Source organism: Pseudorasbora parva, chromosome 18, assembly GCF_024679245.1.
Source record: "Pseudorasbora parva isolate DD20220531a chromosome 18, ASM2467924v1, whole genome shotgun sequence".
NCBI lineage: Eukaryota > Metazoa > Chordata > Actinopteri > Cypriniformes > Gobionidae > Pseudorasbora > Pseudorasbora parva.
Genome location: NC_090189.1, coordinates 33,038,987 through 33,153,161, shown reverse-complemented (window position 1 = coordinate 33,153,161; position 114,175 = coordinate 33,038,987). Strand labels below are relative to the sequence as shown.

Below are 114,175 nucleotides of genomic sequence, written 5' to 3'. Positions count from 1 at the left end.
TTTTGATTTCTTGTTTGACGTCCCACGTCTTTAAAATGCATGAGAAAACTTGACTTAATAGGTTAATAAAATGTTAAAAACGCTAAAGTAATAATAAAAAACAGCAAAACGGAGTACACATATTCTTGGTTTTGACCATGCCATCTGAGGTAAAACAATATAATTATAAAGAATTAGAGTATACTCTGTAATGGCTGTGTATTTTATTTAAACTAAGTGTAGTTTAGATTACAACTCTTTATTGTCCACGCAGGTGGAAATTCATCTTTAGCCTCACAAAAATTATTAATTTGAATTCCCAATTCAATACAGCAAACACACGAAGAAACTTGCAAGAATTACATGCCCCATGCATTACAAACGTATAAACTAATTACGCTAAGACCATAAATAAAATAAGTAATATCACTAAATAAATAAATAACCACCCTTAGTAACATAATGTACATAGATCATTAATTGTATAAAATAATGGCAGATGGTATAAATGTGTTATTTTCACATTATGTTGTAGCCTACATTGTTCTTCTTTATTTTTGTGTATTATATTTTTTGGACAGTTTCTGTTGCTTTGACAATACGGCATGTAAAACATTTATGCCAATAAAGTAGTTTTATGTTAAACTGATTACATACAGTACATTTTCAGTGTCTATATCCCATATTATAACTCGCAAGAGTGACAACTTTCTTTTATTTCAAAGCAAAGCAGACATGGCTTTTATCATTATAATTACAGAATTATGTACACATACAGATTATCATACACACATATACAAACATTCAACCCGAGCAATAGCCCTCATCCTCGTCATCTGGATGAAATCACCACAGGTCTCCCCATCCGCCATCAGGAGCAGACCCAGGTGGGTAGTCCTATGATAGTGCAGAGTCTCACAGTGTCAATGAGCAGGGCACCCGAAACTCTTGTCTGTGTTCTGTGGAAAATGCACACCAGTTCTAGACACCTAATTTAGATAAAATATAGAACAAACAATGTTGAATAATTTTGAAGAAAGGCATTAACATGGTACAGGGTCATACCAGGACAATATTTTAAAATGTATTATTGGAAGAAGTTAGACAAAGATATGCTTGAGTGTTATTAGCTTTGTCTGTAAAGTACCTAAGAGACTTATTTTATTAAGAATAAAAACAAGATAAAAAAATTCTCAAGACAAACTTCAGATTGAAAAAGCCTAGCCTGAAAGTTTGAAATAGTTTCAATAGCTATGAAGTTTGAAGATTCATTAGTTCAAAGTAGTTTACAAACTGAGAGTTTACTGTCTATCAGAAACAAAAACATGATAAATAGATAGACACAGACAGACATAACAGACAAACAATATATATATATATATATATATATATATATATATATATATATATATATATATATATATATATATATATATATATATATATATATATATAGAGAGAGATTTTTTTTTTGGCAAGACAAACATTACAGACAGACACATTACAGACTGGCATGACATGCAGGCAGACAGACACATTACAGACTGGCATGACATGCAGGCAGGCAGACAGACACATTACAGACTGGCATGACATGCAGGCAGGCAGACAGACACATTACAGACTGGCATGACATGCAGGCAGGCAGACAGACACATTACAGACTGGCATGACATGCAGGCAGGCAGACAGACACATTACAGACTGGCATGACATGCAGGCAGGCAGGCAGACAGACACATTACAGACTGGCATGACATGCAGGCAGACAGACACATTACAGACTGGCATGACATGCAGGCAGGCAGACAGACACATTACAGACTGGCATGACATGCAGGCAGGCAGACAGACACATTACAGACTGGCATGACATGCAGACAGACACACACATTACAGACTGGCATGACATACAGACAGACACATTACAGACTGGCATGACATGCAGGCAGACAGACAGATATTTGATTTGTTTTCAACATAAATTCCCATAATTTTATTAATTCTTTTGAGACTTCAATTTACATTTGCATTCCATGTAAATGCATCTCTGTTTAAAGATGTTTAAATATCTATTTGGAAAAACAAGACAAAAATTAGGATTTTTATTTTATTTTATTTTTGCAATGCATGCAACAATCAATGACATGACTTCCTTAATTTAAGTCTTTCTGCTCTATTTTAAGACATCTTCAAAGCATTAATTTGTTTAGAGGCACACATGTTAAACATTAATAAATTAAACATTTATGACGCTCTATATGGCATCCCTAACAATTAAAAGCTGTTAACACAAACACACAATTGTTAAAAACAACATAAATACACTGCTTATTGACTTACTGCCATGGAATCCATACCTTTCGAGCGAACGCTAACATCATCCTCAGGTGATTGAAAATGAATGTACGCGCATGCGCGAATACACAAAAGTGACATCATCGGCGCGCATGCGTATTAAATACCGACGAAACGTCACTTTGCGCATGCGCGCTAACACATTCGTGACGCAATATTCGTGACGTCACCGCGCTACAGTCTGCAGCGAGGAGTATTTGAAGTAAACAGCAAACAGTTGCATCATGGCACTTCAACACGACCAAAGGATGTTTCACCGTTTTTATGCAATCAGAAGATGGCGCATTTAAAGGCCAAAACTAAACCATTCTAAACCGAATTAATTTTTTTAAAGTCTTAATAAAAAGTTATTTCTGGGCTACTAAATTGAAGAAAGCATACAGGTAACATTTTAATAGATATAATAAGTCTTTATAAAAAGTTATTACTGGGCTACTAAATTAAAGAAGGCATACAGGGAACATTTTAATAGCTCTAATAAAACCCCATCCTTTCTGGTTAAATATACAACAAAAATTTAAGTTATGATTTGCGATGCACAGATGGAATATGTATATTTTAACAAATTACCTTAAAATTTTCTCATTCTAGAAAAGAAAAAACACTGAAATACGTGTGCAATCCATTTACATACACGAATATTCTTTGGTTTAACTTTAATTTAAAGTGTCATTGTTATTTAAGTGTGGAGTAATATTTAACATAGGGTTAGGGTAGGAATAGGGTTTGGTTGTGGGTCAGTTGCATTTAATTAAGCATAATTTACTGTTATTACTATGGTAAGTACATGATGTAACATAGATAAGGACACTGTAAAATAGAGTTAACTATGATTTTACTGCTGGCACCATGCTTTATCAGATACAGATACACCTTTGTACACTTGGCCAGTTGACAATTTTTAATTAACAAACTGCACATCTCATTTGCTGCCTCTAAATTATATCAGGATTAGCATCCTGGAGTTAAAACATTTGTCTAACCAGCTCCCTCTGCTGGCATTTCATTAGAAATAACTTTGTGTGTGTGTGTGTGTGTGTGTCTATATATATATATATATATATATATATTTGCATTTTATTTACACCTAATATGATTTTATGAGTTCTCAAAAATTACATTACCCTTGGTGATTAAATGGCTCAGGGTGATCAAGATTTTAGTATGCATGTAGTTTAGTATTTAGGATAGTTAAACAACCACTAAAATGAAGTCTGAAACAAAAACAAAACAGTTCATCATTTTTTACATTTTTGTTTACTTACAAAAATTAACAATACATGGTAAATATGTAATGGCAATAATCTAAACAAGACAAGACTACTAAAAGGCAGACTCATAGTTATCAAATGCTTATTTACAGAATCACTTTTGCTTCCATGCTAGTCAGAAATCACAGCAGGTCATAAAGCATCATAGTCATCCTCATCTTCATGCTTCCTCTTAAGAGACGTTGATTCACTAGATGAATTCTGCGACACCATATTGGTAGTAATGAGGATGTTCTTGGAGCCGATGAGAGAGGGGTTGATGAGGACATTCTGAACCGTGGGAGTGGTAGGAGTAGCTGTGAATTAAAAATGAAATAATTAATTTTTAATTAGTTATTATAGTTACCTCTACAATATAATAGCAATAATATAATTTAGTCTTAGTCTTTAGCTAAATGTCCTTTTTAGTCGTCATATTCAGTCATTCACATATCTTTTTTTAGTTAGTCAAGGTTTAGTCGACTAAAAGTCTTGTGATTTTAGTCAGTTTTAGTCAAAAGACAACTCATTTTATCTTAGTCAAATTTTAGTTAAAACATTTTAGTCTTTTTTAAAATAAATTATTTCTGAGATTATTTACAATATTTCTAACCATTTCAGTCAAATAGTTTCACACATCTCAAATATTGGTTAAATGTGCATAAATACCAGACAAAATTTGATGAATGACTTTTGTTGAATGCAACTTTGTTAAATGTATCGATTTCAATCAGTATCAATTCATTTTTTTTGCTGACTGTACATATAAGGGAAAAAAGTTTGGCTTTTTAAGCACTATTTTAAACTTTTCTTGCGTTAAATTATATTTGCACGCATTCATTAATTTTCACTTGTGCGTGCTTATATAAGTATCATTAAAAATATTAGGATGCAAGTTATTGTTTTAAAATTTCACATTTAAATAAATATATTGTTTAATAATGTCTAAATATTTATTCAAATACGAAACCTAAAAATAAGTAAACAGTTATTATGATCTGCAATACTTTGAGGAACTAGATACAGCGATACAGGCCTAGTGTGTGAACCATTGGGTTACAAATGAAAATTACCTATTTCCAGCCACAAAATAACACTAAATTTGCCTCTTTGCATTGGAATAGTCTATTTTACCTTAATTAGTACACTAATAGTAATTGTAATAGTAAATTGAAAAATAGTTAAGGTGTATGGTCACATTTGACCACCAATGAGCATGTGTGAGTGTGCCATTAATGTTAAAGGGTCATGAAACCCCAAAACACTTTTTTTGAGATGTGAAGAGATATGTATAGGCTGCACATCATTGAAAACACTAAGGGTACTCATTAATGGTATTCATATGTGAAAATAGTTATTTTTGCATTTTTCAGAGCGATTTCTGACTTCCGGTTTGAAAAGCTTAGTCGGAGCAACGTCACAAATGCTGACGTCGGCGCGGCCTTTTCGGCCCAAGTATGGGCTGCTGGGCACATGCTGACGTCGACCGCTCCGAGCAATTCTCGATATATATTCATGACATGAAGCTCATTCAGTCCAATCCCTGCACTGTAGTATGCGTACAAGATAATTTAGTTATTAATATGCATGAGACAGTCACTTCTGTCAGACTCGTCTTCCATCATTATTGTAGAGATATGGCGGGGAAGTTTTGGAAGCAGCGTAGGCGTTGTGCTGATACGAAATAACGTAAAGCGCGCTGAGCAAGCTGTAACCGGCGCCGTCTGTGGAAGCCTTTGCTACAAAGGCTCGGTAAAGTAAAATTAACTTGAGCAATCGCACGCCGAACCTGCAAGCATTACCTAATTTTTGTCAGGAGTGCAAAATAACCAATCTGTAGGATAATGAACAAAAGCCACGTCCTCTCCGTTTTATTTGTGGTCACAGCCATGCACTAAACCGCATGTGTTCGGGCTCTTAGTGAAACAGTGTGCTGCATATTTGGACAAATATAGATTTAGCTGCCGAGTGACCACGCGGATCGTCACGGCAACCCAGCGCGCGCTGCTCAGTGCTTCACGCACCGCCGGGAGATAAATGCATGTCGCAACTCTGTTATTCAATGGCTCTGGCTTTATTAAGTGTGCCAAAACACTATTTATTGTTTAGATTTTGTATTATAACTTCACAAATTTGGCATGAGATTTACTTGGGCACAGTGAGAGTGTAAGACAGAGCCTGAAAGCGTATGCTTCACGTCAAATGTGTGACAGTTGGCAACTGTTTTCTAGCTCCATGAAGTTTAGTGTTGCAACCACAATAGCAGCAACAGGAGATTGAGACCTGTGCTTGAGCAACAGCGTGAACTCTTTCGGGAATATTTTGAAGGCAAAGCAGCTCTGATTTCGTGAAAAAGTATAGATGATTGTAGACGAAAATTAAGAGAGATTTTATCTTAGTTTTTATTTTATGCAAAACATTTTAGTCTCGTCTTTTTTCGTCAACAATAATGCATGTTAATTTAGTCTTATTCAGCATTTTTTGACATTGGTGCAGTCTCGTCATCGTCTCGTCTTAGTCATGGAAAAAAGGTTGTTGACGAACAGATTTCGTCTCGTCTCGTCTGATAAAATTAACGCTACTTTAAAAGCTGGTACCTGATTTGACAGAGGCAGCCTGTGAGTTGGGAATCTGAACGGTGAAGCGCTGGCCGGTCAGTGACACAGGTGTTCCCACTTTTGTCCCGACTGTCTGTACTGATGGAGTACCTGTAAAGCACAATGAGGATCCTGAAAATTTTCGTTTTAGACTTAGCTCATTTATCAATGAGAACAAAGGGATACTACCAAAAGCTCTTTTGGAAAAAGTTAGCTTAATGAATGCATACTGGAAATCATGAGCATACAAAGTGTCCTGAGAAATCTTTTGGTTTATACAAAAAGTATTAACTGACCAAGAGTTGGAGTGCTCGGCCTGCTGGACACTGCCCCCACACTCAACCGTGGCACTGTTATCCTGCCCGCGGACGAAGACACCTAAACATTCAAATCAGAACCATATTAGACTACATTTTTATTTACAGCCATTTGTTACATTTAAAGAACCAAGTTTTCCCACAGTCTGTGATGGCCTCATCAACATAAACAAGCCTGTCTCTTGCGTGATGACTCCAATCTTCAACCGGATGGAACTGGACAAATATTCTGACTAGGAATGTCACAAGTACCAGTACTCCGGTACCAAGTCGGTGCAAAAAAAATAAAAAAATAAAAAAATAAAAAAAAATAAAGTGATGATACCAGCATTTCTGTAGTACCGGTAGTACCAATTCCCACAGTACCCGCAGCTGCGTTCAGTCGCTGCCGTGTTTAGAAGTGTAGGGCTCTAGACTGTAGCCGAATATATACTAGAGTATGTGAATATTAAACTGCACAATACTATTTAAATAATACTCCTGCATGTTCTGTTTCTCTGTGATGTGCATTTCTATGAATGAAGTAGGGCGCAGATGTGCGCCCACACACACACACACACACACGCTGTCTTTGTTGTCTCTGCCGTGCGCATAAGGACAAAAACGCATAAACTGTCCCTTCATGAGAATTTACTGAAAAACGGTCATATGATGAACACAGACACTCAAAACTCACAGCAACCCCTCAAAATAAAAGTGTGATTTAAAAAAAAAATGTATTGACAGAATATATTAGGGCTACTGTTGTATCCTCTAGATTTAGCCACATCTATGTAATAATTTTATTCTTCTAGTAATAATGATACTTATGCCTAGATAGTTGATTATTTTTCATTTGATCTTTTTTTAACAAAAGTATTTTTATATTTACTTTAGAAAAAAATACAGCATTTAAATATTTGTATTATTTATTTATAATGTTTATCATCATAAATAATAAACTTAATACATTAAAAAAAAAACATTTAGCTGTGGTACCGAAATTGGTACAGAGTGGCATAAAATGTTATGGTACTGGTACCGACTACTGGAATTTTGGTACCGTGATATCCCTAATTCTGACTGTTCAAATCTAATATGACTTCTGATTTGTAATTTTGCCTGAATCATAATCAAACACTGTGTGTCGTTTGACCAGAGAAGAACTGGTACCCGACTGAGCCTGGTTTCTCCCAAGGTTTTTTTCCTCCATTATTTCGCCTGATGGAGTTCGGGTTCCTTGACACCATCGCCCCTTGTTGCCTTAGGCTTTTGTCTTAACTAATACATATTTACACACAAACACGCTGTCAATCAATTAAATTAATTAACCAATTAAATCACACAATTAATGTAGAAACAGCAAAGAGGGTATCCTATATTTTAGATATTTGCTTAATGGTATCTTTTTATGAAAGAAGTATCCCTGATAATGTCCGTCTTCAATAAAAAGATAATAATCATAGTCATTCAGCTTTACAGTATAATCAAAATCTTTTAAACATTCATTATGCTTTAATAAAATAACCTTTAATTAAAGTTAAATTTTAACAATGACAATTTGACATAAACCCATTATAATAAATGTCACATCCACATCTGCCCTTCAATATAATGAGGGCTTTTTTCCCCTATTGGTCCAGTCAGACCATTTCTTTTGCTTGCCCTGTCAGAATGCGCAAAAAGTTATTTTCCATGTTTTTGACTCATGCAACCTTGTAAACAGTGCTAGCAGTTAGGAAATATACAGAACTTGAATACAGTTATCAAAAACTTTAGTCTTTACTGAATAAATTAAAATATGGATTAATCCTTTTTTTCTTTCTTTTTTTTTATATGGTGTGGTCACAGCGATTTTGTCTGTGAATTTTCATTGGGAAAAACCATTAATTTCAATAGAACAGCATGTGACTGAGAATTTCGTGTTAGGGCAAAAAAATTCTCCACATATTTTGCAACAAGTTCATCTTGGTCACAGGAATTTGCTTTGTTGGCCAACAACTGAAAGTTGCTTGATTTGAAAAGTGACTTTGTGTGAACAGTGCTTTATACTAATGCCATGGACCTTCTTTGCCCACAAACTTCTCCTGAAAATTGTGACTACTTTTGTTAATTGCTTTGGTAAAAAGAGTGGGATCCCTAAAGAACATTCAGCTCCTAAAATATCAGGAAACCTTAAAATTACATTATTATTTTTTACATCAAAAACAGATTACCCCATAGATTAAAGTTAAATAAGTTTTAAAAGACAAAACTATGGCCTTCTAATATTATTAATATGATAAAAGTTGGGCTTTGGAGTCAAAAAAAGTTGAAAATCACTGCACAGTACATATAGTAGTACAGTAGTATGCGAGTACAACCCTCTATGATGGCGATCGGCTGAAACTTTATTTTAAGTTTTAAATATGGATATTTTTCTTTAAAGCATCAATTCACTTTCAAAGGCATTTATTAACCTCCCGGAGCCGTGTGAAGCACGTTATTTGACTTTTATGGACTTCAAAAACAGAACACTATCCCTGCCATTTTAAATGTATTAGCTAGGACTTTTTTAATATAACTCAACTTTTATCCGACTAAAAGAAGAATGTCATATACATCTAGGATGACTTGAGGGTGAGTAAATCATGGGCTAATTTTCATTTTTGGGTGAACTATCGCTTTAATTGCTTAATGTTAAGAGTACAGTCTGGTGAGTAAACAAAAAAATGTACTAGCCAAAATGGCTATTTGCCAAGGTGTGCATAGAGGGTTGAATAAATCTTAAACATCCCTAGATCACCAAATCCAAAATTTAGACCAAAACTGTATATTATCACATATTAAAATAATACCTTTTTCTGCAAGGACTTGAGTCTGTAGTTTGGTGCGGTGAGACAGTAGCGGTCGGGAGGAAGGCGTGGACCTGTGTATGGTTTGATCAGTGGCAAAGGGGTTTGGTTCTTCTGCCTTGCTATATCCAACAGGAACTGAAACCATGGACCAAACAGCACTGTTAATTACCTTAAGTCACATGCGAGTTATGAATTAGTCATCAAGAGATACTTACATCTCGTGGCGGAGGAGACGTGAACGACTGATCCACTCGACACTGGATCGCTAACCTTATGTCATCAGCATCCACACTGGACTTCTTGGCATGAGTGGAATATATTTTTGCATCCTCGATAATAGTGGTTACATATCCTGTGGAAAAACATCAGGAATGTTAAAATGTTAGTGGATGATTTAATAGTACAGAAAGGTTATTGCTGGAGTGTGTAAAAATGTTCTCTGAAAGCATTTAACAATACACTTAAAAGTCAGCATGAAGCGGAAGTTGCGATAGCGTTTTCTAAAAAATAAATCCAGAAATTGAGGTTAACGTGGGTATGATGCCATTGATAGGCAACGCATAGACATGTTCTGTGTCCTGGTTAAAACTGCTTATTTATCTGGATTTAAACATGGTTGGAAACATTTGGGATAATGTAAGTACAAGTGAATAAAACATAACACTGTTCTAGTGGTTTTCAAATATTTTAATCCAAATATTTTACACATTGTACCTTTTTAGTTCACCCAAAAATGAAATTTATGCCATTAATGACTCACCCGTAAGACCTCCGTTCATCATCGGAACACAGTTTAAGATATTTTATATTTTAGTCCCAGAGCATGCAGGCTATGCCCACTTTACTGTCCATGTCCAGAAAGCTAATGAAAACATCATCAAAGTAGTCCATATGTGACATCAGTTGGTTGATTAGAATCTCTTGAAGCATGGAAAATACATTTTGGTCCAAAAATATCAAAAACTATGACTTTATTCAGCATTGTCTTCTCTTCCGTGTTCCTCAAAAAAAGATTCAAACGGTTCATGAATCAGTGAATCGATCAATGATTCGGATCGGCAATGTCACCTGATTTCAGCAGTTCGGAAATCAGTTTTGAAATCATGTGACATTGGCGTCCGAATCATTGATCGATTCACTGATTCATGAACCGTTTGAATCTTTTTTGATGAACACAGAAGAGAAGACAATGCTGAATAAAGTCAGAGTTTTTGATATTTTTGGACCAAAATGTATTTTTGATGCTTCAAGAGATTCTAATCAACCAACTGATGTCACATACGGACTACTTTGATGATGTTTTTAGCTTTCTGGACATGGACAGTAAAGTGGGCATAGCCTGCATATGCTCTGGGACTAAAATATAAAATATGTTAATATCTTAAACTGTGTTCCGATGATGAACGGAGGTCTTACGAGTGAGAAATTACATAAATTTCATTGTTGGGTGAACTAACCCTTTAAGAGGTTAACTAGTTTAACTTGCAATGTGATGCAAAGATAATATAATAATAAAAAATGTCTGTGAAAATTTTAGTCATCAGTCTGTGAAAAAAGGATGGTTGTGGTTTGACACTGCTGTGATGTCATGTGAGTGACAGGCTGTCCCGCCAGTAAAGATGTCATCTGATAATTGATGTTGTGCCAAGAGGGAGGGCAGATTATTTTGAATAAAGATTATGACCAGAAGAATAAGAAAAAAAGACATGCATGGATAAATCGTTCATAAAAATGCTGCAAAATTCCATTAAAGAAACAGACCTGTCAATTTTATTTTTTTATTAAAGAAATCCTGACTTACTGTACGTAAACTCCAGCATTTGATTGACCACTCTAGGCTCGTACTCCGTGACCCCCATGTCTTTAAGAATCTGCATCATAACCTTTAAAAATAGTAATAAAATATGAAAGCAAAAACTGTGAAAGGGAAATATTATGCAAACTATATTAGCATCAATTCGACTCAGTTGCGGGTTATTTGCAGCGATGTAGCACACATTTTACTTCACTTTGGTAAATTATTCTTACATGCATTTAACTTAACGTTCACCAAAAAAAATGGCAAATTATAACACAACGTGTCAGAATCGCGCCAAATTGAAACTCAAACCACTGCATTACAGAAGAACAGTTAGCGTGCTAACGCATGGATGTTGCACAAAGAATAAGATGAATAAAATGCCAGTCACTCTTTAAACATACTGCTTTACTCGCTATTGTTTAAAAAATCAATAAATGGTACACACAACAATGATAAAACCGTTTCTGACTCATTATTTACCTGTGCATCTTTAGGCACTGTTTTCGGAGACGCCATTTTCACACGAACTCAGATTCTCCTCCCCTGAAGACTTGGGTTTGTTCAAAATTTTCCAAATGAGTTGACTACCTAGACACCATTTTGCCCATCCTGGGCGGTGCCGACACAGCGCAGCCAGTCTGGATGAAGACAAAAATGAGTGGCGGATACAAGCAACCAATCACTGAGAGATTACTGACTCGAGCAACCAATCAGCAGCGGTTCAGACATTTAACGCGCCCAAACTGCAAGCACGTGCTCATGGTGATTGCACGTCTGAACTATTTCCGCGAATCGGTTCTTTCGAACAGTTAAAGTTCAAGCAACTGAGTTAAAGATAACGCGGTGTTTGACATCACGGCGTGGCATAAAGTTACAAATACAATAATATTATGTTTTTAGATAACGTGTTGTTTACGAGTATTGACTGAAATTTCATGTGAAGTTCAATTCCTTACAGTCACGATTTAACTAATTACAAAGTTACTTTTAACCCAAATACAATAAGTATTTATATTAAACTATATCAATAACCAGCTTGTGTGATAACTGTGTGAAAAAAAGATGTGATTACATATTCATATTTCCCGAAATGTCAGGCTGGATTTGATTCACTGATCCCTCAATGAATAGGTCAAATGAATCAAAGATCCGACTCGATGGGTTCACGATTCATACATACTATTTGAGACACAACCACACTGTCTCTAGTGAAGTCACATCCTCCTCTATATAAACAAAAAACACACACACTAGTTTATTCCAGCTAGCTAAACACACTACGGTTCCTCTTCCACCGAGTACATATAACATCTGTCAGACCGTTTACTGTAGTTTTTCCCATGTAAACGGGGAAAACATGGCTCGGAAATTATCAAGCTCTGCTGTATTTAGTTATGTTGAACGCTAACGTTAAGCTGTTTTGTTTTCCTTTTCGTTTTACGGTGAACAAATCACTGATTATTTTATTTTTGACCATTGGCTCAGTTCTGTCTTGTGACTCGCTGCTTATGTATTTATTTATCAAGTAGTCTAACTGTATTATTAGGAGTTTTTACTGGCACGTCAGTGTGGATTGCTAACTGAACCATTAGCCACCCAGTTACAGTATTCATCTGTCAGTCAAGTCACTCCTAAAGTCCCGTCAACTGATACATTAAGAGCACAGGTAAGTGAAAAATATGGGGCAACAAACCTTTTAATGTTTCATATGGATAATATTTTGCTTGATATAGCCTACTGAAACTGCGCATTAGCCAAAGCTAGCTCTGAATTCTTCTACTACTACAACACTTAGGCAATAGCCATACTTAAAAAAATACTATTTATTTCGGGAAAAATAAATGCTTGCTGAACATAATGTTCTCGGACACTTGAAAATGTATAATTCTAATTTATATTAAATATATTTTCATTTAACTGGTTTTTGTTTTGTTTTTTGGCATACTTCTCTGATCTTTATAATTTAAATACTTGTCTGAAATATTGATGTATACTGCATTATGTACAAGTAAACTATTATGTATTTTGTTTAAATTAATTTGTAATTACACATTTGTAATAATTACGTATTGAAGTTGCAGTTAAGTATATTTGAATTAAACTTTAAATTGAATAACGCAGTACAGGTGTGTAAAATCAAGAACTTTACATGTCAAATGTGTACCATCTTAATCAACACATCAAAATAAGTGTGCTATTTAAACATAGCTAAATATTTGAAATGTACTTTATATATATATACACACACACACACACAATATGTAAGATTTTCGAATTAAAATATCCAAAAGCCACTAGAACAATGTTATATATTTTGTTGGTGTGTGTGTGTGTATGTATGTATGTATATATATATATATATATATATATATATATATATATATATATATATATATATATATATATATATATATATATATATATATATATATATATATATATATATAATGTGTATGTATATATATATATATATATATATATATATATATATATATATATATATATATATATATATACATAATATATTATATTATATAATATGTGTGTGTGTGTGTGTGTCTACACAATGGCCCCATGATTATTTTTTCTTTAGTGTCTTCTACAAGCCCAAATAATCATGACTGCCATGCGAGTGGATGCAAAGGTGGTCATGCTTGGCAAGGAGAGTGTAGGTAAAACCAGCCTTGTGGAGAGATACGTACATCGCCGCTTTCTTGTGGGACCTTATCAAAATGTAAGTATGCGTTTTTATAGACACCTGAATAAGTAATTGGTGGTCATTAGGCCGGGCCTTTCTCAATTATTGCAAGGTTGTTTGTTCTCATTAAAGACGTTTTTGTGTATGATTTACATTTGACTGGGTAACCGCTATCTCTAATCATGTGTCAAATAAACCAGCTCCACAGTTACAGCTACCTTCCAATGTCAGTGATTTATATTAAAAAAAAAACAAAAAAACAAATTAAACGATGACCTTATTTGATGTTGCTAGTCTTGATGCGTTTGTGTTTGTTTTTATCTCATTAAGACTATAGGGGCTGCGTTTGTTGCAAAAGCCCTCAATGTCAATGACAAAGTGATTACGCTGGGAATATGGGTAAGTGTTGTTACTAGAGTCTTCATATATGCTTGTCAACCGCTTGTTAGTGACTTCTTGTGTTTCTTGTCATCTCAGGACACTGCTGGGTCTGAACGTTATGAGGCCATGAGCAGAATCTATTACAGAGGAGCCCGTGCTGCCGTTGTCTGCTATGGTAAATCCTTCTCTCACAGTTGTACATGGCAAATGTTTTTTTTTTTTTGGAAAGAAGTCCAGGATGCACCAGTTAGTCTAGCAGTCAGGTGACCGTGAGCAAGTAAATGGCTCATACTTGCTCACTCCGTGTACATCTTACAGTAGTTACAAGTTCTGCTGGGCAGTTTATGTTTGAAAAAAAGAAAAAGATTTGTGTGTTGTTTTTAGGGCTGTGTTAAACTGTTAATATAATGAAATATGTTCCCATGATGGTACAAATTTTGTTCTACTTTTTTTGACTGTCCCAAAATATTTTTGATTATGGTTGATTATATATTTGATATTTTATAATAAATAAATTTACACACACACACACATACATACATGCATACATACATACATGCATAGATCATACATACATACATGCAAACATGCATAAATTTAATGTTTTTTTTTGTTGCATAAACTATAAATGGGTTTTAATTTCAGAGGTTTTATGTTTTTGCAAAGAAATCTCAACATGGCTGCATTATTTAATGAAAAACATAATAAAAAATGATGATGTGATATTTACAATAATAATTTGTATATTTAAAACAACAAATTTCTGTTTTAAAATATATTTTAAAATATAATTTATTAAAGGTCCCGTTTTTCGTGTGTTTTTGAAGCCTTGATCGTGTTTACAGTGTGCAATATAACATGAGTTCATGATTCGCGTGTAAAAAAACAGTATTTTTCACACAATTTACTTATCTGTACAGCGCTTTTTCCTCTGTCCTAAAAACGGCCTGATGATTTCCTTGTTCTATGAAGTCCCTCCTTCAGAAATACGTAACGAGTTCTGATACGTCCGTTCGCTGTAGGCTTTGAAAGGGAACTTCTGTTAAATAAAATATCTCGCTTTGCATTGAACTTTGAGCTTTATCATTTTACAGGTATAATTTATGCTCTAACAGCAACATTACACAGTAACTAAAGATGGTTGAAAGATGGGAAGAATCTTTGAAAGATGGAATCGCGAAGAACAGGACCTTAAAGTTACAAATGACAATTTGATGCATTCTTGCTGATTTAAAAAAAATTAATCGTAATTTTTTAAAACGTTGTTGTTGTCTTTGACATTTGCACATAGATTTGACTGACAGCAGCAGTTTTAAAAGGGCCAGGTTCTGGGTGAAGGAGTTACAGAACTGTGAAGAGGTAAAATATACCCACATCTCACAACAACATCTCAAGATTATTCTGCACAACTTCATTGATGCATTATTTTATTTCCAGCACTGCAAGATATATTTGTGTGGTACCAAGAGTGACCTCATCGAAGCCGATCGAAGTGTGCGGCAAGTAGACTACCATGATGTTCAAGACTTTGCAGATGGTATGCATGAATTTACCTGCTTTTGGTTTTTTTCATGCAACTATTGTAAAAACAATAATACAAAAAAAAAAAAAAAACTTTTCTTTGCAGAAATAGGTGCCCAACATTTCGAAACCTCCAGCAAAACAGGAAAAAATGTTGGTAAGTGATACTCCAGTGTATCTTCTCTATTGAGAACTACTTATGTGTAACATACCGAGAAGTTTCACTTCTCAATTGTGTTTTCGTACAGATGAGGTGTTTCAGAAGGTGGCTGAAGATTTCAGTAGCTGTGCTTTAGAGTTCATGCAAGGTGGGAATTTGTTGCAAAATAAAACTTTAAAAAACACATTTATTATTATTTTACACAATACACGTGGTCCTGTCAGGTACATAAGCTGTCATGCTAACTCATTTGCTAACAAATGTAGCATTCTGTTGATGCTTAGCATGAGAACTTTTTTCGTTACAATGACCTTGGTAGACTGCTTGTCTTTGTGAATAAACAAAGCTGCAGCACGCAATCATGATATATACAAAGATTTGCTGGCTTTAAAATACCTGTCTAACCTACCCCATTTATATTAAGATCGAGAACCATGTTAGCTTTTACGTCAACAAATGATAACGCTGTGTTTATTCTAAGTGTGTGTTGGTGGTTTGTTGTCTGTCACTTTAAATGCACATGCTCTTTAAAGCAGAATGGATGCTGTACATTTCTTTATAGTTCCTTAGCTGGGAAAAAAAAATATTTTAATTTGTTTATCATTTATAGTTGTGACGTGAACTCTGCTATTTGTTATATTTAAAGTAAACTACTGGTCAAATGTTTGGAAATCTTGTTCTAACCAAGGCTGCATTTATTTGATCAACAATACGTCAAAGCTACACTGTGTAACTTTTTTAGTTTATTCTTAGCTAAAAACACTTAGTTCTTTCAAAAATATATTTGCTCATTAATGTATATACTTCTTTCAAGTAATTAAGTATTCTTGTAAGTTTATAATATGCCATTGAAAATACATACGGGTGAGGGGTTCGAATGCCGGCCGCCATGTTGGCCCTCCATCTTGAAAGTACATTAGCCAAAGAGGGACATACCCGTAAATTCAAGCTTCGCCTTTCGCGTTTTAACACTCGATGGCACCGTGTCGAATGTGAAGAGGGGGATTGCCATTTTAATCTTGGACTAAGTCGGTCACTGTAGGCGTTAAAACGAAATCAGAATTGAGAGGAACAGAAACTATTATTCACTGGATGGTCATATACTTTTACACAGCTAGATGGGGGAAAATATCACACAGTGTAGCTTTAAAAATAGTAATATTGAGTAATATTATTGCAATTTAAAATAACTGGTTTCTGTTGTAATACATTTTAAAATATAAATTTTTTTTCTGTGATGCAAAGCTCAATTTTTAGCATCATTACTCAAGTCTTAAGTATCACATGATCCTTCAGAAAGCATTCTAATATGATGATTTGGTGCTACAATGCTAAAATATATTCTTATTATTATTATTATTATTAATGTTTAACAGTTGTACTGCTTAATATTTTTGTGGGAACTGGTTTTTTTCCTTTGAATAGACTGCTCTGCTTCAGAAGAACAGCATTTATTATAAATATAACTTTTTGGCTATTTATTAATTTCATAAATGTATATTAATTTACATAAACAATTAAGTGACTACTTTCAAAAACATTAATAAACCTTCTTATTTTCAAACCTTGACCAGTAGTGTATGCTGTATCTGTATCATAAATTATCATCCTTGGTGTTAATAGTTATTTATTTACATATACATATGTACAACACCATTTTCTACATTATCGACAAGCTTGACATTATTTGAAAAGCTTTTGCGTTTAATAATCATTTTATTTATGGCAAGTAAATGATAATAGAAATAAAATTGCTAAAATAATTGGATATTGTTTGTATTTTATTTTACTGTTTTGGTATTGTATCCTCACAGAAGAGAAGGGGGTGGATCTCGGACAAAAGAAGGACTCTTATTTTGACAACTGCTGCCATAACTGACCTATCACAGGAAAAACTGCTGTATCATATGATCTATTTTGGGAAGACTGGAGGCTCTCTGTCTTTTATACTCCTCGACGCATCATCTGGAGTGTTTTTCTTTTTCCTTTTTTCGCTGTGAAGTATGTTGAGATTGGGCTTTTGGAAATGAAGAAGGTGATGGATTCTTCCTTTTCTTGTGTTCAAGAAATGAACAATTTTTTCTTAGTCAGGAACACTTTTTGGACCTGAGAATGTTGACTGAAGCAAATATCAACAGTGCATGGCAATCCATTTTACCAAAAAGAAAAGACACAAAGCAAGCTTTAGGAACAGATGCCATTGCATGGAGATGATCGTTGCCAATTTTCACAAACAATGCCTTGAGTGATTAATCACCTTTTATCATTTAAAGCGTCTCTATTTTATAGATCTTTTGAGGATCATAATGTTTACACCCTTAATTTATCCTGCTGTACTGATGTATGGACAATTTTGTTGCATACGTCCACACTAAACTGAAGCCATTTAAGTTGCAGTTTTCACAGATCTGAAACCATTTCAAACATTTTCTCATGATAAAGTTCAGGAAAATCACAGAGAGTAAAAGGCAGTTTCCCATTATTATATTCTTGAATCATAATGATGCCCAGCAGAAAAAGCTATTAACTGTATAACTGTGGTCAAGTGAACATTATAATAATACCATGGTGAACTTGATATCTGGAAATATCACAACTGTTAGTTTGCCATGTTAATGATAATCAAGCCCAAAATTTCCTGTATATCATGTTTATTATATGCAGTTGACATAATAGAGCTGCAAAAGTGAGTTGATGTGCAGCATTTGATGAATGCGATGTTAATGTTTACAGTGTTGTTTCTATTATTATTTAAATTTTACTTCAGTGCAGTTTGGGTAAGATATTGTAAACTGGGACACTAACTGTTGTGAACATGTTTGTGCGAACATTACAGCCTTAGTTCGCTCTCAGTTCATATTGTGAATGTATTAAATACTGCTGAAAGAGGCCTGTAGCTAAAATACATGAACATGGTTCTTGTGAAAAATGTGCATATTTTACATGTCATTCTAGAGAGTTCCTGATATTGTGCCATTTTCTCTGGGCATTCTACTGAAAAGAAGGACCATGTAATAATTTACTTTGTGACATTTTACTGTTAGATTACATGAAGATTAGCACTTAAAAACTAAAGCATGTGATCTTAAGTAGTTTGTGTTACTGGGAATGAGTCTTACAACTGAGCGGTGATCACCTAAATTGAACATGGAAAAAATGTGCCTGGTCTGTAGTGGTCAGTATCTATCAAAAGTAGTCCAAAGAAGGAACAGTGGTGATGGTCATGGGTGGCCAAGGCTCATTGATGCAAGTAGGGAGTGAAGGCTGGCCAGTGGGATCCAGTCAAACAGACAAGCTATACTATAGCTCAAATTGCTAACATCAAAGTTAATGCTGGATCTGATAGAAAGTTGTCAGAAATTGAATTCACAATGCTCAATAGTTTGTTGTGTATGGGGCTGCATAGCCACAGACCAGTCAGGGTGCCCATGCTGAACCCTGTCCACCGCTATAAGCGCTAACAGTAGAACTGGACCACGGCGCAATGAAAGAAGGTGGTCTGGTCTGATGAATCACGTTTTTTTTACATCACGTGGATGGCCAGGTGTGTCTGAAAAAGGATTCAGGGATTATTTGAGGAGCACAATGAGTTTGAGGTGTTGACTTGGGCCTCCAAATTTCCCAGATCTCAATCCAATCGAGCATCTGTGGGATGAGCTGAAAAAACAAGTCCGATCCATGGAGGCCCCACCTTGCAACTTACAGGACTTAAAGGATCTGTTGTTAACATCTTGGGGCCAGATACCACAGCACACCTTCAGGTCTAGTGGTTTTGACATAAAAAGGGGGTCCAACACGATATTAGGTCTTCATGTTGTTCCTGATCGTTATATAATGTTGCAAGAAAAAGTATGTGATCCGCTTGCATGCAGAATCTGTGAAAATGTTCATACCATCATACAAAATGCATGTTATTTTTATGCAATACTGTCCTGAATAAGATATTTGACAGAAAAGTTGTTTACGTTTTAGCCGAAAAGACAAAAACAAAGAGCTGATTTGATAAAAATTACCTCATTCAAAAGTTTATGAACCCTTTATGAATTCTCAATACTGTCGTTCCCTGGATGATCCACGGCTGCGATGGTTGTTTTTGAGTCTATTGTCTGTCATGCGTTAAAGGTTCTTCAAAAAGACACACAGTATTTCAAGGGTTTTATAAACATTTGAACGAGGTAATTTTAATTAATTCAGCTTTTTTTTTTTGTCTTGTCTTGTGGACTACATGTAAAAAAATACATTTAAAAAAAAAGTTAAATATCTTACTCAGAACTGTACTAAATAAAACATAACATGCATTTTGTATGATCTATTATTTTGATAAAATTCTTCACATTTTCACAAATTCTGCACGCTGTTCACATACTTTTTCTTGCAACTGTATTTATACACTACCAGTCAAAAGTCTGGACACACTTTTCCAAAGAGAATGGGAAAGTGTGTCCAAACTTTTGATTAGTAGTGTATATTAGTGCTGTCAAATTGATTAATCACATCCAAAATAAAACTTTGTGTTTACATGTATGTGTACTTTGTGTAATTATGTATATTTGAATACACACATATATATTTAAGAAATATTTGCATGTACGTATGTGTGTATATGTATATAAATGAATAAATATAAAAAAAACAAATATATACACAGCACACACACATATTATTTTGAATGTGATTTATCAATTTGAGAGCACTTTATATATCTATATCAAAGTGTCTGGACTATTTGTTAAACTCAAATCAACGTGTCTGGACTATTTGTTATTGTTATTAAAATCAGTATATATTAAGTACAGTATAATAAATTATACCATAATGTATACACTGTAAAAAAAATATTTAGAAAAAAAGTTACCTGGTTGCCTTAAAATTTTGAGTTCATTGAAATTAAAATTTTGAGTTAATACAATGAACATTTTTTGAGATTCGACAACCTTTATTAAAACATTATTAAATTATTTAATAAGCATATTGTGTAAGTGTGTGTTTTATTTCTGATGACGCAGTGAAACATGCCAAATTGTGCTTTTTTCATGATTTATCAAATTTTTTGTATGTGGTTCAGATACAATTATATTTTGAGTTTCTATTTATTAAACAAATTTCCTTCATTATATCAACTCAAATTTTTAATTTCAATAAACTCAAAATTTTAAGGCAACCAGGTTACTTACTTTTTTAAGTTAAACCAACAAAAACCAACACAATTTTTTTTACAGTGTACATGTAGTTTAGAATGTAAATATAATAGTTTTGTGTGACAGTAATGAGAAGTAATTTTTTCAGCATTGTCATGAAATTAATGTTGCAATGTGAAACACTTCAATGATCCCCAAAACGGGTTTCATTTTCTTTATGTAAAACAGAATTTATTTTTATTTGGGGGGTGAAATACAACCCAAGCATTTCTTACCACTTTTGTGAGATTTAATAGTTTCCGGTCACGTTTGACTAATGACAATTAATGACTGGCTTATGCTATAAATAAATTAAATACAGTTTAGATCAAACTCTAAACAGGAAAACAGCAGTAAGGATGCAGCAAGTGTGTACTGTTGTTTATTCTGTACAAAGCACTACAGCACAATTAAAATCTCTGACAAGGCAACACATTTTTCCCCTTTTGCTTGATAATTTGTCTGAAATATACTGAAGTGGAATGACTCTAGGAGCAGCAAGAAAACTATCAAGTTAACAATTCTATGCATGAATACAGTACAAAAGAAAAGGGGGAAAAAAGGGGTTGAAATGATGTTCAACAAGAAGAACACTTGATCAGGAAAACCAGAAGAGGGAATTCAGGAGTTTTACATGCAACAGGCCAAAATCATAAGTCCTATATACATTAGCTTCACAAAATATGATAGAGGACTTGTATTGTTGCCATGAATAGTGCTTTACACTTATAATATGAGTAGTCTCAGTTCAAAGTGTATGCTGATTTAACATGAAGTCACCGAATACCAAAGACTAGACTGGGAGTGTTTAACTTACCAGGTTTGCAAAAGTCTGTTACTTTCTCCCATTTAGCTTAAATGTATAAAAACATATACAACAGGATAGAACAGCTTATCATTTTGCTCGTCTAACTAGAGTGCTCTGGTTGAGCAGCCAACATTTACACTTCTGGCTCAATCACTGATGTGAGTTGGGACAGGACTTCCTGTTTCTTTGAAAGTCTTGTAACTGTTGGATGCCGCAAGTGTTTCAACAATGACACAGTTCACCTTTAAATTCATAGCACACTTTACACTAGAGGATTTTGGGAATATCTGGGCAAAGGTCTTCAACTCTGCTCCTGGGGAGCCACTGTCCTGCAGAGTTTAGCTCCAACCCTAATTAAAGACAGGTGAAGCTAAACAAGCTCTTCAGGATCGCTTGTTAAAAATAAGCTGAAGCAGGTTGGAAATAGACTTCGCAGGACAGTGGGTCGCCAGGAGCAGGGTTGAAGACCTCTAGGGGGTCTGTCATCGATCAAAACGGAGAAACACTTCCTTTGTAGAATGCATCAAACTCTGTCGATTAATTTGAAAACATTTCTGGGAACTTTTTCTGGAAAAGTATTCTTGCCTTTGCCTCAACGTGTTAGTAGGCAAATTTTGGATTATTATAAAAAAGTGCTTCAACAAAACGATAGTCTTGAAGAAACTGAAACAGCTGTAATGCGATGTGAAAAATACAGGATCAAAACAGATATTTGAATTGTATTAAAGTGCCCCTATTATGCTATTTTAAAGATTCTTAATTTTGTTTTTGAAGTCTCCTACAACCGGTTAACCACCATCAAATGTCGACAAACACTTTTATTTTCTTATAAGAGACATTGCACATCACCACATTTTTCATGATTCTTAGACTCGTCGGGTGAACCAGTCTGTCTAAATTCCTCCTTTCCGCGAGCCTGCTCTGCTCTGATTGGCCAGATGGCCCAGTCTGTTGTGATTGGTCTACCACTTACAACGCCTGTCGGAAACAAAATGCCTATTACCATAACTGAACTTTAGCTCCGGAGGCTTCCTCAATTCTCAGTGAGTGTACACACTGTAAAGACAGTAATGATGACGTTACTTTTACCATACCAATCCAAGTGCGGGTCCAACGATGAGCCTTTAGAAGAACTTGTTAATCAACCTCCATCGTAAAGACGACTTGAGCAGGACGTTGATGTGCTACTCATTCTGACATGCATTATGAGAGGTTTCAAATGTAATTCCTCACCATCAGCATTAACAGGTGTCCATCAACAAACCCATGTGTATATTTTTTATTTACTGCGGCACACATGCAGGAACTGTATCATTAACTGTATCAATAACAGCGCATAAGCTAGCAACGAGAATGACTGATGTAACAAATGTTTGTAAAAAAACAAAAACAAATCTTTCTCCGTTCTTTATCATTACTCATCTTAAGAACAATAGACAATCTGCATTAAGGACAACATTTTAGATAGTAGTGTCCCACAACTGCTTATCAGAAGTAATAACTAATAGTTAAAACGTAATGTTTTGAAGTAATGATGTGAGTTAGCCAGTTAACCAGAGACCTACACAAAATAATGCATTGTGAACACCTGGTAGAAAATATATACATCAATAATTAATCATACTTATGGGTTGTGATTCTGAAAAGCAAGCTGGTCCAAATAAAATACTGTCCTGTCTTTAATAGACAAGTGTTTAGTAAATCCCATTTAGATCTCACAGATATTTGAGAAGCAATCCTCAAAAGGTTAAACTGGTATTGTCTCGTTGTGGTCATTTTAACCACTGACTCTTCACATCCTCATCCTTTGGAAGTGTTTCCAAAGAGAATTTGCTTTTGCAGAGTAGAGCAGAAAACAAGCGTTTTCTCGACGCGTACACAACACGAACCAGCGTTTGAGGGCGGGTCAAAGTAGACGTTATTCGCGGGCAGCCAATGAAGGCCATATGTATTATTTGTTACAATGCTACGTACGCAAGTTACAGAAGTAAAACTGGAGTTACTAATGACTTGTTTCTGCAGTTAAGAATCGATTCTTTTTCTATTTTTGAGAGACAATTACTTTTTTTTTTTTACTGTGCACTTTGATCTTTAAAATCTTTTACATTCACAAATAGCTTTATTACTCACTGCATGAAAGATAGTATCTGAAAAAGCATAATAGGGGCACTTTAATTACCATCACCGAAGTATATTTCAGTTTTGATACAAATGCTTAGCATATGCGTACAGCCAAACACAAACCTTTTGAAGTATAGTCAATTTGATAGCATATAACAACATAGGCGGGTTGACACGTTCACTAGAAATATTCATCTTTGTCTAATGTCAGTGCTATATTTCTCTAGAAACTATACTCTTTGTAATTTTTAAAACTAGCTGCAATATCTCTTAACCTCCTCTTTCTATTTTTAATGTGGTCTTCAGTAGTTATTTGTTCCATCTCTAACATTTTTACAGTTTGGCCCAGTGTTGCAACCTTGTGTATCAGATTATTAGCGTACATAAAGTACACGTGCTTAAAAAATTTGGGCTTCATGTTTACAGTAAGTGAGTACTACGGTGATGCCAATAATTAACATCACACGCGCTGTGTGCATATAGCATTCGCGTAAAAACCAAAGAATACTTTGGGCTTGAATACACCAACCAATCAATAGTAAAATTTTACCTAAGTTTAGGTTCTGTACCATTTGCTCACAGAGCAAATATACTGAACAAATGGGTTTTGGTAACAGTGCTTATTATTTATAGTCATTATTATTTGACTCGATGAAGAAGGCAATGGCATTTCCATGGAAAAATATATTCCCTTCCCTCAATACTGTATCTTTAGTCTCTTCATTGTTGTTTTTTTGTGATGCTCAACATCTTTCATAGTGCCAACTGCCAAATGTAGCAAGAAATATTATAAGATGGCCATAATCTCATGACGTCCCATGATGTTGTGATGTGGATACTGTTCAATCTTCATTTGAATCTTTTTTTTTAGTAAGCATTGTTATGTTCCCCAGTGCAGTTAAAATCAACCTCATAAAATCCACCAGATTACAGAAGGAGATGCGAACCGTTTTGAGTACCATCTTCAAGTTGTAGTGGTTGGAAATCAAAGTACACTAGAAACTCTCTAGTGGTGAGAAAACAAGAACATGTCTAAAAACAGATCTGTTGGGAAATTTAAACTCTGGGTCAGTTTTCTTCAATAGTCAATAGATTAAACCTTCATACTTCGGTTTTCTTCTTTATCCTCAGTCGTTCCGAATTATCTTGAGATACGCTCTTCTCACCATCCATTTCTAATTGCATCAAACTGTCTTCCTCTTCTACTTCTTTTTCTTCTTCTCCATAGGAAGAAATGGGTGAATATGCACAGTTTAAAGAGATGTTAAGTGGTGGAGGGCTACTGGGGGGGCTAAAGGAGACCTGAGGGGCTATATCAGGAGGAGAGGGAGCCTGCGGGACAGCCGTAGTGTTTAGGATTGCGGTTTTGGTTTTGGCACCTCTGATGAGGTTTATAGGGTACGTTGTCACGAGTTCTGTGGGGCATTCCCGGATCTCGCCAGGCTCCAGAGGCTCGGGGCCACAGGGGTCGTGCTCGCTGCATGACAATCGCCCATCCAGTTTGGATATGAAAAGCATGCCATCTCGATGTTCGACACAATAAGAACTAGGGCACATCTCACAGAAGGAAGCGGCTTCCTGTCCACACAAGTCGCACTGATGCCAGGGACATTCCCAACGTCCTGAAACGCAAAAGAAGATCCTCATTAAATCAAATTAGTTTTACGTAATTCATGAACTCTGCAACATTGACATTGTTATTGATCTGCATTAAATCAACATTGAACTGAGTAGAGATGAATAACAGCACTATTACCTTCTGTAGAGTTGCTTACAGCTGAATTAAGCTGGTTTTATAATTGAACTAAACTGAATCAACATTGAGCTGACTTGAGCTGAATAATGACTTTATGTTCAGTGAGCAGCGGATTTAAGGATACTTCAAGACTGACCTGCAGGTCTCTTGGTGAGATTGAGGCAGTCGGCATGGTAAACCTTTGGACAGCCTGGCCTCTTGCAGGACACAATCTGTCCTCCATCTCCACAGCTAAAGCACTCATCCTCTCGCACCTTGATTACTTCCTGCTTGGATTTGCGCTTCATCTGGGACTTCTTCTTCAGCTTACGGCCTTTATCATCTGATGGGGGGTTGTTCTAATAGACACAGAGTTGATGTCTAACTACAATTACTTATCAAAACAGAAAGGTTCACTGAATTTGCAAGAATGCTTTGCATACTAAAACTTTCTTGGGAAAAATCGGACAGGTTTACATTAGAAATGTATCGCACCTCTGAGTCCAGACCTGAAAGGGGTCATAAACTGACATATAACTATTAAATTTCAGAACTGAAAACTTTTATTGAAACCAAGCCCAGAGAACAATTCTATGTGTAATGTGCCTATTCTATAGGTGAACGACGGCCTCTGTAGAAGAAAATCCTACTTCATCATTGCAACTTTGGCCCCGCCCACTGGCATGTTAGTGAGATGACGAGGACAGAAGCGCAATACAGGATCACTGGAAATTGATAACATTACCTGGATCCTAATGCTAGGAATGTGGTTATTTATTTTCAACAATGTGAATGTCTCAGTTGAGCATTATTTGTTTGTTCTGTACATTTCACTGTGGTTTCGCAAACAGACATTTATGATATAAACTCGACAGTAATATGACAACATGCAAGTAACTATGTTAATTGTAATGCCTAATCTGTGAGCAGTGATTTCTGATATGTAATAATTCATGTAGAGTCAGATGTTCTTTGTCTCGAAATCGAGAGTGAATAAATAATCTGTTATTTAAACTATTTAAATTATATATATAAAATGGTCAAAAAACACTTTCTTTACAATCGCTAGAGCTGTCAATCAAACAGCGCAAATTTATCAGTGACTGAGACTCTCGCCAAAACTCCCGTTATAATCAATTCATCTCTTATTTACATTGTGTTTGCACTGTTAGTTAAAGCCCCACTTGGCTACTTTTGCTCTCGGGGTCCCCCTACAGTTTGGAAAAAATAATGTCCTCAACTACTGTCGTAAGCTCAGTCATCCTACAACAGGGGATGCCATAGCGCGTGCATTTGTTGACATGACAACCCTGATAGCCCTGAACTAGTGATGCGCGGTTCGTCTCATAACCTGCGGACCCCGTATGTCTATTTAATGGTCGCGGGTGCGCGGCGTGTTGTAAAAATATATACAGTGGTGCGGGGCGGGCCAAATAACTTCATAAAAGCGTCCCGCGGGTCGGTGCAGCACTAACAGTTCCCCTGAACAGTTCTTCTGGCGGCGCGTGTGAAATGTCTTTATCCCAGGTAAGGTTACAGTCAGTGGCATATGTTTCAGCATGTCATATGAATATAATTTCATGGGTTTTATTTTTTTCAAACGCCAAATAATCACGATGCTCACGTTTACAAGCCAGCGTCATTATAGTAGTCTATTGGTTAGCGTTTTACAGAATCTATATGATACTTCAGTTCAATGTTTGAGTGGTAGCTCACCGTAACAAGCATGACAGCATCGGTCGGGCACGCCTCCTTCAGCTCACGCCGACGAGCAAACCCTGGTCACATTTTGATCCTCGTCCTGCCTTTAATCCCATCATTTTTTCATTTCCTCTTATTGCTTTCCTCCAACAAAACCTTTTCTTTCTTATTTGTCTCTGCTGCTTCGGACATGACTATATTATCCGACGAACAAAGTTGGGCTCGCACGTCCGAATGTAAGGAAGTGTGTGTGTTGGTGGAAGTGACGTATATGCCGTAAAGCTGTCGAATTTTGTAGTTCTTTTCTTTTTCTCGGGTTACTACCCGAAACCCGAAGTTTAAAAGTAAGATTAAAAACGATACAGACCCCATCAGGCTATGGCAGACGTGTCATTCAACCTATTGTAAGTTGATTTATCATCACAAGAGTCTTAAAAAATATATTATGAAGGTTGAAAAGTTACCTAGTGCTGCTTTAAAATGAAAGCAAACGTGCAGAAATCGAGTTGTAATGATGAGATGACTGCATTCATGCGATCAACATGTGATCGTCTACAATGCTCATCACTGCAAACTTTCATTCCACGACCTAAATATAATGCCATAGAATCTAAATATGTCATAATCAGCACTTCACGATTAGTTAACCATGAGAGCTGTAATAGTAAAAACATGGTAAAAGTATTTGAGAGTTAAACATGTAATATTTAGCTATTATATAAGCAAATATGTTTCAATCACAGCAGTGGGCGTTTATGCAGACGAGTCTTATAGCAGACCTGCCCTTCAAACAGAATGTTCAAATCAGAGGGCTAAAATCAAAGTAGGAAAAATGGCTTTTATTTCTAAATCATGGCAATGTTTAATGTAAAAATCATATTAACGTTATAAGTCCACCCCAGTAAACATTATAAAACAATAACAAAATGCAGTTCATTACCCCTTTAAATTATTGAAAGTAGTTGGGATGTGCTGGAGAAGACTTTACAGAGTGCTGGACTCTAGTATTGTCAACAAAATCTTGACCAAAAATGTATGCACCTCTTGATGGATAAATGTTGTGAAGTTATTTGCATCTAGAGGTTGCATTTTAGTCAAGGTCTTGTATTGACAATGAAAGGGTCTAGCACTCTGTAACGTCTCCTCCAGCACATCTCAAAAACTTTCAATGAATTATAGGTCTGGACTGGAGATGCCAATTCATGTGTGAAAATTATTCTTCAGGTTCCCTCCCAACCATTCTTTCAAAGTTTGAGCCTGATGAACCTTGACATTGTCATCCTGTAATATGACTGTGATGTGTCTTACTACATGGCTGTTTAGGAAATGAAAATCTACACATTCCATCAATTAGGGTTAGAAGAACTGTTGCCAAACAAATACAATTCTAGAAACATAAAAAATCACTGCAATAATGATCCAATCATACAACCCCAAATCAGAAAAAGTTGGGACAGTTTGGAAAACGCATATAAAAAAAGAAAGTAGTGATTTCTAAATTTACTTTGACTTGTATTTCATTGCAGACAATATGAACACAAAATATTTCATGTTTTGTCTGGTCAACTTCATGTCATTTGTAAATATGCATCCTTTCCTGTCATTCAGACCTGCAACACATTTCAAAAAAAGTTGGGACAGGAGCAGTTTAGGGCTAGTAATGAGGTAAAAGGGTTAAATAATGATGTGATTTGAAACAGGTGATGTCAACAGGTGATTGAAATTATGATTTGGTACAAAAGCAGCATCCAAGAAAGATCTAATCCTTTAGGAGCAAAGATGGGCCGAGGATCGCCAGTTTGCCAACAAATACGTGAGAAAATTATTGAAATGTTTAAAAACAATGTTCCTCAAAGAAAGATAGGAAAGAGATTTGGATATTTCACATTCAACAGTGAATAACATAATTACAAGATTCAAGGAATCTGGAGGAATTTCAGTGCGTAAAGGACAAGGCCGCAAGCCTAAGCTGAACAACCGTGATCTTCGATCCCTCAGGCGGCACTGCATCAAGAATCGTCATTCATCTATAAGCGATATCACCACATGGGCTCAGGACTACTTTGGCAAACCTTTGTCAAGTACCACAATACGTAGTTACATCCACAAATGCCAGTTAAAACTGTACTGTGCCAAAAGGAAGCCTTATGTTAACAGTGTCCAGAAGCGCCGTCGACTTCTCTGGGCTCGGAGGCATCTGGGATGGACCATCACACAGTGGAAATGTGTACTGTGGTCAGATGAATCAGTATTTCAGGTATTTTTTGGGAAGAATGGACGCTGTGTGCTCCGGACCAAAGAAGAAAAGGATCATCCAGACTGTTACCAGCAACAAGTCCAAAAGCCAGGGTCTGTCATGGTATGGGGTTGTGTCAGTGCCCTTGGCAAAGGTAACTTGCACTTCTGTGAAGGCACCATTAATGCTGAAAAGTACATAGAGATTTTGGAGCATAATATGCTGCCTTCAAGAAGATATCTTTTCCAGGGACGTCCATGCATATTTCAACAAGACAATGCAAAACCACATTCTGCACACATTACAAAGTCCTGGCTGCGGAGGAAGAGGGTACGGGTACTTGACTGGCCTGCCTGCAGTCCCGACCTGTCTCCAATAGAGAATGTGTGGCGCATTTTGAAGCGCAAAAAAGACCCCGTACTGTTGCCCACCTTAAGACTTGTTTGTAGGTAGAATGGGACAAAATTACACCTGAAACACTTCATCACTTGGTGTCTTCAGTCCCTAAACGTCTTTTAAGTGTTGTGAAAAGGAATGGCAACATTACAAAGTGGTAAATGCTTTACTGTCCCAACTTTTTTTGAAATGTGTTGCAGGTCTGAATGACAGGAAAGGATGCATATTTACAAATGACATGAAGTTGACCAGACAAAACATGAAATATTTTGTGTTCATATTGTCTGCAATGAAATACAAGTCAAAGTAATTTTAGAAATCACTTCTTTTTTATTTTATTTGCACATTCCATACTGTCCCAACTTTTTCTGATTTGGGGTTGTAGACTCAGCATTTGCCCATTTAAATCCAAACAGCAGTTTCTTTGGCCAGGCAGTGTATAGCATTATATCTGCCAATTCTGTGATCAATCTTTAGTTATGACATGATGCTATACTATATAAAACGTAACCTCTGGAGAACATCTGCTTACTTTTGGTCTCACTCCCAGGAATCCACTGCAATTAGATGCACCACACTTGCACACTGTCTTCCCATTGCCCAGGCACTCAAGGTTATAGTTGAATGTTAACTCTGTGCCTTTAAAGAAAATGCACATCAAAGTTGCAAAAGCAGTGTAAAATGTCAGGCTGTACCAAAGTGTCTTCTATATGAAAAATTATTTTGACTTACCAGCAGGGATATCTGTAAGCGCAAAAAGCCCAACACGTGTGTCTCCGTTGACTGTCCATTTTTGGGTCTCGCAGTTTGGCTGGCAACTGTGGTTCATAAAACGGGCTTCATTTCCCTTGGGCCCGGCATCAATAATTCGATCCTTCCAGAAACCACAAAGCAATATATTCAGCTTCTATAACAGAAATCTTAGAAAAGTGATACTAGTGTTGTAGTTTTAGAATCTCACTTTGTCCAACGTAAGCATGTAGAAATTGCCGATATTGTTTTCCTGAGCATTTTTAATCCGGGCACGGCATTCTTCCTCGTCAATCACCTCTCCAACATATTCGTTAACAAATCCTCCCTTGGGTCGAGCATTAAAAACAAAGACTTGTTTAGAAAGCAGACTGGACAAACTAAAACTATATCCACATCCATATTAAGACATAGAGACATTAAAATCGGTGGGACTGAGATGGACTTATTGTTAAAGGTGCACTATGTAGTATTTTTGCAGTAAAATATCCAAGAACCACTAGGCCGGTGTTATATATTTTGTTCAGTTGAGTACCTACAATATCCCAAATGTTTACAACTATTTGTAAATTGTGAGAAAATTGCTATTTTAACTAAGGACCGGGACGTGTCAGCATTGCGTTTGAGGGAGTCGCCTGCCAATGGCGTCATATCTGCACTACCCTTGGTTTCACCTTTATAGCATTGTGAATAAGTGAACGCACGGAGTAACGTCATAACATCATTTTAAGGGGGGGGGGGGGGTGAAATGCTGTGTCATGCATACTGAGCTTTTTACACTGTTAAAGACGATTCCCATCCTAAACATAGACAAAGTTTCAAAAACTAATGTTGGACGTTTGATAGAGTATTTCTGTGTTAAAAATACGCCTTCCGGTTTCTCACAAGTTTCAAAGAGTTTTTTTCGAGTATGGCTCGGCTTGACGTTAATAGAACGGAAGGTCCTTGTATGGGCCGTACGGGCTCTTCTCCCGGTAGGGTGCGCGCGCGTGTGACTAGAGCGAGAGAGGAAATGCACGCCCATAAACACTCTCTCAGGTGCAGAGCCAGTCGTCCGTGAACACTGTTTCTGCACTATTTGAACGCAGAAATGACGGGAAGCTTCACAACATCGCTTTAGTCGCGTCGCAAAGTGGATCTCCACCGTTCACTGCTGTCAGGACTTCACCAAATCATACCAAAGAAGTGTGTTTTTGACAGAGCGGTCCCAGCGATAAAGGTTCGGTCCTGCTTTGAAAGCAGCCGGTGAGTAAAACTGCTTCAAATGTCTCTGCTGTTGGCTCGTCTCGTGAGTAAACATGAGTAAACGACACGATCGCGTGCTTCGTCATTCAAATGCACTAACGGACTCTATTTTTGTTTTATCTATAAAGTTACACTAGTCTGACGTGCAAAACCGTTTTGCTTGCTACTGCTAAGGTTTAGTCGCATACAATAGTCCATAAACCGAATCATGTCCTCATAAACTGTGAGTAAAGACACACAAATGTTGACAGGCCACTAAATACAGTACATACCACAGAGACGGACGTCCTGCTGTTGCTGTTTCTCCTGTTTAATTTATTTCAGCCTCCAGATCTGATTCTGGATCATGTATCTATTAGCTGAGATCATAGCGATGGGCTTCTCCATGCTTGAGGACGTCACCGCTATGCGCTCGTCATTCTTTAGCTCCGCCCACACGATACGCCTCCAGGCGCTCGGTTTTTTCCGGAAAGACTCGGTACAGCCCATATTTCTTTTATAAATATAATAAAACTAAAGACTTTTCAGAGATATGAAGGATGCAATACTACTCTATAGGTACTCAAGATTGACATGAGATTGACTGAAACTGAGTGTTTCACCCCCCCTTTAAACACACTTAAATGTATCTAATATGATAAACAGAGCTGCATTACCTCATAATCATAACCGGAAGAGCGGATCAGTGCAGGCTCCCGGTGACTGTGTCCCGTCCCGTCATAATAAAAGTCCCGGTGTTCGCGAGGTGGGTATTTCTTTAACAATCGCTCCAGCGGGCCGTGCTCAGCTCCACAACACTCGGTCCTGCTCTGTTTTACACTTCAGTAACGCTAATAACCGCATACATGAACGTGATTTCTGCCCGAGTCCTATTTTCCACCGGCTGTAAGGTGAAGACCACATGTCCCAAGATGCTGCACTCCCAAAACTTTGCGTCATCAAACTATGCATTTGTTTTGAATCGGCGCCCTCCAGTGGATGAAAAGTTGCATAGTGCACCTTTAAATATGCATGGGAAAAAATCTAATGCTTAAAACTGAACCCAGGTTTTGGTGTGATTAGAGAAAAAGTAGCAATATTATGATATTGTTGATTTGAAGCAATTCGTTTAGTAAAATGCTAAGCATTATACATCTTTGTTTTCCGCATTCAAGTTTATCTTGTGCACAGATGATCATGCATATCCCTTCAAAGTAAACTTTATTTATTGTAGGGGTGCAACTGATGATTATTTTGATAATCATTTAATATTTCGATTATTTTTCCGATTAATCGGATGGACTATTTATTAATATACCTTAAAAATGGTTTTACATTAAAACTGTATTTTAATACATTATTTTAAACAATGTTATTCAAAGCTCATTGAAGTCTGTGAAGTTTAACAAGACGCTTGTTGTCAGAATATGCAAAATGGAAATACTCATGAGTCTTTCTGACATGTCTTACAGTTAAGGATATAACCATGTTATATGTTATAATGCTAGTGATTTTCCTCTGATTTTCCATATGCGTTTGTCCATAGAAAAGGGTTATTCACTACTGTTAAGCAATGTGACTGACTGATGGTTTCCCAGGCACAGCGTGCAGACATGGCTAATCGATAATCAAATTATGCTTATTATTATTTTATCGATTAGTTGTTGCAGCCCTAATTTATTGTGAGTGTGAATGATACAGTACACAGTGGACCTTTGTTTTTGAGCAATTGCACAAAAATAAAAATCAGGCTGCACGTAGACAGTGTGCTCAGAAATTAACGCACTGTGCTGATGATGAAAATTATATCATGCGGACAGTTCTGGAATAGGAACCAAAGAAGTATACTGTCGGGCTTTTGTTTTTGTGGTCTGCATTAATGATGTTTGGGTCGCTGCCCACGAAGAACATTCGAAATCAGCTCACCTTTTTGATGTCGTGCGCACAGCACAGCCCCCAGCCTCGAGACAGCGTCCTGAAGATCTCCACCTGGCAGTACTGGCGTTTGGAGAAGCACTGGTTCTGGCAGTGCTCGCCTGCGGGACAAACCTGTGGGTGACATTCGTACAGCAGCATGCGGTTGATGCACTCTGAATCCATACCGCAGGGGTTCTCATCTGTTGCTTTGCAGTTGCAGCGGGGAATCTCCGAAAGGTCCGCCGAGATGATCAGCACTTTGCCAATTGGTTTGTTCACCTATTGGATTGACCAAGATAAGACTTGTACCATCATAATATAAAGCTAGCAAACAATCTCATTGTGTCTTTTATGGTCATGTAGCTACCTTAATATGCTTGTATGGTGGAGGTTTCTTGTCATTTCGTCGGTCCTCCTGGAGCTGCCGTAGTTCTTTCTCTGCCTGCAGTTCTTTGAACCTTAGTGCAGCTTCTTCCAAAGCTAAACCACATCAAACATTTTCATTTCAGATCATTTCATTTGATCACTGATTTCAGCCACACCAAAGGCCAGATTTACGTCGTCAGTAGATCATGCGCAGAACTTCCCACTCCCATCTGAGCTTCTTTGGAATTACGCTCTCATGCTAATTTGCCCTGTTTAGTAAATCTGGCCCCAAGAATCGTGTAATACAACTAGGTTTTTACACAAGTATATTAAATATTATTATTTTTATAATGTATGGGTATCAGTAAATATTGTATATGTATTTGTACATTTCCCTATTTTTGAATTTAAATGACCTTTGCTGTTATCTAACACTCACTTGTGCACTGTATAGTATTAGAAAACGTGTTTTTGACAAAAAAATTAAAGTCCGCTAGTGAGATCCGCTGCCTGTTCTGTCCGGTTCACAGCCTCTTCACCCATTCCTTGGCTTCTGCCTCCATCTCTGGTTCCATCTAACTCTCTGATTCCACCTTCTGCACTGGTTACGCCTAGCTCCTTCGGCTCCACTGGATTCCTCCATCCCTTCACCATCATCCTCACTCACACCGGCTCCATCTCTGTTTTCCAAGCCCCCATCTTCGTCTAGGCCCTCCAGACCACCTTTAGTCTTGGTCTCCAGACTCTCTCTCCAGCATTCTTCCATCTCCTTCCTGGACTGCATCGCCAAGGGCCTTCATCCCTCTGGCTCCATCAGGGCATCCCACTCTGCTGGCTCCTCCACTGTTTAATTCTTAAATTAGTCTGTGTATTCATAATACTGAGTTTCAGTTGTCTGCTCTCGTCTTTTATGTTGGTTGTGCATCCCAGCATTTCCAGTTGTTTAGAGTCTTTGTTTTGATAATTAAATTGCCACTTGTGCCTTGATCAGTGCCTCAACTTGCTTTACCAAACTATGACATCAATGTGGTCATGTCTAATTAACGTTTAGCTTTGATTGGGCATTAGAAATAGTTGATACCAAAAGCAAGCAGCAATAATTAGTTGCAGAAGATACCTTTCTTATAGGTCGAGTCAACTCCCTTTCCCATTTTCTCTTTACTGTTGGCATCACCCTCCATGTAAGGGAAAACACGGGCTTGGTAAGTCCACAGGTAGTCGTTAGAGCCGAAGAAAAGAACTGGGAACTCTCCGACATCATGTCTCATGCGTAGGATATTCTCAGGAATGTTTTTGGGGTTGCTTACTTCAGCCGGCCACCATCTAACAAATAGTAAAGAAGAAACTGTAGTGTACAATGACTGTACAAACCAGGAATGAGTTTGGAGCTGGTTGGTTTTGTGCATGCTGACCTGTAGCGGCCTACTTTCACCCACACTACCTCCTTGTAGTGCGGTTTCTTTCCAGCACGACAGTCGTTGCAGTACCAGCTGCCTTCTGGCATGTCGATGTTCAGACACTCACGGTGAAAAGCCGCAGGACATGACTCACAACACAACAGACTACCTCCTGTAGAGGGAAGTGATACAGATACAGAGAAGAAAAGTTTCTGATAAGGTCATATAAAATGAGCTTGTAAGGGAAGTTAAATGATTTAGTGCACACACTACAATCAGAGGTGCAAATTGTGATAGAAATGGGTATCTATGGCCCTGTTTACATCTGGTATTAAAGGGATAGTTCACCTAAAAATTTAAATTGTGTCACCATTTACTCATTACTTGTTCCAAACCTGTATGAATTTCTTTCTTGAACACAAAATAAGATATTTTGAAGAATGTCAGTAACCAAATGCCCACTGACTTCCATAGTATTTTTTTTTCTCAGTACAATGGAAATCAATGCCAATATTCTTCAAAATATCTTATTTTGTGTTTAAGAAAGAAATTCATATAGGTTTGGAACAACTTGAGGCTGGAAGTGGTTAAAAGTGGACAAGCTCAAAACATTTAGACCCCGTTTACATCTGTATTTAGCATAGTCCACTTGTGATCCGATCAACCAAAACGCATCTTAATAACAGATGTAAACAGGGCATAATACAGCTGAATTAACCTTCTGAGCAGACGAAGCACCAGCTGACGTTGACATGCTCGTGGTTGCGGCAGCCTTTTCTTGGTGTGAAGTGATTGGGACACACAATGTTGCTGTCGGTGAGAGTGACACTTCCAGCAGGTACGCAGTCATCGTTGGCGTGATATGCCACAGGGCATCTGATACAGCGGGTTAGCTGGCCTGAGACACAAAATACAGAGAATTTCATAATAAAAGCACCCACATTCAAAATATATCTTTTAGATGGTGAACACTAACATGGTGTACGTTTTTTTATCCATATCAGGAGAAACTGGACATTTTTCTCCATGCTCATTTCCTTTAGTTTTTAAATTTAGATTAATTTTGTCAATCAATTCATGTGAATCTTTAAAAACAATACAAATTACTGTTCAAAGTAATTCTTAACAAATTTAACATTCTGTACACTGTAATGTTGTAATGTACAAATTCACAGAATTCAAATGACTGATTTCTGTGAATCTGTGGTTTGTGAAGTGTTTAATTTTAAAATTATTTAGACAAAATAGCATAGCATTTTCATATCAGCCATGTATTTGTTATCGACCACAACCTTAAATAATCATGGGCTTATCTGTATTGACCAGAATTTTAATATATTGGTTTACACCTAGTTTGCAATATAACACCTTAATGCTAATTCATACTGCTTCAACAAAAACAGCACCCAAAGATTGTTGCCATGCTGATAAGGTCTCTCCTAATTAAAAATAACCACTTTATGGACCCACACTTTATGGACTGAATCTTACACATTTAAAGATGCTGTTCCCAAGTGGAAATGTTGGTGTTTTTAGGGCAGAGTGAACAAGCCTTCATTATGTAGCACCACCTAATTGAGCATCTAACTGCTCTAAGCACAACAAACCTTTAGATATTGATGGATTGTTAGGGTTTGTGATGAAACAGGCCAGGCAGACGTGGAGAGGGCACCGAAAGGCCCGGTTCAGAGGTACAGTGGGTGCATGGCTGGCAGCGCACTCCCCATGGTAGAACTTCCCACATCCAGGAAGCATACACCGCCTGACGTCCTCACCCAAGCTCTTACAAGCAAAGCATGAGTGTATACCTGTTCAAATATTCACATAACCAGCTGTCAAAAGCTGTAAAATTACTTCAAGACAAATTGTTGGTGTGTGAATTATGAAGCAGGCACTTACCAGACGTGCACTCCTGACATAAAATTTTTCCTGTGGGAGGCTCGTTCAGACCAGCGCATTGTGGGTGAAATGCCCCACAGCACTGCCCTTCGCAGAGAAGGAGATCTCCCTGCTTCTCACATGCCTTCAGAAACAGCAGAGGAGGAGATCATTGAGGTATTTATAATATACTATAGCTATTGACTACTGAATTTAGTGAATTCATATTGTAAATGATTAATTTGTTTGCTAAAACATCATAAGATCTATCACTTCTTAGAAACTGCTTGGTCTTAAATATAGATTTTTTTTCAGTTGATAATGTCATTTGACACTGCATTTGTTTATGATTAAAGTTAGCATGAAATAAAAATGTACCCAGTTATTAATTTTTTTAATGTTTGTTTGTTTGTTTGGTTGTCTTATCTTATGGGTTGCATCCAAAAACCTAGCTAGGTGACTTGTTGCCTCGCTGCCTTATCAGGCAATGGCTTTGTAGGCAGCGTTTGCACATGAATGTACCTCACAAAACGGATTTGAGACAGACTTCAATGATGGTTTAATGATCAACAGCAAATTAGAACTAATTACTACAATAGCCATTTCTTGCTAGAAATGACATCAGAAGTAGAAAACTTTGGTCAAAAACATAAATGTACACACAAACTGACCATCAACCACAACTTTCAGATGTCATCTTTATTTATTTTTTTAGCTTAACTGTCACAAAATGAAAAGCATAGGATTGAATATCAAAGGCAGAAAAGGATACTATCTATCTATACTGCCTCAAAAATCGATCAGATGAAGAGGAGAGAAGCTATCAGGAAAAGCTAACATTGGATTTGGACATGCCTTGATGCTTTCCTACCTTGGAATGCATCCTCCGAATGCAGCATTTTTAGTTTTTGGATGCAGTGATGGTGAAACAACAGACTTCTGTTTGGTAATATTTGGACTTCAAAAATCAATTAAAACTCTTTTAAATTAAAAGTCTTTAAACTCAGCATGAATTCAAAACTGCCTCTAGTTAATCAACAACCAGTGGATAAAACCAATTCCCCAACATACATTTTTTCTTTTTTGCTAATCCGTTTCACTCTGATATATATCACAATATGATATACACTATATTACAAAAGTTTTGAAAATGTACATGAACTTTAATGGCATCCCATTCTTAATCAGTCTTGGCTGGCAGTCTCCACTTTAATTCATCCCAAAGTTGTTATATAGGGTTGAGGTCAGGACACTGCGCAGGCCAGTCAAATTCCTCCACACCAAACTGGCTCATCCATGACTTAATGCACCTTGCTTTCTGCACTGGTGCACAGTCATGTTGGAACAGTAAGGGGCCATCCCTAAACTATTCCAACAAAGTTGGGAGCATGCAATTGTCCAAAATGTCTTGGCATGCTGAAGCATTAGGAGTTCCCTTCACTGGAATTAAGGGGCCCAACCCCTAAAAAACAACCCACACCATAATCCCCCCCCTCCACCAAACTTTACACATGGCAAAATACATTCAGGAAAGTGCGGTTCTCCTGGCAACCGCCAAACTCAGACTCGTCCATCAGATTGCCAGACAGATAAGTGTAATTCATCACTCCCAAGAAAACATCTCCACTGCTCTAGAGTCCAGTGGTGGCGTGCTTTACACCACTGTTTCTGACACTTTGCATTGCACTTGGTGATGTAAGGCTTAAATGCAGCAGCTCAGCCATGGAAACCCATTCCATCAAGCTCTCTACTCACTGTTCTTGACCTAATCTGCTGGCCACACAAAGTTTGAAGGTCTGTGGCTATTGACTCTGCATAAAGTTGCCGACTTCTGCGCACTGTGTGCCTCAGCATGCGCTGACCCTGCTCTGTGATTTTACGGGGCCTATGACTTCTTGGCTAGATGCTGTTGTTCCCAATTGCTTTCACTTTGTTATAATACCACAGTTGTCCGTACACTTGTGTCGATATATATATCACGATACTGAACTCACGATTCAATATGTATCCTGATATTTTAAGCCTTCATAAAGAAGAGTTTTTTTTTCTTTTCTTTTTTCTTATTATTAAAATAATAGTATTTTTATTTGTGTATTTTTAATTAGGACCTACAAATATTCCCCCAATGCATCATTATACATTATATTCAACATTATATATTATATATAGTCGTTTAATGTAAAAATATCATAAACTTTTTTTCCCCTAACACATTACTCGCACTTTCAATACAGGGTCAGGCAGCATCTCTCCCGGTGCTCATATAGTGTCCTGCCTCTCCCGCTATTAATGCACTATACATATAAGTATAAACTATTTAAAATACTTTGAATAATCATACTACTAAAACATAACGTGATCTGGTGATTTAAATGATGTTTGTGCTTTCACTAAGGAGTGCTGCTTTAAATGATGTTTGCGTTTGTTACTTTGAGGAGTGCCATTCCGGCAGCGCATGCACTTCAGTAAATGTTTTTAGCTCATCCAAGAATTTTAATTCTGCATTTACTCACTCTCATGTTGTTTTTGCGCATCACGCAATCATCTAAACGTCCGTGTTTACAACAATGTGTGCGTTGTTGTACATCTGTTTATTATAAGGCTTTGTTCGTGTCTCTTCAGAAGACTTGGATTTGAATTAGACACTCGACTAGTTATTTTTACGATGCCTTTATGACATTTTTTTGGATCTTTTAAGTTTGAGAGGAATAATGGACTTTAAATGGAAGGAAAGAAATCCCTTAGGTTTCATAAAGAATATCTTCATTTGCGTTTGGAAGTTAAACGAAAACCAACATAATGGTGATTACATAATGACAGAGTTTACATTTGTGGTACATTTGTAAATTTGTGTTTGGGTGAATTATACATTAACCATTAAACAGGCCTACTACAGCAAGTTGAGCCTTGGATAAAACAACTCTATATCGCGAATCATATCGTTCCATCAACGATACATATTGTCACATTTCTATATCGCGATATATCGTTACACCCCTAGTGGCAACCCATCACGGTACCACAGTATCATGAAATAATGAAGACTTTTCAATGTTTTCTACATTAATAACGTTTATGCATTATGTGGCTATTTAAATGCTGATTGTGAAAAACTGCAATAAATTGACTGCATTTGTGATGCAGTTCGCTCCCGTGACCAGTATTTTTTTAATGGCGTTTTGTTCAACAAACTTTTGCCATTGCAATGAATTAAATCTCTTTTTTAATTTTAACAATAATACCAGCATAATGTAGTGCAAATGTTTAATTGTAATGAAGGTATTGCACAGGCTTTCGGAACAGACGAACGGCTCCGTCTGTTTATTTGGCAGTATAAAACTTCAGATCAGGGTTTTTTTTAACTAACTAGAGGTGCAGAGCGCCACATGGCAACTTTTAATAAATCGTAATCGTAAATGTGGACACTACTATAGTTAACGTTCTTGGGTGTAAAATGGCCTCAACACACCTACCTGGCACACATTTTCCTTGAATGGGATGCTGCCACCTTTCTCCTCTGAGAGCCTTTTATTATCCGAAAGTCCTTCATCCGATTTTGAATTTTCTTCTTGTTCAGAACACAAGCCATAACTAGATTCAAACATCTGAATGAAATGCCAGATATTCACGTTATTTAATTAAGTAAGCAACAAAATATGTTTTCACATGTTTTCATTGTATTCTCTGCATATTGGTACTTACTAATACATTTAATTAATGGGCTGATTAGAAGCAGTTGTATAGGTGTACTAAAGTGGCCATTAAAAAACAAAATACTATTTTCAAGAGTTCTTTTAACTGACCTCTGAACTTGAGCATCTGAGAGCATCTGAGCCATCCTCCGCTGATTCTGGGTAAACTGTATGAGGCATTTCAGGGGCAACTTCTATCTCCATCTCTTTGCTTTTTAGTATTGGGTCAGTTGGTGTGTCAATGGACTCAGAAGACAGCTTGATCTTACTTTTTGATGATTGTAGTCCTATTCCTTCATTTTCAATACAATTAAAGATTTAAAAACAAAAGAAAACTAAAGCACCAAACAATCTTATAAAAAATTATACATTTCAGTGTCAGCACATGTCAGTTCTTCAAGTGACCCAACAAAAGACCAGTTTTAGAATTTCCAAAATATTATTATTGGAGATTCAGGCTTATTCGGGTATCCAATATTATTTGGGATAGTTCACCCGCAAATTAAAATTCTGTCATTAATTACACACCCTCATGTTGTTCCAAACCTGTAAGACCTTTGTTCATCTTGGAAACATAAATTAGATATTTTTGATGAAATCCGAGAGCTTTCTGAACCACACATAGACAGCAATGTAATTGCAACTTTTTAAGGTCAAGAAAGGTAGTAAAGACATTGTTAAAATAGTCAGTGGTTCAACTTTAATGTTATTAAGCGACGAGATTACTTTTGTGCTTTATTCAACAATCTCTTCTCTTCAACGTCATACTCCTATTCTATTCACAAAGTAAACACAGTGCAGTGCTTCCAGGTTCTAAGTTAGTGAAGTGTCGTTCATGAACGATTCGTTCATTTTAAACAAATCTATAATATGACTCGAGAACGACGGGTTTTCTCAGAGAGCAATTCGTTCATTTTGTGTTGGTCAGTCATGCACAACATCCCATATGTTCTGTACAGGAAACAGAATTGATTAGTTCATCCCTCAATCCAGGTTTGAGTCATTCGTTCATCAAGTCCCAGCCCCTAAGACAAGGCTATGCAGTCTTTACCGGAAACAGAAATTATTAGTTCTCTTGAGTCTTCTGTTCTTTTGTCACGTGACATGACCTGGACGTGACAGCTGTGTTGAATCCAGAAATTAGTTTATTCACAACCTTCCTCACAAACAAGTGCGTCGTTTTTTTAGTTCCATTTTTTTTTAGCTAGTATAATATTTGATTTTCCTATGAATCCTGCACACATTGGGTTGTTTAGAATGGATAGGCATAAAAGTTTATGGCCCATATCTTCTGATGATTTTATAATAATAAATATATTACAACATGCAGTCAATAATACGACTGTAATGTTGTATATGTTGCGAGACAGTGAACCGGCACAGTAATGTGACAAAAGAATGAGACTCAGAGCCGAAGACTCGAGAGAGGAACTGTTTCTGCATTCAGCCTAGGTGGACTTAAACGGACAACTTGAACGAGAAGACTTGAGAGATGAACTAGACTCTTTCCGGTTTCCGGTGACTGCATAGCCTTGCCTATATGGGGTTGGGACTTGATGAACAAATGACTCAAAGACTCAAGAGAACTATAATTGCTAAAGGCTTTCCTATACCTCAAACGGTAGAGCGTGGCGCTAGCAATGCCAAGGTCATGGGTTCGATTCTCAGGGAGAGCAAGAACTGACAATAATGTAAACTGTGTACCTTGAATGCAATGTTAGTTGCTTTGGATAAAAGCATCTGCCAAATGCATAAATGTAAATGTAATGTAACTAGTCATTTCTGTTTCCAGGCGCATGTATTACATGAGTCTGTCACGACCCAGATCAGACATAAATAATCCAACGCCGTGGTACAACGAGCACACTCGGGCCCTTAAAACAGCAGCCAGAAAAATGGAGCGCAGCTGGAAGAAAACAAAACTAGAGGTTTTTCGCAATTTGTGGAAAGAGAGCATGATTGCATACAGAAAGGCCATAAAAACTGCTAGATCTGCTTATTTCTCATCTCTTTTAGAAGAAAACAAACACAACCCTAAGTATTTATTCGATACAGTGGCTAAATTATCAAAAAATAAAGCTTCAGCTTCTGATGTTTGTAAACAACACAGCAGTAATGACTTTATGAACTTCTTTACTAGTAAGATTGATAATATTAGGAATAAAATTATAACCATGCAGCCGTCTATTACAGTATCACTTCAGACAGAGCACTGCAGGGTCACTGAGGAAAAATTACACTCATTCACTGCTATAGGAGGAGAAGAACTGGCTAAACTTGTAAAATCATCAAAATCAACAACATGTATGCTTGACCCTATACCGACTAGGCTATTAAAAGAGATACTTCCAGAGGTCATAGATCCTCTGCTTAATATCATTAATTCATCTTTGACATTAGGATATGTACCGAAAACTTTTAAGTTGGCTATAATTAAACCACTTATTAAAAAAACGCAACTTGATCCTAAAGAATTAGTCAATTACAGGCCAATCTCGAATCTACCGTTTCTATCAAAAATACTAGAAAAGGCCGTGTCTTCACAATTATGTTCTTTTTTAGAAAGAAATGGTATATGTGAGGATTTCCAGTCAGGATTTAGACCGTATCATAGTACTGAGACTGCTCTAATTAGAGTTACAAATGATTTACTCTTATCATCTGATCGTGGTTGTATCTCTCTATTAGTGTTACTCGATCTTAGCGCTGCATTTGATACTATCGATCACAATATTCTTCTGAATAGAATCGAAAATTATGTTGGCGTTAGTGGAACTGCTTTGGCATGGTTTAAATCGTACTTATCTGACCGTTATCAGTTTGTAGCAGTAAATGAAGAGATGTCACACCGATCACAAGTTCAGTATGGGGTACCGCAAGGCTCAGTGTTAGGACCGTTGCTTTTCACCCTGTATATGCTACCACTGGGAGATATCATTAAGAAGCATGGCGTTAGTTTTCATTGTTATGCTGACGATACTCAGCTCTATATTTCCTCACGCCCTGATGAAACCTACCAATTCACAAGATTAACAGAATGCATAGCTGATATAAAAAATTGGATGAATAGTAATTTTCTGCAACTTAATTCAGATAAAACTGAATTTTTAATTATTGGACAGAAAAGCTCCACAAGTAGTAACCGAGAATACTGTCTAACACTTGATGACTGCTCTGTCAAGCCCTCGCCGTCAGTGAGGAACCTGGGTGTGCTCTTTGATACCAATCTTTCATTTGAAAGCCACGTTTCTAGCATCTGTAAAACCGCATTCTATCATCTTAAAAATATATCTAAATTACGGCACATGCTTTCAATGCAAAATGCTGAACAGTTAGTACATGCGTTCATGAGCTCAAGGCTAGATTATTGTAATGCTCTACTGGGTGGTTGCCCTGCTCGCTTAATAAACAAACTCCAGCTAGTCCAAAATGCAGCAGCTAGAGTTCTTACTAGAACCAGGAAGTATGATCATATTAGTCCAGTTCTGTCAACACTGCACTGGCTCCCTATTAAACATCGCATACATTTTAAAATCTTGCTTATTACTTACAAAGCACTAAATAGTTTAGCTCCCCGGTACTTAAGCGAGCTCTTAACGCATTATACCCCATCACGTCGAATGCGGTCTCAAAACTCTGGCCAGTTGATAATACCTAGAATATCTAAATCAACTGCAGGCGGTCGATCATTTTCCTATTTAGCTCCTAAACTGTGGAATAGTCTTCCTAGCATTGTTCGGGAAGCAGACACACTCTGTCAGTTTAAATCTAGACTAAAAACACATCTCTTTACTATGGCATACACATAGAACATTTTTAACTTTCATTATTCAATTCAATTGACTGATTGTTAGGCTGCATTAACTAGGTCAGCCAGAACCGGGAACACTTCCCATAACACCTGATGTACTCGTTACATCATAAAAAGAGTGGCATCTACGCTAATGTTAGTCTCTCTGTTTATCCCGAGGTTTATCCCGGATCTGGGCCCTGTCCGGATCGGATGGTGGACCTGCCTGGACATGACCAACGCATCCTGGAGTGTCTGCTGAGCCGTGTCAAATGGTGTCTCCTCCGAATTTGCCTCACTGGCACGACATGCTCAAAACCCGTCTTCGGCGCAATAATTCCGATCTTTCATGTATTCATACTCTTGTGTAATTGACGCCCCATCCTAAATAAATCTGTCTCTTCCGTGATACCCTGAAAATTTTGAATAATCCGATCTAATATGATTTCCGACCTGTAAGGTTGCCAGAATAATAATCTTACACGGTGTGTTAATAGGCCAGAGGAGAACTGGCACCCCGACTGAGTCTGATTTCTCCCAAGGTTTATTTTTCTCCATCATGCCCCGATGGAGTTTTGGTTCCTTGCCACTGTCGCCTTTGGCTTGGCTTGCTCAGTTGGGGACACTAAAAATATGATTAAAGTTATTCAACTTATTATACAAATAAAATATATGAATTAGGTCTTATTTAATTCTATAAACTATAATACTGATCTGCCAACATTGTCGCTATATGATAAATTAAAATAAGCTGATAACATCACTGTTTTCTCCAGTACGACTGTACAGCCAAATCTAATTTTGTCGCAATATTATCCTGTTTGACACTGTGAAGCTGCTTTGACACAATCGTGATTGTAAAAGCGCTATATAAATAAAGTTGATTGATTGATTGATTGATTGACATGATGACGGAACTAACGGCTCAAACCAGAAGTCACGAGTGGTGTACTAATATTTCTAGGGAACAGATGTTAATAATGTAAAGTGACTAAAGAAAGAATGATTTGGATCGGGAAGTGAAGCAAGCTAAACAATTAATTAATCATTTATTTCTCAAAGTTTGGCCATGACAGCATTAGCTTATAGTTTGTTTTTTTATTCCAAAAGTACTAAATGTGTTGAAAAATATAACATAACATTTTAATTAGATTCTGCTTAAATTAACAAAATGACTTGAAAAAAGATTTGTTCATTTTGTTGAATGAGATTCAAAGATCCGAGTCAGTAAAATGATCTGAGCTCCCCACTACTATTCTATGTCAGAACGGAGGCTCATTATTGGCCGACACTGTTCACTGTTGCATACGTGTGATCCTGACATGGGAGCAACCCAATAATGAGCGGTGTTCTGACATGGACTATTTTAACGATGTACTACCTTTCTGGGCCATGATAGTTGCAATGACATTGCTGCCGATGCCTGGTTCAGAATACTCTCGGATTTCATCATAAATATCTTAATTTGTGTTCTGAAGATGGTATTATGTGTTTGAAACGACATGAGGATGAGTAATTGATGACAGAATTTTTATTTTTGGGAGAACTAACCCTTTAATGGAATGCAAACCCAGGATTTAATATAATTTATGATAATTTACTGATCATGGTCACTATGATGTTCACAGATGGCGCCTTTGATAATGCACACTGCGTGACCAATTTGCCTCCGATTTCGGGCATTTGTCGGCAAATTTCACAAATCAGTCAGCGAGTCAAAATTGGCACAAGTTTGATTAATGTCAAATAACATGCTTAAAAAATAATTTTCTAGATTAATATATTAATAAATGAAATATATGAAAATATAATTGATGAACATACATCTTTTAGTACATCATTAAATAGGAAAATGTGACTCTTGAATTGTCTCTGATTGTTGGCTATGTCTCTAAAACAATCAAGTTGTCCAATATATTAATGGTATATGATTTTAATAAAATAACAAACATAGTTTTGAAAGCAGTCAAACCTGATTTTGTAGATTGTCCAGATGAGCAAATCTTTTGTGACTTCCCCTGTGAATGATAATGCTATTAGCCCAATATTCAGTTCCCTTTCGGGGAACTCGAGCTGCGTCGAAACGCTGTGAGAATGCCTCTGCGTTAATGCGTCGTGAAGCGCCTGTAGAACCATTCCATCGGAAAAAAGATTGATCGTTGGCGTGATGACGTCATTGACCGGAAGCTATAAAACGTCCGTGCAAACAAACAGGAACTAGCTTCTGAGCCTTCAGCAAGCGATCTGTGTGAACCTGTCTGTCTATTTGGTGTTTTTGTCTGTCTATTGAAGAGTTTTTCCACCCTTTTTGTTAAATATTTCATATATATTAACAAAACAAAGAGAAAATAAAATAAAATAGATAGAGAATTATGGCGAGTGAAAGCAGCTTTAAGAGGTGTGTTCATCCCTGCCCACGTTACATCACGAGTGGGGATACACACTCTCTTTGTGTAGCCTGCTTGGGAGCGCAGCATGCCCAGGCAGCCCTCGAGGGGGCTGCTTGCGAGCATTGTGAAAAGTTACCGCTGAGAACGCTGCGCTCCCGCCGGGCACTCTTTGAGGAGGGTGCCTCGGCTCTTGTTCCCCGCGGCTCTGGTCCCGTTGCCGCCGAGGCGGAGCGGAGGCTGCAGTCGTGGGGATCACAATTGGATGTTGCAGAGGGGTTAGAGACGGGCGCTGCCTTATCTCTGCCCTCACCTGCACCATCCAGCGGCTCTTCTCGGGGCATGGAAGCACGCATGGCGGTTTCTTCCCCCCCGAGAGAGTCGCCGGTGCTTCATCTGTCCAGCTCTGAGGAGGTGGACGTTGAAAGCATCGAGACTGAAGACTCGCCACTTCAGTCCCCTGCATGCGAGGAGCTCGTTGAGGTTCTGACGCGAGCGGTGGCCAGGCTTAACATTGACTGGCCAACCGAGAGATACGAGGCAGGAAGAAAACGTGCAAGTAAATTAGACGAGAGATTCCTGCCTTCTCGCGCTTCAGAGCCTCAGCGGCGGGGCTTGCCGTTCTTTCACGACTTGCACACTGAGGTGGCAAGATCGTGGAAGAGACCGGCATCATACCGTGTTTTCAGCCCACAGACTTCGGTCTATAGTAACATCGCTGGGCTGAAACAGTATGGGTATGGGGCGATGCCAAAGGTTGAAGAGACGCTCGCGAGCCATCTCTCGCCTTCCTCAGCATCGTCCCTTAAAGCCCCGTCTTTGCCCACCAGACCTCTAAAAACAACGTCGGCGTTGGTGGGCAAAGCGTACTCGGCAGCGGGTCAGGCGGCTGCATGCCTGCACACTATGGCAATCGTGCAGGCATACCAGGCTGACCTGCTGAGGGATCTGGACAGTAGCGATGCAGTGGGGGGAGATATTATCACGGAACTTCGTTCTTCTGCCGATTTAGCTCTCCGGGCCACCAAAGAGACGGCCAGATGTGTGGGCCGCTCTATGGCAGCCCTGGTGGCCACGGAGAGGCACTTATGGTTGAACCCCACTGACATCAAAGAGAGGGAGAAAGCCTTTCTGCTGGATGCGCCGCTTTCTCCTGGAGGCCTCTTCGGTGACGCAGTCCATACTGTCACCGAGAGGTTCCAGGAGTCCAAAAAGCAAGCTGCGGCGCTCAAGCAGTTTCTCCCTCTCAGGGTCCAGGTCCCTGGGGCTGCTGCTGACATCAAGCAGCCCAAGCCGAGTACGAGCGCCTCGCACAGGGCAAAACAAAAACAGAGCGTCGCCACCCGAACTCCCCCTCAGCGCGGGGACGAGGGGCGGCGCTCTCAGACGAGGCCTTCGAGGGGCAGGGCTGATCTGAGGACAGTCCTGATCGCCAAGAAGGCCTCGTCGAAGCGTTCCTGATGCTAGAAGCGCCAGGACGCTGAGGGTGGTTCCCCCCGTAGGGAAACGGTGTTTACCCCTGCCTACGGTACCCGTTTTCCCTGCGGCACCCTTTAGGGGCCGCGCTGCCAACCCCGCCGCAATGCCGGGGCGCAGTCGGTCTCCGCGGGCCACCTGAGGGTGGTCCGCCCCCTCCTCGGAGGGCAGGAGAAACAAAAGGACGCTGAGGGTAGTCCCCTCCGAAGGGAAACGGTGTTTACCTCTGCCTACGGTACCCGTTGTCCTGCAGCGCCCTCTGGGGGCCGCGCTGCCAACCCCGCCGCAATGACGGGGCGCAGACGGTCCCCGCGGGCCACTCGAGGGTGGTCTGCTCCCCCTTCGGGGGGCTCCCGAGCAGTCAAGTCAGTCGTTCCCTGCCGGTCCGCCGCTTCAGGGCACTGTGCTTGTTGCTCAAAGTACACCAGAGGCCAGCCTCGAGAGGCTGGTTCCCTTAGTAGATTTTCTAGACGAGTGGAAACGTCAATCAAATATATCTCATTGGGTCCTGCAGATAATCGAAAGGGGGTACGGCATTCAATTCAAAAGTCGGCCACCTCCTTTCAGCAGTGTCCTACCTATAGAGGTGGGCCCGGAGCAGGCTCTGGTAATGGTCAGGAAGTACAGACACTCCTGCAAAAAGGGGCTATAGAGAGGGTTTCCCCTCCCGGCAGGGAGTCTGGGTTTTACAGCCGTTACTTCATTGTGCCGAAGAAGGATGGGGCTTAAGCCCGACATTAGCTTCCTTTCGGTCTAGCACTGTCACCCCGCACATTTACCAGGTGTGTGGATGCAGAACTGGCGCCGTTGCGTCTGCAGGGCATCCGCATACTGAGGTATATCGACGACTGGCTGATTCTAGCGAATACAGAGCAGATGGCGGTTCAGCATCGAGATGCTGTTCTCGTGCATATGTCGAAGTTGGGGTTGAGGCTGAACGCCAAGAAGAGTGTGCTTTCTCCGGCTTAGATAACCACTTTTCTAGGTGTGAACTGGGACTCGGTAATAATGCGGGCGCAATTATCGCCAACACGCATAGCATCGATCCTGGCAGCAGTCAAAGAACAGAAGCTAGGCCGGGCCGTCACTGTGAAACAGTTCCAGAAACTGTTAGGTCTCATGGCAGCAGCGTCCAATGTAATACCTCTTGGCCTACTGTACATGAGGCCACTGCAGTGGTGGCTCAAAACAAAGGGATTCTCCCCGAGGGGAAATCCGCTCCGCACGATCACAGTCGCAGCGATGCCTACGTGCTCTGGTCATGTGGAAAAACCCGGGGTTTCTATCTCAGGGTCCCGTGTTAGGGGCTCATGTTCGTCGCGTAACGCTAACGACAGATGCCTCTCTCACGGGCTGGGGGGGCGACCATGAGTGGTCGCTCATCCCAGGGTCTATGGCAGGAACATCAGCGGCACTGGCACGTAAATCGGCTAGAGATGCTCGCAGTGTTTCTTGCATTGAAACAGTTCCTGCCCGACCTCAGGGGCCACCATGTGCTAGTCAGGTCAGACAACACATCGGTGGTCGCCTATATAAATCACCAGGGGGGTCTGAGGTCCCGTCCGTTGGACAAATTGGCACATCGGATCCTCCTGTGGGCCCAAGGGAAATTGCTGTCAGTCAGAGCAGTATATATCCCGGGGGTCCTGAATCAGGAAGCAGACAGCCTGTCGAGGCAGGGGCCGAGGCCCGGGGAATGGAGACTCCACCCAGAAGTGGTGGAGCTCCTATGGAAGGTATATGGGAGCTATTTGCTTCGGCGGAGAGTTCTCACTGCCCGCAGTGGTTTTCTCTGACCCATCCAGCCCCGCTGGGGTTGGATGCCATGGTACAGGAGTGGCCGAGGCTACCTCTGTACGCCTTCCCCCTGATTGTCTTGCTTCCAGGAGTTCTGGAGAGGGTACGCCGGGACGGGGCCCAGGTACTTCTAGTGGCTCCGTACTGGCCGACCCGAGTATGGTTTTCGGACCTGATATCTCTCCTGGAAGGCTCTCCGATGGAGATTCCGACCAGGAGGGATCTACTCTCTCAGGCGGGCGGGAGATTCCTGCACCCACGCCCAGAGATGTGGAAACTGTGGGCCTGGCCTCTGAGGGGGCTAGGCTCATAGAGGAAGGTCTCTCGGCCGAGGTCGTAGAGACCATCCTTCACTCCAGAGCTCCGTCCACGAGGAAACTGTACGCTCTGAAATGGAAACTTTTCTCAGCATGGTGCAGAGAACGCCAGTGGGACCCAGTTAACTGCCCGGTTGGTACAGTGCTGGAGTTTCTGCAGGCAAGGTTCTCGGCAGGGTTGACCCCCTCCACAATAAAGGTGTACGTGGCGGCCTTGGGTGCCTTCCACGTCCCTTTGGGTGGAGTGTCTTTGGGAAGACACCCTCTGATTACACGTTTCCTCTGTGGCACTTTAAGGTTGAGGCCTGTTATGCACTCGAGGGTCCCAGCATGGGACTTAGCCATTGTTTGCGGGGCTTGTCCGAGCCTCCGTTTGAACCCTTGGAGGAGGTGTCGGATAAGTTCCTCACCCTCAAGACTATATTCCTTTTGGCTATTTCATCTCTCAAAAGAATAGGAGATATTCAGTCCCTGTCTGTAGGGCCCTCATGTCTAGAGTGTGCGCCGGGGATGGTGAAAGCATTTCTACATCCCAGGCCGGGTTATGTCCCCAAGGTTCCTACGAGCCCACGGGGCCCCATTACTCTTCAAGCATTCTGTCCTCCTCCTTTCACGACGTCAGACCAGGAAAGATTAAATCTGCTGTGCCCTGTTAGAGCACTAGATACTTATGTCCACAGAGCTGCCCTGTGGAGGAAAACTGATCAGCTGTTTGTCTGTTTCGGGCCCCCTAAGAAGGGGCCCCAGTATCTAAGCAGAGAATGAGCAAGTGGGTGGTCGAGGACATCTCACTTGCTTATGAGGCGGTCGGGCAGCCGTCTCCACTGGCTGCCCAGGCACATTCTACCAGGGGTATGGCTGCTTCTAAAGCACTGTTGTCGGGGGCTTCCCTCCTTCACATCTGTAACGCGGCCGGTTGGTCGTCTTCATTAACTTTTGTCAGGTTCTACGAACTAGACCTGGCATCTACTGTTGGGGCACAGGTACTCTCGTAACCGTGTGCGCTTCGGCTTCACACATACGAGACACTTGGTCCTATGGCGTTGTGGGTATAAGCGTTCTCACAGCGTTTCGACGCAGCTCGAGTTCCCCGAAAGGGAACGTCTCAGGTTACGTATGTAACCCTAGTTCCCTGAGGGAACGAGACGCTGCGTCGCTTTGCCATACTCCCGGCGTGTCCGTGATCACTTACTTCAGGCTTTATCAGCAGTTATTTCCTGTTTGTTTGCACGGACGTTTTATAGCTTCCGGTCGATGACGTCATCACGCCGACGATCGATCTTTTTTCCGATGGAATGGTTCTACAGGCGCTTCACGACGCATTAACGCAGAGGCGTTCTCACAGCGTTTCGACGCAGCGTCTCGTTCCCTCAGGGAACTAGGGTTACATACGTAACCTGAGACGTTTTTCCTTAAGTCCTTTAGAAAATTATTATTGTTTATAACAGTTATTGATAAAGTTAACTTGAAAAGAAAAAGTTGAAGTACCTTTCTTTTAGGCATGAGAATTGGTTCAGCTTCAATGGAGCTTTCTAAAATCTTTTTGGTGGGTTTCCGTTGTCTCTTTGTGCTGAGACACACACCATCACCTATTCAAAATTATAAACAATCTATATTGTTTAAAAAGTACTGAATATATTTAGCCCTAAAACAATAAATAAAATACAACGTAGAAAGAAGTGGTTCTGGCTTGCACTAGGTCTATGACCATTGCATAAGGCAAAACAATGAGATGGTAAATCTTTGAATAATATTAAAGAGTCAAACAATTTGTGATTATCTTCAAAATTATGTAAACATCAGAAAAAGCTACTCACCAATAGCAAAATGATTTTGTCTTTGAAGCTGCTCCATTTGGCAAATTTCAGCACATGGTGATGGGTTCGTTTCTGGAGGCGGAGTTAGCGTGTCAACAGACAACACTTGAGTCTCTTGACATGCTGTGGTATTTATTGAAGAAGTGCTCCGAGACGTGTCTTCTGGAGGAGGAGTCTGTAATTCTGGCAGGGACCTCGACACACCTTGCTCTGTTACCTGAGGATTCAGTAAACTTTCACCAGATGTTTTCTCCACTGGGTCACTGCAGTTGTGGTTTTGGACCTATTCAAAAGTTGTCAAAAAATTGTCAGACTGTTAAAGCGTATTAAACGTACACATCTAACTTGAACTTGATTAGCTAGCATAAACTGAGCTACCTTAGTAAATGACTCGGGTTTCTTTTTTGCTTTCTTCTTAGTAGAAAATAATTGATCGTATTCCTCTGTCCATTCTATGAGTCTTTTGCTAGGTTTTCTAATACGTTTACATTCTGTGAAAAGCACAAACATTTTTGAGGCCACTTTAAGACTTCACAATAATCCTTAGATGATATCAGCATTGATTACATTGTCTACCTTACCTGTAGGGGTGTCATTTTTTTGACAGTTGGCTTGAGTATTTTCTAATGCATCGATGGAAGTTGCCTTCTCGGGCACAAAAGAACAAGACTTATTTGTGCCACCAACCAAAACGTCACAATTTTCTGAGGGTAATCGTTCTGTCTCTTGAATACAACTACCTTCGTCTGCATGTAATGCTTTGACTTGGCCAAACTTCTGCCAAAGCTTTTTGGGCACATTAGCCGTGAACTTGGTCTCTGGTACCTCTAAGGGCAGGTCATGCTCAGATATCAGTTTGTCAAATGAATCTTTGGAGTGGATGTTTTCTGTGACCTCAGTGGTTTTCTTTTTTGAACATATTTTTGTACCATGTCTTTGAGCATTTTTGAAAACTGTAGAGTTTAGCTGATTGTCCGGGATAATATTTGTCCCAGACTTCAGCTTTATCTTCTTCTGTTTGGATGGGATTTTGCCTAGTTGACATTTCTGTGAAACCACTGTGGTCAAATCATCCTTCACGTCCGGAATCAGTGATGGCTCCTCTTTAATAAGTTCATTTTTGAGTAAAGGCTTTATTACCAATGGTGTTCCATCTTTTTCCCGGCTATCGTGCATATCCTTGATCATCATTAGGAATGTGCTAAACTTATAGTTTGCATCAGGATGAAACGACAGAGGCTTGCCACTGTCTTCATTTGCTAGCGATTTGAAGGTTATTTCTTTCATGTTCTCCATATCTTCCATATTTAAGTGCAAAGACGAAGTAGAACTAGAAGATACATCAGAAATGTGTTTATCTTGTTTGAATTTGGATGAATGAAAGGCAACAGGGGCTTGAGATATCAAAGAAGATTCATCTTCAGATTTGACTGAATGTTCGTTGTCTTTACAACTCAGAAGATTGGATGATAGCTGGGTGTGTGTGCTAATGTTTGAGTTCTTGCTCAGATCTCTGCTTGCTGTAGTTGACATCTTCTGTGAAGATTCATTGTTGTCTGTGTCTGTTGTTTCAGGTAATGTAAAGTCTGAAGAAGATACATAATTCTCTAAATCAACATTTGAGGTTGACTCTTGGTTTACCAGTTGTTTCTTCATCCACTCTTCCTCCTCCATCGCCTTCAGGGCTCTCGTCATCAGGCGACTACTTGCCGGAAGGCACTTCACTCTCCTACCGAGAGCTTTCCTGGCTTCGGTAGATAGATGTTCAAGTCCGGTGATGTGATTGTCCTTGGATTTCATGCCTGCTGAATCTGGCATCTTAATTTTACAAGATACCTTCCCAAAAGAACAATTCACAGATTTAATTCCAGCACGACCAAGTCCCCCATTGACTTGACCCTTTCCTGTCTTACTGAACCAAAGGCCACCCTGGTTCTCCACATTCTTTTTTATTTCTTTGTCATTTGTAATGGGAAGCTGACTTGGGGTTGAGTTTGATTGTTCGATATTTGATATTCGCTCAGAGCTTTTGGGACATCTGCGGATCTGTGGTACCGAATCAATGTCAGAGTAGGGACTATCCAACCCTTCCATAAGATCATCCCTCTCGTAATGAAATTTCTCAGATGTTTTCAAATGTGTTGATGATTTTCTTTGTTTCTTTTTTTTATTAGACCCCTGATTATGTGGTAAAATGTTCAGGTGGTCTTTTTGTGTAACTGTCCCATTGCTCAGAAGACTAATGTTGGGTAATTCCACTGGCACAGACACTTTGTTTTCTGTGTTATTTGGGGTTCCTTCAGAGATTGTTTTGGAGAAGTCTGAGCATGGAGTGGTGACCCTTGGCTTCTCCAGGAGAAGTGCTTCTGCTTCAACCACACTAGCTCTCCAAGAGTTCAGTAAACGCTTGGGTATCTGCAAAGTAACCCAAGAGTAACAATTTCACAAGGGTTTTAAAAACGTGTCACAATATCCATTTAACTGAAAGGATGTTTCAGAAATTACAGAGTGTCTGGCATTTTCATCTCGTTGGCGTCCACTTCCTCTCGCACAAGGGAGATTGTTAAACTGATATCCACCGACAAATATATGAGTAGATCGCTCAGGAACCCATGCTTGTTCTTCAGGTTCCCCAAATGTCTTTAGGAAATACTGACGATTGGTCCTATCTGGTGGCTCTGAAACACAATAAAAAAAAGCAACTCAAGGAAGGACGATGCACATTTATGTGGGTGGATTATGTGGAAAAATATGATTGAAAAGTTATTGTTCATGAAATTAGGAAAGTGGCATCTACAGTATGGCTTCTGTGGTTGTGTACTTACCTTTAATTCTGTGGTAAGCTCCCTCAACTGGGTCAACAGTCACCTGACATGGCCACCATGGTCTACGGTTGAATTTAGCCCATATAACTTCACCCTCCAAATATTTCACTGGTGGTAGAGCTTTTGTTTTCGATTTTTTTGTCTGCTGGTAGACATCACATATAAATTATGTTAATTATGATAAGAGAATAAAACACAGTACATAAAATTATATACCAGAAAAAAGTATCAATTTAAATCCATTCACTGATGTTTATTTTTTTAGTCTTTTTTATTTAATATTTGTACATTATTATTCTATTATTGTCATTTTTGTCATTATTGGTTATATTATTATATTCTTTGTTGGCCTTTGCCTTTGTATTTGCTTTATTTCCCCCTTGATTTTAATTATTTTATAATTAAAATCTATATGTTTTTTAAATACCATAAAAGCCTGAAAATCATGCCAATAACGTTTTGACTATATTTCTGTATGCTTGGGGCTATGCCAGTGTGTGGCGATAAATGAGGATCTGTTTTCAATTACAAATGTAACACTAGACAGTTAATGACATGTTTATTATTAGACCTATTTGCTAATGTAGTCTATTAATTACTAGCCTACATTAATAAATAGTATAGCCTAATATGTTAAATTCCCATAAAGTGAACTTGCCATATAAATCCCATAAGTGCGCATACAGAAATTGAGTCATATAGCCTATCCCTATACATTGCGCAGAAATGGATATAGGAAATGAGTAAAAATAGTAATAATTTCTATTTCTAATAAAGCATATAACAGGCTACAATATATTAGGCTACACTATACAATATAAGAGGCAAGAATATAACAGGCTATAATATAGTATATAATTTATCCATGTCTTAATGCCACATTGTCTGTAATTTTAATTTAAAATATTTATTAATGTCTATTTCTGATAATCTTAGATTGCTATGGTCACGCAGGTTCAAGGTCAAACTCAAGGCCACAAGACAAAGTACTTCAACAAAAGAAGTCGTGCTCTCAAGACAACATGTTGTTCCTTCAACATAGGATCTCGAGGCCACGAACGGTCATCGCACAGAAATATTTCCCTTTTTTAAATATATTGAATATGATTCATTGAATGTTTTAGCATAAAGAGCATATTATATAAATTATTATATTGTCAGATATTAAATTATTTAAATTATTACTAAAATTAGACATGTATTAGTAACTAAAATGATGTACAATGACATGTTACTCATTTTAAAAGCTTGCGGAACAGTTGATTGGCGTATTAAGAGATATCTAATAGTGTTGGTGGTGGTTTGAAGGTGAACTTGCCATCATAATCCCAGCAGGCCTGCTCACAAGAGATGAAAGCCCACAATCACTTTTAGACTTGTCTTCAAAGACGACTTCTTGCCCCAAGGAGCGAGCCTTTGAAATTTTGCTTCGAGGCTTGGCATCCAATTTTGTCTTCAAATTTGTAGTTGTTGTATGCTCTGTCGTTGAGCCACATGACGCTCTTTCCAGCCGAGAGACCGTATCTGTATCCATAACTTCGTCCTCGTCCTCATCTTCAAACAGAATTGACTCAAAGTGCAGTCCATTTGCAAATGGACTGGATGAGTCCAGACTAAAATCAGGGCTGGGTGGGGACTTGCAGCTGTCAGTCACACCTGCATCCATTTTGAGACAGATGTGTCAATAATTCAGCCTGGCTATCACGCACCAATCTTGAGTTCATCGTCCACACATAGTTCCATAAGCTTGTCAGACAGAAACAGGTCCTGATCCCCAAGGGTCAGATCTCCAAGGCTTTTCTAGCGACAAAAAGTGAGTAAACTATAGATCTTAAGTTTTTAACCCACGGACAGATGAGACAGGATGGGCCAGGGTCAAAGCCAAGTGTCTGACGGATGATGTTTTCCATATACTGTCAAGCAGATCCAGGCCCTGTGAACAAGTAAGGCAATGTGTTGAATTACTGTTGAATTAAGCACATGTGACCGAATCATACTGGCACTGCGCCCTTATCTGAAAAACTAATTTGTACATATAAACAATCACTTCATCATCACTTCCGTATGTGTAAAAAATCTTGAAATGAAATAAGTAGAGAATTATAAATTGTGCTTGTGTATGAATTCTAAAACTGTTTTCTTAAAAAGTAAAAGAATAGTAGTAATAATGGCAACAAGTGCCCAACACTATTGCTAGCAAGTGTATGAAATTTTGCACAACTTTGGTCTAAATTTGCATCACATATCCATCTAAAACTTTTAACTACATAACATATTTTATATATGTATCTAATTACATATTTTCACTTATTTATTAAGCCAAATCCACTGGACCACAAATACACAAATACAAATACCAACAATACATTGTATGGGTTAAAATTACAGATTTTTCTTTAATGCCAAAAATCATTAGAATATTACGTAAAGATCATGTTCCATGAAGTTAATATATCAAAAATGTATTATTAGTAGTAATATGCATTGCTAAGGACTTAATTTTGACAACGTTAAAGGCACCCTCAGAATTCAGATTTTCAAATAGTTGTATCTTGGCCAAATATTGTCCTATCCTAACAAACCTTATCAATGGCAAGCTTATGTATTTATATTATAAATCTCAGTTTATATATATATATATATATATATATATATATATATATATATATATATATATATATATATATATATATATATATATGTGTGTGTGTGTGTGTGTGTGTGTGTGTGTGTGTGTGTGTGTGTGTGTGTGTGTGTGTGTGGTCCAGGGTCACATATGTCCTGATTTTGGAGGGATTTTTTTTAGATGATATTTTTTTCTTGTAAGAGTAAGACAGTCCATTTGTATTCTCTAGAGAAATAGTTTTGCAACCTTTTCCAGCCTAGTAAGACTCAATGACTCAGAAATCTCTTTTGACCAGAGACCCGTGTTTAAGTCCATTCAATAATACAGTCCTGTCAAGCTCCCCCACTTTTTATCCATTTATTTAAAACACCTGCTCCAATTAATTATTATTGAAATATTTAATTATTAAGATATCACAGATTTTACTTTCTCCAAAAAAATTACATTTACACCATAATTTTCCTCAATAAATAAGTAAATTATACAAAATAAGGGAATACATATATTGAATCATTTAATTAAGCAGATTCTCTGTCTGTGTTGGGATTTGTTTACAATGAAGTGGAATTTTACGAATAAATGATGAAAATTCTACAAAGTTCTAGCGCGACTGCACGTTCGGAACGGATTAATTACGTACTGCTTGGTGCTTACTAGTCCCAGTAGGGAAGTATGCATGCCATTTCGAACATTCTCCATAACACAGGAAGGAACGCAGGAACGATAGCGGGCGCACATATATAACAGAGCGAAGAGTGAACTCTGACTGACACATGAATTCACATAAAGAAGTATTATATGTATAAGATACAGTAATAACATACATGTAGAACTAACAGCGCTGGGCTCATTGTCACGCGTGCTAATCTCATTAATATTTATAAGCTATTATTTTAATAATATCTCTCTCCCGAACAAACACCAGAACGAGTTCACAGAGTTACGCCGGTCTATTTCGTTATTTTAAAACATATATAATGTGATGCCTAAGGAAACACCGATAGAATCTTACCATTTAAATGTTGGCCAATGTTAATCATTTTGAAAACTCTTCGTTTGTGCGCGTGAAATGACCTTTTTTCCAAAATTGTGAAAGTGGATGAAGAAAATCCCAGCCGCAGCTGCAGTAGTAGGCCAGAGAACCTGAGAACACATTCATGCTATCATCACTCTATCCCTTCAATGCAAAAACACACCAAACACATGCATTATAACACTCGCACAGAGATGAACCTTTCCAGTGCGCGATGCCTGAGTCACAACGTACCTCTGGGTTACGATGCGGACGTTGTACTTTTCATTTTCAATGATTATGGTTTCCTTGCTGTCGACCTGCCCCTGGTTCTGTTTCAAGCCCGTGACTGTATGTGTCTATGAACAGCAGCCAATCGGCACGGCAACCCAACCCCTTGCGAGAGGAGCTCTTCTCAACTCCTGTGCTTCACTTTATCCCAAAACACAATTATACATTTTAAAACGCTTAAACGCACCTTTAACCGAACATTTGGCATCCTTTTAATATTTTTTTTCCACTCACTTTGCAAGATACTGTGCTTTTATAACGGACGTTCATAAGTGATAGTCGTTCCTTTAGGTGGTATAAAATCCTATTCTGAAATAAACAAAAATGTAACAAACACTCGGAAGCGTATGAAAATACGCGATTATACTCAAGTTCAGCGCTCTTGCTCATTCAAGATGGAGTCTGTTGTGTGCTGGCACAGGCCACAAAGTGTTAAATTTCGATTTGAAGTAAGCCTTTTATACATTCAAGAAGTTGTGACTCGTCTTTCATCGACGCTTGTAAACATCAGTGTTGATGAAATGACAGTGCGCGTGGAGACGCGCGTGCGTTCTGCGCTGATACAATGGCATATGTAAAGATATAGCAGGCTACTAAGAAGATTTTGTGAAATAAACAAGACATAAATTTCGCAGCACAACGCACGTTTCCGTTTCATTAAGTCACATCTCTGACATATATGGAAATGACATCGAATTTGTGTTAAGAGTTGGGCGTGTAAATATATAAACAGCGCGTTTGTTTTTCTGTGCCGTGTTTTATTTATTTATTTTTGTCTGATGAGAGAGAGAGAGAAAATGGAGGAGTCCGACACCATATCAACGATTGTGGCCGAGTCTAATGTCCTGTGAATGTAACACTGACGCGCTTTAATGCGACGAGCATACATCTTTAGATCCCGTTTCAATAAACCTACATATCTGCTGCTTAGCAACACGTCTATTCCAAATCCTGCATAACTCAAAACCTATAGGCTACTGGAATAGTCCCGTGAGGTTTATTTTAAGGGGGTGGCGTGTTTGGGGCTTGGGAACCGTATTCATCTCGACTGACGACGTCGTTAAAGATGTTTTTCGATGGCACATCAAAAGGAAATTTGCGAAAGCTGTCAAAATTGGCGTTGAGCTGAGAGAGAAAGTGTTTCAGCGCTGTCTGTGGGCCTGCTGGCTGATCTCCGCTTCGCCTGAACAGCGCCGCGCCTGGCAGAAAATACACCAGAGTTACAGTAGTGGAGAGTTTAGCCGATTAATTGTCTATCTCTATTCTATTTCTCTGTCAAATATGTCATATGTCTATTTAGCCTACATTTGTACTTGCTAATTCAACACACAATGACATCTGTTACACATTGACATCTGTTACATACCCTAATTAATGATTACTAATTGGTAGGGGTGAATTCAGGTTGATTGGGACACTTTTTGCCATTGAGATGACTGGGGAAATGTGTCCCAATCAACCTGAATTTACCCCTATTAATTTGGCTATATTTTCCTTTAAATTTGATTCACAATGAAAGTCATTAAAATGTTACAATTCTTAATTAGCCTACCAGGGGCGTAGCACCAAATTTTGGGCCCTGGGTACAAACCATCTTGCTGGGTCCCTGTACCATGTATGTGTATGTATAGAAAACGGACTTCCCTGCCTTGGGCCCTGGTTACTCAGTACCCTTTATCCCCCCAGTCCCACGCCCCTGCCTACGACTGTTAAGACTGTGAAATTAAATATTTATTAACAAAACGAAAGAAATGAAGAACTTTGAGACAAAGCTTCTGAAAAGGCTATCTCTTTTCATCTATCCTTGTCAGTCAGTTTTGGAATTTTATAATATCTTGTATAACATTCTGCTATAAAATTAGTAGGCCTGTACAAAAAACAAAAACAATGAATCTGACTGGTCTGGAGCAGTCATTTAATGTCCACACTTTGCACATGAGAAAACCAACTAGTGTTTGTTAAGTCTAGTTAAGTTTTTTTTTGTCAAGTAAGAAGAAATTGGTTACACTTTTGTTTTGTTTTTTGGTTTTTGATGGTGCTTTTAAAACATTCTGTTGAATATACGTTACACTTGCATGTCAACTAACTCTCGTTAGAGTGATAGTAGACTTTTCTTCTAACTCTTTATTGTGATGCTCCTGCAACAGACATCCTACTAACTTTGCAACTCTCAACTTATTCTAACCCTAACCATACCAGTCTACTAATACTCTAATGAGAGTTAAGGTGAAGATGCAATGTTGCTTGGGCACTTTCCCATTGAGAATGTTCAACAAATGAACTGGATACTTTAGATCAGTCATTGGCCTTGTGTCTCACCTTGTTGCCCGTTGACGGCAACATTGCCCAGCAACATTGCTCAAAAGTTGTGTATCATCACCTTTAGTTGACATGTTGCAAAGTTACTTATAATCAACAGAATGTTCAAAAGGGACCATCAAAATAAAGTGTTCCCAAGAAATGACATCCAAAGGGCATTTGTGTGATCTACTTTTTGCCCCATTGTTCCCCATAATAGAACACTATGTGTAAGGGGATACATATTTAAGAAAAATGCAAATGTTTTTTATCCAATTTGATTTACAATTGTTATTTTGAAACTTTTAATTTTATAAAGTTTTATTCTAAAGAATAAATCAAATAAAACATTACATATATATATATATATATATATATATATATATATATATATATATATATATATATATATATATATATATATATATAATGATAGTATACTAAAATATGTATATGACTATGTTTGCTTATTATATATTATAATCGTCTTATTTTTTATTTGATATTTTTTTATTTTGTTTTATGAATATTCCCGTGATTAATAATTTAACTATCCTAAAGCGCATTCCGTTCGTTATTACGCCCCCTGGTGGTCAGTCATTTCTGTCTTGACCTATTACCCTTCAACAATCGTTCAGCAGAGCATTTGTCTTTTGGTGATTACATTGCGGGACTTTTGATCATCTTAGTCTCGGTGAACAAAGTTAAACCTTTACTTGACTATTTCTCTGTGATGCGTGTCAATGAAGTAAATAATGTATGAAATAATAATTTTTCTCTGACATTCTGACAAGTTCTCCTGAACTGATTTTTTATATGAATTCAGTTCATTGGATTCATTTTAAGAAAGCAGAATTATAAAAATATAAAAATATATATTTTGTTATACGCAAGTGTTATACTTTAATTGAAGGCCCATACTAGTACACAACATTTTAACAAAACATCAAATGTTGTAACAAATATTACTGGCAGAGGGCAGCACAACTCAACAAAAGATTTTAAGAAGCCTACTGCCCTGCCCTGTCCCAAATGGTACACTTAATGAGGATTTGCATTTGCTCATGCATATTCCTGAGATACAGCAACATTGTGATACATTTATCATTTGATGGATATTTTTTTTGTCGTTTTGCAAAGTCTGGACTGTAGCTGACTGCTTAGCAACAGTCTATGTGTCTTTTTCACCACAAATATGGAGTGGCGTTTAGGACAGAGCCGTGGAGTTGACGAGTAGAGGTTATAGTATAGAGCAGCTGATCTGCTGGAGGTGTCTGGTTGTACCCATCCAGTTCCGGAGGCCCACGTGTCTCAGTCTGTGTGTTGAAGTCTTTTCCTGTTGTTTGAGATTCCACTGTCCACCCCCGTTGTTTTCCTCCTTAACCTCTGAGCCCCGCCATGCATCCCAGCTGACAGCTGTCTTCATTTGTGACAGCTCTCTCTATCTGTTTTCTTCTTTTCCACATCCTCTCTTACTCAACTTTTTAAACAGTCCAGTGTCTTGAATGATAGCATGGATCGGCAATTAAAACCTTGAATGGTTGAGAAACATTTACAGAAATATAGGAGTCACTCGATGTTTTTTGTACATCTTGTATAAACAAAGACTAGATTTACAGTGCAAAGACTTACAGAAACTAATTGCACTCACTTCTTGTCCGAGGAACGCACATGATACAAAGTAAAAATTTCAAGTTTAGACTTGTAATTTGACTTCATGTGGATGAGGAAATTGTATTTTGTATGCTACACTTGATCCAACTGTACTGTGACAAATGACGTCTTAAGCTCTCGAGTAGGGTTACGTCCTGTCTTGTGTTGGGTTGTGATTTAGAGTGAGTTTCAAACTGTTGCCATGTGTGGACTCACATTCAGGAAGAGAGTCATTCTCTCCACTAGATGGAGTCAATCACTCTTTCATAGACGAAATAGAAAAAGATTCTGGAGTGAATACTGTCACTCGTAAGAATTGAAACGGTCAGCATATGGGTGATTCTATAGTTTCAGGTACATTTGGTGTCCAAAGTCAAAACGTTTTTTACAAATGGTATTTTTTTTTAAAATATAATTTTTTTTTACAAGATGTTACAGGCCATAACATTATCATATTTTATGTAAAAAGTGTCTTATATTGTTAAAAATCATGATTTAATTTTGTCTGAATTAGTCATGTACTTTTCCATCATGTATCGTGTAATCAAAATATTTTATTTTACTTTTGTTTTGATAATATTTTATTTATTTTATTTAGAAAGCCATACATACTGGTAGTCATTTTCATAATTCAACAACATTAAATAGTTAATCTTATAAAAATGTGTGTCCATAAATGTGTGCTTCAATTCTGTTACTGTAACTTAATTTGCCTTTAAAGCTGCACTCTGTAATTTTTGTGCCCGCTAGAGGGCGCCTATTCAATTCAAAGGCGTAGTTTGATGACGTCAAGTTTGAGCTCAGAGTCTTGGGGCAATGTGGCCTTTGCCTCACAGACGGTGGGAAAGAATCTGGATAGGAGTCAGAAATCATGTTTATGGATGCGATTATTAACTTTACTGTAGTATGAAGCAAAGCAGTGTTGAGGGAGCTGAGCAAGGCCGCTGGAGCGATTTTTGCGCAACACACGTTTCTGCAGAATAAAACCGGAAATCGAGGGTAACATTTTTTAAAACATCAAAGTTGTTATCACAATATCAAAAGAAAAAAGATTGTATCATTGATCTCACAGTGGGTTGTTTAAAAGTCCTTTAGTCATGATTTGATTAGTGCCATGTGCTCTTAGCATTTATGCTGGCAAGTGGAGTTTTTGGCTAAAAAGTTTTAAATTGACAACTCTGTTACCAAGGCAGAGTAACAATGCTGACTGTATGTAACAGAATTAACAGTAACAGTTGACAAACAATAAGATTAATACAGGTCGTTCTCAAAAAATTAGCATATTGTGATAAAGTTCATTATTTTCCATAATGTAATGATAAAAAAATAACTTTCATATATTTTAGATTCATTGCACACCAACTGAAATATTTCAGGTCTTTTATTGTTTTAATACTGATGATTTTGGCATACAGCTCATGATAACCCAAAATTCCTATCTAAAAAAAAAAAAAAACGGTGCACAACGAGAAGAGGTGACTTCTGAGGAAGATTGTGGAGAAGGACCGATTCCAGACCTTGGGGGACCTGCGGGAGCAGTGGACTGAGTCTGGAGTAGAAACATCCAGAGCCACCGTACACAGGCGTGTGCAGGAAATAGGCTACAGGTGCCGCATTCCCCAGGTCAAGCCACTTTGGGCTACAGAGAAGCAGCACTGGACTGTTGCTCAGTGGTCCAAAGTACTTTTTTTGGATGAAAGCAAATTTTGCATGTCATTCAGAAATCAAGGTGCCAGAGTCTGGAGGAAGACTGGGGAGAAGGAAATGCCAAAATGCCTGAAGTCCAGTGTCAAGTACCCACAGTCAGTGATGGTCTGGGGTGCCATCTCAGCTGCTGGTATTGGTCCACTGTGTTTTATCAAGGGCAGGGTCAATGCAGCTAGCTATCAGGAGATTTTGGAGCACTTCATGCTTCCATCTGCTGAAAAGCTTTATGGAGATGAAGATTTGGTTTTTCAGCACGACCTGGCACCTGCTCACAGTGCCAAAACCACTGGTAAATGGTTTACTGACCATGCTATTACTGTGCTCAATTGGCCTGCCAACTCTCCTGACCTGAACCCCATAGAGAATCTGTGGGATATTGTGAAGAGAAAGTTGAGAGACGTAAGACCCAACACTCTGGATGAGCTTAAGGCCGCTATCGAAGCATCCTGGGCCTCCATAACACCTCAGCAGTGCCACAGGCTGATCGCCTCCATGCCACGCCGCATTGAAGCAGTCATTTCTGCAAAAGGATTCCCGACCAAGTATTGAGGGCATAACTGAACATCATTATTTGAAGGTTGTCTTTTTTATGATTATTAAAACATATGAGTATTAAAAACACTTTTCTTTTATTGGTCAGATGAAATATGCTAATTTTTTGAAATAGGAATTTTGGGTTATCATGAGCTGTATGCCAAAATCATCAGTATTAAAACAATAAAAGACCTGAAATATTTCAGTTGGTGTGCAATGAATCTAAAATATATGAAAGTTAATTTTTTATCATTACATTATGGAAAATAATGAACTTTATCCCAATATGCTATTTTTTGAGAAGGACCTGTATATCCTTTTTCCGTTAAAAGTAAAAGTAAAAAAAAGAGGTAACTTGTGTTTGACAAGCACTGATTTTTTACATTTCATCGGACAAATTAATCACGCAGCCACGTGTCAATAAAGGTTCAGATTTTATCGGATCGGATCACAAAAAAACTGCAAGTCTGTCTGTCTGTCTGTCTGTCTGTCTGTCTGTCTGTCTGTCTGTCTATCTATCTATCTATCTATCTATCTATCTATCTATCTATATTTTCTCAGGGTTTAGGGTTAGGAGTTAGGATTTGTTTCAGCGTTGTGTAGAAAATCTGCATTGTGATCGACATGGCCTGGCCTATATGAAATCTTCTCAAGCCGCTGCAGAATATTTATTTAGTTTTTTAATTTTAATTTTAATTATGCCATAGTGTATCCTCTGACACAGACAAGGCTTAAAGGGTTAGTTCACCCAAAAATGAAATTTATGTCATTAATGACTCTAAGCATCGAAAATACATTTTGGTCCAAAAAGAACAAAAACGACGACTTTATTCAGCATTGTCTTCTCTTCCGCGTTTGTTTTCAAACCTCAAATAAAGATTCAAACGGTTATGAATCAGCGGATTGATTCATGATTTGCGTGTTAAACTGCCAAACTGCTGAAATCATGTGACACTGGCGATCCGAATCATGAATCAATAGGCTGATTCATAACCGTATGAATCTTTATTTGAGGTTTGAAAACAAACGCGGAAGAGAAGACAATGCTGAATAAAGTTGTAGTTTTTGTTATTTTTGGACCAAAATGATGAAGAGATTCTAATTAACTAACTGATGTCACATATAGACTACTTTGATTATGTTTTTATTCCCTTTCTGGACATGGACAGTATAGTGTGCATACACTTAAATACACTGTCGGACTAAATATAAAATGTCTTAAACTGTGTTCCGGAGGTCTTACGGGTGTGGAACGACATTAGGGTGAGTCATTAATGACATCAATTTTTGGGAGAACTAACCCTTTAAGCTAGTCCCCGACTAAAATGCATGTTTAAGCTGTTTTAACTGAAAGCTACTTATATATTAAAATATGTATGCCATTTTTTTGTCACAAGATGCACGCCAGTTAATGTTTTTTTTTTCTAAGGCATGTTTATAAAAGCTACTTAAATGTTCTAATTAAAATAAAGCCTAAGCCCTGTCTGTAAAGGGGGACCTAGTCTTATTTTATATATAATAATGTATGATTTATTTAGCAAGGAAAAATAGCACTGTACTCTCTGTCACTATAATAAGTGCCACATCAACAATGTTTTACCATATTTTTTCCCTATCAAATTGTGTTTAAATTGCAGGGATTCTCCATATATAGACTTAGAAATAAGCTCAAATTTTCTTGGCAGGTGGCAACAAGTGTCGAGTATTAATCAGAAATGTTTTCAAGGTGAGAGGCTTAGTTAAGTTATTTTTATTAGCAAAATTTGTACTTTTATCTGATCAGTTTAAGTTAAACCATATTGTTCACACTGTTTAAACACACTGCTCACTCATTCAACACTTATAGAGCTGATATGATTGTAAGTCACAGAGAAATAAAAACATAACTGTTCTTGACTGCGCCCCGCTCGCACTATACTCTTCTGTTTTCAACACCCAAGCACTTGTCTGTCAATAAAACAGCCTGTAGCTGAATGCCAGGCAAGGCACAAAACCTCAGAACTGTCCTGATGAACCAACTCCTGCTTCCTGTCATGGGAGACCATTAAAAAATGTCATTTCAATTACCCCTATTCTGTGCTATCCAGAGCCCGGGTCTTTCATTATGGACACTGACTTGCGTACATGCACACACATAAAAAATGTGGTGAAAAGAAGAGGAAGTCTTGAGGACTTTCAAAGCACCATTGGCGGGGAAAGCCTCTTGTGCCTGGAGAATGGGAGCAAGATGAATAACACACACAGGGAAACAGCCGCCCGACACAAAGTGGACTGGAGTAGTCCATTCTAGTCGGCCAAGAGGGTCGACTTTTTGAGGGAGCAGGGGGTGCGGGGGGAACCCGGGGGTCCTCAGGAGCCCAGGACCTGCTCTTAATGAGAAATTCCTGGGGATTTGGAGGGGTGCAGAGGTCTTCATTTTCTCACTGCGCCCACAGGCTCCTGGAAATGGGAGGTGTGGGCTCCTTTTGAGTATCTGTGGGGTGAAGGAGGGGAGCGCTATTGAAATGAAGATGGGTGGAGGGGGTGGGGGGTGGAGGTATGTGGTGAGATTATGTATATGAGCTTGGGGCTCACATGCGGACCGCCACCTCTCTGAGCATTCGGGGCTTTTTGAGAAGGTGGAGGTGTCCCTCTGAGAGCTAATTCTCAGATTGTCTAATTAAAAGAATGAGCACGAAAGATGAGGAACCTCATGAGCAGCTGGGCCACAGGAGCTCCGCTAAGAGGCCCCGGGGCTCCTTACTTACCATACGACGCTGAGGGCATCTTGGCCCGAGCCCCGAATCGGCGGGGCCGGACATTGTGTAAGGAGAAATGCGGAGCTCCTGCTCGGCCCGAGTACAAACAAACCCCACTGGGCAGATGACGGCTGTTGGAGGCTAGGGACGGAGTCCCCCTCTGGGACGCTGGCCCTGAAGGACCTCTGCATGTGGGATGGAGCCAAGCAGTTCGAGCCAGGACACAAAGCCCAACATGGGGCACGCCACAAAAATTAGCTGGTGACTAGCTGCTCTGGTGATTCAAATCTTTACAGAAATCTCTTCATAGAGCGTAATTGCAGATTTTAGTAGAGTTTAGCGCTGTAGGTGGTGAAAAATGCAGGGCTAATGACTATTTGTTGGACTTTAAGATGCAAAGCCAAAAGTGTGTTCTAGTCTGGACTGTTATTTTGACATTCACATCTTAGTCCCTGTAGTTTAGCAAAACCGCTAACTCTGAGAAAAGGTCCAGGAAAACCAGAGATTAGATGTTCTCAGTCTTAGTCCTCTTTTAGCTTTGTATGCAGATGAAGGGTATCCAAAGCATTCCCTTTGCATGTATAACTGTCCGTCTTTGAGACTTTGTGTACCTCAGCTTTTGTCCATATCATTAAAGGACAACTCCGGTGAAAAATGAACCTGGGGTAATTAACACATTACACACTACACAGTACCGGGTAGATCGTGGGATGCGTTTTCATGAAAATCGAATGTAAGGAGTTTTATCTCTAAGAACAGATTAGCTTTAAACACTTGTCAAGTACAATTAAATCGCAATTAAAGTAAGTACAATTAAATCACTAGTTAACAACTAACAAGGCTCAAAATATCCTCACACTAACACGGTATAGCGTAATGAGGGTCCCAACATGCGAACCGAAGCATTGAGAACTTTGTAAGTGTACAAACAGTTTAATAAGAAGATACTTTATAAAGACAGTACATTACTCGTATACAGACAGCAGCCATCTTGGAAAACAATGAGTCTAGCCATGAATGCTGTGCTAACTGTCACTTGGAATCTCATATGGTCCGTTCTTTCCGGAAGAAAAGCACTGAACGCAGCAGAGAAAATAAATAAATACATAAAAATATCCATGTAATTAGATTTCACAAACTTAATTCCTATCAACCAGCTCACTTAGCAGAGCGCTCGTGGATCGATTCGTCGAGACTGTTTTCCAAGATGGCTGCTGTCTGTGAACGCGTAATGCACTGTGTTTATAAAGCATCTTCTTATTAAACTGTTTGTACACTTACAAAGTTCTCAATGCTTCGGTTCGCATGTAGGGACCCTCCTTATGCTACCGTGTTAGTGTGAGGCTATTTTGAGCCTTGTTAGTGGTATTAACCAGCGATTTAATTTCACTACCCTGTGCCCCATAGACAAGCGTTAAAAGCTAATCTGTTTTTAGAGATAAAACTCTCTACATTCAATTTTGATGAAAACGCATCCCAGAGAGAGAACAATCTACTTGGTAACCATCTGTTAATTACTCCTAGGTTCATTTTTCACAGGAGTTGTCCTTTAAAGTCAATGGGATCCAAAACATTCAAGTTTCCAAAAGGACAGGTTATGTGAACTACATGTATTGTCACATTTCATTGGTTTTATTTGGAATTTGACGCACACATGCACAGACCCATTTGATGTTCATCACTGTTCAGGTTTGATTAAAGCTTGAAATGTTTAGACCTCATTGATTTCACTGTTGTGAAAAAATAAATACAAATTAGTCATATGAGTTTGGAAAGACGAGACTAAATGATGATAATGTTTCGTATGCCTTAAAGCAGATTGGATTCAGGTTGTGGAACTTTACAAATCTGCATCAATCATAATCTATTTTCTGAGATTCTGTTTAGATGAAGTAAAGTGACAATACTCAACACGGCCGGACAAGGCTGACAAGAAAGCTGACCAGAGCAAGTCAATGGTGTGAGTCAATGGAAATGCCTATTGATATCTCTAATCACTCTTTTTTGGACGTGCACTTTGCTCTCTCTCAGATCTCAGCTGACCTGGTTTGCCTGAGCTCGGCCCATCTCCAATGTCTGCTCTCTAGGCCAGAGCAAAGGGCAGACCTGCGGGGCAAGGCACGGCGAAGGTGTCTCGGCAACGGTCTGCCTGGCGGGATGGGTCTGTTCAACCCCTCTTTTGTAGACAAAAGCCAGAGGTCTCAGTTTGGCCTCTGTACAAAGACACTGAGCTACTCTTGGCAGAACTATAAACATCCTCTCCTTTATGTGGGACACTTGCCGTTGGTTAAGGAAGCACTGGAATAAACAGCGCCAAGATGTTCTTCCTCTCCTAAATCTCATATGTCCAATTAATTAGTTTATTAAGGTGGGGGGAAAAGTGTGCGCCTCCTCTCGATTGTTTCCAGACAGGTTTAATGTGCATTTAGGGCTGGACAATGGGCCGCTCATTCATATGCAAAAATTAGGTATATGGAGCAAGCCAGTTTTTGTGGGCAATGACTCAGACACCGATTGAGAGGCAGTGGGGCATGACGAGAGGCCCTCCCTGTATCTGCCCGTCGCAGCTCTCTCTGCTCCGAAATAAGAAAGGGCTGGTCTCTACCCGGTGGGGTGGAGTGGGGGGGAGAGGACAAAGAGCACAGCCGTGAAATGGCGCTTGTAAAAGACTGGCACCGGCCCCCTCATTGAGATGTCAATCTGAATCGTGGTTCTGTGGGATGAGGCCTGTCATATAACTGTTGATGAGAGGGTTTAGGGCTCCTCGCTGGTGTGTGTGGACCGGGGCAGGTCACATTGCTGCTGTTGAGAGCCTCTTCCTTCCCACCGATAAATCCAAATGTGTTACCCATAAACTATATACTGTTATTTTATATTTCATTTTGTTTGAATGTTGTCTTCTTGTGGTAATAAAAGCAGTGCTCAAGCTGCATGAACTCGAGTTGATAGTCATGTAATCTAGCAAGATTACATAAAATATATATCGATCCTTAATCCTTCAGAAATCATGTCACATGATCCTTCAGAAATCAATATGATGATTCATTTTCAAAGTTGGAAACGGTTCTGCTGCTTAATAATTTTTCATAACATGTGATACTTTTTTATAATAATTTGATGAATAAAAAGAAGGAAAAAATAAGCAAATGTTTTAAAAAATAGAAATCTTTTTTAACAACAATATACACTACTGGTCATTAATTTGGGGTCTTTTTTTTCTTTTCTTTTTTTAAATAAATCAATAATTTTATTCAGCAAGGATGTGTTAAATTGATAAAAAATTGATAGTATAGAATAATTTAAAATATTTGAAAATATGTTTTTATTTTTAATAAATGCTGTTCTTTTGAACCTTTTATTCATCAAATATATTATTCAGCAGAACTGTTTCCAACACTCATAATGAATCAGAATATGAGAATGATTTCTGAAGGATCATGTGATAGACTGGATGTCACGTGACACTGAAGACTGGAGTAACGATCCTGAAAATTCAGCTTTGCATCACAGAAATAAATGATAATTTAAAGTATAATAAATTGAAAACCAAATATTTTAAATTGTAATAATATATCACAATATTAATTTTTTTTAATGTATTTTTGATCAAATAAATTCAGGCTTGATGAGCAGAAGAAACTTCTTTCAAAAACATTACAAATAGTAATGTGTCCAAACTTTTGGCCTGTACTATATATATATATATATATATATATATATATATATATATATATATATATATATATATATATATATATATATATATATATATATATATATATATATATATATATAATACTGTATTGCATTCCAAAAGTCTGAGACTATAAGAGTTTAGGATTCCTAATCAAATCATGTAAATGTACGGATATAATTAATTAGTTATAGGTTATACAAAAATAGGTTACACTGTATTTGGTAACACTTTATTTTACAGTGTCATTGTAACACATTTTGAATGTAGTTACTATAGTAATAACTTTAATTTATGCATAATTACATGCAACTAACCCTAAATCAAACCCTAATCCTAACCCTACAGTAAGTACATGTAGTTATTTAGTATTACTCACAACTTAAAAGTATAATAACAGTGTAACAAAAAAACCTTAAAATGAAATAAAAAAATAATATATTATGAAATATAACATATATCCTTTAAAATAACTAAATAGGTTTAGGATTAGGGTTTGGTTTGGTTTAGGGTTAGTTGCATGTAATTGTGCATAAATTAAAGTTATTACTAGTAACTACATGTAAAATATGTAAAAATGACACTGTAAAATTAAGTGTAATCAAATACAGTATAACCTATTTTTGTACCTATTGTTCTCTGATAAAGTGATACAAATTTGAAAAAAGAGGACAATGTTATAAAGCTAGGAAACTGTTAGGCAACATTTAGGAAAAAAATAAGAGAGAGTTTTCTTTTTACAGTTTTTCTTTTTATTTTCCTATTATATGATTCTTAATTTGTTTATTTTACAGAATCTCCATTACACTGATTTAGTCATATAGACAAAATAAGACAAGTGATTAATATGAGCTCTAGGAGCAAATCACTAGAGTGTGACAGGACGTGTGTGTGTGTGTGTGTGTGTGTGTGTGTGTGTGTGTGCGAGCGCGCGTGAGAGAGAGAGACATAGATGTCAGTACCACTTGCTTCAGAATTGAACCTGATGGACAGAGAGACAAAGAGACTGTGTGTGTGTGATTGAGACAGAGAGACAATATAGATGTTCCTCAAGGCTATAGGAGCGGAAGCTGGCCGACAGGAGGTGGTAAGAATGTTAGACGGAAACAAAAGGAAAAGAGGCCTCAGAAAACCTCAATAAACAAAGAAAGATTTCATTACCCTATCTTTATGTAAATGTCTTTATTTGTTTATCTTAAAATGCTGTCTTTTGCATGCAAATATGCGCTTGTGCAGATCGAGGAAGACAGAGTTAAAATTATATGCATAACTCATAAGTCAAAAAAGATGAAAATGAAAAAGTTCATCATAATTATGTCAAGATATGCAAAATATAAACACATAAAAATTTAGGCGTGACAGTTTTGCTTATTATTATTTAGTTTCATTTCTTTTAATAAAGCAAAATATGTAATTTCTGCATCAGAAAAAACAAAAATATTATTCTAAATGTTTTTAAAAAGTTCTAGCAAACACCCTGTCAGTTATTGGTCAGTTAAACAAATAATCCCAATCAAAATCACACCGTTAGTTGTTGTGTCAGGCCGCTCAAGACGCTTAAACAAACTGTTTCAGTGCTGCAATGTTTGTGTTTTCAGAAAAAAAAAAACTGATTTGGTATCAAAAAATCACATTTTGTGACTGGCTTTTAATATTTCCCCAGGTTATAAATGCATGACCAGCAGTGTTTACTGACAGCACAGTGTAGAAAAGTTAAAAAGTAATGCATTGCAATACTGCATTACCCCCTAAAGAAGTAACTAATTGCTTTACGTAGTTACTTTTTCTGTAATGCATTATGTTTACCTTTGCATGACTTTTTCTCATTAAATGTAAAGGCCCTTTCACATTAAGAGTGAATAATCCTTAGGCTGGAGGAAGTGCAAATTCACTCCTGTCCAGTAGAGGGCGCAGATCTTTCAGTTGTGCTGTTATTCTGGATCGCAGAAGAATAGTTCGTAGGAGAAGAAAATACAACAGTCTTGCTTCAGCAATAAAAAATAAGTGATTTACTATAGTACTATAGTAATAACAGTAAATTAACGATAATTACTAGGGCTGTCCTTGACTAAGGATTTAGACAATCGTGGTCGACTCTCTCTATGGTCGACTGATAGTCAAATCATCTGTGTGTGTGTGTGAATGGGTTGGGAGGGGCACGACATGGTCAGCAGAAGGGTAAAACTATTTTTATTTTCCTTTACACACTGCACACAGCAACAACTTTTAATAAAGCGACCAAAACTGCCTGCCAACTGACAGACAAACTGACAATGGCTCTCTTATTTAGGTTTAAATAGCCTAAAAGGTAATGTGGTGGATAAACATTAATAAACCGTTTTCTCATAACATGTTAAAGCCACGATCGAAATACAGAACATCACACAAATATATAAAATAACATTTTGATAAATAAACCTAAAAAAATACCTGCCTAGAGAGGAAAAGAACACTTTGAGTGCGTTTACATGCACGTCCTGAAGCCGATTGTGCCTAAAGCGGGTGAAGACGTACGCCAAGCTCAGCCCCGCGCGCCTCAGGATCTCACTCACACCGACACCTGACGCGCACATTATATACACGCGAGCTCAATTTTGAATTGACTGACAGATTAGCTGCACGAAAGCACTCCTGGTGCGGCAGGATTTTAAACAACTTCCTGAGCGGCCGCGGAGTCGCGGACAGGCGCTGAATGCTGCCGCCGGTGTGTGTACACTCATTGAACGTGCTCTAATTTTAAAGGTGCGGTGTGAAGCTCAGCGCCCTTAAAGGGGTCGCACACCGACACTCAGCTCAGCGATGCGACACGTCTTTAAAATATTGAGCACCCCCATATTGCCAAAATGGTATGATCCTCGTTTCATAACACCCGCGAAGATTCGACAATGAGATCGGTGGTCGAATCCGGCTCCACATATCGATGCATCGAATCTTCGACTATTCGGGGTCACCCCTAATAATTACAAATAACCTAACTAAGCCTAAACCAAACTTTGTAACACTTTATTTTACAGTATCCTTCTTACACGTTATATGTATTTACTATATTAATAACTATAAATTATGCAAATTTACATGCAACTAACCCTAAACCAAAACCAAATCCTAGCCTAACTCTATAGTAAGTACATGCAATTAATTAATATTACTCAGGACTTAAATGGATAATTACACTGTAACATGGACACCTTAAAATAAAGTGTCTCCAAACTCTAACCCTATTTGTACTTATTTGAGTAAGTAATGTAACTACATCACCTTAAAGGTTTACACTTTATTTTAAGGTGTTATTGTTACAGTGTAATTACATAAGTACTGCATATTAGGCTTTGGTTGAAGGTTAGATGCAGGTAATTTAGCATAATTTACTGTTATTACTATGGTAAGTACACGTAACATATGTAACAAGGACACTGTAAAAAAGTGTTACCCTGAGTAATTTTAAAGGGGTTATGAATTGAGAAATCAACTTTCCCTTGAGCTTTTGATATATAAAAGGTCCTGTAAATTTCTGAGTTGAAAATGTACTTGTGAAAATGTAAAAAAAAGCTTTTATAGACACCTGGCCCCAAAAAAGATTGTGTGCGCATCTTGACATATCTTGTCTAATTCATTATTACTATTACATCTTGTCTAATTCATTATTACTAATTTACTAATACCTTTAAACCGCTGGACTCATGTATGGGCCAGGCCTCGCAAAGCCCATGTCCCGGAGCTGTGTGTTTTCCAGACAGGCTACCAAAATGTAAGCCCCTTGGCAGGCCGATGAATCTCATAATATTTCTTTCTTGTTCTGCACTTTTCTCTCTCTTGACTTGACATTTGAAGGGTGCGCACATATGTGTGTGTGTGTGCGTGCGGTTCACGCTTATATGAACCGATCGTGTGGGCTATAACAACATAACAAGTTCAGTTTTTAACAAAATGTTCGATTTTGGTTGCATCTGACCATATGACATTCTCCCAATCCTCTTCTGGATCATTCAAATGCTCTCTAGCAAACTTCAGACGGGCCCAGATATGTACTGGCTTAAGCAGGGGGACACGTCTGGACACTGCAGGATTTGAGTCCTTGGTGGTGTAATGTGTTACGCCGGCTTCACACTGCACACGTAAGCAGGGCGTAAGCAGCGCGTATTTTTTCCGGCACTCATGTTAACAGATGAGTGCATTAACACCAGCAGCAGAGGCAGCGCAGCAGCACGTGGCAGGAGCAAAGCAGAAGCGTCAGTGCCGCGATAATTTTGGCGCCGAAAAATAAATAAATTCTTACACAAAAACGTCTCGGTTACGTATGTAACCCTCGTTCCCTGAAGGAGGGAACGGAGACGTACGTCAGAACTGAACCGTCGAATGGGATCTTACTTTAGAGACCAATCCTACTTCGAGCATCTAACAACGAGCCAATGAAATTTGGCATGCGATCACGCATTCCACGCTCCGCCCCGCAGCGCGGGTATAAATAGGAAGTGGAATGGTAGATCAGCGCTTTTCCTACTGAGGAGCCGAAGGAGACCGGACTCCCAGCGGAAGCACAGCATCTGGCGACGGGACGTACGTCTCCGTTCCCTCCTTCAGGGAACGAGGGTTACATACGTAACCGAGACGTTCCCTTTCAGTCGGTCACGTTGGACGTACGTCAGAACTGAACCGACGAATGGGATCCCTATGGAAAACGCCAGGATGCTGGCCCTTCCAGCGTCCTGCTTGAGCGCACTGCACCGTCTAGTATGGTACGGAAGTCAGGGCTCCAAGCAGGGAGTACAGTCACTGCTGTTTCTGCAAGACCCACTCAGAATGACTATTGGATAACGCTGGGAAAGCGTGCCTACCTCGTTCTTGAGAGAGAGGGTACGCTGCGGGGCCACGTCCTTCAGGGAAGGAGAGGTGGCAGAGTACACATAAGGACTAACCTGGCAGGGTAGTGCAACATATGGCAGTCTCTGGGGTGGTTCCAGCCTGATTGAAGGGGGGAAAGAACTCGCCCAGAGACGACAGAGCGGGCTCTGTCGAGGGAAAGACACGGGGCTAGCCCGAAGGGTAGCTGATACCGTGGAAGAATACACATATGGGGTTGCCGTGAGGGAACCGCTACATATGGAACCCAGCCTACAGCCACGTTTCACAAGCATACGGGTGCAGGCCTGGCGTCGGACGGTCCGCAACGTCTGACACCGGAGGGGTGACGGAGGAGCTCGACAGGGTTAGCCGGTTTCCCGGGGAACACAACTGGAGACAATAGACGCACGTATCCGGCCCAGAGGGCGGGAGTGTTGTTTCGCAAGCCGACACTTAGAACGGGCACTTAGCGCTCCTGGCCCCTGGGGGCGAGGATGCGGGAAGATACCGGCTCTACACGTAAGCTATAGAATCTAGCAAACGTGTTAGGTGTCGCCCAGCCCGCAGCTCTACATATGTCTGTCAGCGAGGCGCCTTGAGCCAGCGCCCAGGAAGAAGCAACACTCCGAGTGGAGTGAGCTCTTACACCGAACGGGCAAGGCACGTCTTGGGACTGGTAGGCCAAGACTATCGCATCCACTATCCAGTGGGCTAACCTCTGCTTGGAGACAGCCTTTCCCTTCTGCTGGCCTCCGTAACAGACGAAGAGTTGCTCTGAGGTCCGAAGGCTTTGGGTCCGGTCAACGTAAGCGCGAAGAGCGCGGACCGGACACAGCAAAGCCAGGGCTGGGTCTGCCTCCTCCGAAGGCAGCGATTGCAGGTTCACCACCTGATCCCGGAAGGGAGTGGTAGGAACCTTGGGCACATATCCGGGCCGGGGTCTCAGGACGACGTGAGAGTTACCTGGCCCGAACTCTAGGCACGATTCGTTGACCGAAAGTGCATGCAGGTCCCCTACCCTCTTGATCGAGGCCAATGCCGTCAGGAGCACTGTCTTCATTGACAAGATTTTCAACTCACAAGACGCCAAAGGCTCGAAGGGAGGGCTCTGAAGTGCTCTGAGCACTAGAGCTAAGTCCCAAGAGGGTATCGAGGATGGACGAGGAGGATTTAGTCTCCTTGCACCTCTGAGGAACCTGACGATTAGGTCGTGCTTCCCCACGGACTTACCTTCTACTACATCATGGTACGCTGCTATTGCTGCAGCATATACCTTGAGGGTGGAGGGAGACAGCCTTCTCTCCAACCCATCTTGCAGGAAGGAAAGCACGACACTGATCGAACACCTTCGGGGGTCTTCCCGGCGGGAAGCGCACCACTCAACGAACAGGTTCCACTTCAGAGCATAGAGGCGCCTCGTAGAGGGGGCTCTAGCTGAAGCGATGGTATCTACGACAGCTTGTGGTAGTCCATCTAGAACCTCCGCGTCCCGTCCAGGGACCAGACATGAAGATTCCAGAGGTCTGGACGCGGGTGCCATAGCGTGCCCCGTCCCTGAGAAAGAAGGTCCTTCCTCAGGGGAATCGGCCAAGGAGGGGCTGTCACGAGGAGTGTGAGTTCTGGGAACCAGGTCCGGTTGGGCCAATACGGCGCAACTAACAAGACCTGCTCCTCGTCCTCCCTGACCTTGCACAGAGTCTGTGCAAGAAGGCTCACTGGGGGAAACGCATACTTGCGTAGGTCCCGGGGCCAGCTGTGCGCCAGTGCATCTGTGCCGAGGGTACCCCCGGTCAGGGAATAGTACCACTGGCAATGGGTCGAGTCCGGAGAGGCAAACAGGTCGACCTGTGCGGCTCCGAACTGGTCCCATATCAGCTGGACCGCCTGGGGGTGGAGTCGCCACTCTCCCGGAGGTGTCGGCTGACGAGAGAGCTCGTCGGCTGTCTGGTTCAGCACACCAGGGACATGAATGGCCCGAAGCGACCTCAGCTGCTTCTGACTCCACAGGAGGAGGTGGCGGGCGAGTTGGAGCAGACGACGGGAGCGTAGACCACCCTGACGGTTGATGTACGCAACGGCCGTGGTGCTGTCCGTACGGACCAGTACATGCTTGCCACGCAGCGGCCCCTTGAGGCGGCGGAGTGCCAGATGTACTGCCAGTAACTCGAGGCAATTGATATGCCAATGCAATTGCGGCCCCGTCCACAGACCAGCAACTGCATGCCCGTTGTACGTGGCCCCCCAGCCTGTGGTGGAGGCATCCGTGAATAGCACAGCATGCCTGGACACTTGTTCTAGGGGCACCCCGGCCCGGAGAAACGAAGTGCTGGACCACGGGCTGAAGGTTTGGCGGCAGTAAGGAGTCACTGGGACCCGGTACTGACCGCTCTGCCACGCCCACCTCGGGACTCGGCCATTGAGCCAGCGTTGAAGCGGTCTCATATGAAGCAATCCGAGCGGCGTGACCGCGGCTGCAGATGCCATATGCCCCAGGAGCCTCTGAAAGAATTTCAGTGGGACCGCTGTCCTGCTCTTGAACATATTCAAGCAGTTCAACACCGACTGGACTCGCTCCTCGGTGAGGCGCGCCGTCCGGTTGACCGAGTCCAGCTCCATACCGAGATAAGAGATCCTCTGTGTGGGACAGAGTTTGCTCTTCTCTCGGTTGACCCGAAGGCCCAACTGGCTGAGGTGACTGAGCACCAGGTCCCTGTGTTCGCACAACTGGTCCTTCGACTGGGCTAGGATCAGCCAATCGTCGAGGTAGTTGAGAATCCGAACGCCGCGTTCTCTGAGTGGAACAATGGCTGCCTCCGCGACCTTCGTAAAGACGCGGGGCGACAGGGACAGCCCGACGGGCAGGACCTTGTACTGATATGCTTTCCCCTCGAACGCAAAGCGTAGGAACGGTCTGTGTCGAGGGAGAATAGACACATGGAAGTACGCGTCCTTCAGGTCGATCGCTGCAAACCAATCCTGGGGACGGATGCATTGGAAAATGCGTTTCTGCGTCAACATCCTGAACGGGAGCTTGTGCAGGGCCCGATTCAGAACTCGCAGGTCCAGGATTGGCCGTAACCCACCCCCCTTCTTGGGCACAATGAAGTAGGGGCTGTAAAACCCCGTCTTCATATCGGCTGGAGGAACCGGCTCGATCGCGTCCTTCGCCAGTAGGACCTCGATCTCTGACCGCAAGACTTGAGCATCGCTGCTTCGCACGGAGGTGAAGAGGATGCCCTTGTACTTGGGTGGCCGGCGTGCGAACTGAATCGCGTAGCCGAGTCTGATGGTACGGATGAGCCAGCGAGACGGCCTGGGGAGACCTAGCCAGGCCCCCAGAGACCGTACAAGCGGGACCAACGGCACCACAGACGTGCCCGGGGTGGGGCAGCGAAGCGGAGTACTCTGGCCCGACTCGGGAGGCCCGGAGGCGGCCCGTAGTGTTGCCTGAGCACTCCTGGTTTGGACAGAGAGTGGGTGAGAAGGCCCGGGGGCGTCCTCGGAGCCCACTCTGCTGTCCACTGCCCGGAGGCAGGGAAGTGAAGCACTCAGCCCCGACCCGGAAGGCCCGTGGGCGGCCCGGAGTGTTGACTGAGTGCTCACGAGAGAGGCAGTATGTGGGTGAGAAGGCCCGGGGGCGTCCTCGAGGCCCACACAGCTGCCCCCTGGCGACGGGAGGGTAGGAAAGGAGTGACAAGGCCCGTGGGCGTCGCACACTGCCAACCTGACCCTCTTGGGGCCCAGAGAGAGAGGAAATTGCTCTTTTGGTGAAAATGTGGGTACCGCTGGACTCCGGAGAGCCAGCGGCAGAGATGTTGTAACCAGTGTTGCCCCCCCGGTCCTCCTCCGGGGGGGTGGGAGGGATGCGGACATCATCTCCCTCAGAGCAGCTCCTCTTCTCCCTGGGCTGCCCGTCTCAGGGCCGCTTCCCCTTACGCTTGCCGGCAGGTTTGGCGGGCCCTTGGACGGGTTGGGCGGCCCCCTTGCGTCCGGCGCCCTGCTTCGCGGGTGGAGGCTGCTGCTTGGGCTTGGCAGGGGCGGAGGCGGACGCTGGAGGACGCCCTCGGCGACGAGCAGACTGGGGGGCTGCCCCGGGCGGCTGGGTGGAGGCAGCAGCGGGCCGCCGGGGCAGGATGTTTTTGATGGCCTCCGTCTGCTTCTTGGCCACCGAGAACTGCTGGGCAAAGTCCTCGATGGCGTCGCCGAAGAGGCCGGCCTGACAGACAGGGGCGTTTAGAAACCGAACCTTGTCCGAATCCCGCATGTCTGTCAGGTTCAGCCACAGGTGGCGTTCCTGGACCACCAAGGTGGACATCGCCCGACCCAGGGAGCGGGCCGTGACTTTCGTCGCCCGGAGGGCGAGGTCCGTCGCGGCTCGCAGTTCCTGCATAACTGCCTGGTCGGAACCACCCTCGTGCAGTTCCATGAGCGCTTTGGCCTGGTGGACCTGCAGGAGCGCCATGGTGTGCAAAGCAGATGCAGCTTCTCCGCAGGCTGAGTAAGCCTTGCCCGTCAAGCCGGACGAGAACTTACACGCCCGGGAGGGGAGACGCGGGGCGTGCCTCCAGTCCGCAGCGGTCTTAGGACACAGGTGCATCGCAACCGACCGCTCGACTGGAGGGATCCCCTCGTAACCCTTAGCTGCACCACCATCGAGAGTGGTGAGGATGGAGGAGTCAGTCGATCGCTGGCGTACGCTGTACGGCGCTACCCAGGACTTCGTGAGCTCCTGATGCACTTCCGGGAAGAAAGGCACCGGGGCGGGACGCTGAGAACCAGCGCGACCCGTCCCGAGAAACCAATCATCCAGCCGCGAAGGTTCGGGACGTGGTGGAGGGTTCCACTCAAGCCCGACACTTGCGGCGGCCCGGGCAAGCATAGCCGTAAGTTCCGGGTCAGACTCGGGCAACGCTGTCACACCCGAAGGGGGCAACGCAGCCGAGTCTTCATCCTCGGAACCCATTAGCTCATCCCCCGATGCAGCAACCGACATCTGGTCCTCCGCCGGAGCCCCAAAAGAGACGACTGGTGCTCCACGTGGGAGGTCAGCGCGCCCTTCCGGAAGCTCCACCGGTACAGTGGAGGGGGGAGGGGCCCGAGGAGCCGTGAGACCCGTCGGGTTTACCCTGACCGACACCCTCAGGTCCCCACCAAGGTCATCAGCCAAAGTAGTAGCCCTCTGCTTTGCAGCTGGAGGACCACTAGATCGGGGGATGGACGATGGCGTTCCACCTCTTCTGAGGTATTGGAGACGGGACCGCAACACTGCAATGGACATATTCCCGCAATGGGAACATGTCTCATCCACGAACGCAGCCTCAGCGTGCTGTGCGCCCAGACACGAGAGACAACGAACGTGTCCGTCAAGCGGAGACAGAAATCGACCGCACCCAGAAACACACGGCTTGAATGACATCTTGAAAAAGACGCAGGGTCAAACCGTGTTGCTCTTTTGTGAATGGAAGTTGCTCTTTTAGTGCTGAAGCACTCAGGGAGATGACCGCGGCTCCACGCAGTTCGATAGTGCAAGCCTGCGTGAGCTCTCAGTGATATGTGTGTAGCGCCCAGCGAACCAACTGTAATGTAGTGTAATGCAAGGAAACGCTCAGCGAACCAACAGCTCTTTGTACACTCAGTCACTGATGTGGACGGTCTCTCGCTGACGCGCCGTATCACCCGCACTGGCAAACTCTCGTTCACAGAAATTTGACTCGTAGTCAGAAAGCTCTTCGTAGAAACAGCAAATGAAACTGTTCGGCTCCGAAGTAGAAAAGCGCTGATCTACCATTCCACTTCCTATTTATACCCGCGCTGCGGGGCGGAGCGTGGAATGCGTGATCGCATGCCAAATTTCATTGGCTCGTTGTTAGATGCTCGAAGTAGGATTGGTCTCTAAAGTAAGATCCCATTCGTCGGTTCAGTTCTGACGTACGTCGAACGTGACCGACTGAAAGGGAACCGAAGTCACTGCCATAAGTTTTTGCATGAACTACAAAACTAATTTTAAATAATGTATGCCAGTTTAGCTTAAATTAAATATGAATTAAATTATGTATATATTATAACTATATGCTGGCATAAAAACAGAAACAATAAACAAAAGTATGTGCTGTCACAGGCAGTGTTCTTCAGAGTGCACCTGGAAAGACAGCAATGGACGACACTCGTCTCATCGTGGAGGTTGATAAGCTCACAGTTCTCTATGATCCACACAATTTGCTTTATAAAGACTTGCAAGTGAATGAAAAAGCATGGGAGGAAGTTGGTGAGCGTCTCTTGGTGCTGATGGTGTCATTTTAAAGTGTTTAATTAAACTAAATATGGATAGGTAAATAGAATGTACACACATTAATATAGCACACATACAGTATAGACATGTAGATAGACTACGATGGCCTTTCTTCTATCCAAAACTCGCACTAAACGAAATAAAAAACATCAGAAACAAGTGAAACAATTTTTTTAAATAAAATTAGCTTCATGATAAATCTTTGCTTTTCATTTCAAATACATTAAAGAGAAATGCAAACGTATCCATTATAGAGTACTCTGTACACAACTGCGCGTGACAACTGCGTGCAACAAACGCTGCCTGTGTGAAAGCAAAAAGTGCGCGCGCTGCTACTGCTTTACACACCCTGTTTACGCGTGCAGTGTGAAGCCGGCGTTACTGTTGTTTATACTGATAATGAGTTCAAACAGGTGCCATTAATACAGGTAACGAGTGAAGGACAGAGGAGCCTCTTAAAGAAGAAGTTACAGGTCTGTGAGAGCCGGAAATTTTGCTTTTTTTTGTAGGTGACTATATACTTATTTTTCACTATAATTTGTAAATAAATTCTTTAAAATGTGATTTTCTGGATGTTTTTCTCATTCTGTCTCGTAGTCTTCTCATAGTTAAAGTGTACCTATGATGAATTAGCAGCCTCTCTCATCTTTTTAAGTGGAAGAACTTGCATAATTGGTGGATAACTAAATACTTTTTTGCCCCACTGTAATTATGCATGTTTTATAATAGTTATTACAACAGCAAAGTAACTTCATGTAAAATGTGTAGCAATGACACTAAAATAGTTTTACAAAATAAAGTGTAACCTTACAATGTCAGTAATACTCCACTTTTGTTGTTTTTCGTTAAATTAAATTTTAAATGATTATATGAAAACATTCTTTTAATGAAGTCTACTTAATTAAATGGTGAAGACCAGATTAGGTGAACAAGTTTTTTGTGATATTACTGGATATGTTAAATTAATTAATTTACTCGAAAGATGGGTTTCCCTATGCCGCTGATCTGTAAACAGATTTGCAGCTTGTGTCCTGATGGTCAAACTTTTTATGATGGGAAGACCCTGTTCTAGGCCTTCACAAAAGGGCAATGTCAATCTTACCATTCTCATAACCTTACCCTTGGAGACTGCCACTATTGGTCATGATGACACTATTCATCATGTCACTCATAAGGTTTGTTTCAGGTCATTGTCTCCACTAAAAACAGGGACGGTTCATTGGCTTCCCCCCTCTTGTCTCTCCTTTCAGGGTCTGCAGTCAGCAATCAGAGGGTATTTAACCACAGTTATTGCCCCTTTGTGCAAAACTGCCTCAGGGTTTGGTTTAATTATGTCACTAGGAAATATGGCCAATATTGTATTTTCCCAAATATATAATATAATATAATATAATATAATATAATATAATATAATATAATATAATATAATATATTATATAATATAATATAATATAATATAATATAATATAATATAATATAATATAATATAATATAATTAGCTTAATAAATTACATACCTTCACTTTAATTGATGAAAGTTGTTTTATCCTTAGTTCTTTTGAAGACTATTTTAAACATTATTGTAATATATCTTGCTTCTCTTGTGTTGCCACTTTTGTTTGCGTTTAACCAAAGTCATTGTGGTTGTCTGAAATGGTTCTGTTTTAGCACTCATGAGAAATTAGTTTGTTTTTCAAAGTTGTGAATACATTCATTTTTTCCAGATGGCCTATAAAACCATTTCAGTTTCTCCTTTTAAATGAAATTTGCCACGCCATCATGGCATAATAACCTAAGTGTCAGGAAATGTTGAGAATTTTTTGAGAGGGAAAAAAACATAGTAAACATCTTTTTAATGTGCATTGAATTTCGATGGCCTTGCCTTTTTTCATTCTCTTCAGTGCACCAGCGTCATCCGAGGAGAACATCTCCATACAAAACGCGGCAAGTGACAGGGACATGTGGAACAACTTTGCTTGTGGGCACGGAAACAAAGAATATGTGTTCCTGCTTTTAAAAATGGAAGGCCTATATTTTAGAGTAGGGTTTGGGCCTTCGAGAGCAGCTTGTTTGTTTAGACTGGAGGTCGTAATGTGGTAGAGGGAAACCAGGGAGACATGCGAGGAATGCAGCCAAAGCCTGACTTGGCCCCATCAAAGCTGAGGCCTGCTGCCCAGGATACTGCTGCCCTTCTCAGAGCTGTCCTCTACCAATGCACCCCTCCATCCACAGAGAAAGAGCCTCTCTGACGGCCCTCTATGGAGCCTAATGGCCTCTCAGAGCCTGAACAATGAGGGACAGTGTGGCTGGATTGAAACCGTTAGCCTCCCGCTATCTGTTCATGTTTCGCTTCAGGCTGAGGAGGGTCTCTGAAAATTATGAAGCTGTGTCTCTGTTTCAGTTTTTGTGGTATTTATTTATCTGACACAAAAACAACAAAGACCTCAGGGAGAGAGCATTACATTTATAACTTACAACATTTAAATATAAAGGTAGAATTGCACAAGATTTGCAAGACTTTATGGGCCAGATTTACTTACTAAACTGGGCAAATTAGCATGAGAGCGCAATGCCAAAAAAGTGCAGTTGAGAGTGGAAAGTTCTGCGCGTAATCTACTTATGACATGCAAATTAAAGAACGGATCATTTTCATAATGACCAAACACAATCTCCCAAGAGCAATTAGCATCTGGTTTAAGACATTTTAAAACATGTTAGGTGTTAAATCATGGCTCAAATACTAGTGAATTGACAAGTGCAAACCTTAGTAAATCACCGTGAAAAATGCATATGCAATAAGCAATAAGTAAATAATCGTGTCCACACCTTTTCAGTGATAATTTATCACTGCGTGTCTTTAATAGGTTCTGACAGTAGCTTTTTAACACCAAAAGTTAACTTTGATGCAATATGTTGACATTTTTAAACTTAAACTGTTTAATATAAAACACAGGGACACCCTGTATAATTCATGGTTTGGAACAACTTATGGATGAGTAAATATAAAATTCAGTCATGAAACTATTAATCGCTAATTGGTTCCACCAACCAATCAGAGGTACTTCCTCATTTACGTGGCTTTATTTGTATCCTAACGGAATGTATAGCTGATATGAAAAATTGGATGACCAGTAATTTTCTGCAACTTAATTCAGAAAAGCTCCACAAGTAGTAACCTAGAATACTGTCTAACAACGGATGACTGCTCTATCAAGCCCTAAACTATGGAACAGTCTTTCTAACTTTGTTTAGTAAGCAGACACACTCAGTCAGTTTAAATCTAGACTTAAAACGCATCTCTTTACTACGGCATACACATAGAACATTATAAATTTATATCATTCAAATCAGGTTAATGATTGTTAGACTGCATTAACTAGGTCAGCCGAACCGGAACACTTCCCATAACACCTGATGTACTCGTTACATCATAAAAAGAGTGGCATCTTCGCTAATGTTAGTCTCTCTGTTTATCCCGAGGTTTACTGCAGTCAGCCGGATCCAGGCCGTGTCCGGATCAGATGGTGGACCTGCGCCTGGACATGTATATAATTCTGAAATGCAGCAACATTTCCTTGTTGTTATATTGACTAAGCTGAACATTATGTATTTGCTCAGCAGCAGCAGCAGCATAGCAGGTCTCGCCACCAAAATTCAAGCCTATGTACATTCCATGCTCCATGCTAATAAAATGCTGGTTGAATCTATTCACACCGACAGTTTTCGTGATTGAAATGATGACATTTTCATTTTTGGGTGAACTATCCCTTTAAGACAACTTTTGCCAAGATTTTGCTCCAATTTGGAGTCTTGAGGATTCAATGCTAGATCCTTAAAGTAACATGCAAGATGTCTGCAGATTTTGGAGTCAGAGTTGACTGATTTCAAAGAAAATATTGTGGTGTGTGATGGACAAAGAACTTTTTTTTTTAGCTTGTGAAAGCGTTCTATCCCACTTATCACTGAAAAAGCTGACACAATCTGTTAGTCTCTCCAGTTAGCCTATAGACAAAACTGGCCCAGACAGCTGACAATGCCAGCCATCCTGTCACCCTGCCAGCCGTCCAGCTGAACCTAGGTGGTTCAGGTTGAGGGCATCTCAGAAAGATTTCAACCTTTCCCCTTTAACAAAAGCCATGGTTTTCTTGCAGAGTGTGAGAAAAAAAGATTAATGTTGAACCAAAAGCTGAGCAAACACAAATTAAGGTGAAGACACGGTTTCAGTCTGATCATTTAAGCAAACATACTGTGTGTTGTCTCATGTGAATCTGACAGTCTGCCATGTCCTCACGATCGCTAGCCCAACTGCCACCTCTCGTTGTAGTGCTGGCAACCAACAACACGTTCGGGAGCACCACAGTTGATGGCGTTTGTTTGGCTCAGGCTAAAAAAGCATTGGCAGTTTGTTTTAATTACCCCCATGCTGGGTCTCCTCACTGGGCTCCGTATGTGAAAGTTGGCCCTCACCCATCACCCTGCCAAACAGGGGTCCGCATCATATGATTGAACTTTCTGCACCTGAGGAAAATAAAACCAGCAGATGAACCATGAACCATACCTTTTCAGTTCATGCTAATGCCATTAGCACTTATAGGAAAACATTTTGTAATTCAATATTACATGCACTTCCTCTCATTTCCGCAGGTCACATGTTGTTTATTAGGGACAATATAACCTTTATATGGGTGCACTGTAGACCTATTCACATTCATATCCTGACCTTGGTTGTATCTAATAACTTCCATGACACAGAGATGTAGGAAAGCCCTGACCTGAGAATAATAGCAGTGTCTCGTGGCTGTAGATGAAAATGCATGTAGTCTTGCCTTCTGGTTCCAAATTGCAGGGGTGGGCAGTAGCTTTGATATTTGTGGTGATGTTTGAGGATCAAACAAAACCTTGTGTGCACCTCATTCGACAAGCTTATCTGACCTCTTTGAAACTCGAGGCTCCTCTCATATGCTACGCTAAACTGCTTTACAGCTCAGTTGCCTTTATGTACTGTAACAATAAAAGGCCCAGTCAGAAATCCAGAATGCACTTACTAAACTGAGCAGTGATGGCTTACTTGCCTCAAATTTCAGTGAAATAAATACTTTTGCAAGGTTTTCAAGAAGCTGACTTAATCCAGGTTAGTATTCATGTTATTAAACGTAGCCTGTTGCATACAATTCAACAAACGCAGCCAACATGCATGTTCTTAGCATTCATGTTAGAAAATGTATTTGCTCTTAACATTCGTTTAAACAAATGTGCATGTACTTAGCAAACAGTTTGCACATGTTCATTACAAACGTTAGCAAACATACATGTTCTTAGCATTCATGCTTTTAAACATGTATGTTCTTAGCAAACTGTTAGCAGATATATATATTTACGTATACGTTCTGTATTCATGTTAGCAAATGTACATATTCTATAGCTTATCACTGTGTGGAAACAGCATTCATTGATCCCAAAAATGTAAAAATATACTTTATAGCATGGCAGGGTGAAAAGGGGCTCCAATTCTCAGGATACCCACATGAGCAAATGACAGCTCTTAGCAATTAAGTAGAATTTATAAATTCATTTTTTTCTCTGTGTTCTCTCTCTCAGGGTGTCCCTTAAGACTCTGTCCTTTGACCACTTCTGTTCAATATTTATTTGTTACGTCTTGTGTTCTATGTCTCTACTCAAAGCACTCTAACCAATGATACATTGAAGCATGGTCATGGAAAACATATCACATATCTAGGAATTTAAAAATTGTGATTTACAGACTATGAAAAAATATTGCAATATACATTTTTTTTAATATGTAATTTTTTTTTGTTAAATATGGGAGAGTTTTGCACATCTTTGCTCAGCTATAAAATATATTACCAGCATACTGTACATTTTTATGTTGCCTTTTCAAATTAAATTTGGTGCAATTGAGTAGATGTATTACTGTCCATAACTTCAAATCTTCTCTTTGTTTGCTCTCAGGGTGTCCCTCAAGGCCTTGGATCACTTCTGTTCAATATTTATTTGTTACCTCTTGGTCAAATTTTCCATAGTCATGGTCTCAGCTATTATTGTTATGCTTGATGACTTGCAAATTTACATATCAGCCTGCTCCGTCTCTGCTCTTCCTCTGGAATCATTGAATACCTATATTGGTGACATTAAAATCTGGTTACGTAAAAACTTCCTTAAATTTAATAACGATAAAACCGAGGTTAGTGTTTTTGGTCCACCATCCTTTTTAAAAAAGTCAGAATTGAGTCTACTTATTGATGGGGCCACATTAATTCCATCTCACTCCGGGTGATACGTTTGATTCACAGTTAAAGGGTTACTTCAGCGATTAGCATATGGCTTTGTATCAGTAGAAACCCTGGAGTATAATCACATGATTGTGCTTTCCCCACTCATATCCCCCTGAGACAAGAGATTTATGCATTTTATTTCTGGAAAAATTCCTCCTATGATGCAAATTGACGATATTTCCATCATGGGAAGAATGTTTCGCCAACGGCGAAAGACTACAGCCAGCAGAGGGAGCCATTTCCGCATGTTTTGAACCCGCGCATGTGGGATGGGAGATTACACTCAGAGCTCAGCTGGAGGCTGCAGGCACGCATTTAAACGGAGCTATGCTGAGCAATGTAAGTCTTTTAACTTCTCAAATTAATTTCTATGAAAGTTAAGCTTGCAAAGGCATGAACTGAAACGGCCCAGACTGAACTCGCGTTGTGAATGAATGCCGCGAGTGTAACGTTAGTCGCGATTACCTCAGCTCTCATCACGAGAGCTCATTTATCTCACTCCTGCAGTTAGTGCTCAGTGCTGTGAGACTCGCGCGGTGACTCACTCATTATATTGAACAGACACTTTCAGTTTTTAACTGTAGTGTCTTCTCCAACTCAGTAAGAGTAATCAGGTTGGTGGCTTTGGGAATGGCCTCACAGGGCAGCGAAGCATTCTGGGAATTGTATTCTTTCATCCCCATGAGACAAAAATACATTTTCTCAGTCTAGAAGGCACCAAATTCAAAAATAATTTCACATTTCTACTACATTGATGACCCAGTTTAAATACAAATTCATCTTCCCAGCGCTGAAGTACCCCTTTAACATTTTTATACTAAAGGTGTTCTATTACTAAAGACAATGAAACTCTAATTAGTGCATTCTCATCTTGACTGCTGTAACTTGTCATCAATTAAGTCAAGAAATCTGATCACATCACCCTTTGCTCTATAATCTACATTGGGTACCTGCTTCTGTCCGCATTCAGTATAAAATTCTGGACTTGCTCCCCATTATTTATCTGAACATCTGAACTATTAATCTCCTCCTTGCTCTCTCTGACTTACTACTGCTGACTGTACCTCTTTTTCCTCTTTCAACAATGGGTGGTTGATTATTCAGTGCTGTGAAATTCTCTTCCTCTTACTCTGAATGAATGAATGAGGCATTTATAAAGTGCTTTCATATGTACTACTGCACACCCAAAGCTCTTTACACTCCTGTCAGGGGTCTCTCCTCAACCACCACCAGTGTGCAGCATCCACCTGGATGATACGACGGCAGCCACAGTACAACAGCGCCAATGCGCTCACCACACACCAGCGAAAGGTGGAGAGAAGAGAGGGTGATAGAGCCAATTCAGTGGATGGGGATTATCAGGAGGCCATGATTGGTAAGGGCCAATCGAGGGAATTTGTCCTGGACACCAGGGTTACACCCCTACTCTTTTACGAGAAGTGCCATGGGATTTTTAATAACCACAGAGAGTCAGGACCTCGGTTTAACCTCTCATCCGAAGGACTCTGCATGACACTGCTACTATATCCTCATGCAAAACTTTATCTTCTTACAGTATTTCTAACCCTCTTGTGTTTAGTGTTCTGCTAGTTTTGGGGGAGACCCAAAATTGACCCAAAATCCGTTTGAGCAAGTACATAACCAGCCAGTGTTCAAAACTATCTCCTTACCTTAGTCCGATTCACAATGGTAAGCTTGTATAATGTATTATAATGAGTGGAATGCAACTGCAGGTTTCTAACAGAGATGGCAGCAAAGAGGTAAAACTCCCAGACCTTTAACTCTTTCCCCGCTAGTGTCTTTAAATAAAGTTGCCAGCCACCGCCAGGGTTTTTGAACATTTTCGCAAAACTTTTGCATAGAATATTTAGTTTTATGATTAACTGAGCATGCAATATATCAAAACCAAAATAGCTAAACCTCTTCTTTTTATTATATATTCTTATTCTTTAATATTATCTCAACACTTGAATATGGGTGCATTTCATTAAAAAAAGCAACAATTTGAACAAAAAGCTGAGAAAATCACATTTTTGTGAAAGACTACATCCGGATCATATTCAGAATGATTATCAAACTCAGATGGAGTATAGATAGAGCAAACCCATCAAGACCCCTAGTGACCTGTAAGGTCGTCCTCCTAGGTCCACATTTCATTCAGTAACATTAGGCAGCTTTGATTTATATGCTGTTTAATGTTGATGATCATGTTATTTTACTTATGCATCTGCTTATGATGGCTCATTTTACTGTGTTTTCCTCGCATGTGTTTTGATCAGGAGATTCTGTACTCTTTCAGGACATGCGTAATAGTGCCCCCTAGCGTCTAACAATGAAACCCATGTAAAATTCTGTGTTTGGCAGGGAGAGATTTAATCTAATTCCATTTCCAACTACTGGAAACTACATTTCCAATCCAATTACATAATCCAGACTACATATACTCAGTTACTACCCAGCACTGCCAACAGTTGCACCCCCTAGTCACACAGTCCTGGAACGGGGCCTTCTGCATTGTTTACACCTGCAAAGTTGAAGTGTTTTCCACCAAGAAGTCATCTACATGCTTTTCATAATACCACACAGAAGCCATAGAGGGACCTGGAGCCATTTGAGAATCATTGATAGGTTTTAATTGAGACACAGATCAAAGCTCTGGCTTGGATTTTATTAAACCCTCACAAGCACTAAAGCCCTTATCATATCCTGTCATTTGACCTCCTTTAAATCCATTTTTACGCACACGACGCAGGCCGGGCACTGCGGTTACACCAGCAGGAGAAAAAAAAACCCTGGGTAAAAGCAGCTTCCTGTCCGGTAATTACACACTGGTCTCAGAGACCGCAGTTTGGAAATTCAAGTTGTCCGTCAACTTTTCCCGTGCAATTGGGAAAACAGGGAGGCTGACGAGCCCTCCGCTGTTTCCTGTTCTGGCCTGCCGGGCCAGACGCGTGCGAGTCCTAAGCACATGTCCGGTTTACTGTAACGGCACTCATTAAGACTGCAGGTACGCACAGGAAACAGGACATGGGCCCGTCTCTCGGCATTCTATTTGTTTAGCACAATCTGCTGCACCACAGCCAATCGGAGAGAGAGAGAGAGAGAGAGAGAGAGAGAGAGAGAGAGAGAGAGAGAGAGAGAGAGAGAGAGAGAGAGAGAGAGAGAGAGAGAGAGAGAGAGAGAGAGAGAGAGAGAGAGAGAGAGAGAGAGAAAGAATGTATGTGCGTTAAAGAAAGAAAGAAAAAATGTTTCCTGGTTTTAAGCGAATGTGACTATTACTGAGGTATTAATGCCTGCAGATTGCATGCTTGTTCCTGCCCCCGCATCCGCCCGCACTTCTCTATCCACAGCCGTGAAATTGGGACCATGTGTTCTGTGCGCCGCTCCAGTCCGGCAACAAGACACAGGGCTGTTTTTCTTTCTCGTTCCTTCTGCCGGAACTGCGGGCTCGGGAAAAAGCTGCGCTAAACACACACACACATTCCTCGCGCTTCCAATACATAACACACGTTCAGTGTCATTACGCTGTCCGCGGGGAGATCTCAGCGGTCGAATGTTGTTGTAATTCATGTCAAGGATTGCCCTTATTTATGTTTGGGTGTTATTACGTTAGTTATTATGGAGAACGTTCATCATTATCTTACCTCGTCCTCCCTAATTGTAAAACTGTGGTTGTATCCTGAACTCCACACTCATGCTAAATATATCAACTACTTGGAAAGGGTTGGAACAACACATGCATCAATAGATCTGCGATGGTTTGGCACTTAAATACCAAAACTTTGCGATGATATCACATTTAAGATCTTTTTCAGTTTTGATAGTATCAACTTCAAAGTGGTTTTACGGGACAGTTCAGAGAAATTCCAAGGGTCAGCCATGTTTTCTTATATTAAGAGCTTTCAACGGGGGGTGTAGGTGCATTTTTGTTTAGCGTGCAAGGTTGAAACTTGACCTAAAATAAAGAACAGATCAGAATATTCATACTGACATTTCAAAGGTATTTCTCCTTTAACCAGCTGTGAACGCATCGAGAACTCAGATTGATGAGTTAATATTCTGGAATGGGAGTGCCGGTGTATTTGTCCTCAGTCACAGTCTGTAGACTTTGATAGTGCTGACTTGTCTCGCCCAGCCTTGGTTTTCTTGGGGGAGTGTGGGAAGACCTCGGTTTCCCAGCATGCCAGGCAGTGATGCACACGGACTCATCTACGCTGGATTGATGAGTTTCGTAAGTGCACTGTCACCCCCAACCTGTCACCTCTCTCAGGTCACGTTTCTCTCTCTTCCTCCATTTTTCTCCTGCTCTCCATATCATCTTCTGGTTCAGGCATCTTTGTACGTCCCCACCTCAGTTTCCATTTTTTGCACATGAACTTTTAACCTTCCTTTAACCAAGTGCAGTGATTAAAATAGAAACAGATTTGAGCTGAAATCTATCTCCTCCCACTGTGATAATGCTTGAGGATGTGCGAGGATTTAGTGGTTAATAATGCTGTTGCATTTAGCTAAAACACCAGAAACCGCAATAATATTGGATTTACGTTGTTTAAAAAAGTGAAATCATTACTGAATGAGGCTGAAATCTTTTTTTCATTTGGAATATTTGATTACATGTCATGTTTGTTTTGTCAATTTACCTAAAACTTGATGATTAACTGAATCATTAACTGAACAACATTTTAGGTAACATAAAGAGTTATACTTTATTTTAAGGTGACATTGTTACACTATGATTATATACACTCACCTAAAGGATTATTAGGAACACCTGTTCAATTTCTCATTAATGCAATTAATCTAATCACCTGACCACATGCAGTTGGGGTGTTTAGGGCAGTTGGGGCATTAGGGGTGTGTTCTGGTCAAGACAATCTCCTGAACTCCAAACTGAATGTCAGAATGGGAAAGGAAGGTGATTTAAGCTATTTTGAGCGTGGCATGGTTGTTGGTGCCAGACGGGCCGGTCTGAGTAGTTCACAATCTGTTCAGTTACTGGGATTTTCACGCACAACCATTTCTAGGGTTTACAAGAAAAGGGAAAGGGAAAACATCCAGTATGCGGCAGTCCTGTGGGCGAAAATGCCTTATTGATGCTAGAGGTCAGAGGAGAATGGGCCGACTGATTCAAGCTGATAGAAGAGCAACTTTGACTGAAATAACCACTTGTTACAACTGAGGTACACACAGAAAAATAGGGTGTCAAAATTGTACCTTTTCTCCTAAAAGGTGCATATTAGTACCTTTGAGTACAAATGCGTACCTTAAGGTACTACTATGAACCTTTTTGTGGTAAAAATGGTACAACGTTGTTCTTTTAAGGGTACTGCCCCAGCGACAAGCTGTTGTACCCCTAAAGGTATAATTTTGACACCCTATTTTTCTGTGTGTATGCAGCAAAGCATTTGTGAAGCCACAACATGCACAACCAGTGCATGGTGAGTCTTGATTTCTGTTGAGACATTCATATGGTAGAATCAGAATTTGGCGTAAACAGAAAGAGAACATGGATCCTGCCTTGTTACCACTGTGCAGGCTGGTGGTGGTGGTGTAATGGTGTGGGGGATGTTTTCTTGGCACACTTTAGGCCCCTTAGTCCCAATTGGGCATCGTTTAAATGCCACGGCCTACCTGAGCATTGTTTCTAACTATGTCCATCCCTTTAGACCACCATGTACCCATCCTCTGATGGCTACTTCCAGCAAGATAATGCACCATGTCACAAAGCTCAAATAATTTCAAATTTGTTTCTTGAACATGACATTGAGTTCACTGTATTAAAATGGCCCCCACAGTCACCAGATCTCAACCCAAAAGAGCATCTTTGGGATGTGGTGGAACGGGAGCTTCGTGTGCTGGATGTGCATCCCACAAATCTCCATTAACTGCAAGATGCTATCCTATCAATATCGGCCAACATTTCTAAAGAATGCATTCAGCACCTTGTTGAATCAATGCCACGTAGAATTAAGGCAGTTCTGACGGCGAAAGGGGGTCAAACACAGTAATAATAATCCTTTAGGTGAGTGTATTTCAATCAATCAATCAATCAATCAATCAACTTTATTTATATAGCGCTTTTATAATCACGATTGTGTCAAAGCAGCTTCACAGTGTCAAACAGGACAGTATTGCAACAAAATTAGATTTGGCTGTAAAGTCGTTCTGGAGAAAACAGTGATGTTATCAGCTTATTTTAAAATATCATATAGCGACAATGTTGGCATATCAGTATTATAGTTTATAGAATTAATTAAAACTTAATTCATAAATTTTATTTGTATAATTAGTTGAATAACTTTGATCATAATTTTAGTGTCCCCAACTGAGCAAGCCAAAGGCGACAGTGGCAAGGAACCAAAACTCCATCGGGGCATGATGGAGAAAAATAAACCTTGGGAGAAACCAGACTCAGTCGGGGTGCCAGTTCTCCTCTGGCCTATTAACACACCGTGTAAGATTATTATTCTGGCAACCTTACAGGTCAGAAATAATATTAGATCGGAATATTCAAAATTTCCGGGTATCACGCAAGAGACAGGTTTATTTAGGAGTGTGCGTTGATTACACAAGGATCACAAAGATCGGAGTTATTGCACCGGAGACGGGTTTTTGAGCATGACCTGCCAGTGAGGCAAATTCAGAGGAGACACCAATTGAGTATTTAAGTACTGAGTATTATTGATCATCTTACTAGGATTTGGTCTGGTTGAGTGTTGGTTGCATATAATTATGCATCATTTACTGTTATTACTAGTAATTACAGGTACATAACTACTAACAAAACAAATATTTAAATAAAATGTGTTATGTCACACAGACTACTGCAAATGTACTATTATTGTTTTTTGTGTAAATTATATAGTTACTAACTTTTAACTGAAGCATATTTTAACACTTTTATGTAAAAAATAAAAATAAAGGTAATTTGTCTTTTTACATTATTTAAAGTAAAATTACATCTACTTGTTCAATTTAATATATTTTTGGCATGGTACGGTGGTATATTGTATAATAAAACTATTTTTACAGTACATTTTTGGCAATTTACCAAATAAACACCTGACTATTCACTGACAAAAATTACTGTAAAATGGGGTATAATGTTTCAGGCATTACAAACAATTAATTAAACAATATTTTGGTAACATAAATGTAACATAATATCCCTAGGTACAAAACTAATAACAAAACAACTTTTTAAATAGAATATTACCAAATGTAATGTGGCACACAGACTACTTGGAATGTGCTTTCTATGTGTAAATACACTGTAAAAAAATATTTGGAAAAAAAGTTACCTGGTTGCCTTAAAATTTTGAGTTCATTGAAATTAAAATTTTGAGTTAATACAATGAACATTTTTTGAGATTTGACAACCTTTATTAAAATATTATTAAAAGATTTTGTAAGCATATTGGGTAATTGTGTGTGTTTTATTTCTGATGATGCAGTGAAACATGCCAAATAGTGCTATTTTCATGATTTATCATTTTTTTAATGTGGTTCAGATACAACAATATTTTGAGTTTCTATTTATTAAACAAATTTGCTTCATTGTATCAACTTACATTTTTTATTTTAATAAACTTAAAATTTTAAGGCAACCAGGTTACTTACTTTTTTAAGTTAAAACCAACTTTTTTTTTACAGTGTAGTGATAGTTACTCACTTTTAACAGAAACATATTTTAGCTATTTTATTGTAACTGTAGTATAAATGGATTTTTTTGCCATGAAGAAAATATATCCTTTTTACATTATTTACACAAAAATTACATACTTCTCCAATCTAATCTATATATATATATATATATTAGATTGGAGAAGTATGTAATTGTACAAGTATGTAATGTTTTTCATGGTACAGTGGTACAAGGTAATTATATTCTTACATAAGCATTTTACATTGCATTTTTTCAAATCAAGTTACAAACACTAAAATGTCAGATCAAATATATAGCTCCTTAAGCTCATATTAATATTTGGTCACATTTTATTTTAAGGTGGACTGTAAAAAATATCAGTTGAAATAACTTTTAAAGTGAGGAGAACCACTGCCTTAAAATGATTAAGTAATAAACTTTTAAAACTAAAAAAAGTTGTGGAATTGTCAACTTAATTTTTTAAATTACACAATAATTTTAAGGCAACCCATCACTTTTTACAGTGTGACCTATATACAATGCACTCGCAAATAAGTACAGAGTAATATTAAATAACTATGTACGTATTTTAGTTAGGTTAGGGTTTTGTTTAGGTTAGTTACATATAATGATGCATAATTTATTGTTATTACACCTTAAAATAAAGTGTTACCAAATATTTATATATGTGTAAACTGTCTTGAGAACATTGACTAAAAATGCTCTTAAATTTAAATGATCAGCACAGATGAGGATGGAGACAAGCCGGAGCTTTGATATCTCCAAGCAAATGGCCTCTCTGATATGACCCTTTCACTAGATAAGAGTGAGGTCAAAAAAGATCATCTCTTGGGAATCATCAGCCTAGGAGGGAGATAGATAGACAGAAAGATAGATGAATGAGAAAGTGAGAGATTGACCGGGCATCCACTCCCTGAAGCCCAGCGGAGATCTGACCCCTCCACCTGGGTAAACATTCAGCACTGATCAGGGGGATAAAGAATGCAGCAACCAAGAGACGCGGACTCAAGCTTTGGGAGGGAGGTGAGACGGCGTATTCAGGGGGTCAGTTCTCCACAGGAACTTCTAGCTATCTGAAGGGTCAAGTTTATTTTTCCTGTTTGGTGTGGGTGAGGGGTGGCGGGATTTTAGGAGGGACGACAGGGGCAAAAGGTTGGTCAAGGGTTGGGAAAGAGGATTGGAATACGCAGACCGGTGAGGACAGGAGATCAGACTTAAAAGTGGAACAGCATAGGATCATCTGGTCCGAGACAGGATATAGCCAAACAGGAAATACAACAAGTGCTTCGTACTTAACACATGTCTTGGCTCTTGAACTTATCTCTGTCTGACGCAAAGCTCATCTTCTGCCAGTCCTCGCAGGCTGGGAAACATCTCATGTTGAACAGTGATGAAAGAAAGCCGAATCACTGCAGAAGCAGATTTTTGGACGTGTTTATAATGCTCTGAAAAAGTAAAATGGGTTGTGTTTTTTTTCTTCTTTTTTTTTCTATGAACCCTATTGATCATGCAAGAACAGGAATTGATGTTAAAATCCACTATTTTGTAACACTGGAACCATAAACTTTGAGATAACATGCCCCTGTTTGCCCCTCTTTAATTTAAAAAAAAAAAATCTTAAATGCTTCCTTTGCACTATGGACATCGTTAAAAGTTTACAGCACTTTCCTGACTGTACGAAAGCAATATTACTAAAACAATAAACACATTTAACCATAATCCATGTCCAACAACAGGAAGGATTCTAATGATGATGGGCAAACTAAATTCTTTGAATGATTTACTTATAGTGATATACTATCATCATTTACTCATCCTCATGTTTTTCCTAACAAGTATGGCTTTCTGTGGAACATAAAGAAGACATTCTGGAAGCACTTTATTTACAGCCCTGTTTGCCATGTACATAATATGTACTTATTAAAGTAATGACATGACTGGGTAGTAACTATGTACTAAACCTGAACCTACCCTGGAACCCAATCACACATAAATGCGTATAAATAGTACGAGTGTGCAATGTCGTGGAATGTATACGCCAAAACTCATTTTGGCGTGCATATGATACGCTGTTTTTCGCGTGCATATGATACGCACTTTATGGCGTATATATGAAAAGCTCTTGGGTAGGTTTAGGGTGGTGGGGTGGGGGGTTTGTATGTATAATACGCCATAAAATGCGTGTCATATGCACGCGAAAAACAGCGTGCCTTAGACACGCCAAAATGAGTTTTGGCGTATACATTCCACGACATTGCACACTCGTACAATTTATACGCATTTTTGTGAGAATAGCCTGCTTGAACCTAGCCTTAACCTTGTATTACCCAGTACTTTCTTAGGTAAGTACACTTTAAGTACATGTAAGTGCACTTACTTTAAAATAAAGTGCAACCGAAGTTCTTAAAAATGTTGGTAACAGTTTTGGTTACTAGAGGTTGACCATCATTTTTAAAAAAATCTCCCTTTATTCTCCACAGCAGATATAAAATCCTATAGGTTTGAAATTACATGACGATGACTAAATTATGACAGAATTGTCCTTTTTGGGTGAAGTAACCATTTAACAAATAAGTGTTTGTCCAGAGCAACTTCCAAACAACAACCTTCCACAAGTCAATTATGGATTTACTGTACTTTTGGTTGTTCAGTTTGTATTCATATTTTATTGTGCAATATTCACCAGAGGAAAATAGAAATAAAAAAGTGCAATTAAATAATTAAAGACTTTTGCTTAAAGGGATTGTTCACCAAAAACTAAAATTCTGTCATTAATTATTTTCCCTCATGTCGTTTCAAACCCGCAAGACCTTCAATCATCTTTGGAACACAAATGAAGATCTTTTGGATGAAATCTGAGAGCTTTCTCCAATGCAACTATCACTTTGACGGTTCAAAAAGTTCATAAAGTTATCATAAAATTAATATATAATAATTGAGCCAGAGGTCTTCAACCCTGCTCTTCGGGACCCACTGTCCTGCAAAGTGTTTTTTTTTCAACCTGCTTCAGCCCACCTGCCTGTGTATTTTCAACACATAATCCTGAAGAGCTTGATTAGCTTCACATGTCTTTAATTAATGTTTGAGCTAAGGTTTCTGCAGGACAGTGGGTCAAGAACAGGGCTGAAGACCGCGGAATTAAAGGGATACTTCAACGCTGGGAAGATGAATCTGTATTTAAACTGGGTCATTAATGTATGGGTCAACAAATGTTTTAGGTCGGGCAGTTCGGTCTGGCCTTGCTCCATAGAGGAGTAATTATCCCCGAACAGAAACTGTTCGGACCAATGAAATCATCAGGGCGGGCTTTAGACGATGACGGACAGATGATCAACAGTAACGTAATCATCCACGTCATCAAAGGGGCTTGGATTATATTTGTTCAAATCCTTGACGGAGCGCTAGTTTGTATATGCATTCACCTTCACAATTTCTCTCAGAAATGATGATCATGTTGGGTAAGTACTCTGTGTATCATTAAAATTCTTTTATTTTTTTACAACCGGCAAAGATTGTGTATTCCAGCCTGATTTCAGCACGCGTGCAGACAGGGTTGCCAAGTTTTTACAACTAAACCCGCCAACAACTAGCCCTAAACAATAGCTTCTCGGGGGGTTCTCCAGGGGAAAATGGCATTTGGGGGGTAAAATGTGTGTTATTTTGGCAAGGTTGCCTGCTAAAATTCGCACTCATGGGTCTATATATCACATAATAGTCGCTTCAACCCACGGACATAGAAAACATCCCACGGGGGGAAAAAACTGATCACTGATCACTTTCTCACCACCGCGTTCATCTTCATAAAATCAATTCAGTTAGAGAACAGACACTACAATTAAAACTGAAGGTGTGTGTTCAATATATTGTGATTTAGCCATTGAGTGAGTGTCACAAATGCAGCAGGAGTCAGACTACACTCATCATGAATGAGCTTGATGTAAGAGTAACAGTCTGGCGCGTTTTCAATTCATGCCTTTGGAAGCTTAACTTTTAATTGGAATTAATTTGAGAAGTTAAAACACTCACTTTGCTCTGCTGGCTGCACCGGCATATGCATATGCAAAGACATATGCTAATCGCTGAGGTAACCCTTTAAGTCATTTAATGTTTAGACTCGATCCTGTTATATGATGAACAGTTAAAGCTTTTATTCTTTTTTATTCAATGTTTATACATATAAACATTGATCAGCGAACAGAAACAAAGATTCAACAGAACCTGCTTTATTCACAAAAACAAACCTCAGCATAACTTGAATGCTTTACATGATGAACAGATTTGTGACACAGCACATTTGAGCTGCAGCGACAACCAATGAGGTTCATTCTCTTGTTACGCAGCAAGTTTAAGTTTCAGCAAAAACCAATGACGTTCATTCTCATCTTACGCAGTATATTTGAGCTTCAACAAGAACCAATGAGGTTCATTCTCGTGTTATGCAGCACATTTGAGCTCCTCAAGAACCAATGAGGTTCATCCTCATGTTACGCAGCACGTTTGAGCTCCTCAAGAACGAATAAGATTCATTCTCTTTTTACACAGCACGTTTGAGCTCCTCAAGAACCAATGAGGTTCATCCTCATGTTACGCAGCACATTTGAGCTCCTCAAGAACCAATGAGGTTCATCCTCATGTTACGCAGCACGTTTGAGCTCCTCAAGAACGAATAAGATTCATTCTCTTTTTACACAGCACGTTTGAGCTCCTCAAGAACCAATGAAGTTCATTCTCATGTCACGCAGCACGTTTGAGCTCCTCAAGAACCAATGAGGTTCAACCTCATGTTACGCAGCACATTTGAGCTCCTCAAGAACAAATGAGGTCCATCCTCATGTTACGCAGCACATTTGAGCTCCTCAAGAACCAACGAGGTCCATTCTCATGTTACGCAGAGCGTTTGAGCTCCTCAAAAACCAATGAGGTTCATTCTCGTTTTACGCAGCACTTTTGAGCTCCTCAAGAACCAATGAGGTTCATCCTCATGTTACGCAGCACGTTTAAGCTCTTCAAAAACGAATAAGTTTCATTCTCGTGTTACGCAGCACGTTTGAGCTCCTCAAGAACCAATGAGGTTCATTCTCGTGTTACGCAGCACGTTTGAGCTCCTCAAGAACGAATAAGGTTCATTCTCGTTTTACGCAGCACGTGTGCACATTTTCAAACCACTTAATGCATATTAATTTGTTTTACAATCTCCTTATGAATGCATAAGCATCAAAGTGCTAGCTGTCAATGAAGAGACAAAAAATTCCCAGACATATCATCCAAAAATCTTAATGTGTTCTGAAGATGAACAAAAGTCTTACGGGTTCGGAATGGCATGAGGGTGAGTAACTAATGTTTTTGGGTGAACTAACCATTTAAGTCTTCATCTCAAATTTTTCTCTTCTAAAGTTTGAAAGAGATCTCACTAATGTCTCAAACTGTGCACAGATTTACCCAGACATCCAAAGTCAAATGTCTCAATATAAACTCAAACATTTCTCATCAAATTCTTCCAAGGGCATTCTATCGAAACATCAGAGACAAAGTTGATACTTTAAGGCAAGATAGCTGAGAACTCCATTAAGTCTTGTGAGCTGGAAAAGTATATTTTATCACAATACTGCATAATGTTGAAATTGTGAAATTGTCATACTATAGACCCTTTTACAGCCCACGTGATCAAAGAGTTGAGCGCGCATTTTGGCAACGGAAGTGGTGTTGTTCTCTAGTGGTTCTAACGTGTGAGCAACTCCGAAAGTTTATCAAAACGGTTTCCCAGCATCAAAATGTCTGGCTGTTGCGTTTTTGGTTGCACTAATCGCTATTCCACCAATGGGCTTAAGTTTTATAGGATCCCGACAGGATCACGGCCGTTTCAGAAGAACCGGCGGTACCTGTGGCTGCAGGCGATTAAATGCATTGATTGGAACGAGGACATAAAAATGCTCGCATAAAAAAATTCCTTTGTAAAACATTTACTGCACTTGAAACTTAATTATTTATAATAAACCTCTCAAAATTGGCTGCCACTGGTGTGTATATTGTACCCCCCCATCCCCAGATTATCATATCAATAATCACACTACTTATCAATTTCATTTGTATTGATTTTATTAATAGTTTAATTGCAAAATAACCATCTGAGAAATGTATGCAAGCAACATAGTTGCTATTAAAGTACTATAGCATTACAAAATTAAACTTTAAACAGAAGTGTGTCGACACGAATCAATAACAACATAAAATGTAAGGAAAAGGATAAATGTATGTCGGCGTAAAGAATAAGAATAAATGTAGAAAATTGTATTGGACATTCTGTACATGCCCACAGACAACGTATTCATAAGCATCCCGTGATTTATATGCTTGTCTCGGGTGTACACGCTCGGTTTCTCAACTAAATACGTATATATCCGACCACTAAGTTATATTTGGCCATCTGCTAACGTCTTCTATCCACTCCACTATAGTACACGGATCTGGTAGCCGAATACCATTTGATAAAGTCAACTTTTTAAAATAACTTTCTCGGTTTGTGTTGCTTAATCCGCTCACGTAGCTTGACATGCTGCTGATTCTCGCCACAGTTTGTTGCCAAAATGCGCGCGCATACATTGCTACGTCATCATTGTATACAAACAGTAAAAGGGTCTATACAGTAAATAATGATTTTTTAAAAAGTTTTACATAAAACAAAGATTATCAGGGCAAGTTTTACTTAAAAATTTTATGTTTAATTCAGTGAGTTACTTGCAATTCCCTCTATCCACAATCAGTAAACTGAGACTTGGGATAACTTTATGAACTTTAGATACAGTTCAGGTCATGGGAACTTAGGACTTTTATCTTTAGGGGTCTGGATGATTGACCCAGTAAAACCCAGTGAAGGATATAAGGGCTCCTTTTGTAAGACTCTCATTAAACCACACCGCCTCCCTTGTGTTGTTTTATCCTCCTCGTCTCCTGTTTATCTAACATCCTATCCCACTGCTATGGATAACACTGTCCAAAAAGCCTTAATCCGATTCTCCTTTGCCATAGAAATGGCATTGGCAGATAAAAGCAGAGGCCTATCTCCGCTGGGTACCTTGTAGGGCCAGGTCATAGATAGCTTATTCTAGGACAGTGTGAAGGTTGTCTTCCAGGCCTTGAGATAGCGCTTTATGTACTGTAACAGGGCGGCTGTGGTGTACTTTGCAACATCGACAGGGCTTTGACTGTTTCTTTGTTCGGCAGCAGCCCATATCACAGTCGTGTTTCTAATTAAGCTGGAGAGATGGAGACAGACAGGCTGCCGGTTGCCTCTGACACTCTGGTGTGGCGCTGCTGTAAAAATGTACTCCCCACACCTCTTTGCCTACACACAGTCTGTGACCCTAATCTTTCATTCCTGTGCTGGAATTCGGCTTGAGTTCTTAGCGCTGTGGGTATTTGTTAGTTGTCATACTTAATTGTTTAAATAGGATGGCGATGCATGTGGACCTGTATGTATATATATATATATATATATATATATATATATATATATATATATATATATATATATATATATATATATATATATATAAAATTCAGGTCTCCAATTAAACATTTTCAAGTGACTGATCACATCTTAATTTTTCAGTTGGCCGAATTGAATTTCTGTAAATTAAATTGCATCAATTCACAGAATTTAAATTTGGCCAACTGAAAAATTTCGATGTGATCAGTCACTAGAAAATTTTGAAAATGAAAATGATATATATATATTTTTTTACAGTCTATACATGTGTGTAATTAATATAATTGTAAATATCTTTTAAATTTAGTAAAATATTTAAAATGAAATATTATTAGATATAATAATTACATATAATGAATTAATAAATCAGATGATTCTGTCATTAGAAAAGGTAATTCATTTAAGATTAACAGTTAATCTGTGAATTCAAAGTTAGCTGAATTATGCTAATCATCGGAATGTATATAGTCTATTGAGAACTTTACAGTGGCATTTACTCTGACACCGACAGACTATTCTGCAATCTTAATTAAAAGATTAGAGGTCTTCTTTTTCTCATCCTCTCTATGTCTTTCTGCCCCCCTTTGTCCTCTCGCCCTTTCATGCATCAAAGACCCCCTTATCTGCCCCCCTGAGGTTCTGCCACAGGGAAGAAGGGACATACTGCAGCTTATCTTGTTGGGAAGGCCGCAGTGATAAGGCTTAGCTTTCTCACCCATCTGGCCAGTTTCACGGTGACCCCTTATTCTCCCACTGCTCAGTCTCTGTCACCCATTAAAATGTGAACAAAGATTATATCAGACCTCAAAGTATGTAATCAGATTTCCCTTGGCCACCTCAAGCCAAAGGGGGAAAAAAAATGTTGAGGGTCGCTGACCAACAGTACCTTTCCCTCCTGAAGTCTGGAACATTTTTGGGTAGCTGAGAGATAAATTAAATAAAATAACTAAATACATACATACATACATACATACATACATACATACATACATACATACATACATACATACATACATACATACATACATACATACATACAAACATACATACATACATACATACATACATACATACATACATACATACATACATAGATTATGCATACATACATACATACATACATACATACATACATACATACATACATACATACTGTACATACATGCATAAACAATTAAATACATTAATAAACAAATATATACATACACACATAAACAAATAAATACATAAATATGTATATACACACATAAACAAATAAATACATAAATATGTACATACACAAATAAACATACATACATACATACATACATACATACATACATACATACATACATACATACATACATACATACATACATACATACAAGCTAAAGCTAAACTAAAAACTGCATGGCTAATAATAAAATCAATGCACAAACACTTTTTTTTTAATGTCTTCTAGCATGTCACTCTACAGGATACTGATGCCAATTGCCCATTTTGTTATAATCCAGTCGTTGTATGGTTATACATTCACAGCTTTCTTTCTACATTACAGTACACACATTTACATCAGACTCATCTTATTTTGGGTGATGTTAAACAGGAAACAACACCCAATGCTAACCGATAACCTATTTCAGTTCTGGTTTCCCATAAGAGAGGTGTCTTTGTCTCACACACTCTCTAAAATCTTCTCGCCCACTCCTCTGCAGGACTATCTCTGTTGATATAGCTCCATTAGATCAGGCCTAGCACTTGGAGCCAAGCTGTCCCACACAGACTCCCAGCCACCCCAGCAGCCCTGATAAAACGGCACAACAGAGGGAGCCTGCAGAGCAGCGGGACAGCAGTGATAATGCCCCGAGGGGAGAGATCACAGGAACACATGCCCCCTTTGATAAAACATGATGTACTACTGGAGAGCATCACTTACCAGGTTCACATATCTGTGACATAATGCCTGCACTGAACTATTAGCGTCCTGCTGAGGAATGTACAGTAGATTAGATTTCTGTGAGTTTTACTGCTATTAAACCAGTGGATATGTCATGCTGAAAGTTGGATATAATGACTTTAAACTCAGCTGAAGCCAATTTCCTATGCAGCTTATCTTTTAAAACAATTAGATGATGAAATGTATGCATTGAAACATGTTCTTATGCTATGGGGAGCATTTATACTTAGAAGCTAATGGGTGTTTTTGTGTATTTTGGAACTAACACAGGTCGTTTTTCAAATGAATTTCTTGTCTCGTGCTGATCAGTTGTTTCTGAATAGTTGTTTGATGATAAAGGTTTTTGAATCTTGCCAAAAGTGATGTGATAAAGGTTACGAGCGTTCTAGGATTGTGAAAAATCCCAATTATTTAGGATAAAATTAAAACACAAAGTACTGTGTGACTACAGTACATGACACATCTTCAGTTTGTTTTTGTGGGCAAAAACAGATGTGACATCAATTACCCTAAGCTACAGATTTTTGGTTCACTTAAAGACCAAAATAGCACATTTATTGTGAGCAGAGTTTAAAACTCTTAAAGTCCCACCCATGTTTTAAAGAGTCAAGAGAGTGCTGTATTTTATTTGAGAGCCAACAATAACAGAACATGAATTTTGCCATTGCATGCTACCAGTCAACTCAGACGTTGGTGCAATATGGGCAAAAAATAGTTTTTTTGGGTGGGTGGGTGGGTGGGTGGTGTGGTGTGTGTGTGTGTGTGTGTGTGGGGGGGGGGGGGGGGGGGGGGGGGGGGTGTTATATATGAAAGTCTTTTGGTGGGCCAAGAAAAAAAATGCTGAAATGCTTGCTGGCACCACTCCTCTAAACCAAACCTCACAGCTGGGGATCTTAGATGGCAATTTCTATGCTGTACTAGAGCGTTTAGGATCTCTGAACCTTTCCTCGGCCTTAGACATTTCCTATTAAGTGTCTTTGACATTACATACCTTTGCCCCACTGTAAACCTGAATACATTGGGTTAACTCAAAAAATGTTAGGTAATCAGTTACATCAAATTTTTTAAAAGTTATGATGCTCCCAATTTTAAGTAAGCAGAATGATCAAGTTTTGAGTTTGTGGTACTCATGTATATTACTTGTTCCTAACCTGAAGTCCTGATTAAGTTACTTATACATTTTGAAAGTAATTAACCCTTAAACATTCATATATAATATACAAGAATGCTGGTTTACCCATTCAATTTCTGTAAAAAATGTATAAGGGTCGCTAACGACCCAAAGTGTGTAGCAGTGTAAGTATATTTTTTCTACACAACAATATTTAAAAATGTGATGTCTGGATAAGATCTTTATTCCAGAAGGTGGCGACATCTGATCCACAATGATGAAGTAATGTTTCACTCATAGTTACTGCAGGCAGAAAACAAAAGAAGAGGAAGTATCATCAGAACAACTTGAAATGGCTCAGTGATTTACAGCAGAGCAAGTACTGAACAATCAAATATTACTGTCACTGTCACTTGATGGTAGATTTGGTGAAGAAGCTGTCAGCAATCAAAATATTGATTTTAAAGATTATGTAAAAGATAGTTTTGAGAATATGTTGAGATGGTGAATATGAGCCAGATGCTGGGAAACAAGCTTTGACGAGGACAATGATGATGGCATAAAACATCTGCTCAAACTGAACCCTTCCAAGCCCCAGGTAACAAAATATGCTTTATTTAATTCTTATAACTGTTACTTTAATATCAGAAGAGTTGTATATTATTGTGACCATATTAGTTATAGATCTGGATCACTAAAGACCTGAATATGTAATAATGATTGACGAAACATTAATGTGTTTAAGGGTTATCATAAAAGTTTTTTAGTTCTTGCCAGTCAAATTAGTTATTTACTTCACTGTAAACCTAAGTTGCCAGAACTAAAAAAAAATGTAATGAGATGTAAGAAATATTCTTCTAGCTATAAAATTTATTCTAATTTAATTTAAATTTAATTTAAATGTAATGCAAATTTTGCCAACATCTTAACAATTGCATAGTATAGCACTTACTAAATACACCAACTTAAAATGTAACTTCCCTGCTCTCAAACCAAGCAGCACCACTCGTCACCTTCTCAGTATCTCTCCAAAAAAAAACATTAACAGAAAACTAATTAGCATAACAAAACATTAATCACTACTAAATCTCCCTTACCTTATCTTTACACACACACACACACACACACACACACACACACACACACACACACACACACACACACACACACACACACACACACACACACACACACACACACACACACACACACAGACACGTAGTGTTTCCATATTTTATGGGGACTTTCCATAGGCGTAATTGATTTCATACCGTACAAACCGTATTTTCTATCCCCCTACACTGCCTCTACCCCTAAACATACCCATCACAGGAAACATTCTGCATTTTTACTTTCTACAATTTTTTTTTTTTTATCCTGTATGATTTATAAGCATTTTGAAAAGTGGGGACATGGCCAATGTCCTCATATTTCACCCTCTCCTTTAATACCTATGTAATACCCATGTAATTATACATATTTGTGTCCTCATATGTCACAAAAACATGCCCACACACACACACACACACACACACACACACACACACACACACACACACACACACACACACACACACACACACACACACACACACACACACACACACACACACACACACACACTAAGCATTTACTCACCATTTGAAGTGCCATGTGCAAAGCAGGCTGGAAAATAAAAAAAATCCCAGCCCAGTGTCAGTTAAACTTAAGTTAGTTTAAATTAAAACAAACCAGTTTATACAACTCAAAAGTTTACTTGAAATATGTCAGTGCTGTGAAATCAAAAGAAAATTAAAGTCGTAGATAGTCATAACAGTTAATTTAACTGAACTAATTTGTTTAATTTAAGTTTGTCCTACTCAAACCAATTAAGTATTTTGAGCAATGACATTAAATTGAAATGACTTTAGTCAAGCCTTGTATCCATTCACTCAGCTAAAGGAGTGAGAAATGCCTGGTGTGATGTCATATAACGTTGTACATCGCCCTGTCCCTGCCGTGTCCAACCTACCGTTCACTCTAAGCATAAAGCTAACCTCTTGTTGTTTGTAAAAGCTACTTAACACTCACTGTGCAGCACCCTCTCTTTCACCATTCTGCCCACATCACGATCGTCATCCAAACGTCTGTACCAAAAATAACCCTGAAGAGATTCCTGTGTTTTAGCGATTCTTTGAGATGTTCTGAGTTTTGACGGTTGTACAGGAGTGAGCATGAGTCCAACTTTAAAACAACTGCGTCAGTGTTCTAGCTAGTTTTACTGCACTGACATTAACAGTCACCATTTACTTCATATTCCAAATGACTGAATGATTGTTTGGACTAAAAAAACATTAAAACATTTTTTTAAATGCACATTATATAGAGCATGTCACATATGTCTGCTCCCGACGAGCTGGATGGCGCCTTACATGGCTGACATCGCCGTCGGTGTATGAATGGGTGAATGTGAGGGAAAATGTAAAGCGCTTTGGATGGCCATAGGGTCTGTTAAGAGCGCTATATAAATGCAGTCCACATATGGTAATTGGAGCCTCAAACATGCTTGACTGACACGTGAGATCCAAGCACATTTGAGCTTCTGTTTACAATATTTGACGTGCTCTATGTGTGGGCATTAATCAATCTTTATATGTGAATATTTATGTATATTAAATCTGTTCATCATAAAGTGATTGTGTCTCTTTTGTGTGATGAGCAAAAGCCTTATGGAGTTGAAACGACTTCAGGGTGAGAAGATGATGACAATTTTCTTTTTTGGGTGAACTGTTCACTAATATCAAGTAAATTATGTTTCAGATAAAATTTGCCAGTTAAATTGTATATTTCTTCCCGATGAAGGGAAAATTAAACAATACGCTCTCCTTTCAATCTGTACACATACTATGGCCATAAAAACAAACGGGTGGTGTTTACAAACCTTATAAGCTTCCCAGTGCTGTGTTGTGTAGTATACAAAATATAACAGTATTGTATTGTTACAATACAATATATTATAATTGTATATTGTGTGTTATACACTGTGAAGCTGCTTTGACACAATCGTGATTGTAAAAGCGCTATATAAATAAAGTTGATTGATTGATTGATTGATTGATTGATTGATTGATTGATTGATTGATATTAAATATCAGTATAAATATTGCTGCTTGGCCAATCAGATTGGAGTACTGGATCTAGCTGCTAAATAATATAATTTATAATTTAACCATAATTATGAAGAATTGCATTTATCTAAAGATTATTTTGTATTAAACAGCACACTGAAACGTAATCTGGTGCATTTTTTTAAAAAAAAATTATGCATCAGTGTTCATTTAGAGTAGATTATATGAACATCTGAATGAACCAATTCAATAAAATGATTTCAACTTTCCATTGGCGCCTATGAGAGACAGAATAGTTTAAAGGCCCAGTGAAGTACCTTAAAACATGCAGCATTATTCAATGTGTTGACGTCATTTCACCTGAAACAGGAAGACATGGCCGGACATTTCAAGAAGCTCCTCCCCTTTTTTTAAGCAGCCAATAGCGTTTTGTTTATATAGTATTTGACTAGAGCCTAAGCTCCATAAAGGCACAGTTTCCTCCTAATCTCTGACCGCTTATCATCATAGTCTCCTGCATATTGTTTTGAAATGCAGCATTCTGTACAGGATTCAGATGGGTCCGATATGTTCGATATTTTGTTCGCTGACTCGCGCATGTGAGCCGCTTTGTGTCTCTGGTGCAGACAGTGTGTGTGCACTGTGGCGGTGTGTGTGAAACTAACATAAAACCAGACTTAATTTGCCTCAACTAAAAGGATATTTACACTGTCTGAATTGTTCCCTATCCCCTATATAGTGCACTATATGTACCATTCACCATGGAGAAAATAGTCAATGTGTGAACAAGTGACCAATTTCAGCTGCAACTTTAGCATCTACTTAGGGGGCGGGGCGCTTCAGATTCTAGAGAGCTTTTGATTGGACAGAAAATGTGATGAGAAGCTGAAGTCCACAAATCCGTGATCCATATTGGCAGAAGTGAGAGACAGTAAATTTTGAATAGGCTACTTAAATCTCCTAAATTTGGATTTTGTCTTTTGTTTTGGAACATACCTGCTTAGTAATAACCTTAAAGTTTAATCTGAAATTTTGATTTCAGGGACATTTAAGGGGCCGTTTACATAACATTGTTTCCAACTGAAAACAGAAAACTTTTTATGCATTTTAACAGTTCTTTCATAAGAAAAAAAACATTGCTCAGTGGTTGCTTTTTTTTTTGCTCATGAGACTTAGTTTTGATTCTCATATATCTCTCATTTCAGTATCAACAGAGTTTCAGATGTTTCTCCAAAAATTCCTTAGGAGAAATAAGAGACGTAACTAAGACATGGGAAATATTTGAGAGAAAGGGGGTTGAAACTGAGAATGATGTGGAAGAAACATATCATCTTGCTGCAATCTCTTTCATGACTCCATTATAAGTTATAATATTATAAGTTACTTAAATTTAAGTTACTATGCCAAGTAGTAGTTAAACAAAGAGCAAACAGTCTTACTTTTCAAATTAAAATTAAACTACATTTTTATGTAACTGACTTAAATAAGTTATTACCAGCCTTGGGGGGAAAATAATTCATGACTAACTTTCAACCAACCCCAGATGTCTTGAAACTATAATGTCTTGAAACATTGAAACTATCATTCAAATAGCATTATGTGTTTCAGAATATCAAGGGTTACTCATTTAAATGTATCTTCAATGCCCAAAAATGAATATGCAGTGCTTGTTCCAAACAAGGATTAGACACATGTAGGGAGTTTAGTCTAGATATGGTAATTTTTTTCTTTATGACAAGTGTAAGGCCCCGATCACACCGAACGTGTTATTGCAGCGAGAGGCGCCTTTTTTGAATGGATTTTCGGTTGGTTCGTTATGCGCGCTGCTTATGCGCTCCAGGGCCTCGCGTTTTAACCGCCTGCTGCGCCTCGCGTTTTTCAAGGAGCGCTCCGAGCGCATGAAGTTGAAAAAAAGCGCCAGACGTCATCCCGTTTATCTTCTGTTGCCCAATCGAATGAATGGAGAGGTGGTCTTCCGTTGTGTTGACTGATGGAGATTTTTTCTCGAGTCTCCTGTTTCTCACACTTGTCTCCTGAGACAAAAACTTTGACATTCTCACATTTGTATCCTTTAACGTTTTAGAAGAGATCTCAACAACATCACACACTGTTCTCAGATTTGTCTCCTTAGAGAAACACTGGAGCTCTCACACCTGTCTTCTCTGAAGATTCATAGGAGATCTCAATAGCAACACACACTGCATCATCACACAGACCTTTCTCTTCAGCGAGAAACACTGGAGCTCTCACACCTGTCTTCTCTGAAGATTTATAAGAGATCTCAACAGCATCACACACTGAGCTCAGACTTTTCTCCTCAGCTAGAGACTCTAAAGCTCTCACATTTGTCTCCTCTAAAGTTTAGAAGAGGTCTCAACACCATGACAAATGTGAGAGCGCAAGAGTCTTTCGCTAAGGAGAATGATCTGAGCACAGCGTGTGATATTATTGAGATCTTTTATGAAACTTTAGAGGTGACAAAAGTGAGAGCTCCAGAGACTCTAGCTGAGGAGAAAAGTCTGAGCACAGTGTGTGATGTTGTAGAGATCTCTTCTGAATCTTTAGGGGATACAAATATGAGCAATCCAGTCTCTCTAGCCAAGAAGACAAATCTGAGAACAGTGTGTGATGTTGTTGAAATCTGTTCCAAAACTTTAAAGGAGACTATTGTGAGAGTGTTAGAGTTTTTGTCTCAGGAGACAAGCATGAGAAACAGGAGACTTAAGAAAAAGTCTCCATTTGATCTTGGCATGCATATTACGCATTCAGTCTATATGCGTGTAGTTTTCCTTTACAAAGTGACCACTGGCCTGGCATGGATAATACAGCATTTTTAATCTTTTTCGCTGATCCGTGTGAACAGGGATTGGTTTGGACACCGTTGTCATCTGTAGGTGTAAAACGAATAGGAAAAACTTTTCTGTTTTTAGTACACCATTGTTGTTTAAATGTACCCTAAACGTGTACGCGCACAGTCAAACGCACAGTCTTGCAAAGTATACATCTTTTGACTCGTATGCGTACACAAGCGTTCAACACATGCCCAGTTCTGAACAATCTCTCGCCATGATATACAATCCATGTAAATGCTGAAAAAATAAATTGACTGCAAATGTGCATGTGACCTGCGAGTACAAAGTGAGTGTGGTTACAAATAAAAAGACTGCTCATACAGTACGCAGGTATTCTTCTAATGACAAAATTTGCG

General features: G+C 39.4%; 3 protein-coding genes across 4 annotated transcripts; 1 reads left to right on the top strand and 2 right to left on the bottom strand.

The window, feature by feature from the left end:
- Positions 1-3,571: 3,571 nt before the first annotated feature.
- Positions 3,572-11,746, bottom strand: taf9 (TAF9 RNA polymerase II, TATA box binding protein (TBP)-associated factor). Its single transcript, XM_067423209.1, has 7 exons — positions 11,599-11,746; positions 11,119-11,200; positions 9,533-9,669; positions 9,318-9,452; positions 6,481-6,562; positions 6,185-6,295; positions 3,572-3,904 (listed from the first exon to the last, which is right to left on the bottom strand). The coding sequence occupies exons 1-7, from the start codon at positions 11,632-11,634 to the stop codon at positions 3,741-3,743; spliced, it is 747 nt and encodes a 248-aa protein (XP_067279310.1). The 5' UTR covers positions 11,635-11,746; the 3' UTR covers positions 3,572-3,740.
- A 548-nt stretch (positions 11,747-12,294) lies between these two features.
- rab24 (RAB24, member RAS oncogene family) lies at positions 12,295-18,999 on the top strand. The gene is made up of 9 exons (XM_067424348.1): positions 12,295-12,784; positions 13,712-13,852; positions 14,147-14,215; positions 14,294-14,372; positions 15,489-15,556; positions 15,635-15,734; positions 15,825-15,875; positions 15,967-16,026; positions 17,693-18,999. Exons 2-9 carry the CDS (start codon positions 13,736-13,738, stop codon positions 17,755-17,757), a joined length of 609 nt encoding a protein of 202 aa, XP_067280449.1. The 5' UTR covers positions 12,295-12,784; positions 13,712-13,735; the 3' UTR covers positions 17,758-18,999.
- A 236-nt stretch (positions 19,000-19,235) lies between these two features.
- On the bottom strand, positions 19,236-59,717 carry nsd1b (nuclear receptor binding SET domain protein 1b). Of its 2 annotated transcripts, XM_067424345.1 has the most exons (24): positions 59,579-59,717; positions 59,324-59,454; positions 57,004-57,618; positions 55,686-55,827; positions 55,366-55,538; positions 53,442-55,275; positions 53,239-53,351; positions 52,861-53,143; positions 52,532-52,632; positions 47,039-47,084; positions 41,388-41,569; positions 41,058-41,189; positions 37,606-37,729; positions 37,314-37,514; positions 36,425-36,604; positions 35,722-35,878; positions 35,427-35,632; positions 34,311-34,423; positions 33,953-34,222; positions 31,014-31,130; positions 30,785-30,926; positions 30,585-30,691; positions 25,877-26,078; positions 19,236-25,606 (listed from the first exon to the last, which is right to left on the bottom strand). In XM_067424345.1, the coding sequence occupies exons 3-24, from the start codon at positions 57,349-57,351 to the stop codon at positions 25,086-25,088; spliced, it is 5,694 nt and encodes a 1,897-aa protein (XP_067280446.1). In that variant the 5' UTR covers positions 57,352-57,618; positions 59,324-59,454; positions 59,579-59,717; the 3' UTR covers positions 19,236-25,085. The 2 variants fall into 2 exon arrangements, with proteins under 2 accessions (XP_067280446.1, XP_067280448.1); XM_067424347.1 differs by lacking the exon at positions 19,236-25,606 and having other exon boundaries at positions 25,924-26,100.
- Between the last annotated feature and the right edge of the window lie 54,458 nt (positions 59,718-114,175).

Bases quoted from the DNA above. Each gene is read 5' to 3' on its own strand.
- taf9 (XM_067423209.1), bottom strand. From the start codon at position 11,634: ATGGCGTCTCCGAAAACAGTGCCTAAAGATGCACAG. The intron at 11,201-11,598 runs GTAAATAATGAG...CTATTTTTAAAG, and splicing joins CAGTGCCTAAAGATGCACAG to GTTATGATGCAGATTCTTAA. The intron at 3,905-6,184 runs GTACCAGCTTTT...TTTAATTCACAG, and splicing joins GGCTGCCTCTGTCAAATCAG to CTACTCCTACCACTCCCACG.
- rab24 (XM_067424348.1), top strand. From the start codon at position 13,736: ATGACTGCCATGCGAGTGGATGCAAAGGTGGTCATGCTTGGCAAGGAG. The intron at 14,373-15,488 runs GTAAATCCTTCT...ATTTGCACATAG, and splicing joins TGCTGCCGTTGTCTGCTATG to ATTTGACTGACAGCAGCAGT. The intron at 15,557-15,634 runs GTAAAATATACC...TTTTATTTCCAG, and splicing joins AGTTACAGAACTGTGAAGAG to CACTGCAAGATATATTTGTG.
- nsd1b (XM_067424345.1), bottom strand. From the start codon at position 57,351: ATGGATGCAGGTGTGACTGACAGCTGCAAGTCCCCACCCAGCCCTGAT. The intron at 47,085-52,531 runs GTACTTCAACTT...TATCATTCACAG, and splicing joins TTCTCATGCCTAAAAGAAAG to GGGAAGTCACAAAAGATTTG. The intron at 25,607-25,876 runs GTCAGTCTTGAA...TTTGCGTTTCAG, and splicing joins TCTCACCAAGAGACCTGCAG to GACGTTGGGAATGTCCCTGG.